Source organism: Falco peregrinus, chromosome 6 (genome assembly GCF_023634155.1).
Source record: "Falco peregrinus isolate bFalPer1 chromosome 6, bFalPer1.pri, whole genome shotgun sequence".
Classification (NCBI taxonomy): domain Eukaryota; kingdom Metazoa; phylum Chordata; class Aves; order Falconiformes; family Falconidae; genus Falco; species Falco peregrinus.
In genome coordinates this window covers 50,997,125-51,141,303 of record NC_073726.1, presented here as the reverse complement: position 1 = coordinate 51,141,303, position 144,179 = coordinate 50,997,125, and the positions used below count along the sequence as shown (strand labels likewise).

Below are 144,179 nucleotides of genomic sequence, written 5' to 3'. Positions count from 1 at the left end.
GCAATTTCCCCAAAACAATTTTGTGTCGAGGTAGCTGTCATGTTGTTTAATTTCTTAGGATTCAGCAGCTGAGTTATGCAACACAGCATATGAGTATCATGAAAAATATGGTCTCTTGTTCTCAGACATTGAAGTTCTCCTGGGACTCTGCTGACTCACTAGGGGAGAAGTGGCTGCTAGCACCTTCCTCAATATGCTGCATATGTTGAATAATGACCTGGCCAGCTGGAATGGGGAGGAAACAGGATGCAAAGACATGCATGTATGTGTGGGAATTTAATGGAGAGGCACAAAGATGAGACTTATTTTCTTCAGGCTTATTGTTATGGTACCAGAAACTGAACTCTCAGTGCAAGGGTAATTATGCATTGAAGCACCATGCTGTGGTTATAGAGTTCTAATTGAGTATGATGAGGACTTTGGCTTAAAGCAAGCCCTGGTGGGAATTGTTACAAAACACTGGTAGGGCATTACTTAGTTATATACCTTTGCTGATCTTAATACATCATTTAACTTTGGAAATCACAGAATGGTTGAGGTTGGAAAAGACCTCTGGAGATCATCTTGTCCAATCCTCCTGCTCAATCAGGGTCAGCTAGAGCAGGTTGCCCAGGACCACGTCCAGTCCAGTTTCAAGTATCTCCAAGGATCAAAACTCTATAACCTCTCTGGGATACCTGGTCCAGCATTTGATAGCCTGCACAGTAAAGGTGTTCACATTCAACTCACTCCAGTAAGTCTATATCATTCTTGTACTGAGGAGCCCAGAACTGAACCCAGCACTTAACGTTTAAGTTTCAGTAACACACTCTAATAGGGTTTTGCAACAATATGTTCGGACCTCAAATACAATAGTGGCTAAATACCCTGGGACTAATGGGATCAAGAAGAGGAAGGGATTAGATGCTCACATGCTGTAATAGTATTTATGTTGTAATAAATTGGGTTTTTCCCTCATTTTTCAGTATTTACAATATTGGAGTTGATCTAAGATATCCCTCTCTCTATTTCACATAATTATATCTCATCACATGAAGAAATATTTATTTTCCAAAGGTTGAGCACTATTTTTTGCCTCCGCAAGTATTAAAAAAGAAAATTAAAGTATGCTCATCAGACGTTTTTGGTAACATTCACCAGAAATTAAACTAGCACTGTCTACTTAGATGAATATAAGTCACTTTATCATTACTTAATTATAAATCAATAGCCCTCTTATTTACTATGGCTTTCTGCAGGTGTTTCTTAGCACTAGTTTCCAACTTTTTCAGAACACCTTAGTGTTTAGGTATATTATTGGGCTGTAGGAGGTATGCAAGCAAAGTAACTTGTAATCCTTGCTTTGAAGAATTTGCAACCTAAGGTTATGTGTATAATATCTTATGTGTTTGCAAGAATAACTCTTATGGAGGGTATTGACTTGTATTTTTATACTGACCACAGCTCAAAATAGACATTTATATGGCTGTTTAGTGATTCAAATGGAACTACTAATTGACTAGAAAATAACAGGATGTATAAGCTAGTGTCAGGTACTAAAACTCTAGGCAAAAAGTGACCCTAATAAACCTAGTGTGGAGGGGACAGAAGAGGTAAAAAAAGGACATAAAGCTCCAAGTGATACCACTTACCATCTGCAGCAAGAAACTGAGGCTTACTACTTGAATCTTATTAGTTTTAACATCATCTTTGCCCTTACATGGTTGACCTCCTAAAACACCCCTAAACCACTCATATTATGCATATTTATGGTTGGTTTTGTTAAGAGTCTCAAACTGGGAACAAAAGCTAATGATTTAGAAGGTATTTCTCTAAAATCACCATTAAGATAATACCATCACAACTGTGATTTCATTTATAAATATTGTAAAAAAAAATGTAAACTCACTTCTTGACCTCAAAAGTGTGAATACAATGGGGGAAAAAAATCCATTTTCACACTAGAGAGCAAGTCTAGTAAGGAATGCCATCATTTTTCTGCATTCCTAATTAAGAGAGTAGCATGAAGATAATCAAGTACCCAAAGGGCAGGGGTGTTCAGGCCTACCAAATAAAAGCCTTTGCTGACAAAAGATGACCTTTTTTTAACATGTGACTATTCTGAAGATAGTAAAGGGCTTCCTAGTCACATTAATACTTCTTTGGCTTTAGTTTCATTATGGAAGATCTACTGCTAGGCTTTGTTTCATAGGAAAAATGGCTGAGTTCAAGTTTTAGGATCAATAATAAACAATCTCAAGTCCTATTTAGTTATCAGGGAAAAAGAAAGGTGGCCTAACACCCACTGAATTAACATGCCCTGCTCAGGAGTATGACTCAATTGACTTAAAAAGACAACACTGTAAGGGCAAAAGGACAACATGACATGAGTAACCCATACTGGCTTCCCCACAGCATAATGATTTGCAGTCTTCTAGTTTCCTGGAGAGAAAATTTTTCATCTTACAGGCACCAGACACTAAGTTTGTAATTCACTACACAAATTTAGGCTGCATAAATACACAGATTACAATATCCAGTAAAATCCATCAATTTGCAAATATTGGATCACACTGAAGATTTACAGATGTGAATTATCCAAGAAGTTATTTGCTTATGAATTGCAGTAGTTACTAAAAGAGAGTACCTTAAGTGATAAAAAAAATCTTGCTTTGTATTTTAGGATATTCTTAATGCTGAAGCCTTTACTGTAATTACCAAGTAAATCCAGAGGGCTTGTCACAGACCGCTCTTGAAGCAGATACCTATTATACTAAGAAAAGCTTTCTCTGGGCAGATCTGCAAGTGATACATGGCGGAGTTACGTAAAAAAAGATAAATCAGCACTGTATATTCAAGCCGCTTGCGTTTGTAAGGTTATTTTTTTAATACAGCTCTCAGGCAAAAAAAAACTTGTGCTGTCTTACATAGCTCTAATAGAAAGATTGAGTAAGAAAATCACCTGTTAAAAGTTTTAGTCAAACATAGCAGCAGTGGCTGAGATCATCTGTTCATATGCACTGCAAGCTCCAGCTGATGCCTCTATAGCATAGTGTTTCTGCCCTCGCTCCATCTCTGCTTATACCATGGAATTATTTTCTTTAATGTGACTACAGAAATACAGCAGGTGTACCAACCCCCTGCAGCACTGAATTAAAAACAGTCTGTTCAAGGGAAGATCGCATATCAAGTCTTGACATTGGCCAAATCCATCAGAAGTGTCATGAGCTCTTTTTTTTAAACCAGAACAGATTGGCAAGAGTCCTCACAAAAACTCGGTGTCAAAAAACACTAACAAAAAGCAAGCAACCAAAAACCAACAGTAAAAGTGTTTTTGAAGCCACTTCTCCAAAATCATTGCTGGGCCAGAATCTGCAAGCACTGGTGCCCCTACCTGGTTTAGTGGCATGGCATGCCCAAGGGGACCCCTCCTTGGAGACCAGTTCCCTGAGGAACTGCTCTGAACATTAGCTCCGGAGCTAGGCATCTGACACCCTGCCAGCACAGGCACTGCAGACCTAAATTCACACTAGTAAATAAAACATACCTGGGATGTCAGGAAACAGCACAGGCTGGCTTCTTCCTCTGGGACAAGGGCTGGGAGCGGCAAAGGGCTCCTGTGGGGCAGCCAGGGAGCAGGCCAGGATCATAGGTAGCAGCCAGGTCTAACCGTCAGTCCAGAGCAGTAGCACAGTGATGAGGTACATCTGAAGTCAAACCTGGAAGTCAGCCTGCAGGTCAGGATCAGGTCCAGCAGTCACCTGCCATGCCCATAATGATGAGGCAGGACTAAGGTAAAAGCAGGGAATCAGCCTGCAGGTTGCCGCCGGCACCAACAAGGCCCACCACCAACCATAACCACAGCTAAACCAAACACCACCACTCCCCCAACTCAGGCCCAGGTCCGAGCTTAAATAGAACTTCTGGCCCCTTGAGTGTGGGTACAGGCCCCATGTGAGACTGGTCAGGGCCATTAAGGCCTACTAGTGCCCACAGGGCCCTGACAGGGATGTTTTCTCTTTCCTGGAGAGTAAGTATCACAAAAGGGTTCACATCCATCTTCTTGTGCAAAATAATTTGCCTTTATGTGTACTGCTAACTGAGAACAGTACCCAAGCCGTGGAGTGATAGTTTCAGTGGGGCAAAGCGTGCCAGGAGATGTGGTACATGGATGATTTCCACCTGGGCTGGAGCCTGTGACTTGGTGCTGTTTAATGTTGTGATACAGATGTAGCCTAAGAGCCTGTGCTGGGAGTCAGGAGCTGATGACTCTGTTAGAGCTGACGTGCAGGTTCTTGGTTCACTGATAGCAACTTTGAACTGAATCATCTTGGAGTAGTAACAGCAAGTTAGTCTCGAGTTTTTCTCCTCTACTGACAGCTATTTTAATTACAAGCATACTAGAACTGTTTGTCCTGCTAAACATAGTCTCAAACCTGCTATTTCTGATAGTATCATTGGTGATGCTGACATACAGAGTGCCAGGGAATGTAGATATCCCCATTATGGTCTTCCTCCAGGAAGATTTTTACATTGGTGTAGTTATTTTCATAGTGGGATCATCTCCAGCAATTATACCAAGATCACATAAATTTAGATGTATTAACCTGTATACTGTACCCTACCCTGCACATCTACATCCAGGAAATGAGAGTGTGGAGTGCGATCCCTGGATCCAGAAGATACAGTGATGCCTGCTGTCTAGATGCTGCACTGAAGCTTTTACTCCACCTCAGCTTTCCTGGAGGGGAGCAATCCACCTGGCAGATCCGGTAGACCCAGCAGCAGTAGGGAAGCTCAGTTTAGCCCAGTTCAGATACAACTTATCCAATGACTTCAAGAAAGGGGTTAACTCATGGCTTTCTCTTATTGGGGTTCTGGCATTGGGAACATTTTGAGGGCAGTTTCAGCATTCTGGTATGTCTGAGCAGAAAGAGAAAGCCAGCTTGCTGGGGAAAGAGAGGAGAAGAACCAGGGGACAACCACCGGTTTCCCTAAAACCTCATAAATTCAGGCCCACCCTACTGAGCAGTTTGTCTTCTAAACAACCACACCCTCACAGGTTGTTTTATTTTGCCAGTTTTGCTGCAGACTGAGAAGTTTCCTTCTGCCTTGTTACCAGCTGAATTCATGGCAAGACTACAGAGGCATGCAGGCTGAGGTGTACCTGGTGGTTCTAGTCCCACTGTGTCTCACAGGGTGGCAGTCACAGAGTGCCCCAGGAGGAGCCCCTTGTATCAGCACTGAGGGTGCACCGTGAGGCACAGCAACACACAGTGCAGGCAGGCGTCATAAACCCACAGACTGAGAACAGTCTTCGTACTCTCTGGAAACCATAGAACAATCGTTGCCTTGATGATGTATAATACCCCTTAAGACAAAGAAGAGTTAAAAATATTACCTGCCCTTCAAAAAGGTACAGTTCAGGTGATCAAGTGCAAATGGATTAGTTCTTCTGGACACTGTAGTCAGTATATTTGCCAAATCTTATAATTTCTTTCAGAGTAATTGTAGGCAATTAAGTTCATAGCATTGATTACCTTATCAGCTGTTGTCCCCCAAAGTTCAATATGGGCTTTGAGAGAAGCAAGACTCCTGATTTGAATCATTCCTATATGGGGTGTTTTTGTTAAGCTGTCTGCTTTCTTTTAAAGGATACCAAAAATACACTTTTCACACCTACACTTTCAGAGTATATCTGTTGCATGAGGCAGTTGGTAGAGACTTTGGCTGTTGAAAGCTTTAGCCCTTGTTCCCAGCTGTGTCTAAGCTACTGATCTTTCAGGAGAATTGCTATTTTTATTTAGTTGCATTATACTTAAACCTTGAAGCCCAGTGAACCTGGGTGTAGCTTACCTGTGGGCATGCCCAGAAAAATTATTACATTTGCCAAACTAGTTACTGTTAGATGCTAATGTTAGATGCATCTGCTGGCAGTCAAGTATGACAAACAGGTACCCACAAATGGAGTTTGTAAGGAATGTTAGCTGTGAGAGGGCTCCTATAAAATCGACTAGATACTTAGCTGCATTGGACACATGTCAATATTTCCATAAAATATATCCTGAATTACTACTGGCATTGAAAGTATAATTTTTTAATTCAGCAGAACAAGTGTAATTCTACATGAAGTACTCAGAAATTACCCAATTTTAGGATTACAAAGGTAATTTCCCTCAAGCTAGCCAAAGATAATGATCACTGCCTGATTCATTTTTATTTCATATTAAACTATGAAAAATGAAACAGGTTAACAATGTGAACGTTTGGTATTTATTTCCCTTTTGTTCTGTCTTAATTAAAAACAAAATTCTTGAATAAGTCCAATTTACTTTTTACATGAACTAAAGTAATTTCCTCCTAAAGCCCTAGTCTAGTCTTTTCATATTCTAGTAAGTTTTAATTGACTCCATCATTATTTGAAAAATTCAGTCTCTAAGGCTTTTGGTCACATGATGAATACAAAACTAGTGTTTGATTCCCTGACACTACAAAGTCATTTGAACTCCCACAATCCCCCCTAAGTCCTAGCCTTCCTGTGCCACTTCTGTAAAATGCTCTGTTTATTTCTCAGGTAGATGACAGCTTTGGGCAATTTACAGGTAAAGCTGGTAGATGAAAGCAGAACTGTTACAAATTATGTTATATGTAGCGCTCTGCGGTTTCTGTCTCTGAAGAACTGCTACAAAAGTATTTTTATCCCTTTTCCTTTGCAGTACACAGTAATGCAATAACTTTTGGAATTTCAGTGGTGCCTTTCTATCAGTGTTGCTATTGAAAATTATCTTCAAGAAAAACAAGATTTTCTCTCCCTTCTCAGTTATTCAACTGTGTCTGCATTGTCTTGTTTCTGGAGACATCAAAAGTCATGTGGATATTTTTTTGTAGTCATGGCTGTTGCACTTTGACCTTGTCTTTCTGTGATTAATTTATCTTCTTAGTGCATTGAATTACTAACTATGATAAAAAGAATACTAAGTAATTGTTCCTTTGGATTAGCGTTGGAAAGTCCATAAAATTGTAGACTGAAACTAGATCATCAGTAAAACTCTGCTATTTCAGCGTACTTCCTTCCTCATCATATATCAAGCAATTTAAGTTTTATTGGTGCATCTATTGCCAAAGTTTAAGAGTTGCAGATTAGGGGAAAGTAATCCAAACTTTTTATTTGAATTTTTAAATGTATTCTGGTATTTAACCTAAAAGATAGGACTTTGACAATTAAACTTATAGAGTTGTTGATTGGATGTGCTATATTAACTAGTATGTGATTAAGATGATGTACAGTTAACTTCCATGGAGCAAAAATAATACACCAATTCTTCCAAATTGGGAATGAAAGAGTTGGAAGGTTGGAAGGGACCTCAAGAGGTTCTTCTCAAAGCAGTGTTAGACCACATTGTTGAGGGCTTTAACCAGTCTAGGTTGAAAATCTCCGGTAATGAGACTGCACAAACTTGCCTGGGAAACTTAATCCAATGCTTGACTGTCCTTATGGTGAAAAGCTTTGTCCTCATACCCATTTGGAGCCTTCTTTGTTTCAGGATTTGATAGAAAACTGATTTTAGCCTTTGGATAGATGACAGCATTACACATAAACTATCACACTGTTATTTATTCATGCTAAAGGACTTAAGGTACTACCTCAATATAAGTAATCAAGCTGTGACAGATATCACCAAGTTTTATTATAAAATGTGGGTTTCCAGATCTAAACTGAATAACTTAGCAGAAACAGCAGCTTCCAAAAATCTGTAAGTAGCTATAAGCATACCCTACAGTTCTACTGAGCACATCTGCCACAACAAACCTGCCAAAAATTCAGGAAATCAATGGATCTGTCAAGAATGGAGAACTGCTTTTTGAATCTTTTATTTATAACTAAATTAAGCATTTGACTATAGCCTCCTCCACACTGGGATCTTCTTCTGTCACTAGAATAAGATGTGTGGCAGACCTTTAATGCCTCTGTCTGATAAGAAGATTGTATTATGGCTTAGTGATGTCTAACAGAGCAGCCCAGTGAAAAATGCTTGAGCTGAAGGAAGGCTGTTTTTTGAGAGCTTTCACAGAACAAAATGAGGAATTTTCACCTAAGTACAGTCTGTAGACTTGTTATGCTATTCAATCAAACATTTCTTTCCCACTTAACGATATGGATAGATACTGTCAAATACAGAATATTTTACAGAACGACTGAACATGACTTCCCTAAATCATTATGCAGCCAGGCTGAAATACAAAACCAGAAACTTGAACACTTAGAAGTTTTCCCATATTCTGAGATACTGCATTTTGGGATATGTACAACTAGAGGACAAAATGTTATGTTTGATCTGAGTACAAATGTTACTTGCAGCAAAGATCAGCATTGCTAATCCCTACTTATTTTTGTAAATTCATTTAGCCTGAGAGAAACTGTGGGAACATCTGTGAAAACATGTTTCTTTTTATTCTATCAAAGTAAGGATAAAAGGTTATGGTACAGAATTTACATTTAAACCATCCTTCAATTATCAATAAAAAAAAGGCAAAATCTGGCAGTGTTCTAGTAATTGCAAATGTTTTAGTGGGAAATAAAAAAAGCACAAGAGCTCTAGGTGAAGGTGAAGTGAGGACATAGTTAAATAGTAAGTCTAAATTAATAACATACAAATAAAATGAAAGGACAGTCATCCAAATATTACCTAAGTTTCTAATGTGTCTAGGAAGTCTGGAAAAAGGCCATGGACGGGATATATGTCCATGGTCCCTGATGGATGCTTTGTTCCCTGTAAAAATTGTGTAAACACATTATTGACACCTTTGCAAAATATTTTTATGGATTGTCTTTTTGAGGATTGCATCCAAAGCAGAAAACCTCTGGGTGAAGCAGCACTATTTAGGTCCAGAAAACTTTATAAAAACAAGTATTTACAATTCATGGCTTGTGTAAGAGTTGGTCAAAATCATATAAGGCTAAAATAAGATTAATTGGATTAACCTCAAGACAGGGGTTAGATAGAATCCCATAGCATGTCCAAATCCTTTTTATTTGCAGCCTAGAAGACCTCACAAGAACCAGCACTAATAAAAACCTATGGGCTGGAATTTGCATAGGGAGAGCCAAAAAAAATAGTGATATATATACTTTGAGGTATTAAATGTTTTGGGTTATTGCAACAAGAAGTGGAGAACTTGAGGAAGAACAACAGGAAAAACAAACAAGTCATGCCTAAAGCCACACAGTGTCAAAAGTTGTTTCTGTCATCTAAAATACTGGAACATTTTCTTGCCATTTTTGTCCTAGCCCAAAGAGACAACTGAGAATTCAAGTCTATGAGTAAAATATTACACATAATAATTTTACATTCACCTTACCAATCTAATAGGCAGTTAGACTTCCGAATAGTGTAAAAAATGAATCTGTTTCAGTTTCATGTGAAATGTTTTACCATTCTCATGTGAAACTTGCATACTGAAAAAATACTTTCTTTTTTAGCAGCTTGGTTAGATAGGATAAATGAACTTTTCCCTAGTTCTAGTTTTTCTTGTGCGATCCTTTTTATACACACCTCAATCTTTGCAGTTCTTTAGGGCTTCTACACATTTAATTCTTTTAAATCACTACTAAAAGGAAATTGTCTAAGCCATATCTCTACATAAACTTAGTGTCTGAAAGCTGTTATAAATTGTTTTTCTTATCTGGTTTTTTTATTTGTATACTTTTAGTTAAGAAAGAAAACTACAGTGATTCTTAAAGTATACTACAAATAAGAATTGGCCTATTTAGTCATTGTAGGGCAATTTTCACCATCCCTAGATATGTGAACAGTTCAGTAAGCATCCTTTAGAGGGAGGAGACCCCTTATGTAAAACAAATCCAAGATAGATCAGCTGTTGGATAAGGATTAACATTTGTCATCCCCCTCTGAATTGTGTAAGTGCCTAATTTCTCCCGTCCAAATGAAGCTAGACCAATTAAGGAAATAAACCTTTTACTCAGCTTTTCAGTTTAACATGTTAATAATTTCTTAATCCCATGACAGAGGATTTCAAATTCATCTGCACAGTTCTATTTAGTTTCTCAAATATAAATTTGGTATTCGTAATATACACAGGATTCTTCAGAAAAGGTCCCCAAAATATTGCCACAAACCCCTCTAGCATTCTCATCCTCTTTGTGACTGAAGGGTTGTCGAGTTCTTAGTTTTCAGAGCTGCATAATTAGAGTCCTTGTTAGTTCACGTAAGAGCTGTGAATTGCCATTTCCCATGGAAAGTCAAACAGTGGACCAAACCTCCAAAATTCATCTATGTGTCAGTCTACACAGGAAAGCAGAACATCACAACATAGCCAGGCTAGTGCGGAGCAGTCTCATTCAGTCAGTGCTAGACAGCTGTGCACATCTCTGTGGAATTACATCCAATTACATCCAAGGAAATTAGTTTGGCTTAGGAATGACATGCCAGGGCCAAGGCTGAATATTACATTAGAACCACTATGCCATAACCTTAGTGAAAATGTTTTTAGAGTTAGCTTACATGTCTTCATATAGTTCTGTCTTGCAGTACTTAAACATACCCTCTAATAAACAACTTCACAAATAATATCTTTGGTTTGTGTAACTATTTTTCAGGTGCTAACATGTTACATCTTTGGATATCCTACATTTTAGCAGTACCATCTGCAAAGTGCTGAAGGCAAAGGAGATTGTGAATGTAAATATTAACACTTGTGATGATTCAGGTGTTAGATTTCCTAAAGGTTTCATGCAAGTGGTAGCCTGTGTCAAGCATGGATGACTGGATTGGCTGAAAATATCTCTGTATTATAAAATGTAGACATCTGTGGGGTTTGCATAAGTATATAGAGGACATGCTATGGTAAGGTTTTCATGAGGAGAAAAAACCTGCAAGTTTTCTTGATATTCCTGTGATTTTTAGTTATTCCTTTGAAAATAGTACCTTTACTACTATATAGTACTAATAGTACCTTTGAAAAATAGAACACTGAATTCTCCCTGTCACTTTGAAAACAGAAAAAAGATTTTAAAGAAATCACTCCAGGAAAGCGTGACAATGTCATTTTAGACCCTGTCTTCATGTATTGCACAACAACTGCATATTGGTGGTCTTTTAAAGAGTCCATTATCTATTTTGTAGTGATTTGCACTGCATTAAAAAACAAACAAAGAAAAAAAAATAAAAGTATAAACAGATATTGAAAAGCTAATTTCATTGAGATCTAGGTACAAATCCCATAGAAATAAATAAAACCTCAATACCTGCTATAGGTGTTATATTATTGTCCTCATATATTGTCTTGAACCAAACTTGATACAGAAATATCTCACCTTTAATTTATTCTCAGTATCATGAAGCTCTTGGCAACATGGACTGTACACTCAGGAAACAAGAAAATAAGTACAGCTGTCAGTATGAAAATGCTACAAAAGAAAACAATTTCTTCTACCTCATTGTGGTCTATATTTAAAAAGTTAAAGTACCCATTGGTTTTTATTTCTGCCGTGTCCTTTTTCCTCCTTCCTTATTTCATTGTAAAAAGGAAGAGTATGTCAATGCAGGGTTCTACTAAATGGATTTTTTTAGTAAAGTAGACGTGTATTTATATGCGGAAGAAAAAATTTATAACATGAAACTTTCCTATAAAAGTAAGGATACATTGAAAGGGTTCCTACAGTATATATTGCCAGGATTTTATTCTTAAGAATTAGGTATGAAATGAGATTTACAAGTCCCCTACTGTACTGTACTTACTGAAAAACTATTTACGTAACAGAATCCAGGAGCACAGATCACACTGATTCAAGAATAATTTTGGGGGGATATTAGATTAAAACTGATATCTAGGGCCTTGTCTCTGGAAGCAGAGGATACAGGATCTGGATCTGAAAGGGGGCAAAGCTTTTCTTGTTTTGTAAAATCTTTGATGTTGAATCAAGCTAATTCAATGCTTCCAATGGCATGGATTTTACAGCCTTAGGCTACTGAATCATCACAGAGACCTCTTGGATCTTACTACAACAAGTGATGGTGCAACACAAGCAGGTCACTATAGTGTCTCTTTGTGTATCTCCCATATTTGGTTCTTATTTAGTGTGCCTTGAACATGGCATACAAGCATGACTGCTTGTTGCAGCATCAAGATGAACATGCAGAGCAGATATGTGTACGTGCTTCCAAGGCCCACTCTTCTGTCCTTTTTAAAGGACATACAAGTTCTATGAAATTAATTCAGAATGCTTTAAAGTATTTAAGATATCTTCAGATTACTACTTCCTCACTTAAATTATATCCATAACAACAAAACTGGATTTTCTCTTCTTTAGCCGATGTTCCTAATTGATTAGTTATAGTTGTCAGCTGGGATATTTTGGCCAGAAATTCTTCATAATACATCCAAAATAATTGTGTACTGGTAGACCTGGTTTAAATGATTGTTCCTAGTTTTGAACATGCCCACTTCACCTTCTGGTCATGTAGAAAATAAAGCACAAATAGATTAATTTGAATTGCTTAACTTATTTATGACTAAATTATTTGACTAATGAAAAGAAATCATTCTAATGTCATTTTCAGAATAATGGTAAAAAGTTAAATGGTAAATATGCTAAATAAATATCTCCGATTCCTAGGAAGAACTTTTTTTTTTTTGTCCTTTGCCTAAAATTGTTTATCTGTCAGGATATGATCATGTTCTGCCTGAGACAGAAGTGGACAATAATATATCTTGGTAACAATGGTGGATAAGCATAGAATCATAGAATGGTGTGGGTTAGAAAGGACATTAAAGATCATCTAGTTCCACCCTCCCCCTGCTATAGTCAGGGACACCTTCCACTAAATTATGTTGCTCAAAGCTCCATCCAACCTGTCTTTGAAGACTTCCAGGGATCGAGCATCCACAGCTTCTCTAGTCAACCTGTTCCATTGTCTTGCCACCTTCACAGCAAAGAATTTCTTCCTTATATGTATTCTAAATCTACCCTCTTTCAGTTTAAAGCTTTTCCCCCTTGTCCTATCACTACATGCCCTTGTAAAAAGTCCCTCTCCAGCTAGATACCAGAAGGCTGCTATAAGGTCTCAGAGCCTTCTCTTCTCCAGGCTGAACAATGCCAACTCTCTCATCCTGTCTTCATAGGAGAGGGGCTCCAGCCCTCTGATCATCATTGTAGCCCTCCTCTGGACTTGCTTCAACAGGTCCATGTCCTTCTTATGTTGGGGGCCCCAGAGCTGAATGCAGTACTCTAGGTGGGGGTCTCATGAGAGTGAAGCAGAGGGGAAAAATCACCTCCTTTGATCTGCTGGCCATGCTTCTTTTGATGCAGCCCAGGATACCGTTGTCTTTCTGGGCTTCAAGCACACATTGTCAGGCCATGTGTGCCCTTTCATCTGCCAACACCCCCAAGTCCTTCTCCTCAGGGCTGCTCTCAATCCATTCTCTGCCCAGCCTTATTTGTGTTTGGGATTGCCCCAATCCCCATTCAGGACCTTGCACTTCGCCTTGTTGAACCTCATGAGGTTCACATGTGCCCACCCCTCAAGCCTGTCAAGGTCCTTCTGGATGACATCCCCTCCCTCCAGCATGTGCTAGTGATATGAAGCATAGAGGAAGGATTATTTTTTTTTTTTTTTAATAGGAAGTGAATTAATTAGGGAAAAGATGTTTCAGTGATGGTTTAACTTGATCACACACAAGTTAACACTTGAAAGGTGTAAAATTGCATAGTGCTGAGCCATAGAAAAAAACAAATGATGGTGTTAATCTGAGCCTGTTTTCAGATTTTCAATTAAATATGAACCCCCTCAAAAGATGTAAGCTTGGGTTGCTTCTAGCATATGTGTTCTACATTTCTTAACAATTCAAAAAAATCATCTGCTTGCAGCACCTTAAAGGGTCTGACACTGGTTCCTGTTTCCACAGTTAGCTTGATTGCACCTCTGGCAACCTGATACAGTCAGGTGCAAACAGATCTTCCATGGCAGTGGGATGCAGTTTAATACTGCTTGAACACATCAGTGTAAGTATCTGCCCAACTGAATTAGCTGTGATGAGAAAAATCAGTATTTCATTAAAGTCATATTTTGTTAGTATATCAAGACTTTCTCTTTGAAAAAATAAATTTATTATTATCACAAGTGAACAAGGTATAGAAAAGACCTTTACAAGAATTTGATTCATATAATTCCACTGCCTGGAATGCAAAATGCTGTGGGTCAGATACACAGCCACAGATAAATACTCTTTGTTTTAAGTGTACTTTTCCGTGTTTAGCTTCTGAGCTTTCACTTACGACAAAACCCATCTGGTGCATAACATGAGGATGATCCCAGCAACCTGTAAATGAGCTGCTGTCATTTCTTTCTGTTTACTTTTGGTTTATAATAACTGAGAAATAAAACAATTCTAAGTGCATATGAAAGGGACATTTTGATTGATTTAACATAATTGTTTTCTTTTTTTGATGTATTTTAACTATAAGTAACTAAGATATTTGGTGTTGATGGGACTGTTTGTATGCAGCTCTACCTTGGGGTATAAACCTTGACAGGCTCTGTCCCTTAATGTCTTAGATATTAACACTCAAAAATAATGGAAATAATAAGCTAGAAAGAAATAGCTCTCTTTTAGAAATTTCTAATTGTCACCAGCCTCTTCAGCCATATTTGTTGTTCCCTCTGCTGGATATAACAACACATCGAGTTTAGGTGGTCATCACTCAGCCACACACTATCAGTCTCCAAATCCTCAAATACTGTCAAATGCTGATCCTTCTCTAAACTTCTGGAACTAGACTAACATAGTTATTACTGATTACTTTCATAGCATATAGCTGAGGAACACTTAGTGAAAGATCAGTATTGACTGTTTAAATACTCTATAAATACAGGAAAAAATATTGGCAATTTCTGAAGGCAGTGCCTATAGGCATAGGAGTAGAGATGTGAGATCAACATTGACAAATGAGTGGTGATGTAGGCATCAATGCAAAGGAGATTTTTAAAGAAGAATTTAAAAGGGAACAAGAATGTAGCTTTGTGTGCATTTACAGAGACCCCAAGCTGGCCTTACTGGGTTTAATGAAGATAAGAATTGATCTTCTAAGGTCAAAGGAGACAAGATAAGAGGAAGGGTATAGGCAGTCATGGTCTTAACTTGTATTTTTATATAAAGAGCTACCTTTCATAAGAAAAGGAAGAGTAAGCAGGCAGAAGGATACAGAGATGTGAAAAGAACAGAGAAACCGACTAAGGACATTATTTTTGAATTAGCATTTTGCTTCTTTCCCTTTGAGCAACACAAGACTGTGTTTATCATAAACAAAAACCAGGCCATTAGGATGATTAAAAATGGCATTCTTCACCCCAGTGTATCCTCTTGGGTGTATGTCCCTGAACTCCTCAGGGTCATTTGCTAAGTTCCTGCTGTCTCTGGAAATACTCTGCCTGATATTCCTTCTCAAAAAAAAGGGTCTTTCTAGGACAATGTTAGCTTAATCACACTTCTTCTAGACCTCCTCTTAAGTAAACCATCTGATCACAGTTTAACCCTACAAAGTTGTACGAATGTAAAAGGAATTCAATAGAGTTTTAAAATATTTTAAATATAACTTCTTACTTTAGGCAGCATATACAAGAATTTGTCTGTCTGTCTTGGTAGATATAAAAATATAGGAAAGATAAAAATCACTTTCATACCTCAGCTTTATAAACCATACTGAACATACTTTAGTCAGACTATCCTGAAAACAGTATTTCATACAGTTTGAGACTTCTTATGTAGCAACTTCCACTTCTACTTACAAGCTTACATCCCAGTGGCTTTAAAAACAGGATCTTTGTAGCAGTATTCTTAGTTTCCCAATCCCCTTTGAGATATGCAATATACTTTGTATGTAAACCATTTTATTTTGTATATTAACTATTTTATTTTGTCATCAAATATTACAGAAGCATCTCCTCAGATTAGTCAATAATTTAATTTTTTCCATAAATAAGTTAGTTAGCCTTCGTGTCTTCTAAACAAGGCTTCATGTTGTTGGGAGAAGTCAAAGCTTTTGGAGTTTTATTTTGTTTTGTGAGGAAGACTTCTTAAGAAAATAGGTTGTCATATGGGGGACCTTCTGCAAACCATTTTATAAACCATATTTTTTCAGAATGAATATTAAGACCATTACGTCTCTCAATTATAGTAAAAGTCAAATCATCCACTCGCTAGAAGTATCAAAATTCTCAACAGCCAGCATCTCACTGGGTAATTTCCCAGCCGGCCAGCAGCAGGATCGTACAAGTTAAAGCAATATTTTTCCTTTCCTCTAAAGATGTTGTCTTGGTTTCAGCTGGGATAGAATTAGTTTTCATCTTAATAGCTGGTGCAGCGCTCTGTTTCAGATTTGGTGGGAGAACAGTGCCGATGGCACACTGGTGGCTTTGGTTTCTGCTGGGTGATGTTTACACTCAGTCAAGGACTTTCAGTTTCTCGGGCCCTGCCAGCGAGAAGGCTGGAGGGGCACGGGAAACTGGGAGGGGCACAGCCAGGGCAGCTGACCTGAACTGGCCAAAGGGATATTCCATACCATATGATGTCATGCTGAGTCTATAAGCTGGGGGAAGAAGAAGGAAAGGCGGGACACCTGGCATTACAGCATTTTTCCTCCTGAGTAACTGTTAAGTGTGCTGGAGCCCTGCTTCCCTGGAGGTGGCTGCCTGCCGATGGGAAGTGGTGAATGAATTCCTTGTTTTCCTTTGCTTGTGTGCACAGCTTTTGCTTTACCTATTGAACTGTCTCTATCTCAACCTACGAGTTTTCTCCCTTTTACTCTTCTGATCCTCTCCCCCATCCCACTGAGGTGAGGGGAGTGAGTGAGTAGCTGCGTGGTGCTTTGTCACCAGCTGGGGTTAAACCATGACAGATGTACTGTCTGACTTGTCGCAATCCATTGAATTTACTCAAACAGTAGGCAGCTGTTTGAAATGCCAAGACTCAGAAGAAGAAACCAGTTTCATTTCATTGGTGCTTCTGAAAAGCCACCTTCCCACAGTCAATGAAGAAGAAAGAAGAGCTACTTTTCCATACCTAGCTCAATGGATTGAGGTGTCTCCTGTAACTTCCAGCTCTACTTTGGAAAGGACTCAGAGAAAATTCACCATCACTCCATTATTTTTACTGCGGAATAGGTGTGGCTAATGGCATAAACACAGTCATGTTGGGCATTGCTATTAAAAAGGCTTTACCATATAGATCAGCTCATCTGAAAAGTGGTTTGTACTGACATATACTACCCCTTGATGACAGGAACCAGTACTGATGACTGCTTTAAGTAATAAATCTCACATTTAGCCAAATCAGTTCTGTTTTCTATATCAGAACTGACTAGTTTTGTTCACAAGAGAATTTGCGTTACTTTTCTTGATGCTGGAAAGTCCACCCTTTAATCTAATCAACAGGTGTCTGGATGTCCCCCAGGGTGGGTTTACATCCTTCTAAATACTTGTCTCCTGGCATCAATGGAGTTGCAGATTGTAAATAGCTTGAATATACTTTCCATTCAGTGTCTATTTGGTTCTTTCATTTTTTGAAAGGGAAGTGTTTCTGGCACAACTTATATGGACCTACTGCAACAATATGACAAGTACATCATCAAAGGCATTCTATTATCAGATGTCACCACATAGATATTGCAAGACATAGCCATCAGATTGATCCACATAATTATAATTATTTAAGACATTTCAAAAGGACAAACTTTAACAATTTGGTTTTAAAACCTGCTGCAAAGAAAGATAACTAAATGTTAGAAATTCCATTTGTTAATTTTGTGTTTCCACATTTTCTTGGTGATCTTTTATTCTGTACTGTGTTCTACTATTTCTACTTTGTTAGAAATAAATATGGAATAAGAATGGTAGTCAAAGACACACGACATGAGTTTGAATATAGTGAACTCTTTTAAATATGTTACATATTATAACGCCTGTTTTTTAAGCAATTACTATGCTGAGACTGCATTAACGAGATTAATTTGACAGATTAATTAAAAAAATATTTCTTTGTTATGTAATCCTCATTTCATCAGAGCTTGAATGCTGACACAAACTTAACCCTACAAAGTACTATGAAGACTGAATATGAAGAAAAAATTACGGGTAAATATTAAATTTTGGTAAGTATAGTAATTTAGTTGAAAACCATGTGCAGATTTTAGTTATCATGTCTTTTCTTTTATATTGTTATGAAATTAAAAACCTTCTTGCACATTTCTCCACACACCCTTAAAGCAAAAAAGGGAGACTCCCAGAAGAGAGTAGTTTAAATATGAGCTTCATTTAGCAATGTTAGCTGCCACAGTGGCCGACTTTAAATACTTTTTCCCTGATCCTTAAGTTTTCCCTAATGTTGCTTTTCAGCTGAAAACAATAGCTAGATTGCTTTAAAAATTGCTTAATCGGCAGATAGTCAATGCTTGTTTGTTTCATATAGGTTGTCATTTCAACTTTTGGTTAAATTGAACAGGAGGAAAGTGTGATTTTATAGAATGCAGGATAAAAATAGCCCAATTTAACCAAATCCTAAGGCTTTGAGACTGGTTGGATACTAAATCTTGGTATAACTAGCCATGTTTCATTGTTTCAAGTTGTTCTAAACAAATAATAGCTTTAGTGTCTGTATTAACAGGAAGATAGCAGTTATATGTACTTAAGGTATACAGAAGACAAAGAAGTTAAAAGCAGGGGAATGCACACCCATTGCTACATGGGCGTGGGGCGATGGTGGCAAAAGAAATGGACAAAGCTAATGTACACAATGTCTTCTTTGCCTCAGTCTTCACTGGTTAGACCTGTCTTCAGCAATCCCAGGTCCCTGAGACACATAGGAAAATCTGAAGCAAGGAAGACATACCCTTTGTAGAGGGTGTTCAGATTAAAGAATGTATAGCAAACTGGACATACTCTGATCTGTGGCACCTGATGGGACGTACCCATAAGTGCTAAGGGAGCTGGCTGATTTCTCTGTGATGTTGCTTTTGATCATTTTATATCACTTCTATCTTTAGGAAAGGCAAGAAGGAGGATTCAGGGAACCACAGATTGGGGAGCCTCACCTCAGTATCTACCAGAGAAGGTAATGGAGATAAAGCCTTCTGGAAACCATTTCCAAACCAGAAGGACAGAAAGGTAATGGGGACTAATCATCACACAATTATGAAGGGGAAATCATGCCTGACCAACCTGGCAGACTTCTGTGATGACATGACTGGCTTGGTGGATGAGGGGAGGGCAGTGGATGTAGTTTATCTCAACCTTAGCAAGTCTTTTGACGCTGTGTCCATTAACATCGGTGTAGAAAAACTAGTAGAATACAGGCTAGGCAAATGGTCAGTAAGGTGGGCTGGAAACTAATTGTACTGCTGGGATCATAGGACTGTTATCAGCAGTGCAAAGTCCAGTTGGAAGACAGTGACTAATGGTGTCCCCCAGGAATCAATATTGGAACAAATTGTGTTTAACAACTTCATTTATGACCTGGTTGATGGAATAGAGTGTATCAGATTTGCAGGTGCACAAAACTGGGACGAGTGGCTACTACAGCAGCGAGTCATGCTGCTATCCAGAGGCACTTGGGCAGGCTGGTGAAATGGGCCAATAGGAACCCCATGCAGTTCAACAAGGGCGAGTGCAAAGTTCTGCACCTTGGGAGGAGTAACCCCAGTCATCAGTACAAACCAGGATCTAGGGAGCAGCTAGAAGGCAGCTCTCCAGAGAAGGAATTTGGTGTCCTTGTGGATAACAAACAAACCATGAAGTGGCAATGTGTCCTTGCAGAAAAGAATGCCAAAAGCCTCCTGGGCTGCATTAGGATGAGTGTTGCCGGCAGGTCAAGAAAGGTCAACCTTCCCCTCTATTCAGCACCAGTAAGGCCACATCTGGAGAGCTTTGTCCAGCGCTGGGTTCCCCAGTACAAGAAAGATATGGACTTATTGGAGTGAGATTAATATAGGGCCATGAAGACGGCTAAAGGATTGGAGCACCTGACATATGAGAGGCTGGGATTGTTGGGAGTGTTCAGCCTGGGGAAGAGAAGGCTCAGGGGGATTTTACCCATGTGTACAAATATGAGAGGAGGTGTCCTGGTTTCAGCTGGGATAGAGTTAATTTTCTTCTTAATAGTTAGTACAGTGCTGTGTTTTGGCTATGATGTGAGAACAATGTTGATAGGACACTGATGTTTTTAGTTGTTGCTGGGTGATGTTTATACTAAATCAAGGACATTTCAGTTCCTTGGACCCTGCCAGCCAGACGAAACTGGGAGGGGGCACAGCCAGGGCAGGTGACCCAAGCTAGCCAAAGGGATATTCCATACGATATGACGTCATGCTGAGTATATATACTGGGAGAAGAAGAAGGAAGGGGGGACACCTGGCATTATGGCATTTGTCTTTCTGAGTAACTGTTATGTGTGCTGCAGCCCTGCTTCCCTGGGGATGGCTGAACCCCTGCCTGCCCATGGGAAGTGGTGAATGAATTCTTTCCTTTGCTTTGCTTGCATGCATGACTTCTGCTTTACCTATTAAATTGTTCTTATCTCAACCCTTGAGTTTTACATTCCTTTCCAAACCTCCTTCCCATCCCTTTGGGTGGGGGGAGTGAGCAAGTGTCTGCGTGGTGCTTGGTTGCCGGCTGGGGTTAAACCACGACAGAAGGTAATGAAGAAGAGGGGTCTTCTCTCTAAGACTTCTTTAAGTGGGGCCCACTGATGGGACAAGAGACAATGGGCACAAATTAAAAGGCACAAAATTCCATCTGAAGACATGAAAACACTCTTTTTACTGCGTATGTGGTCAAATGCTAAACCAGGTGTCACACAGAAGTTATGGAGTTTCCATCCTTGGAGCTACTCAAAACTGGACTGGACACAGTTCTGGGCAACCTTTTCTAGCTGACCCTGCTTGAGCAGGGGGATGGGACAAGAATGATCTCCAGAGGTCCTTTCCAACCTCAACCATTCTGTGATTCTCTGACTCTATATGTGAAAGCCATCTTAAACTCTGAGTTATTTTCAACAATGTTTAAAATTCTTTTAAAAATGTCTTTGGCATTATGACTGGTGTGGGAGGAAGTTTAAAACAGGAAATATGTTCTGGCTGCAGCCTTCATTTGCTTGTTTATACTAGCTAGTATTTTGTTTATTTTCTCCCTTTCTCTATAATTTCCAACTTGGGAGACAAAAAAAATTTGCAATTCAGTGTATTTAGATTGCAAAGGTTTACTAAGATTTCTTTGACTCTGGTGGAACAAATGGTTAAAATACATCTTTTAGGACTATATGAATGGGGTTTAGATGCTAAAGATATAGGCATATGTTGCTTATGATTTCTTGTTTTGCAGAAAGGTTTTCATCAATCTGTGCTAGAAATATTTTGGATATGCACAATGCTGATTCAAGCCATGTAACAGCATGTTCTCTGTATGTGTGGTGAATTCCAGTATAGAAAGCTGAAAAATTAAGTCTATTTGTGTATATATCTATCTGTGTGCAGGTGTGTGCTTCGTAACAAAAAATGAGAAACTGAATATCATGTGTATTTTTATGCCTATAGATATTTATAAATATTCATTGGTTACATTTTGCAGCACAATAGGAAGTTGCATCTAGGCCAGTGATAAGGACATGCTCATCTTTTCATTTAAAAGCATCAGTGAGTTGAAATATGGCTCTTTTCAGATGATAAAAAATTAAAATAAGATACAGGTGAAAATATAATGATAGAAGTACTTGAAAGGTTAGTTTATGGTTTGAGCAATCTACAATTACCTGCATGATATCAACCAGTTGATAGCTCATTACTGCTGGAATTGTGTAAGGTAACTACAAATTTTTGCTGTTTGGTGCACATGAAGAAAAAGATCATTAAAAAACCCTTGTAATCAATGAAAACAAACCTACAGTAATATCAGTGTCAAATAATCAAAACAGGCTTCTGCTTGAGAACAAAAAGGTCCTATTCCTAATATGCATGAAAATGGCAAGCTCTTCAAAGGAACAATAGCATACGTGCTCTACGAAAAAAAACTTCGCTCTACTAATACCATTCTAAGTTTCCTCCTTGGTAGAATACTTGGAACAGGCTGTTACCACAGAAAAGATGCAAAACCATTCAGAAGTGGGAGATGTTTTTTAGTGCTTTAATTAAGTTTGTGTAGCTAAAATGTGACAATATGAATAATTGGTTTATGAGACACTTAACTTGATGGGTAAACAGTAGCTGAAGTCCCAACTGCTTCCAAAGTTGATTGACCTTTGGGTAGAGATTTTCCAATGGGTCTATCCTTCTATTATCATCTATTTTCATAAATTTCTGTAAGAATATGCAAATTATAAAGAAGATACTCAAGCATATAGCTTTCAGCAAGTAACTCCTTTATAGTTCATAATCTAACTTGAAAGTCATATATAGTTACATTTTCCTTAGATATCCCCCTTTTGATGTAGTAATTTTTATTTCACTAAGCCATACCATTTTACAGTAAAACTGATTTTTCAGAAAGTTATGCAATGCTGATATGAAGACACCTTTTGGATAAGTTTTACTGAAACTGCTGAAAATACATTTTGTTTCTCATTTGGATTTCTGATGAGCTTTCAAACACTTGCTTTTGTTATGTCATCTTCATTAAAATAAAAACCACTTGACTAGGTTTTTTTCCTCTCTCTAAAGATATTTGTGCACAGTAACCTCTTAATCATCTTTTAAAAAACTGGACAGAATGAGCTTTTTATTGTCCTTCCTATTATGCTTTTTAAAGTACTTGGATTGGTTTTGTCTGCATCTTCCCTGAAGAGATGTTCTAACAACTTAAAAAATACAGACTAAAGCCATAAAGAGTATCTCAGCACCTCAATAAGGATATATACAGGTATAAAATACACTTTATTTGCAGTGTTAATTTATGTATTTATGCTATTTTCCATGGAAGTGTACTGACAGATGTTCAGGATTTATAAAGCAGAATATAATTGTTATAATCCCAAATCTACTCTGGAACATCTGGTTTCATTGCTGATATCACATGAACTCCGGGTTTGTCTACTACCAAACTACGTCTAAGGAATTCACAACTTTTTGTTTAATTTTCCTTCAAGACAATTTAATCTGAAAATTCACTTACCTTTGTAAAATTAACCTTTTTGAAGAACTAAGTATATGCATTACTTGTCGAGATGCTACTGTTTTACTGTATCAAAAACAGTCAATTTGTGATGACTTTTTTTCTTACAGCACAAGTCCTGGTTCAAGAATTAGTCTTTAACTATCACAAGGAGTTTATAACAGTGTGAAGGATGTGATGGTAACTCTCGGAGATGAGCAACAAGAATCAGTCAAAACCTGTCTGTCACACAGAACAACTTGGCAGAATAGTCACTTCAGTGACATGGGCTCCACCTGTTTTCTGAAATTCAATCATAATAAACCCAGAAGTCCAGCGTAAGTAACCTAAATTCTGTACAGTACAAAAAAATGACATTTGGGGAAAAAGGTGAGGACCAGAAAAGATAACTATTGGGACTGAAACAGGAGTTGTAACAGCAGGGTCGTTACAAAAGCTAAAGAGCATGGGGAATGCTGTAGAACTCAGAAGCTTTGATGTCTGGATGGAATTAGCTGGGGAAGGGTGACTCTCAAAAGAAAGAGATTTTCTTGACCACCAAAGGACGTGAAACCACCACTGAAAAAAAAAAATGTTGAAAATGAGGTTTGCAAGTTTGCAGTAAGTTGCATTTCCAAGAGTGTACAGATAAAATTGAGACTAGCTGGTGGGAAGGTTACTTGGAACACTTGGAACAGCTCTGATTAATTTTAAGCTTGTAGTTGGAAAAGTAACTGATATTTTGGCTCTTTTTTTTTTTTTTAAATCAAATAGTTATTTGGATCAGGTTTTCCAGGAAACAGAAAAGATTACTGTAACATGTAGCTTTTGCTAAGTCTAAACCAGGTACAGAGAGTTGGCAAGAACTCACATTCACACAGCAACTCATCCGCAGACATTGCTCCTCAGAACCTATGAAATGCTGGCAAAGCTGTTTACCCGTCCCATAGAACTATGGCTGAGTGTTCCACCTAACAGGAAATCTCTTTCTCACCCATCATGAAGCTGCTGGCTCATCTCCAGTGCTTTCTGCTTTTTTATTCCATCTGGTGGAGAAAGTAGGGGAAACTCCAGAAAAACGTTGATTTTTTCTTTCAAGGTGACCTCTATACTTGGATAATTTCATGTAGTATTTATTTTAATGTATGTTGTCATTAATGGAGACAATCCAAAGGATTGCATAATGATGCCTAATCTAGCCTTTTCTTTCCAGAGAAACACCACGTAAGGCTCACAGACAATAAATGGAGGAACTTTCTTGACAGCCAATTCTTCTCCTTGCAGTTCTTTGTTCCATTGCTCCAGAGACTATTTGCTTGGCAGTTCATTGGTTTAGAGACATTTGTGATTGTAGTTCAGCTGTGGGAACTAAGAGACTGACTCTGCAGCACTTTGACTCCAATGTTGGTTTGTGGCTTTCTGACTCCTAAGTTGTACCTGGAGGTTTTCTAGTTTCCTTTTAGTGCAAACAGAGCACCAAAACTTGTTTAAGCCTTTGGTAATTCCTCCCTTCCCTCTTTGATGTTTGTTTAGGTGAACTTCTGTTAGTGACTTGGATGAATGGCTGCACACATCTTTGAGGCAAATTTAGAGTTCAAGATCATCTTGACAAATCAAAGAAATGGTCTAATAAAAACATGCTGCACTTGTATAGTAGGATAATTGCAAAGATCTGTCTTTACAGAGAAATATTTGGCTGTACAAATACAGCTTGAGGAATGATGTGCAAATAAATCAGAGCAGAATATACATTTATAGTAAAACATGCTGAGAATGAGGTAAATCTCTCATATTTTTATACAAAAGACAAACCCCATACACTAATAAACAAATCAAAGTATTTTCAGTTTCTCACTAATTGAACCAATTTTGTGCAATAATATTGCAGGTATTTCCCCTGGCCCATGAAAGCAGAGAAATACTCTGCAAACACTTAAAGACTGAAAGAGAAACAGTTTGAGTACAGAATATCCTACTGCCTGAAAGGATTTAAATACAAAATAAATTGTAAGATCTAATTACAAATTTGTGATAGTTGGTATTTTCTCTCCGAGCTTTGATTTGACTACTTAAAGGTTGTTTTCAGATAAGCATAGGATAAATGGGACATCAGTCTAAAGAGGACTTATTGAGGTCACCAGGCTCCCCCTAAACATTCTAGTAAATAGTAATGCTAAAGAAGCAGGCAATTTTATAATAATTCTAACTTTAACCTTTTTGGCTGTTGTAATCCCAGTTGCCTTTTAGGTGCAGTTAATGAAATTAACTTGATAGGCAGATAACAGGAAACTGAAGATGAGAGATACAAATGCTTCTGACCTACTGTTCCCTTAGCACCTGGAGCTATGTATATAGTCTTTTTAATGTTAATTTTGGCTTTGTGGCATGTGCAGTCACAGTCACAGATGGGAAGAGGGCTAGGGAAACAGAAACAACTGCCTGTTTCCTACATAAGAAGTGACATGGTACGCCTTGGCTGAATGGCTTCTCATCTTTGCTAGAAGTATTCTTGGCTGTAATTTTCTCAAATGCATTGGAGGGAGCTGTTCAGCTTTGCAGGAAAATATTCATTGTACCAGAGAAAAATTAAGTAAAAAAATATTAATTGTAGCAGACTTTGGAGTCCAGTTCTTCCCCTTCCCAGGTGAATGCCCTCAGGATCTCACTCTTTCTTACATTCTCTTGTCTCATTGAATATTTAATTTTACTATGTAAATTGGAGGATCTTGAATAGGTGATAATGAGAAACCTAATTCCTGAACATATAATAACATGGTTTTCACCCAAGATGGTAGACACAATCCAAGCAAATGAGTTCTCTTAGAAATGGGTGTTCTGAAAGTGCAGAAGATGAAAATGTATATTTTAATAGGTAAGTCAACAGAGCAGTGAGGGAAAGGAGCAGGAAGCAGCCCTGGGCAAGGCGCAGGGCAGTAAAGAAACAGAGATGGCCACTCTGGTATAACACTGGATGGAGCACAGAGCAATACCAGTTTTCTCATGTGATGCTTGGCTACAAAAGGCTTGAGATTTGCTTGTTTGGTGATCTCTCTGGGAGATAGTGATTGACACGTAACAGACAAAGGAGCAGCCTAATCTCTTGGATCTCCAGCAATACTGAAGTTCCTGGGCGTACTTTCTCCCGTTGGATCTATCCAGGTATAGTGAGACTGCCTATAGGATATACAAGGGAGAAGACAGATGTCCTGCCTTTGAATTCTGATCAGGCTTAGATGTGAGGCAGAGATCTAGCAGGTGAGATACATCACTCCTGGTCATATTCAGGTTTCTTATTTGCAGAAACTAAGTGTCGTCCATATTTTATTGCCCTGAGAGTTGGGCAATAACTGAAAAGTGATTCTGAGGATCTTGACCTGGATGTTCAAACTTTTGCCATTTGTGTCTTTTGTGGATATAATCCTGGGACTACACTGTGTGTTTTCCTCTTCTTCAGCTCAAAAGAGTCAACATTTCTGTCTGTATGCCTGTAATATATTTTCAAGAGGAGCACCAAATGCAAACTTCTTGAAGCACCCTGCTCCTGAGGGTTTTTGATAAGTGGCATTCAGTTAAACCAATTGTAAGGCCAAAGTGCAGTGAAAATCAGAAACATATCTGGCTTGTTATGTAATTATTTTGTTGCTATATTTATAGGGTAGAAAATTAAGAAATCTGAAAATATTTCAAAAAACGTTATTGTTATACCAAAAACTGTTTTGACAGTTGTGTTCTGACATGTGCTGATCATACTGAATATCATTAACAACCATAATATTTTGCATAGCTTTGATAAGACAGATACCATCATTCTACAAGAAACTTTTTTTTTTCCTCCAAAACATTTCTGTTATAAAGTGAAAGGACAAGAAAAAAAAAAAAAAGATACAGTTTTCTTATTAGCTTGAGGACCAGTTGGCAACAATTTTCACTTCAAACAATTTATAAATAGGAGTTATATGAAATAATTTGCCCAAATCTCTCTTTCCTTCTAGGCCTGCTTCTCATGCCCTACTTTGGGAAAAGGGCCAGTAAGGACTAGAAGCACATTTGATCCTTCTTTTGCATAAAAGAAAATGCAACAGAGGTTTTGGAGCATCAGAGCCTACAATTTTAAGTTGCTTGGTGAAAGTCAGGCTGTGTCATGTTTAAATGTGGCTTAAGGGAATTTGGTTGTATTCTGTAGAGCTGAAACTGATGTTCCTGAAATTTCTCACACCTCCACAAGATGGGAAACCACTGAGTAGCCAAACCATTCATATAAACTGTGTTATGGCCAAGTTTAATTTCCATATGTGTCTAATTTAGAAGCAGAACTTGAAGCTGTATCTCCCACAGACTGAAGGAGTGGCCTTGCCACTAGTTAATGAAACTTTTTGTGTATGTGAAGCAACCAGTCATGAAAGTGAAGCAGATCCAATTACCAGTTTTAGTTTATAGAAAACACAGATAGAACAGATGACTAAATATAAGAACTGCCAGAGTCTGTAGTTTCACAGTTTTATTCTGAGCTGCTATAGCCCCTATAGGCCTGCTACAGGCCTGATCCATTCTAGCTGGACTAGTTGTCGTCGGCTATCTCATCCCAGAACTGAGTAACTTCACAAAAATTTTGGCTTCAGTCAATCTGCATCTTTCCACAAGAGTTATTTCACAGGAAAATTCCTGTATAAATTTTAATTATGACAGATTAAGTCTGCTAATATGTGATACTTATTTGGTTGACTAAGTGAAATAAATCACTACGTTTGGTAGAGTTTCAAACTCTGCCCCTGATTATCTGTAGGATAATAAGCTACAGGATGTTTATGCAAGTTTGGGCAAAGTACATGACAGTCCAAGACAAGGAGAAAAGGGAAGAAGGGAGGGAGAGAAGGGGGGTGGAGGGGGGTGGGGGGGTGGGAAAGGAAGGAAGAAAAGAAGGAAGGAAGAAGAAAGAAAGAAAGAAAAAAATAAAGAAGAAAGAAAAAGGAAGGAAAGAAAGGAAAAAGGAAGGAAGAAAGAAAAGAGAAAGGAAGGAAGGAAGAAAGAAAAGGAAGGAAGGATGGAAAGATGGAAGGAAAGAAAAAGAAGAATGAAAGAGAAATATAATTACAATAATAATAATAATAATAAAAAAAGTAACTTTGGCATCAGTTCTAGATGAAGTATGGATTGGTAGGTAAAGCTGAAATTTAATTTCCCAAGAGGAGTGACTAAAAAAGAGTCTACATTTACTGTGAATGGTTTTTTTTTTCAAGGGAGAAAGCAAACAGGCCTGAAGTCTAGTGATATACGTGTGGATTCTCCCTACAGCAAACTGGAGATTCCTAGAAAGAGACATAAAGAGAAGTTAATAGGAAGAAGTTATTTCAGATGACAATTCAGAAACTCTCAGATGTTCTGAATTGCCCCCTGCAGTAGCTCATCTCTTTCCATTAACTAGAAAAAAAATGTAGCAAGACTTGTCTGAAATTAACCTCTGCATACAGTCACTCATCCCTGCTGTGCAGTGCAGTAATGCGTACATTTGTACACAGTCTCTCTGACTTCTGGAACCCATCACACATTCAACATGATCCAAGTATTTACAGGACGAGGGTGGGATTTACTTTATATTCACTTTCTGGGCCAAAAAGATCAGAAAAAAAACAGAAAAGCACTCTACAGAAACATTCAGACTTGCCTTCAAACACTGCCCTTCCAAAATACAATCAGAGTCGCTTACAGATTGCCAAAATTGCAAGTGCAGTCTCAGCCTGCTATAGGATCCCATGTGGGAACCATGCACAGTTTTGCAGCCTTTCTGTTGGAGCCCAGTAGGGACATCTGACCAGAAGCTAGTGGGTTGATGTGGGAAGCTGGCAAGTAAATGTCTCTCTCTGGCAATACTCTTCCTTTCTGGGGTTGGCTCATGGCTGCTGAAGGGATGGATTCCCTGGTTTAATGTTTTCACCTATTGAGCCAGCAAAAGTAAACTTAGATTTAGCAAAGAAATGCTAATGGAAATACAGCATCCCTGGTAGCATTGCATAACATGACATCTATACTTTATCGCGTTATGGGGATGAGTGAGGTTATCATTGATGTACTTCTGTTATCTCCTCCTCTTAGGCAGAATACTCATTTGAAAGACTGGCATGTCTAGGTAGCAATGCCTGAGAATAGACAGTTGTATTCCTACCGAATACAACCCAGTAGACAAATCTCATCCCATTGCTTAAGGCTGAAGCCCAGCAGCACATGCCTTCTGCAAATACAATATCTAGATATTCTCAGCCACACTTTTTACATCACTTGGACTATTGACATAGCCTCCACTCATCCGTGCAAGCCTCCATTGCTGGGTGAAGCTTAAAATACAGGCTCTCCCGATTTCAACAGTCTTGGCTGCAGTAGTCTTTGTGAGCTCTTGGGAACTATCCTCAGGTCTTAAAATAGCAGGAAGGCCTCAGGCACTCTGAAGTCTTTCAAAATATTATGGAAGCCCTGAGTGCAGGTATTTCAAAGAAAAAATTAGGATAATGGCTTTCCTAGCTGTGGACTCAAGCCTGTTTTTTGGGGGTTTTTTTTGGTTTTTTTTGGGTTTTTTTATGATCATTTCATATTTGTGGCATTGTTCATTGGTCCACACTCTCTTCTGGTGTAATTCAGCTAACCACTTTTGAAATCAGTGGAACTGTGCCAAGTTACAGCAACAAGGATCCAAGCCCTTCACTTTTTAAATAGATTTATAAAACTCATTTGTTAAAAGCAAGGCACCTTAGGATTCTGAGAATTCCCTGTCATATTTGGCAGAAATATAACACCTTAGCTTGTCTGGTGTTAATCTGATTCATAGTCCGGCTAAAAGAGTGTGCCAAAGGAATACCTAAACATAAAGGCTGTTTGGCTTTTCTGTCATGGCTAAAGGTGTGTTCCTCCCAACTTCTTCTTCCCACATTCATCCCCGTCCAATCAAGTTTATTCCCCATGTTGTAAAATGTGTACCGTTACTATTATATTTTAAAATTACCCTGTACATTAACACACTATTTCAGGACTGTAGCATTTCAGGAAGTGGCAAAATCATGAGGCAGATCAACTAAAGGCCATAGGTGCCCAATTCCCAAATTATCATCTGAAATACTCAACAGCAACCCAACCATGAAAGCGGCTAAATGCGTGTTCTCTCTCCCATTTTGATCTGACAATTCCCTAGTGTTGTGGTTTAACCCTGGCTGTCAACCAAGCACCACACAGCCTCTCACTCACTCACTCCTCACCCAAAGGGATGGGGAGGAGAATCGGAAAGGAAGGTAAAACTCGAGGACTGAGATAAAGACAGTTTAATAGGTAAAGCAAAAGCTGTGCACACAAACAAAGCAAAGCAAGGAATTAATTCACCATTTCCCATCGGCAGTCCTTGACTGAGTGTAAACATCACCCAGCAGCAACCAAAGCCATCAGTGTGCCATCAGCACTGTTCTCACACCAAATCCCAAACACAGCACTGCACCAGCTACTAAGATGAAAATTAATTCTGTCCCAGCTGAAACCAGGACATCAAGGCATATTTAACAGAATTGTGTTGTGAACATACTGTATTGTCTTTACTAAGAAAATTGAGCAGATGCCTTCTGTAATGGGCTTCCAAAAACTCTTTAAAAGGAATACAGTGATGAGCCAACCTAGTAGGTGTGTGCAACTACTGTGCTTTGCTAATCTTGGATACTTCTCAAAATAAGCTTATTAATATTATTTCTTTTAATTTATTTTTCTCCCCCTCAAAATACAATGCTAGGAAAAGTTTTCTTTCTCATATGATTAAAATACTTGCAGAGGAAGTGAGGAGTTAAAGGTTTGATTCTCTCTCCCACTTGAGGGAGGTCACTTCTCACAGTTTCCAGGAGAAGCATCTTCCTCCACTCTTTGAGCAGAAGTTCCTTGTTAGATCTAGTCACAGGTCTGTCCTTAAAAAGGCAGCATGTTTGCCAAGGAATTTTAGGTGAGTATTTCTGATTTTCCAGGGTTTTTTTCAAAGTGAATCATATGCACTACCAGGAGATAATCTTATCAACATTTCTACTCAGAGTTTTAACTTACATTTCTAACTAATTATAAAGCAATCAGACAAGATTATTAACGAGATATTTACTCTAATCAGACTAAAAGTCCTACTGTTATCTTCTTTACTCTAAGAAGCCCATTAAAAAATTAATTGCCAGCATTATCAGTCTCAATTAAACACATTTGACCCAAAATTTCCCTCACTTTTATGTTTAGTTTTAATTTAAGTCCCTGGAAATTCTTTCTAACTCTTTCTATCAGTCTAACTAGTATGAATTTCAAATGTAGGGTGATATATTCTCCGTAATTACCATTTACAAGTCTTCGGTTGGTACCTAAAATCATTGGAAATGTAAACAAATCTTTTGCCTTCTAGCCCAGCTGATCAGGTCCTGGAAAGTCTCAAAATATCTTTAGACATTCTACTGTATACTGTAAGTGAGTTATTTTATTATTTTGGAAAGCTTTTGTAAATATTAGCTATGGAATTGTTACTTCCCATTATAACCAGTGTTTCTCAACAGGACATCTGATAGTTGTATTATGTATTGTCCTGGATATGACCTGATACACTCAAGCTGTCAGTTATCCATAAGATTATTTGCATACCCAGTCTATTGAGAAATAAAATGCTATATAATATTTTAATGGCTCAACTGCTCTTTAAAGAGGCAAAGTAGATGATTTTTTTCTCTAACGCATTTTGGAAAGGAACATATTTTAATCGTGTTTTAGAAGATTAGCTGTATTAATTTGCAGCTAAGCTTATTACTAAGTCAATCTTTTAAATCCTAGCTTCTATGCATCTGATAAGAACATAGACATAGCCCTTCAAGTACAAACAGTGCTCCTGTTTAGATATACTAATGAACTGAAAGACATGTCAGTTGTTCAACTTCACAATGTCTTACCTTATTAAAAGTATATGGATTGACCATATCTATAAAGACTTCCTTTAATCTTCAAATTAAAGCAACACAGTCATCTTATTTACCTCCTTTGACTTCAGCAAAGCACTGGATTGCATACAGAATCTATATGCAATCTAAGCTTTTTGTGATGTATTATTCAAGAAGTCTGCCATTAGCTACGGTATATGCTGCAGTACCAGCTGCTGTTGCAACATAAATAGCAAACTGCCACTTCTCTACTCTGTGATCAGGAGTATGTGCTGGATCAGTTTATGCCATGAAGGATCTGGCACTAAGCTCTGCTCAGGTTTCTTCCAACAGGGCTGTTGCAAGCTCAGAAATCCACTATGTGATATGCTCCTCATCTGAAGTGCAAAGCCTTGATTTCTCCTGTGTATCACAGTCCTGCAGATCAAACTGTCTGGCTCATGGAAGTGACAGAGTAGCTGTGAATGTGAGCGAGATACATGCTACCAGACTGAGAACGGTGCTACAGCATGAACGATGTCAGATTAATAAGTAGCACAAATGGGAAGGCTGCAGACTTCTAAACTCTTGACATTAGTGTCATATTTATATAATCCATTTTAAAAAATCAGCCAGACATCAGTGGCTTGTTCTACACTTTTATACAATGGCAGCATATTCATCCTAAAGATTGAACTCCTTGACCATTCCTACTTCCTAGCTCTTGGAATGCCTTCCATAATATGTTGAGGGATAAAACATCGCTAAGGGTAAAACACTAGGACCTCTTAGATATCATGCCCTCCACAGTATTTTTAGAAACAGTCTGCATGATGGATACACAATTTTGAATGACCCCACTTAAATCTAATAGAATTTGTCTCAAAAGTGCACACAGTGTGTTCTGAATCTTCAAGGAGGCACATATGTTTCTTTCTGTGGAAAAGGAAGGATATAAATGACTGAAAGACTCTTTACAGCTATTTACATCTCTGATCAGATGGTGAGCTGTGTTATATGAGGGTAGGAGATCAGCAGTGGATAAAAGTGAAAGCACTTTTACAGCAAGATCAAAGTTGGCAACAACTGCTTGGAAGTGAGAGAGAGCAGATACAGAGGAAGAACAAAGATGAAACTCTTCTGTCTCAAACAGGACAAGGTCAAGTAGACCCATAGTAGAAGTTCTGAGGGTAAAACGTCCATAGAAGGTAGGTCTGTGGCAATGCGTTTATGCTTCTCAGAAGTTTGGGAAGATAAAAGAAAGTCTGTCTCATTGCAAGGATGAAACAATGAGGCAAAAGGATAAAACTTAAGGTTTGACTGATGTGGAAAAGGAAAACATGCATAGGCCTCATATTTTTGTTACACCAAGCCAATTGGAACATCCACTACCCTGAGTAGGACCATCATCTGATAACAACAAGATGCCTTTTTCTAAAGGCATACCACTTGGCATCATCCCACAATCATTTCTTATGACTAGGACATGACAAAGCCATGCCACAGGACTTGGTAAAAGAATGATGACCTTGTCTCATACTGCCAAAAGGCACTAGGTCTGGGATTTAGAGGGCTTCAGAACTCCATAGGTTCCAAATATTTGGCAATCCAGCCAGACAAGAGCAGTTTTCCTCTTTACTCCTATCGTACAAGAAGCAATCTCGCAGATCTAATAAATGGTTAACTCCATACGTGCTCACATCTGTGTGGGCCTTGGCCTGCAGTCAGAAGGGGAGTGATGCTGGCAGAGGATTTCTGACCTAAAGAAACGGCTCTTGTAACAGACAGGAAGAGACAAGGGAGTGTTTGGGAATGGTGCCTGGCAGGATGGGTCTACAGGACAGTGAATGGCCACCAGGTTTTTCTGTCCTCTCCCAATGGACAATTTTTCTTGATGGCTTTCACAGAGACTGCACTTCTCATAGAGGAGAAACAACTCTTATTTTTATTAACTGCTCTTTGGCCACAGGTTACTGTTGTAGGTGAAATTTTATTCCTTCCTTTCCTTGAAATGCCAAGCAGAAGCATTGCCTCTGTGTGTATGACTTCCTCTGAGCAGTGTCCCCAGACCATAGCCTGAAGAGCACCTATGGGTGCATAAATCTTAAAGGCTTTGAAAGACTCCATATGGCCTTAGTAGGAAAGGGTGGCTTTTCGTGATATATTCTTGTTGCACTTCGACTGATGTGTCCTGGCCAGTAAGAATGCCTGGCCTAGATGTAAATATTCTGTTGTTTTCTTTTAGTTTTCCAAGAGGGCAGTCGGTCCTTGAAGTTCTGTTATGTATGGGCTGGTTTTCAGGTCCAACACAGTTTGTACTTGTCAAAAGAAAAATATTTTAACATTTGACAAGAAAAAAATTCTGAACTTGAGAACTTTGTGTATGTTCTCTTGAGTTCAGAGAGCTTTTAGCTCCTCTCCTTCCACCTCTCCTCCCTACTCTTGGTGAGTGCAAGAGCCACTGACCTGTGCCTTGATCTGGGCAAGAAGGAGCTCTGCTCCAGCTGGGGAGCATTTCATATGACCCTCAAGTCATGTGCTTGGGAGAGCAAGGACAGTGCAGAAATACGTGGGTCTGGGCAGCGAGCACCAAGGGACAGAATGCTAGCCATTGGTACCATGGCAACCAAAGAGTAAAAAAATTCAGAAGAAAGTAGGTGGAATGCTGTATTTTAGTCACTTACAAAGAGGTGGTGGTGGTGGTGGTGGGGTTGATAAAGAACAGGAAAGACCTGCGTGGGCTGAGCAGCCTTAAAAAAATTTGACGGTAAAACCTCCCTAGGCAAACAAGGCAGCGAAGGGAAAGGCAAAACTGTGTCAGAATGAGAAAGCAGAGGTGTTTGGGAGAGTTGTGGAGGATTACCGGGTGTGCCCAGTGCCCGTGCATGCACTGGGATGAGTGCTGGTGCCCCCAAGGAGAGCATGGAGTAAGCCAGGCCATAGCAAGCTTGGGGGGGGGGGGGAGCGACCTGCAGGTCTGCTGGATTGCCGGGAGCAGCAGCAGCACATTGTAGCAGTCAAACAGAGCAGCTCAGGTGTGGACATGCTGGAGGACAGACAAATGTAACCCTGCACATTGAGTAAACTGCAAAACCTTACTTCCAAGTTCTGGCGTATACTTTTAGTTACTCACCTGAGAAAGTAGCTAAATATGTCATATGAAAGCTATGTTATTTCATGATTATAAACGCTGTCTTATGTTAGCACTGAAAGAACTTTAAAGCGAATGAGTGTGTATATTTGCTTCAGAGCTATCTAGCTATATGTACCTAGCATCCTTTTATATTGTCTGGGATTAATAACAAGGATGATACAAAAATTTTACATTAAACTTTTTTAACCAAGCTTTAAATTTGAAGATGTTGGTTTTGTGTCTCATGCACACAACTTAATTGCAAGCCAACTCAGACACCACATTTCTTTAGCAAAGAATCAGAGATAAACTGAAAAAATCCTCCATCTCCCAGCCTCCAAAGGCAGATCCTCCTCCCCTGTTGTTTTCTGATAAAGAGGACAGTGCTACTGGCAGGATGACTGAAATGCACTGCCAGCTGCAGGGCTCCCACCAGAGCAAGGCACTCCCTTTGCTAGGGCCCAGGCCTCTGGCAGTGGTGTCAGGATCATGCCAACAGGGCAGGGAATCTGTCTTCTTTTGGAAAAGATGGCTCCTCAGGCACTTAAGTTTTGGTGTGTGAGAACCTGTGTCATCTGGTTGAGTCACCATCCCTAGAGGTATTTAGAAGATGTGTAGATGTGGCACTTAGGGACATGGTTTAGTGGTGGACTTGGCAGTGCTAGGTTAATGGTTGGACTTGATGATCTTAAAGGTCTTTCTATAACTCTTAAAATAAGTAGTTAATTTTTGTGACACTTGAAGCATCTGTTTTTTTCAGCCACAATACTTCGTAAGTCTTTTTAAAAAATTATGTTTTACACAAACTTCTTCAAATTAGGGACAGAGGTCTTCGCTGTGTGATTCTTTCATTGCTAGAGAAGTGTTCTGTGCCAGTCTTTGCTTGTCTTTCCTGTTTGACCAAAACCAGAATTATTTTGTTTAAAAAACCCCACATACATGCAGAGGTCATGTGTCTCCTATTCTTACAAGCTCATTAAGCAATGGTTTTCTCTCAGTATCAAAGCACACTATGTTTGTTGAGCATCCAGGATGATAACTAGAGGCACTTTCATAGGACCTTTGTCACTGAGGAGCATTCCCAGAGTGGTTTTGCAATAAAATATATACATGTGGAAAGCATATTCCTAAAGTTACTATGTTATCTTGACCATATATCTGTAAAACGAGACGTAACAGTTGTTTGTGATTATGACAATTCCGGTAATACCAACTGGGGCTTTCTTCAGCCAGATATAATAGAAGTGGAATGTACGGGGTTTTTAATAATTCTATCTATAGTAATAAAAATATGGGATATTAAAGTATGCAAGTGATAAAGGGAAACTGAAATTAAATATAATGCAATTACTATTGATGGCACTTTTGTTAAACTGCATTGATGGACTAACTTGCATTGATAGGCTAACACTGCACTCAATATTCATGTTCATCACAACTAAGCTGAGGTGTAATTCATGAAAGAAATTGTCTTTCGGTAGAAATCAAATTATATTAGCATCTCACCAGAAGAGTCTCTTTTTTTCTGTCATCTGCATTAACATCTTTAAAATCAACTTGTTCAGCTTAAATGGAATCATACTCTTACTACTCTTGGATCCTTTAATGAAATTCACTGGGAAAATGAACACTGTCAGCCTGGACTCAAACCTGCTTTTAAACTCTCTATGTCCGTAAGCATGGAATGCTGTGAGCTCACTTAAACCAGCTTTTATCTTGAACCAGACTATGTAAGAACAAACAAAAGTAGTATTTATTTACCATATATAAATATATGACACTGCAAACATTCAGAAATAAAAAGAAGTATCATATATCTACCTAGCATTTTAGCTTTCAAGGTCCATTCCACCCCTGCAGAGGTCAGCTAGCTGACAGATGCTTCACAGCCTTCCTGCCTGAAGCCTGTTTTGTAAGAAACCTGATTTTGTCCAATTGCATTCATGGAAGTAGATCCTGGATTTGCTGTTCCTGCTTCACCAAACATCATAGTTTTCCGGCTGAGGTTTAACAGAATTAAAGTTCCTTCTGCAAGATTCAGGATTTGGGGCAAAATTTCATCTTTCCTGCCACCAGAAAAGTGTCTTCTTTATCTAACCTGGAAAAGTTAATGTCTTTTGGGTGTGATCCAGGGCTAACCTTATTTTTCCATACTGCAAATGAAAGATTATTTTCAAGGTAAGCTGAATGAGTAGCTAAGTCCTTTACTGTAGGGCAAAAGCATTTCCTCCTTCCTGAGTCAATGAACATTATCTCTTCACATTGACTCTGATATTTTCTAGAAGCATATAACTGGACAACCACATGTTATACTGACATATACATTGTACTAATATCATGACTTTTTTTCCGACTTTTGATCGTAAGGCAGTTTCAATGGACATGACGTTGATGGATCACTTTAGATGACTGTGGATTTCAAATGGGTTTCTTTGAGTAACAGTGTAACACCAGAATAAACTACACACAATGACAAGTTATGTTAATAAATGAGTTTCTACTGAGTAATAATTTGTGCCTCATTCTTCATTTCCGGTTATGTATATACAACTTTTAAAAGTTATGGTTCAATTGTTCATGCAGGCTATGGGAGGCATTTTTTGTAACATTGTCAGTGAATTTTTAAAAGAGGTGTATGTTGATTACAGCCCTGGATTTTCATAGTAAACAACATTAGCCTACTTTAGACTATGCCTCTGTGAAAAAGAAAGGACTGTAACATATAAGCAGGTAATATTTGTAAACATTTTGGTTATGCAAAAGAAGGTGACATCATTTGTTTAACTTAAAAGTATCAGCTTGGGTTACAACCCTTTCTGCCTTCACAAACAATTGATCTCCACATCCATCACAGTATGCATGAATACTTGGCTGCAACCCTGGGCTTAGCAGCTTATGCATAAATATGTTGCTTAGAAGTGAGAAGTGGCAACTTATACAAAACTTGCATCTACTTTTCCATCTGCTTTTCTTCTATTTTGTGTCTTTTTCCTTCCTTACAGGGTCCTAGCACATTCTGCAGAACTTCAGGCAGAAAGCAATTTGCATTTGCAAGTGCAAACAGAATGACACTGCAGAGAGGGAGCTGCAATTCAATTATCTCTCTTAGTTAAATGCTGAGAAAATCTGTGATCTGCGGGGATTACCCAGAATATCTTAGGAGGCTGTAAAAACCTTACCCTGATAAAAGTCACTTTGAATATATCATCTAACCTTCTTGTGTGAAAAGATGTTTTTCTCTTTTGTCCCCCTGCTAAATTCTGGTAGGCTCTTTATATTATCTAAAGCCACTAGTGTTTCTGCAGCTTCAGGAGATGATCTACAGAATCCCAAGGAATCTACATTAGCATCTCTGGGGTTTGGCTGGGTTTTGTGTTCCTTGCAGACTGCTCTGGGGATTGTATACACTTCGTGCCAGTGTGTTGATGGATGTTTTCTGACATTATATAAATATTTTCTTACTTTTTTGCAATATAATAAACATTACAGGTGGAGAATAGGTATTCCATGTCTCAACTAGGGTTATTGTGACAGACCTTATGAGAAAGGCCAAGTTAAAACAACCGCTTACATTTTAAAATTCAGTTCCATCTAGGACACTAAAAAAATGCTGAGAATGCCACATCTACTTATTCTTTGTTTATCCACTTTGCAGCTGTGCCACTTTCCCTAAATATTCCATTATGAAAGCGTATAGTCGTATTCAGAGAAATTAGTATCACACTACAGGACACAGCTTTGCTCTAGCTCATTTGCAGTAGGGTGCCTGGTGTAATAATTTTACATAAAAAAAGGCACTACATTCTATTTCTGTCAGGCCACAAGAATGGGATTTTATAGAGAGCTATTCCCAAGGGCAGGCCTGTGGGAAAAGTTGTAATAAACTGGCTCCCACCATTGTATTGTCCAGCAGACCAAAAAAAGCAAACAAATAAGTCTCTTCCTTTCTTTTTAAAGAAACATGTATCATTGTAATTATGTTATTTAATCTCTATGTATTATGAGTAACGTACATGAATAAAAACTATCCAAATCTTATTGCAGGCAGTTGCAACATGGCCAAAAATGAGATTGCTTTCTCTAAAGAGAAATGATACCAAACTGTCCCAATTAATTGTGAAGAGGCCAACAACCCCTCTCTTTAAAAAAAATTTTGAGTGGCCTTCTGGTACTTCTCTTAGTATCAACCTTCTTTAATAAAGCAGTTCTAATTCAAGTTGCCCACTTAAGAACACATCATTTAAAGCTAATGACATTTTATATTCCAGTAGAATTTTTCACGTCAGGATTCTGAGTCAGCTTACAAGTACTTACTAAAGCAGACTGAAAGGCTGTGTATTATACAGATGTGGATGGAAGAAAAAGGAACTTTGAAAAAGATCCTCCACCTCATGTCTTTCCCTTCTGGTTGTGGTTATTAGGGCTGGTGAGAAGAAACCTGTTTTGTAAAGGTTTTAGATTATTTCAGGATACATACATACGGTCTTTCAGAATGCAAATTGTTTCATTTACTAGAAAATCATGCAGAAGAAGAAAGACCAAGAAAAAATACTGCATTTTTTCACAGACCACATTCTTTATGTCTTTTCTGTATTCACTTTTGAAAATAAATGCATAAAAACACCACCACCAGAGCACATGCAGCTATGAAACCTAGAAGGACCTATGCTGCTTCTTGAGGATTGCCTGCATTAGGAGAAATGTCAACTTATTAAAAAGACATCAAACCCACAGTCTATCATGGGGAAAGCAATGACAAAAAACATGGCTCAAAAAGAGAGGCAAGGCTGATTCCCTAGGCACAAATGCCAGATCATTTTTGCAGAGCAGGCACAGACCTTGTCAAAGGTGGGGTGTGGGTCAGAGGGACATGATTTACCCAGCCAAGAGCTCTGGAGACCGAGCAGGAGGCAGCATTATGTGCCTTTACCACATAGTCTAAGGGCTTGTGCAAATAGGATTGATTCTGCCCAGCCTTTAACACTGACAATCTAAGCATTTACAAGAAGAACTAAGCTGAGATCAAAGGATATTTAGAAGGTTTCAGGGGCCTGGGCACAGCATCACCCCTGCTTTGTGCAAGAATTGAGATAAGAAAACTAGTCCAGGAATACGATTTAAGGACCCATGCCATAAAAAATGCCAGTGCTCTCCTGAAAGCCAGCTGGCTTGACACTCCTTGCCTGGCCCACAGAAGCCTTCTGAATGTACCGAGCCAGGCTGTGGTATGGCTGATGGTGGTTTTATTCATCCTATTTTTGTCCAAATCCTTTTGGATAGCTTTTACTCCCTTACTAGGGAGTAAAAGACATCATTAAATAAGACTAAACTGAGTTGAAACAATCACCTTTTTCATTGTCCAAGTGTGCTCAGTAATTATTAATTAAAAACAATTTTCCTATTTAAAGGGAAAACTGGTTTTCATATTCTCTTTGGGCAGTATCAGAAGATGACTTGTGAAAAGTTCCCTGAAAGAAAGTATAATAGTAGACAGCAGAAGCCTTTCTGCAAAGTTTGGGTTTTATATATAAATATAATGTTAAAATTAGAAACATAAACAGGAATTATGACAAATGGTGCAGACTGTGTTACACAATGCTAGGTTTTGGCAAGGCGAGAGACAGGTTCGCAAATCTTTGGAATTTGGGCTCTAGCTCAGATCGAGCAGATAGCCATCAGGGGAGAAGACAAGCTGACAGTAGTTTCACTCCGGTTTCTCCTCAGGTCCCATCTTCTTTAGCGCATAATAAATATGTTAGTTCTCTCCTAAATTCTTGTTCAGAACAAACTAGTCAGTTCTCCCTCTGTGGCACAGCTCAGGGAGTGCTTTGCTCCAGTAATGATTTCTCAAAAGTTGCTCTGGACAAGATGAGTCTCCCTGCTTTGCACTGCCTTTAACACTGCCCCAGCAGGTTGAGAGTCCTCAGCTAACTCTCCTCACCTTTACTCCACATTTCAAGATGTGCAATGTCTACCGTCAATGTCCTACCATCCTGTTGGGCTTTGCAGCATTCTCTATATTATTTTAAGTACTTTCAACAGAAAGACCACTACAAAATCATACCTTTTTCATGCTTCAGATGGGTACCACGTGAGATTCAGAGGACATTCAGAGGAGGGATTTGGGCCAAGTGTTACTCAGTGTGCACACAGCTTCTGTGCTTCAAAGAACATCACCATCAGCAGTGAGAACGTGACCCATGCTGCGCAACTCGGCCTGTACTTCAGGGAATGCTCCCAGGGGACAATGTCACAGGCATCATAGACATGGTTACAATCTAGTAATGTGTTCTCTCAGTAAAAACTACTCCTTCAAAAGTTGGGTGCTGTTTCATGGGCAGCTTCAGAGTTTCAGCTGATAAGGGTTGGGGTTGCGTGCACACTATAGCACAGCTCAAAATGCCAAAGTCACAGGTTACAGAAGCCAGTTGCTGCAATGGACAACAACCCCTAAGCCTCAAACACAAACACAGATATTTGAAGACTGAACCTGGGATGACTAATTTTTACGACCACCTAATCTCTGGTAAGCACAAACCCTGTATTAAGTGTGGCTGAATTAACCAAGGCAAGGCACGGAATTCTCCAAACTCCCCCACGTTTTCCTACAGATTTTAATAATCTTTTGATCTCACACAAAGGAGAGACAGACAGAGAGACAGAAAGAGGGAAAGTTAGTTCTGACTGAACAAAATAAAGGCATGAGAGAGACAATTTTGTTCAGTGAAACATATCCCTTCGGCTAAGGTGAATAATTGCCTTTAATAGTCCCTTCCCTGGGCATTAATGAAATGGATTTGGGCCAGCCTGTTCTCTTTTCTCTTTCATTTTCAATATCACTGATGTGAAATTTAACCTTATAAAACTTCTATGAATGTCTGTTTCTTAGATTTAACTCAATGTGTATGTGAATACTTGATGAGAGTTCTGAGTTTTCCTAAGATTATGAGGGAATTATTTCCATCTGGCATCCTCAAACTAATAGCCAATATACTTTAACAGGAAGTACATTTCACATGTCAAATGCAGAAATGCTCAAGCAATGAGTGAAATATTGCTACTTCATAGGCTGAGTTCATATCAAATTGTATTTCTGTATATTTCAATGCTAAGTTTCATTTAGTGAAAGAGGGTGTAATTTTTGATTAGTATAATGTGGAGATATTTTTTTAATCAGATAAGATCCTGTGAAAATTAAGAGCTTCAACAGAACACTTATACTCGTTCTAATGAAAATGATCTTATCTAGCTTGTTAGCAAGTAATGCTTGAATAAAATAAGTTACTTGCATTTGAGATGTAGTTATTTTTAGTCTGCCTGCACTCTAAGTTTATACAGCTTCATTCACTCAAGCAAAGTTCTTAAAGGTTTTTCTGAGGGGGATGGGAACAGGAGGGTAGGAACAATGTTAGTCATTTGTGGGCTTCCTTTCTGACTGTGCAAGATATTTATACACTAGCTGTATTTGTCAGTTTAACACATTATGGATTCATAGAACAATTTTGATTTTAAAAAGGATCCAATTATGAAAGCTGGCTACTTTTTTATATATATATAAATGCTTTTATTTGTGTTGACATACCTTATCCTTGAGTTGAGCAAGGGAAAAATGAGTTAACAAGCTAAATATATCCGAAGTGTCTACTGTTGGCTGTTTCTCACAGTATTTCAGAAATGTTCCATATGGAAGGAATCAGATCTGATAAGTTTTTTTCAAGAAGGAACAAAACAACGAGAAGATGAAAATAGATGGAGAATCTTCTATCGTAATTAGAAGCATTTGGTCCCTCAGGTCTGAGAACTAGTCTGCCAAGAGAAAAAGTAAATTTCCTAGGGAGGGACAGTAGGGAAGAAATAGAGATAACAGTAATATTATTAGTCTTAGATATGAGAAAAGGCCATCAGTCAGAATAATAAAAAATGTTAAATCAGTCTTTAACAACAAGATTTTTGAAGAATAAATACTATTGTGTGTGAGTTTTTTCCTTCGTCTTTATTTATTTATTTATTTACTTTGAATAATTTCTCCACTGGAAGAATATAGATTTAACATTTATATAGAGAGCTTATAAATAACTGGGTAATTCCATACGTGAAAAATCTCCTACAAATAATTATTATTTGCACTAACAGCATATCTTAATTCAATTTAAATTCTACTGCAAAAAAGTTTGATTTGATTCTTAACAGAAGGCTATGTGTCACGATCTCAGTTAAAGGACCTGGGTATTCCTCTTTCACCTAACCTCTCATGGCTCTTTTTCTCAGAAATTTACCCTGCTGACCTGTTGATATCACACACCTCTTGCCTATAGTCTATAGGAAGTTTTGTAAAAACCCACACTTGGACCTTACACCTGCATCCCCATAGGCAGAAGCTGTATGTCTGCAAGCAGCTGAGTACATTCTAGCAGCCTGCCAGAGCAGATGGACGTTGGCTCCTGCCTCACCCAGCCCTCATCATTCTCAGCTCCTCACACCCAGCCCTGCCTGGGAAGAGCCCTTGTGCTGCTGCCTGTGGGATTTACTGGCTCCTCCTAGCACCATTCCACTTACTGACCTGGCTGCTCCACCACTGTGGAGAGGAGAAACTTTCTGGGAGCTAGAAAGAGTTAAGTGGAAAAACATAATGGAGACATTGAATGTTAAACAGCTTGGTGGGGATGAGCAAAGGAGAAGGGCAAGGGGAGGAGTGGAGATGTGCAGGACCTGGGGCGAGTAGGAGATAGGGGTGAGGGACGAGGGCTGGGCACACCACCACTGAGGATGGGGCAGACAATGGTCACTGAAAGCCTGCCAGAAACTTTCTGAGATTCTTTCAGTATTGCTGTGGAGACTCTTTCAGTGTTGCTTGTGGAAGGAGTGATACTGGGAGCCTGGGGCACACTGTGATGCTGCCTGATGTCCCCACCAGCCAAGAACTGTGCCAGCTCTTTTCTACCCACTCCAATGACCTGATTGCTGTGGAAAGGCTTCATTTTCTCCCAGCTCTCACTGAGATCAGTGAAAGCCTGAATATCAGCTGAATGGATATTTCTCTCTTTCTGTTTGAAGTCTACTAACTGCTAAGCTGTCTGAAATGTACTTTTGATCCTGCAAGCTTAGTGGAGGCAGGAGACAGGGCAGGATTACAGAAAGGCCTTGATTTTCTCTTGATACTTGGGTGTTACCTCACTAAGTAGATCACCAATTTGTAGATTCCCTGGTCTGCAACCTATCTCACCTATAAATGTACTGCCATTTCAGAGTTTGCCCTACTTCAGTGCTTGTTGTGGCTTCTAGCAACAGGTGATTTGTACATATTTTTTATTTCAATCAAAATACACTTCTTGTCTGAAAAGGTTCTAACTGTAAGTGACAGGTGGCTTACATGCTTATAAATACCTTGAAATGTGAATAGGAGTTAAAGTACACAGCTCAAAATCTGTAACCTCTGCATTGTGTCAGGGTCTGCTTTTCAGAAGTTATGTAGAAGGATGCTATCTATGGTCTTCAGTGGGTGTTTTTGATAGTCAGTAATTAAATAGGGGTTTAAGTATCTAAAGGATGGGTCTTGTGATCAAGTTTGGCAGTTAGGATGTGGCAAGTTTAATCACCTTTTAACCCAGATATTTTAATTCCCTATGTCTGTATCTATAGTTAAACTGTATCTATAAATGTGCTTCTAGTTCACTTCAGTACTGAATAAAATAGATTAATTATTTTTTTTTTTTGCAAAATAACATTGCATCTGAAAACTTTGCTGAAACTTTTGGTTCTAACACAAGTTAATGTTTTAAAAATATGTTTACATTATTAAAGCCTGAAATGGTGACCTGTTACTTTTTTTTTTCAATTAGGACAAAATGTTTATTACATGAAACAACAATGTTTTTAGTAAAATCTATTCACAATATAAACACAGTGTCTTGCTTGCCTAACCAGAGAAATAAACAGCAATCAAGTACTTTTATTGCTCAGAAATACTCAGTTATGTCACCTGAGTAAACTTCTTGCTGAAAAAGCTTTGGCTTCTTTCCTTCTTCCTAGCATCATGCTTTAACTGTATCTGCCACTTTGCTCTCCCAGAAACCCACAGCTGGTGTTGATATCATCACCCCTACACTGAGTCCTAGATTAGATTTGGAAAAAGCTCATGATTAGAAGCTTGAACAGTAGCCCTTTTTGTCTGCAGCTTATTTTATTCTGGGCTTGTTATACAGTCATGATGGAATACCAAACTAAATGGAGACATGAAAATCTTCATCTGAGTATTAATGCCTAACCTCTCAGTATTCTGGCATTTCCTTCCAAATTAGTTGTTGTTTTAATATTCAGAAGAGCTTAGTTGATCTTTTGTCAAGCCTGATGATGTGTGGCTGGGAAACTCGCTGGCTGTATGAATTGTTCCTTTCGGTTCAAGACTCGTATCATATTGCAGCCATTTCCTCCCTTCTGCAAAACAAGACTTTGTAAATAAATGTAGCCCTGGAAATACTGATCTGAATCTTGTGTAACATAGTAAGATTGATCACAATATGAACTTTGGTATGAGGTCTTCCATGGTGCCTGTCCTAAAATGGCTTTCTATACAGACATTCTGAACACTGGAAACTCCAATAGTTTCCACTGAGGAGGCAGGACATTCACTTTTATATAGGACATATGGAATTGCTGATAGAGAAAAGAGAATTCTCCAGTGATTATTCTAGGAAAATTCCACTCCACATGAGCTATAAATTTTCTCATTTTTTCTTCATTAGGCATCTCTCAGCCCAGGCAATTTTAGTCTTTCTTGCTACTTGGAAACCAGTAAACAATTTCACTTAGCTTCTCCTTTTCCTTCCACATCACCTATCATAGTGTTTGTGCATAATTTTTTTTTTGGGGGGGGTTGTGAGGGCTTTTTCACGGTGCAGTAACTAATAAGGAATGCAATCCGAGTTCCACAGAGATTAATACATTGAAATCATAGTATGTAAGTAACTTTGGAGTAAGGCAGAACATATATTATTGTTGTAAGGATACAGAGCTAAACTTTCCTATGTTTTCTACACTGCAATGGACCAGAAAGGAATGTTTGCTTCTTGGGAAAATTAAGGTAATATCTGGAAAAAAATACAGGCTCTCTAGGCTTAGGTTTCTGATTCATTGCGTGGCCACTCACTGGTCATAGAACCAGCATAACTCTGCCACAATGCCACAGTACCTCACTCTCTTAAAAGATTGAAAGCCCTTTCTTTTCTCAGTATCCCTATTAAATTACAAAAAAATATTGTATATCTCAGTGCCTATGCAAAAGCAAAAACACAAACCCCAGAAAACTGACTTCAGGATAAAGCAGATGACACATTGGTTCTGAGCCTCCCAGCTGTTCTGAAGGGTGAAGCAAAAGTATTTAATTTAGTGCATCATATTCCAACAAATTTCCTATTAAACTGGAGGAATGTAAATACTGAGTGTATTTATTTCATTATTCCACATTTAATGAAGGGCACAGGGCCACACAGTATGCAGCAAAGAGCAACAGGTCCTAAAGAAAACACATAATGTGGGTAACATATCCTTCAGAAAGTGTGAGTATTGTTCTGTATTTTTTCCTCCATCTCTTTCCATTTCTAGCTTCCTTTCACCTCTGTATTTTTCATTTGTTCTTCTTCACATCATTTAGGTGTGCCTTCCCCTTGTAGTCATCCTCTTGATGTAAGTCAGGTGCTATACTTACAGCTCCCACTTCCAACACCAAAAAGTACTCTAACCTTCTCTGAAAGGTTAGAATACTTCTATCACTTCAGTGGTGGAGGTGCTAAATGTTGGCAAGTGTTAGACCAGACAATCTCCAGGCATCCCTTCCAACCTAGATTTTTATCCTATGTTTTTTATTTGATACTGGGGTTTAAGCATGGACAAGGGAGCATGTACCAGCAAATTCTCCCACTCTGGGGACCAGATGCACCTTTTATGGGACAACTACTGGCTCTGTATTTTTTTAATGTGTGGTAAAGCATGCCTGAGAAAATAGATGTTAACTTCCTTCCCTGCTAATCTTTCAGATTTTGTAATGTGCTATAGGAAAAAAATCAAAAGCAAAATAATCCACATCCCAAGCACTCTGCAGCGCCTCTGCCAACAATGGACAACTTGTTCTTTCATCCTCCCCTAAAATCCTTCACATGAGACACTCAGCTTTGCCTTTTTTTTGCCTTCAGTTGAGATCAGTCCATTGTGTCCAGCCACTGGAAGCTGGCATCTGCACAAGAATATTTTATGGGGCTGTGTGTGTTCAGCTGAAATATGCTCCACTGTGCTCTGCTGTGCTTGTGTGTCTGGGTGAGCATGTGCTGGGGCAGGAGGAGAGGAGCAAGGCACTCACAAAAGGCAAGCTGGTAACCTAACTGCACTGAGTCTGGTTGAAACTGAGTTAATTCTAGTCATAGCAGCCCTCATGGTGTTGGGTAGCTAGAAAGGTGTTGATAACACATAGCCAGGACAGCTGACCCAAAGTGACCAAAGGGATGCTCCATACCATATGACGTCTACTCAGCAATAAAAGCTAAGAGAAAAAAAAAAGGGGGGGGGGGGGGAGGGGCGGCAGTTGTTATTACGGCATTTGTCTTCCAGAGCAACCACATGTACTGAAGCTCTGCTTCCTGGAAAGTGGCTGAACATCACCTGCTGATGGGAAGTAGAGACTAAATCTCTTGTTTTCCTTTGCTTCCTTTCGCAGCCTTTGCTTTTGCTTTATTAAACTGCCTTTATCTTGAACCATGAGGTTTTTTCCATCTTTTTTTCTCCCCTGCACATCCTGCTGAGGAGGGGAGTGATAGAGTGGTTTGGTGGGCAGCTGGTGTTCAGCCAAGGTCTAGCTACCACACTATGCTACCTGAGCTTTGGACACTGGAAGCTGTGTACACATGGCTTTAAGCTTGAGTTTGCTGTTGCATAGGCTGGCAACCTACAGACTATAGACTAATGATGGATTTGAAACACCTCCCACCTTCCTGTGTTGCCATTCAGACCTGAACTTGCTCATTCCTTATCTCCTCTCTGCAATGGAGCTAACAACAGCTTCCCAAATAATCTTCGCTGCAATAAGAGAAAGCCCTACAGTTTGGGGGATTGTGTTCCTGGAAAAAATGTGAAAAATAAGGAAGTCAGAAAGGCATGTTCTGAATCAGAGTACAGTCCTAAGAGACTGTCTTATTAACAGTGCTTGCTGCCAAAGGCTGTTTCACTTGCCTTCAGAACTGTCTGCATTAATGACTACTTCCACTTGGAAGTTATTTACATAAAGTATTGTTCTTGTGTCACTGCTACAGGTAGCAGATCCTAGCTAGTTGAGATGAAAAAGGAACAGCTAGAGCAGGCTGCAAGCAAATTCACAGAAAGCTGGGTTTCAGACAGTGGTGGGAAGGATGAAGTATTCCTCCCGTAAATGTCCCCACCATGCACAAGGGTAAATACGTCACCACTGGGGATGCCTTTACAAGAGACCATCACAGGTAGGACTTCCCAGTGAAGGTGATGATCTGTGCTAAGGCAGAGTCTGTTTCACTAGTTCCTGTTGTTTGATGTATTTACCTGTTTCCCAGCCTTTCCTGGCAAATGGGTGGGTCTATGGAGGAGAAAAAAAAGAACATCCAGGTTCTTGAGGAGAAGTCATAGATAAGTGGAAACTGCAGGTCTTCTCAGTGTCTGGGCTGGGCAGCACTTTTGCATAATCTCTGAGGGGAAAAAGTAGCATCTAACTCTTGTGACTGGCAGTGGAGAACTTCATACAGCTAGAAAGCTCACCATCCTATCCGCCAGTTCTTCTGTTGCCACACTGCTCGCACCCATGTCTTGAATCAACTTTAGGTGCCTGGTGGCAGGTAAGCAAATACAAGAGTCTGAAACATTCTATCCCCTCTTTGAACTTCAGTGGCTTCCCAAAAAAAAGGAGACCATTAAAATACGTAATGATACTTAGGTGTGATTTAAATTCTGCTCAAAAGTAACTGCTTTTGTGGTTTTGGCCAGTGACACAGAATTGGCTAGAGATGTTTTATCTGAAGAGCAAACCTTATCGTATGCATGTCAGTTGGTAATACAAGCCATACAAACAATACAAGTTTTTTGCAGATGGTTCTAATATACTTTGTATAGGCTAGTGCTTCAAAGGGTGTTAGACTGATGCTATCATCTCTTAGTGAGTGACTCTTTGTCTAAGCAAGAGAGAAACAGTGTAAAACCTATGTCTGCTGCTGAAACAGCAGCACCTATTGATGTCATTCCAAAATTACTTAGAATGCTCTTAATTGTTTTTATTTTTTGCCCAAAAAGATAAAACTTGATGCCTTAGAATGGCTGTAATGACTGGAGCCCAGAAGTTGGTGGCATTTTGACTTAAATGAACAGATATTTAGAGACAGAATTGCAATATAACTTATAATATGCACATTTATTGAAGGTGGTGGAATAATATTTACTAATACTTTGAGAAAGTCCTGTAATAATAAAATATAATTAAAAGTTGGGTGAATAATTAGTTCCCAGACAATGTGCATGTTCTAGCTTTGCCCAACTCATTTGTCTAATGGGTTTTGACACTTTTCCATTGCTGGCATTTATATTGCACCAGAAATGTGGTTCAGTTGGTGACTTGTTTATCAGCAAAATTAATTTCTATCAAAGCAAGGTTTAAATTAAAGCAACCCCCCCCGCCCTTTTCCTCTTTACCTCCATTATGCAGTTAATTTGTACATGGCATTGGACATGCTGACTGAAAATAAGACTCTTTGTACTAAATGAATTTAATCCCTTTTCAAAATGGGTTAACATATTTGGAAGCAGACAGTATTAGCTCACATTTAGAAGACCCACTCCTGCATTTAATCAGAAGTAGTTATTCTGGAACAATTCCCATGTAGGGAAACTTTCATCCTCCTTCAGAGACAGCTGGAATTTCTTTCTTAAGGTAAATGCTGTACTATCCAAAAGATGCTTAGGTTTTAAAGTCACATGCAATTACCACTTTTTAGAAAGTCTAAGGAAAACTTGTGAACATTTCTGTTCAGTAGGTATGATGGGTTCTTATCAGAAACTTCAGTAGCACATCAACTGTTCAATATTTGGAGAAGCTGCAATACGGCTGCTGAGGCTCACAGTGACTTCCTAGCTGAAAACCAAATCTGAAATGGCTATGTCTAATTTCATCATAACACACTCAAAAAAAGAGAGCTTCTCAATATAAAACAATTTTGTTGATTGAAACCACTATATAGCTAAACTCACTTGTTGACTGCTGATTTACTATTTTCTCATGTGCAAAGTTCCCAACTTGTTTTGTTCTGGAACACTGCTAGTTGTAAGAAAAAAAGTTTCAGTATTTTGGATAAGAGTACTTCATATAATAACAATAAACGGGAAAACCTACTGCTGTGTTCTTCAAAAGGTGATAGAGTTCACAGAAAGTAGTCTGGCCCAGAAAATATATCAGGAACAGGAGCTAACTCATATCTATGTTGTATCAGAGAAAAGTAAAATCCCTGATGTATTCTCTTCTAGTGTTTTGGCATCTACCGATCAAGTCCAGAGGAGTAATAAATCCTTTCGTCCTATTTCAAATAGCAGCCGCTTCAAAAATGTACTGCTAATTTATGGACAACACCTTCTGGATAAATTTGAATAAGTTGGAGAGTCCAGAGGACAGCAGCAAGTGGAGATTGCTGGAAACATGGGCTGTGAAGAACTGAAGCAGGGTTGTTTAGTCTGGAAAAGGATGAAAAGACCCAAGTTGATAGACTTCAAATGTATAGAAAACTTTTGAAGAAAGAAAGGGAATAGTCTGTTCTGCATTCTTTAGGGAAGTAAGCAACACAGTGCAGCTGTAAGAGAGACACTAAAGGACATTATTTCAAGAGTAAAGACTGATGATCAGTTAAGTAGACCCAGGGAGACCATGGGCTCTTTCTTACTGGCAGGTAAGTCAGTCAGTCTTACTGACTTGCTTCAGGACTGACAAAGAAACTGCTGCCTCTGTACTGGATAGAAGGATGAGTTATTCTTCCATCCTGTTTTCCTAAAGTACCAGAGTCAGAAACCGATCAATTGTAAAGCTTTACAACATAGTAGGAACTTCTGAGAAAATAGTTCATATTTCTAGACCCATTGGAGAGGAGAACTTACAGATAGCTGTAAGTAGGGGGAAGAAACCACATGATCAAGCTGGAATGCCTGCCTTTTATTGCTATGAGGCTTATTCATCTTTTGTATCTTTGTCATGCTACCTACTTAATATAATGATGTTTATCTAGATCCACCTTAGCATGCTAACCCTGAGTTAGATCCATATAAGATGAAATACTGGGTCTTTCAAAAAATCGGTTAACAGGTTTTTTGCTGAAAATGCTTTAGTATTTTTTTTTAAAGCTTCCATTTCACAAAATGTTCTAGTTTGTTGTTCCTAGGGGTAGTCAAAAAAAATCAAGTAAGAGTTGAAGAGAGAAACAACCAGAAGTGGCTTAAATTTAAGAGAAAAAGATTGCAAATGTTTGTGAAGAAATAAAAGAAAAATAAGAAGTACAATAGTCCTTGGAATAAATGATGCAGATACTATGCTTGGCTGAACTCTAAATGGAAAATTTTTGTAGACACTAATCAGTTTTGTACATGGTAAAGTAAATATTCCCAATAGACTGGTAAAATGTAACTGGCTTTACTTTTCTAGGGCGCAAACTTGAATCTTTGTCCTCAAGGTTACAGCGGAAAGTAAATTTTGTGCATCAGTGCTTCCAGCAGAGTGACTCAAAAACTTTTTTGGAGCCCAGAGAAGTAATGTTTTAGAAATTGCACTTTCAAACTCCCTTCCTTCCCATACTCTAGCTGAAACAGCCAGTGGATTTGGTTATTTTTGCCCCACTAGTGCTCTGAGGTCCTGGCAGTTGTTGAGAAACACTGCCTGGAATGAATATGTGCCTCATATAACTGGAAATTAGGCAAGAAGGGAGGGTTTCATCTTCCTGATTATTGTAAATGTAAGTTTCTAGGGAATAACTTCAAAACTGGAGTTTGTGCTTTGATGTTTCTGAAGCTCATATGGTACCACCAAGTATCAGCTTCTGTGTTGCTATGCTCAGTCAACGTGTTTGTTCTCTGGATAGATGATTTGCCAGCTCACTCTGTTGGCATGTTTGTTTGCTTATGTTTAGTAGCAGACTGCAGTCAGATGATTGCCACTGGCTATGGTGTGATTTTTCACATTTGCAGGTGTCCGTTAGCAGTCCTTTGCTGGGTGTTGTCTCTCCCTCCAGAGCTGGCAGAATATATGATGAAAGAAGACCTCAACCCTTGCAGTGCTGTATCACCTACCTCAACTTCATTTTTTAAATAACATTGTTTTTTGAAGTGTTTCAAGTTGGCCTGGTTGATGTTGTAACAAAATGGGCAAGAAATGCTTACCTGAGCTGTTCTGCTAGCTTTGCTTTGAAAGCATTAACCTCAGGCAGAGGAGCTGTGATGAATGGTGGAAAATCATAACACACAACCTCTAGAGACTTCTCTGCAGATAATTTTTTTCTAGAGTTGTAGTTTTGGTTGATTTCCAGATGTGCTAACAAATAAAACTTGTTGAAACAGAAAGAAATTTGTAATGAGACTGTAAACAATTAATGAAGAATCAGTCATGTTCAGAAATGAAACCATTCATTTCAATCATATCCAGTGACTCTAAAGCGAGTTTCATACCTTACCAATAGGGCAGAGAAGTATTTAAGGTCATAAAAATGGCTGTGAACTGAAAGGTATCTTATATTCTTCAAAGAAAAAGCCTTGTGTTTTCTTGTTTTGCTGCTTCCTCCTTGAACAGATTTTTAGATATCCAAGAAGAATAATGTCTTATCAAGTAGGTGTCGTGTTCTCATACTTCAAATGCTTTATTTAATTGCCAGAATCATATGATGGCTGCCTCTGTCCCCTGCAGTTGAACTTTTCCTTTATTAAAGCACTGCTATTGCTTTATGAAACCACACAGAAAAATCTGAAGTGGAAATAAAATTACTTTTAACATAATGACAATTTTCTGCATAGTAAATTTGCTTTCATATCTCTCTCCCTTCAGAGTAAATGGATTTTTGCAATGTACAAAGTCCATATAAATCAGCAGATTAAATTCAGTAATCCCTGTGTGAAATTCTTTGGTTTATATGCAAGAGTTTCATATAATTAAGTGGTAAACATGAATTAATGAATTGCTATGTTCTCCTGTTCTTTTATGGTTATTCTGGCCTTCCAAAGACGTTATAGAGTTCTAGGACCTGGAAAAAAAATTTCTAAAAAATAAATTACCTCCAAACCTCTAAAACCTGATCTTTTCAGTGTAGAGCTACTGTGCAACATGACTTATTTTTTTGACGTTGCTTTCTTAATTTTTTGGGTTGCTCACTGTCAGTATATACAGAGCTAGGCGGATTTAGTAGAACTTAAAACATTACCATTTTTGTGAAGGGTATTTATCTTTTTTGATGCTGTACAGTTTCTCAGAGTTATCACATTTTTCTAATCTCAGAAATGTAGAAAAGTCAAATTTTGCAGTTTATTTTTAAGTCACTGTCATGATATTTACAAAACCATCAAGAAATTTGACAACTATCTCAGGCTGTCTTCAGTTATACTGACTCCCTGCATTGTTGCTTATCTTTAATTTTCTTCAGCAATGTTGCTTTTTTTTCCTTTTTTTTTTTTTTTTTTTTAATATAAGGGATCAGACACCCACCTCCCTGTCACTGCACATGATGACAATGATGGATATTCCTTCTGTTACCCAGTATCTCAATCATTAAAGAGTTTGTTTGGGAAGGAGGGTAAACGAAATAAAGGGCTTCCCAACCACCTGCTCACCAGGCTGGGAGCATGGCCACACTCCTCTCTCCCTTTGAATCTGAGTTGCTATGTAAAATATGGTGCAGTGCTCCTGGGACCAGGGCAGAGGGAAGCTAAAGACAGGCACGGTGTGGCTGCCCACAGCCTGTGGAGCAGCACTGCTGGTGCAGGGTGAAGAGGTAATGAGCACTGTTTGCCCCCCCAAGGGCCATATGCACCTCTTTTGGAGTCTGACTGGTCACAGCATGCAAACCTGGCTACTGGACAGCCGTAAGAAGGTACAGCCGTAAGAAGGTACAGATGGTGCTGGGCTGGGTGCGCTGCCTGTGTTGGGTCAGGAAACATGCACTGCTCCTCAGCCTTGGTCAGCACAGCAAGGTTTGGTAGCGGACAGAGTCAGAGGTGGGAAGACCATGGGGCTTGAGTCAACTTGCGGTTGGAGAGGCAAGGGTCGCAGGAGGTGGTGGGGATACAGCAAGATGAAAGGCAGCAAAATGAGCTCAGGCTATAATGGGTCTGAGAAACAAGAGATTCATCAGAAGGAGAGGCTGGACTTCAGTCAGTCTGTTCAGGCAGTTTTATCAACAGGAACCCTATGAGAACCGATTGCACAAACAAGCATCTGATTAACTTGACCAGCTGTTGCTATCTTAAATCTAATAGGCAGATATTTTTAGGGGAAAACAAGGTTAACATATTTATGCAGCATAGCCTTTTTTTTATTTTTCCTCTGAGGAAAAAATCTTGGGGACTTTCTGTGCTTGCAGCCTGTATGCATACAGCAGTGCTGTACACTTCACAGTCAGACTAGCAGCACCCCAGTTACAGCTGTACAATGTGCATATCTGGTGGTCCTGGTGACTTCACCCTTCATCTGAGTTACAAACATAGCAACTTTTGAGATTTGGCCATCTGGGAAAATTTCAGAAGTCCAATCTTTTGTTAAACAATTTGAGTGTTTTCTTCCTGAATACTAACACAAATGTTTACTGTCTACATAAAACCTGCTAATGTCAGGGCTGCTAAGTGCAACTGGGATACATGAGGCTTTAATTGCGGTGTATGACTCAGCAGGAGAGCACTGGGAGTTGGGGTAGGGGCTGTAGGAGGGACTGAACAGTGACAGAATACAAAGGCATGTGTATGCAAGAGAGGAAACATGGAGCTTTGAGGAGTTTCCAGTTATCATCCAGGTTGGAATGCAGAAGACCTGTTCGAGTCATGAAACCTGGAGCCAGATTTTGACTCTCAGTGAAATAACCTTGGTGGCCTATGTAGAAATACAGAAGGATTCATTATAGTTGCCCCCAGGGACATGGTGGGTGCATGCGGTTTGGCGTGTGCAGCCACGGAGCAGGAAGGCTGATGGTGCTGTGCTGCCGATGGCTGGGGAGTACAGTGCAGAGTGGGGTGCCCAGTGAGCCTTTTGATCAGCACATGGGACTTGGCACTCCTGTGGCTCACTCTTGCCAAAGGCTGAATTTGTGAAGTGATTCTGTAACGCGCAACCATTCTTTCAGGGTGTATGACTGAAGCAGTGGTAGTTACCTGTAAAGTTTGCTAAATCCAAGCACTGCCCTCCTCCTTCATCCCCACCAGCACCCTCCACACCACACACATGCACACACTACATTACAGGTACATTAGTATGCCTGCTTAAAACTTCGCTGTGTGTCAGTGATTCTCTTTGAAATGTAGTTGAGCATCTAATTATAGCATGTAACAGCATCATTCGTGTGCACAACTCTTTGTTTGATCCAAAGGTTAAAACATTTTAAACAAAATCAAGAGAACTGGAAAAGTATGAAGCAGGACTTAATAACAAACTGCCAAGTGATACCACCATGTAGATGGGATACTTCCTTCTCAGCTTCTGGCAAAGGGGTAGTTGCCCCAAAAAGCTCATTGCATTATTTTCAGGGATGCGATTCAAAAGATTTAGATGCTATGTCTTTGCATTCACTGATGCTATTAATTGGTTTTGAGACACATCCCCATTTTTGTCATTTCTAAAGGTGAAGGCTGTTCTGTGTTTTGTTAGTGATGACAGCATTGCTGAGAAAAAGGAAGGTCTAAAATATTTAACTTTAAGAACATGACAGATTAAATAACCTGTGGGGTCCTAATAATCATCATTCACAATGTGGGAGATGACAAGGTGAAATTTCTAAGATGACATTTTGTCACTTGGGCTAGTCACTTAAACTGACAATAGCTATACATTCTTCTCTGCAGCTTCTTTACTCTAATTGGGCCAATTTTACTATCATGTTATTACCCTGCATGGCAGAACTAGTGACAAACAAAGAGGCTTTTGTGATCTCAGTCGAATATTTTTCCATGAGCTCAAGAAAGTATCTTATTAGCCAAAAAAGAATGAAAATTGTCCCTGTATTTTGTGACTGGCCAGAAGCCCAAGGTTCGTGCCTGTCTGGAAAAAGTCTAATCTATATTTTTAGATCCTGCTTCCTTATCGTGGGATCTTGCAGAAAAGGCCACGATTCAGGGGAACTATAATTGCATTTGGGATTTTTCCTGTTACATGTTGAAAAAACTTTCCTCCGGATATGGTGGAGGAAAAAGAGGGCTAAACTTCCATTCCCTGACTCTTCACAATTTTGGCAGTCTGCTTTAATTTAGCATTATTTTCTGCTATACACCAGCACATAATAATTCCATTTAGGCATATAACAAAAAAAACTTGACTGTGTTAGCACATGCTACAGTGTAGTTACTGAGAAACTTAATCTATTTTAGAAACATTTGAACTTTGGAAGAAAATTTATCATTAAGGGCTACATAAAGAGTAGTAAGGAAGTGGTTCTATAAGTTGTTAATGTAGGGTGAAATCCTGAAACAACCCATCCTGTTTTAGTTTTAAAACTAAAAACAATTTATGTATAACCATTCAGAAATTTTGGGCAAAAATATGTTTAGGAACACACATTTGTTAACATGGAATAAAATTACGCTGGAGTGTAATCTGGAACGTATGTGGAGTGGGCATATGTCCAGCTGATCTACAATACTGTCATTTCACAGAAGCGTTTATTGTTCAAATGTATTGCTATCAGGAAATAGTAGTTTATTATAATAAGCATTGTTTTTCTGCATGACAGAAGTAGGAAAATGCCATTATTAATGCTCTCCATGCCTTGGACAAAGATTGCCTTTGTTTTCATCCACTGAATGAGACATTTATAGTCATTGTCTTGGAGACACAGACATTGAAAAACGAACGTAAGTACTTCTCTTGACTCTTTAGCACATTTAAGACTCCAGCTTTGAGATTAAGTGGTGGTGATGGTGGGAAATAATTAGTCAGCATTACGTAAGGCACTAAAACCTGTAAGTTAGGCTACCAAAAACATTTATGGTGATGTCTCTTTGGCTGAAGGGTTACATCTGTTGTCCCAAACTTTCAGTCTTACCCTTTACTCCACCTATGTATGTTTCAATTCATAGAATCATAGATTCATAGAACAGTTTGGGTTGGAAGGGACCTTTAAAGGTCATCTAGTCTAACCCCCTTCAATGAGCTGGGACATCTTCCACTAGATCAGGTTGCTCAGAGTCCTGTCCAACCTGACCTTGAATGTTTCCAGAGATGGGGCATCTACCATCTCTCTGAGCAACATGTTCCAGTGTTTCACCACCCTCAACGTAAAAAAATTCTTCCTTCTATCTAGTCTGAACCTACCCTCTCTTATTAGTTTCAACCATTACCTATTGCAACAGGCCCTATTAAAAAGTCTGTCCCCATCGTTCTTATAACCCCCTTTTAATTATTGAAAGGATGCAATGAGATCCCCCCTGGAGGCTTCTTTTCTCCAGGATGAACAACCCCAACTCTCTCAGCCTTTCTTCATAGGAGAGATGTTTCATCCCTGTGATCACTTTTGTGGCCCTCCTCTGGACCAGCTCCCACAGGTCCATGTCTTTCCTGTGCTGAGGGCTCCAGAGCTGAATGCAGTACTCCAGGTGGAATCTCACCAGAGCGGAGTAGAGGGGTAAAATCACCTCCTTTGACCTGCTGGCCATGATTTTTATGCAGCCCAGGATACAGTTGGCTTTCTGGGCTGTGAGCGCACATTGCCGTTCATGTCCAGCTTTTCATCCACCAGTACCCCCAGGTTCTTCTCCACATGGCTGCTCCCAACCCCTTCATCCCTCAGCCAGTATCGGTATTGGGGGTTGCCCCAACCTGAGCACAGGACCTTTCACTTGGCCTTGTTGAACCTCTTGAGGTTCACATGTGCCCACTTCTCAAGTTTGTCCAGGTCCCTCTGGATGGCATTCTGTCCCTCAGGTGTGGCCACCTCACCACTCAGCTTGGTGTCATCTGAAAACTTGCCAAGGGTACACTTGATGCCGCTGTCATTGAGGAAGATATTAAACAAGTTCTGGTCCCAATACAGATCCCTGAGGGCACCACTTGTCACCAGCCTCCACCTGGACATGGAACCAAATTACCAATTACCAGCTCTTGACTTCAGTGAGAGTTGATTTGTTAGCTAGGAACTCTCACATCTCATTTCCAGGTACCCTGCTGTTAGTTCTGCCTTCCTGAACTTCCAGGTCAATCCTGCCTCCTCTTTGTTACATTGGTGCTGCTTTCCACACAACGCATGCTCATGTCCAGCCTCTGCAGCTACATGGTGCTCACCCAGCCCTAGCTGAACTGAGCGCCCATCATACCTCCAACCCACCTGAGCCATTGGTGCTGCTTGGCAGGACATGGCTTCTGCTGCATCATCAGCGCAGAGCTCACCTGCTCCGTAGCCGCCTTCAAGCCCATCAGCTCTGCATTTCTTGCTGTGTCCAGACCAAGAGTCACAGCTCTCATTCTTGCCCATGCCCTAAATACTGCCATCCCCGAGTCCTGTTCCCCTGTCTCCCAGCCCATTAACCCTGCTCTCTGCTCTTTCTCACCCATCCTGACTGTACCTTGCTCCGATTTGTAAGCCCCCTGGTATCTCCCTACTGTGGCTTCACCTCTCTTTCTTCCAAGGCTCCTTACCTCTCTCTGAGGTAGGTTAAAGCAGGTTTACCTCTTCCTCTTCAGCTGGTGTTCTTCTATTCTCTCTCAGCAGTGGAGAGATGTCAGAGCTCCCTGATCAGTTCATTTTTTCCTCTCAGGCTTGTCCCCTGCTTCTTACTGAAAAGCCACAATAAACTGTTGCTGAAACCTGAAAGGAAGGATGCCATCCTTACAGGATAAACTCTGGTCTCAGCTGAAAAAACCCTGTTATTTGTAATAAATGTTTGAGTTGTTAAATGCCACTCACTGCAAAAGAAGTGCATCAACAACATTCAGACTTTTTAGTGGTAAATTAAATTAAAATCCCAATATGTGCCTAAGAGCAAGAATGGGATGTGGAAAACTGCCTAAAGTGAGGCACCACCACCAAAAAAAAAAAAAAAAAAAAAAAAAGGCACTTATTAGCGAGCTACAGGAAGCTTTTAGTTCTAAGGTTGGAATAATTTTCAAAATCACATATACACTATGGATCAGCACTGAAGGCTGATAATGAGGACATGTACTTTGGTGGCACAAGACTTCAAAAATGCATGATTAAGAAATAGAATGTATTATGAAGAAGTCTGCATCTAGTAGCATACATTCCAGCAGAAAATTCTTCCAGGAGATGGCAGGACTTAAAAAAAGTCTTAAATGGGACTGACACAATACAATATACTAATTATTTGGCAGTGCATAATATCTTTATTTAGAACAATAAAGTATATGTATATAATGTAAATTCCAAATTTGAACTAGTATAAAAAAGGATCTGGGAAAACATCTATCTTTAAGAGGACACATATATACATACACATCACATTTTATAAACTTTGTTGATTACCTTCAGTCAGAATGTAACTATGCAAGACTGTGCTGACATTTACATTAAAATAAATGAATTTGCCCATGATACAACCAGCAAACGTCTGTGTCTCTATCACTAAAGAGTCTGAAGTTTCTGCGTTCCATCAATTTGATAACATAATAGCAACATGCCACCATTACTGTAGATCTGCATTTAATAGAGTTGAATCAGATTCCTGAATTGAAGAATGTTGGATAGTTCTTAAATGTAAATCTAACTCAAAATACCTGCATTTTATGCACATAGTTAGCTTTTCAATTTAATAGTTGTATTGTGTGTACTGAACAGTTTCAGCATATTCCAAAGAGAGAGCAACAGAGAAAACAGAGCTGGTGGAGATCAGATTCTAAAAAATGTGCAGGTTGTACACATACTCCATAGTATAGCACGTTTCATAAGCTTACTTATAAAATGACCTTGTGATGAAATAAGTACCATTAATTTCTTCAAGTAAACAAACATCTAAAGTAGCACATTGAGTTACTCAGTATATCACTATCTGCTTTCTATTCTCACAAGGCCACTATTAATTGCATGCAAAGTTCAACTACTCCAAAGGAAACCTAAAAATATTAGTTTCTCACAAAACCACAGGTATCTGAAAACCAAATTTGGTTAACTTCTGTATAAAAAATACAACACTCACTTTTCCCCAGTTACATTTTAAGCAAAAGGGTGTTCATTTTCTAATTGTGTTAATGCATCTAATGCATTGGGTTCCATCTACCCAAAAAGAAGACTGAGAAATTGATCACTCTTGAGAAGTTAAATAGCTTACAACCAGGTAAACAAGCAATTGAGGGACTTTTTCTGCCATCTCTACTCCCACTGAAAAGTAACTTATTCTATTTCCATTGACTTCAAAGATTACAAGTCAGTAGTCTATCAGACTTTCGCTATGTTCAAAGTAAGAGCCTCCTCAGTGAGTAGACAAATTAGGCACAGAAACCTTCAATTATTTCATGATCACATTCCCAAGTGCCATGCCATCCACTCTATCCACTGATGTCTAGAAGTGTCCTTATGCTTTGCAAAATGATTGAGAGCAACCGATGTTTTTTTCAGATCTCTCTAAAGGGGGTGCAGAGAAGAGGAAAACCATGGGCTCCAACAACAGGTCTGCTACTCCCTGTGTCATACTACTTTGGTGCATATTCAAAGAACAATGTTTGTGATGTGAAGCTGGAAGGTTTATACATGATTTTTCTTTCTGTTCTCAGGTAGCCTTAAATTTGCCTTGCTCCATGGGAAAGATTGGAGTAGCTGACATTATTTGAAAGTGACTTAGTTACTATTTCAAAATGTTACTCTTGAAAGCGAACATTTTGCAGCAGTCTATCTGGGTTTAATGTATTTTTCAATTTAAGACTGATATTTTCTATAGTATCAAACACTAGACTAAGGAGCCTAAAACATTGTGCATTTTAAATATCAAAGTATAATTTGGGGCATACCAATGTCCAACATTACTTGATTTTCTGGAAAAAACATGTTAAGGAAAATGAACATTCTTATGAAAAACCATTAATAAATAAAAGATTTTTGCTTAATTGAATGTAGGAAAAATACTGTAAAACTTCAAATGTATAAGCTTGCTTTGAGAATGTATTGTATAGCAATATGAAGTATTAAGGTTTTTGTAGACTGTGTAAGGATAATTGCTTCCATTTACTGTGGATACTTTTCCACTGTTAAAAACCAATACCCAGTTATTCTCCACATTACCAATAAGGTACAAATTTCCCATCAGTTGGGTCATGCTGACATTTCTTCCAGGGTTACTCTTAAACAAGTCTAAAACACTAAGTCTGAGGGCCTTGTGAGTAAAGAACTACGCAGTATCAAATGAGACTGAGCTGCAGATGGGAAATTCTGCTGTCTTGATTTTCGCAGAGGTAAAATTTGCAATGCACTTGCATTTCGGAAGTGATGAGCAACCTTGATTATTTCTTATTAACTGGTGAGTGCTTCAAGATTTTCTGAAAAAAATTGAAGGCTAAATTATTGCACTAAGCTTCTTTTGATCTAGTCTAAGAGAAGTTCCTCAGATGATGCAAACCCCAAAGCTCTCTTAATGTAAATGTAACTAGCTGAGCAGGACTTGAAGGCCCTTTTCTTACAACCAAGAAGTGCAAAAAGGCCTCAGTATAAATAAAAATAGTTCCATGTGATCAAATCCTTGTATAAGTGAATTCATGAGAAGTTTTGACACTGATTTCAGTAGGGTAAAAAATCTACGTGGCGTGGCTACATGCACATATAAGCTCTGTCATCAAACACAGTAAGGTTCTGAGTTTTTTTCTTTTTGGTGAGTATGAAAGAAAAATCAGTTTTACCATTACTACACACACACACACGCACGCACACACACACAAGTATATATTATATGTATGTCGTATTCTTTTTATGAGTGGTTCTCAACAAATTCAGCAGATGGTTAAAATTTCCACAAGAATTCCTAAAAAAATTAAGTAACTATATAATTTAAAGAGAACTTCAACTTTATGTAAAATATTAAAAGGGTGGTGGGGCTTTTTTTAAGTTTTCAAGTTACTTAAATGAAAACTCTTGCTGATCTGGTTAGTTTGATGACAGACAACAGTTTGTCATCTGAAGTGAGTCACCTTTACCTTCTGCAGTACAATACCCTAATACAGATAAATAATTCATACCCATTATTTGGAAAGAGCCAAGATGAAAACATGCACAACTACACTTGTAATTTTTACCATGGTATTTTTAGGATTTACTTGAAAATGCATGTCTGCACATCAGTCCTGTAAGGATTCCTGGATGCTATAACAGCAGAAGACAAGTGGGAAACAAAGCCTTTCTCTTTTGAGACAATTAACTTTAAGAGTGGAGATCCAGATTATTAATGTTTAGTGATCACTTAAAACACAATGCAAACATTAATTACAGCTGATGTAAGTAAAAGCTAAATACACTCTCAGGATCTTTCAGATTTTCTATGCTGTACATTTAAAGACAAGTTATCAATGGCATGAATCTTCAGCATTTAAAATGCATTTTGTGGGTCTGTCCTTATTCTGATGTTTGAACGCAATTCAGACTCTTTACTCGCCCTTCCCTTGGCATGGCTGGAAATTTCACCTGTGTTCACACACCCAGCAGTTACTCTTTATGCTTTGAAGCTCCATGAGGTACATTCACCTCCTGTTTACTTTGTCTTCACCCAGTATTTGCTTCTCCTGAACAGCGACCACCAACGCTGATGAATTCTTGAGGCTTTCTAGGGTGGGCATCCAGCCACCTGGCACGTGACAGAGACCACATGTTGCTGTACACACGACCTTTGCCAGGTATAAACACAGCTCCTTATAAGTAAAAGGCTAGAACATGGGTCCATGGCATGACTTTGCTTTCAAGTTTTATATACAATATTGAAGAGTATGTTAGCTGTATCCATTTCTGCATTTTCTGTCAGTTCAGAGAACTCCATCTGAAGACACCAAGGTAAGGTAGAGGACACAGAACTTAAATTAAGGATGTAAAGGTATTTATGACTTTTAGTGATTACATATGGAGACATTTGAAAGATGCTTTTTGTTCAGGATATGTATTTTGTTTGCCAGAGTCAGCTGCAAGTACTAACGCAACTAAAACTCCTCAAATGCCACACAAGGTAGGTATTCACATAAGATACAGTCCTGCTAAGCACACACTCTTCTTGTTGTTCAATTCAGTGTTGGTTTCACAGTGACAAATTGTCCTCATTTCTGTATCATGTCTATGGAGTCATGGGCAGCAACAACAGATGCAGACTCAGTCTGTCACTCCAGAAGGAATACGAATGTGTTTAAAGGTGCTTCATTTATGAAGCGAACATGGAACTGTTACCTGCCTGAAGAGAAAAACATAAATTATAATTTTGCTGATTAGTTTTCCTCTCTGTATTACTAAACACTAGAACTTTTCACAAACATAAAACATAGATATTTTTCCTTATGTTTCTGGCAATAGTTAAGTTCAACAACACTTGCATAGACATTCCTTTATTCTGAAAGAAAAAAATATTTTTACAAGATGTGCTTTCCTGTCCAAGAACACACTTGCCTGCAAAAGTTCATTGATGTAATCTGTGGTGATGAAACAACTCTCATGGTTTTACAGAACTGTTATGTTTGTGCATTTTGGTATCTGGGCAATCTCTGGCAGGAAACTTCCCATTGAAGTCGTCTGGACATACCAATATCACACTGAGTTTATATCTTTGGAAAAATCAAATGACTTGTCCAGTGCAGTGATGATTTTCTTTCTCATTGAGCAGAACAAAGCAGTTAAGGAGACTGGAAATCTCTCAAGCTGTAGCTAACTTGATCACAATGGACAGCCTGGAATACACCTGAGAGTGACTGCTACAGGATGAACTGCAAAACCCAGATTGCCTGTTATACTCTTATGCTGCTTTTTCCCCTCATGATATAAAACAGGGGTCCTCAAATGTTTTAACCAGGGGGCCGGCGCGCGGATGCAGTGGCAGGCAGTCATCTGCGGCTGCTTGGTTTCCCCCCCAACCCCTGGCAGGGCGGGGCAGGGGGGTTCTGTAAATACCGGGGGCCTGACTGAGGACCCTGGGGGGTCGTGTCCAGCCCGTGGGCCATAGTTTGAGGACCCTTGATATAAAATGAAGCATTCAGTGATGCCTGAATCTTCCAGACCCTTGCCAGAGATGCTGTGAGTTAAGTACAACACAACTCCTGTGGTATGAACTCCCTTGCCAGAGACATGCACCATTCTGTAGAGGACAGCTGGGACCGAGAAAGCTCACTTGCCTTTGCTGCTCACTCTTACATACTAAAGCAAGAATGATGTATCTGATAAGGCTACAGAGACTGCACACTGTGCTGAGTAAGCAACAATTTATAGAAGCTCAGCTTTACTTGGCCTGTTCTCTTACACTCATTAGTTTAAGGATTGTGTTTTTTAGGTCACTCTGCATTGAAGCAGTTGTAGGACAACAGCTGAAGACTTCTCTGCATCAGCTCTCATGCCAAAAAGGAGAAGCAGTAGCTGCCCTTCATTTTGAAATTCTGGCATATTTCATTTTGTAACATTCAGGTTAAAAGTCAAATGCTTAAATTAATGATACAGGATTAATTACATTAACTACTGAAGACCTTAAGTACAAATTAAGCCCACTGAGAAGTTTTATTTTTTTTCCATCATAAGGACCCTGAATCACTTTTTATTTCAGCAGCCAAAAGTTATTAAGCATCTGGTAAGACCCTCAACTGTAACAACTTACCAATACATGAAACAGTAACAGTGTTGAGGGAGAAAAAGCAACAGCTACACTTGTAGATGTTCCTTTTCTTTTTGCTGCAACATACTGGGGGAAAAAAAAAAAAAAAAAGTCTTTATTACTACAATGCTAGTGTTTCAAAGAAATAAAATGGAAGGGTTTATCAGTTAGTTACAATAAAGGGAAACTCAAAGTATTAGATTTTATGTTTGCTATTAGGCCTTTCTAGTTAAAGAAGAATATTACAAATTTCTCAGGGAGGAGGGCAAAAAAAAGCCTACGCCATATATTTAAGAAGATGTCTGATGGAGAACGTAACCTGTTTAAATTTCCTGTTAAAGGCCATCTCCTGCATTTAACTGTTTCCTCTTCCCTCCTTCCTATTTTTCTTCCTATATGGCAATGTTTTATATGTCCTGTGAAGTTAAAAGGAAGATGTATGTTCCATTTCACAAGTTTTAATTTAATACCTGTGAGGATGAGGTGCAGGATGAGTTATTTGTAGCAACTTATACTTGGTGAATACAGTGTCTTCCATTCTATGTACTGTACAAGAAAATTTCTTTTAAAGAAAGTATTATTCTAGAAAGTTTAAATACAGAAAATTTCAGGTCCTGTGACCAAACTGATGGGTCAGAGTCACCTATTTCTGCCTTCAACAGCAGGCAGCACCAGGCATTTCACAGTGTGAGAAGCCTATAGAGTAAGATGTGTCCTTCTGCCATCTGCATCAGATCTTTCCCTTAATCCCTCACAGTTAAAATTTGACCAAACACCCTGAAATGTAAGGTTAAATAATACTCTCAAATGCTTTAGCATGAATTATTCTGACTTAAAATATGCTGAAGTGCTTTTCTGAATTTCAGACTTTGCCCAAGTCATGTCCAAGAAACTTTGAATGTCTTCAACAATTTCTAAGGTATATTTGATTGACTGAGTTACCCAGAATTTTTTCTGTGTAAAAATCAGATAAAGTAGTGTTTAAGTATGCAGTGAGTGGTGAATCATATCAGGACTACCTTAAGAAGTTATTAGAATTTGAATGAGTTCTCATTAACTTTCTATGAACATTAAAAAAGGCCCAGAAAACACAGATGCTTATATACACATACCCTGGGGAATGTAAAAAAGTGAAAGAACATAAAAAATATCAATGTAGAAAATATTTAGAAGGATTTAGGAGCACAGCCAGGAAGACACTGTTTTCTATTTATTAACATAATATCAGCCTAGCTTTACACCATACAGCAAATACCAAAATTAACTTTTTTTTGTTGCTTCCCCTAAAGGACTCAGCAATCCTTTCTCATAGTGGGAGTAAGGACAGACAAAGCAAAGGTAATGGCTCTTTAATCACATTTTGTACACAGAAATCTCCTCCATATAAATTTTTATACTCAAACTAGAAGCTTATTTAAAGGACACACCTTAAGCACAAATTTGACATCTACAGGATGACCTTGTGTTTGAGTTTTTCTGTTTGTCTCAGAGCTAGAGAGAAACCTTCAGGAAGTAGCTCTCAAAGATACACTTGTACATAAGAATATGAAGTGAAACAATATACCTTATCTCATTTTCCTCTTGACAGTCATGACACTGTGTAGTTTCATCACTTTCTGGTCTGGATTTGGGATGTGTTTTCTAGGAAGAAAATGCATTACATATAAATACTGTAAAGCCTGCATTAAGAACTCCCTAAACATATGTTGTATATTTCAGTTTGCTTCAGATTTTCAGTATCAAAATCATCTTGCAACATGTAGGCCAAATCTTGTCCTCCAACATACATTTACTACTGGTATAATTTTACTATCAAAGCCTTTGTATTGTAGGCAGGGGCACAAGGGGCAAAACCAAAATAATCCTCTTCTCAAGATACAATAGGAGAACTGGCAAATTGGGGCAATTCTATGTTTTTAATTTCCAATTAGACAGCTATCATGCTGATTAGACAGAATTTGCACTTTGGTGGTGGAATTCAAGCATGTGACAATATAAAGTTTACGTTTGCATGCCACAGTTCAGTGAAGATCAAAAGAGACATCTCGCTTTCAAATGCAGAATGGTTCTGTTTTCCCTGCCTCCCCATAGCTACAAATGTACTATCACTATGTAAACAAATGTAATTCTTACCTTCCAGTATATGGCTCCCAAAATAAAGCCAATAAGAAGAGACAGCAATGATGTCAGTGCTATGCTGATCCCTTGCAGGCTGGAGCTGCTAATGAAGCCAAGTGCCTCTTCTGTAATTACAGATGTTCTTGTTAGCTAAGACAGATTTATAGCAGAAAACTATCTTCAGGGCAACACTACTAGCAAGAGCGCTTTTATGCACTACCTGCATAGCAGCAATCTAGATAGCATAAAAGATACTTCAAAGTGCTGTGTACATGAGGTGCACTTCATACAAAATCTCACAGGAAAATTTTGACTACAGGGAAGCTCCTCCCATTTCTGAAACAGCTGTGTTGAAGAGCCCCAACACTAATTCTCTTTTCAACATTTCTACAGAATTTTTTTTCTTGCCTGCACTTCAAAATTTTCCGTTTATCAATTTTGGAAGGTCTTCTTTTTTAACATAGTAATTCTTTGGAAGACAATACATGTGTCACTTTGTGCATTCACTTAAATTCCATAAGAGACATCCCACTGACTGCAGATAGACGCTTTGCCTTGCCATCAACAGACGACTAGCTATGAGGCCTCTTGAGGGAGATTATAACAAAATAAGCCTGACCACACTTCTAATGATTGCCTGGAAAGGTCGCACTGACTTCAGTAAGATCAAACCCTTGTACCTTGCAGTCTAGCTGTGTGTTATTATGTTGCAACTATTTCTTGCTAGCTTTTTACATTTTATACGGAAGAGCCCCGATCCTAGTCTTTGATGTACACAAACAATTCCATTCCGCTCACAGGACGCTGTACACATGCTGTGACTAAAATGCATTTAATTTTAGTTATTTAATCCAGTTATTTAATCAGAACCAGGATGTGAAAAGTCCTACAGAGTCGCCCTGGGATCCACCTTCTGAAATGCAAAGTGAGCCACAGGAGACTGCTGGTTTAGACACCATCCACCCAGTTTTGGTTCATCTCAAGATTTGGTGTCTGCAACTCAAATGGTGGGTGTATGTCAGATTCCAGGAAAAGAACCAGCTGTAAGCACTGGAAAAGTGTAGATGATTAGATACAGAAATGAAAATGGACTGATAGCATCAGAAATTTGTGTATCTCATGCAAACAGCAAATGTCTAAGCACACACAGTATGATATACTGTGTCAAGTAATGTGTATTTAGTATATTACTAAACAGCCCCTAAGAAAACACTTTAGAAAGAAGCATTCTCATAATTAACTAGCAATTCATTTTCAACTCAGGTTTTCTGGTTTGACATTTTTACACAAATTCAGCTGTTTTCTAGAGTCACAATAGACAGAACTAAAAAGTAAAACAAAAATTATGTAACTTATATACTCATACACTACATATATCTCTGCATCTCATACACTGTTTACAGACTCTAGGTTCTGACTTCAGGGGCTTGAATTTTACTTAGAGCTGGTAGACTCAGCACACTAAAAGGAAACATTGGTCATGCAGAACTGACGCTATCTTACCATGAAAGAAATTTGTCTACAGATAAAGGCAAGATAGCAAAGTTCTACAGACGTGAACATCAGCTGAAAAGAGAGGCTATTGATTAGTCTGCCTCTCTCTCCTCAGACATTAAAACCAAGAGCAGAAATTCACTGGAGGAGCATATTTTTTCTCCAACTCTCCATCCCAGATTAGGCATAGAGGGGGCTTGCTTGCAGAAATTATTTTCATGTAATCTGGACAAACTCAAGTGGGGTACAGCCAGCCTGAACATCTAAATAAAAAAATTATTGCTATTGCTTAATCTGATCTGTGTTCTCAGCATATTCTCAGAAGAAAATTCCTACATTGCTCTTGTGCTGTAGTCAGGAAAAGTGCAACATCGATTTGACTAATACCATTAGCCATTCTTCCCAGTGACAGACCACAGAGTTATACAACTGATTTATGTACATCCTATGAGGATCATCATGTTTTCTGGATTCTGCCCTGCAAACTTCAAAAATAAATGGAAATGTGACATAAAAATAATAATAAAAAAGTCTTCAGGTCACATATAGAGCATAATTTATTTGATAACGTGTTACAGTGGAGTGTAAAACCTCAAAAATCCTCTGCCTACTCTGCAATGCTGTGCGGCATGTCATGGCAAGCATGCTGATTTTTACATGAACTTCTAGAGAAATGATCTATATGCAGGGCGATCACTGACAGTCTAGCACCCTCATTTTTATTGTTATTTTTCACGATCTTTAGGGAGTCTTAGACAACAGAAGAGTTCCCTTTACAATACGGTACCTAAAAGTGGAAAAATCTGATTTCTGAGAAGGTATCTCCAATGTGGATGCTTTCTTCAGCATCTATGAAGAACTGAAAGGAATGCATAATTTAGCTTTCTATGTGGGGACCCGCAACCCAGGGACAGAGCCTAAATATAGTCAAATTGTGACACTTCCCCTAGCCTACTTCTGAAAAATGACAACAGACTTTTTTCATAACTTGATAGTGTATGAATTAATTTGAAAGTTAAGTAGCCCACAGGTACCTTAAAAAGTAAACAACAGATTATTTAATTTCACTTTCAAGTCCAGAAAAAAAGTATCTTGAAAAGTCTGTGCCTTTTATTTATAGTAACATCTAAAATAGAACAGGTTGGAGAATTTTCAGTCTGGACAACCTCCTGGGCACCTATGTCCTAACAAAGAAAAGGGAGATAATGAAAGCAACCTGGCTGCCAATAGGTTTTTATGCCTTCCATAGGACCTTTTCTTCTGTTAGAAACATTAGAGCTGTACACGGAAAGGTTCTCACTCCCAATAGTTGTAAAGGCAGAGTAGAAGGAATAGGAGGAACCAGGTGTGTCAGGAACTTTCTGAACTCCTTGAGCAATGCCAGAGGAACTGCTGGTTTTGCAGTTAGTGTATTATTCACTTAAAATAGACTCTATCCAGTAAGGTGCAAAAGAGGAGTGGAAGCAGGCCAGCACCTCTCAGAACTCTCTACTCTGCACCTTGTGGAAGATCCTCTAAGGAAATGAGCTCATCAGATGTTGATTTATGTATAGTCTTCGTGGACATTGGGATGTTAAACTGTGAACACAATATATTTACATTAAAAGCCACAGAGCTACACAATGAAGTTATTGAGTTGCTCTCCACCTTGAGCCATGTGTGTAGGTTTAGCAACCAATTATGATTCAAAGCACTGACTCCATTTTTTTTTCCATATATGTCTCAAAAGAATTTTCAGTTTACCTCTGCTCAGCTCCAACACAATTACCACAAGATCTTATCTAAAAAAATGCAGAGCAGCTCTCACCTATTCATTAGGGTTTTCCATTAACTATGAAGTTGGAAAAAGGAACAAAGGCACAGAAGGGAACGCTAACTGCATTAAGCCATGGGTGAACATTTTCAAATTGTTGTGCAATTACTAAATTAAACCTTGGCATTCTTTGCTTAATTAAAAAAGGAGACCTTCTTTCTAAAAACAGTTATAGAAATCTCTGTTTACACATTCTTTGAGCTGTTCAGTACTGAATAATAAAGCTAAATTATTGTGAGGAAATTATAGGCAAAAATGCAATAAAGTAACACTCAACTTTCTGTGAAAATATAAATGATACTATGCCATTAAATGGAGTGAGAAGTGTTAGTAACAGATAGTAAGTTCTAGTAAGTTCAAGCTTTAATTGGAGCAACATGAGATTCATCTCATGGTGAAAAAAAAAGGCTACTATATGTTGTTTGGTGCAACCACTGTAAGAAGAGATCAGGACTCAAGACTTCTTATCCTGACACTTGTTATTTACATAGGAACCATCTCATCTGAATTCTCTAGACTATGCATGGTATAATGATCCAGACAAACATCAATAAGACTGGGACATAAACAGTTAATAGGAATTTAAATTGGACTACAGTCATGCAACACAAAGAAGAAAACAAACCAGCCTAAATAAATTGGAGGTAGGAGTGGGAGTGTTTTGAGAATTTTATGGGGGAAAAGATGGAGTGGGAACATGCCACAGATATATATTCAGTGTTACAAGGATGAAAACAACACTATTGTCATTCAAGAAAAGTTAGAACGAGATACTTGTTCTCTTTTACATTTAGTTGGGATAAGATCCTTGGTGTAGATCTACTCTATTATAGTAGTTTAGTTTTATTGTCATGTAATAACAATGAAGTCATGAAATATGACTCTTTGAACAACTGTAGCAACAACATGAAAAAAAACGTAATTTAGCTAACTGATATTAATACACAATTTCTGTGATAATTATTTAACAAATTATTTTATCAGATGATGTACTTCAGGTTTGCCTAATTTGAATTTAGAATTAAGCACAGTTCAAGTCATCTGACTGCACAGACTTTATTAATAGATTCAAAATGTATTATTAATCTGGAGGGGTTCTTCTGCAAACAGTGAATACTTCTAAAAGGTCTAGAAACCATTAATTTTAAATAGCTCAATTTAAAACTGTGTAAAATTAAAGAGGGTCATTTAAAAAAAAAATTGCAGTAGTTTGTGTTTGAAGAAGCTTTTTTCAGATTTTCCTTCTTCTCCAAATGTTTTCCTTTTGCTATTTGAATCTAGGGGTGCTGTTTTCAGAACAGTACTGAAGCCACCAGTCAAGGTCCCCTGTGCTGGGGAGTCTGCACACAGGAAGTAATAAAGTTTATTCCATGTTGTTTCTTGCAAAAAGGTGGAGATTAAGCAAAAAAGAAAACTTTCTCAGCAATTAAGCCAAGACAAAACTAAAATCAGTACTGAAGACCGTTTTTAGTAAGACAGAGATGCCAATAAAGATGCCACAAGTCTCTCCCTGCAAAGAAACCTCCAAATAACGAAAGTGCAACCAGTCAGCATCCAATGTCCAACTTAATGTGATTTAATCTGATTATCAGTTCAAACTGTCCTTAGCACCAGACAGGCAGTCCTCATGTCATTTGTACGTAAGGCTGTTAACTGATATCCAATTTTCCAGTAAATTGCTTAACTGAACGCTAATCAGTTAAAACACACCTGTACAGCATATGGCCAGCCAAGCAATTTCTTTGACTTACTGCATTATTTTAATTAGGCTTTTTTCCTACGTGATTATCAGTTCCAGTTATAAAACAAGATTAATAAACCCACTTCTGTACTCCCCTCCACAGTACAGACACAGGTGCCACACTTCGCTGCGCTCCCTGGCCTCCCTCCTGTTACTGTACTGGGTCAAACTCCTTTCATCTGAACTGCTTCTGTAATCCATCTTTCTTTCTTTTGGCTCCTTGATCCATTCCCATTGCTTCAGGCTGCAGCTGAATTTTCTTCCTCTAGCAGTGACAGCAAAAATTATCACATGTTGAGACCTGAGACAGATAGGTATGCACTCTTTAGCCCCCTCCTGGTGCCTCATAATTGGCCTTGGGCTCATCAGGCTATTTACAGCCAGCTCTGTGACCTCTTGGCAAGGAATTTATGGCAGTGAGACTTTTCTTTTCTGGAGAGGCAGGCTGGCAGCAGGACTTGAAGGTGGATTTTGTTCCAACCTTCTACTCAGGTGATTCTGGGGAATGATGACTTAAGACCTTATCCTAATTAGAAAGCAATCAGGAAGGGCTTCAAATCTGGCAGCAGCTGTGAGCCAACTCGGAGATAACGTGTGTGGTGATAAAACCCCAGAGAATAACTAGATTACACATTCCAAGAAAAGGAGGGTGAGAAAAACCTCAATCTTAGTAGTATCTGTACCACCATCAGGAGTTACCGTCGTGGCCACCAGGCTACATCAGGCTGATTTCTTGCCCATGTTTTCTTAAGCACAAGGAGTACCAGCCTCACACTTCATCATCACACATTTAGTTAACATGGAGGCTTGTGAAGTGAAAGGGGGAAATTGTGAAAGAGATACATATTGTCAACCTGATGCGTCCAGCAAACAGGAAAATGGGAAATAACAACACGGTTAGGCTTCAATCACCATTTAAGGAACCTCTAAGGAAAATCCCCTTCTTTTGTTCACGTGGAAAGCTCCAGAGGGTATTCACCTTGTTGTACACATGCCACTAAAAGCCCCTGAAACTTCAAAAAGCTGTTTCTCTTCATCTCAGATTCCTATACCCCTTCTGACCCCCTGACGGGAAATGTTGAGGCTCTTACAGCAACAATTCTGGGCTCTCTTATCTGTCAGTGGCCAGTCAGGTAACACACTGACCAAGAGAGATGAGAAACACGGAGGTGGCCCACCAGGGAGAATATTACAGCCTGGCAGAAGTGTAGTGACTTTGTCCTTGACCTCAGCTGAGAGCATGCTGACCGCGGGAGCTGGCCCTACTGTGACCACAGCAAGCAAATGTGGAGACTGTCTTCAGGTTTGGTGTCAAGCTTGGGTTTGACAAAACACAATGTACAGACAATCTCCTTGTCCACGTGAGTACCCTCAACTCAGTTTAGGATAGCTATTCTGTTCATTTGGAGCAACTTCCTTTTCTGAGAGTTCAAACGAGGTGTCTGGGACAGCCAAGTCTGCTGAGGCTGTATGACTAGCGAGACCTCATGACAGCCAAAACGAAGAGACTTGCCCTCTTCAAATTGTAGAGAGCTGTCACATCACTGTAACATGATAGCGTCTCTAAATTTTGATTAGATAAGTTCATTGCATTTCAGTATGACAGCTGAGAAACACATGGTACACCATCAGGCACAAGTAACTTCCCATTAATTTGCACAATTAATGACATTCTTTTCCTCTGCGCTCTTGTAACAGCCAGCTACCAGAACAAAATGGAGACACATATATTAATTCAATCACTTGTACTTACTGTTACTGTTAGTGTTACTGCCAATGCTGTCATTCCTAAGGGAGCTGGCAGCAACAGGAGGAAACAAAAATGTTTTTGTGACAGCGACTCTGGAATCTAAATAGAAAATGAGTGTGTCAGCATTATGTAACTTAAAATACAGTTCCCTTTATATAAGATGATGGGCTATAGGGCTCCTCTGATGTGGCTATAGGGCTGTTTTCAAAATCTGGCCACAGGGCTGTTTACAAAGTGGATTAAGCCAAAAAAAGCAGTCTTATTAAGAGGCAGATATATCTACACACTGAGCTGCTGCTGAGTAGCTATTCTGGAAGAACAATTGCTTTGAAGAAATTCCTAGGTTATGGCAGTGATCTACTAGTTACTACTGGTGTAACTGTGCAACTGGATACATTGCCCTAATTAAAAAGCTAATGGCTGCCACTAGAGAGAGAAAAAGAAAAGAGAATACAAAACCTCCATTTACTGGAAGGATGAGAATGATCTGCAGGAGCCTGACTTGAACTTGTTAAATTTTTAAATGAACTAAACATGGCCCTTTTCAGGAGGAGTGGGATGAATTCAGAGGTGAGTGGAAGCTGCTGCAATTTACAACTTGTCCTAACTTCCTATCCTTTCAGTAGTGCAATCTTAGGCTCCTTTACTGCCTTATAAAAATTGAATAGAGCATTAATGGAAGATAAGAAGAACAATGTAAAAAGATGATACAGGATATATTTGGGATGAAAAGAAACAGAGCAGGCGTACTGTGAGATTATTTGGATTATATTAAGTAATGATTTCACTAGGAATGATGGCACTAGTTTTACTGCCAGATAGAACTCAACTTAGAACAGAAACACAAGCTGCGGTATTGGTAGTAATTTTAACTGGCAGTAAAAAGGAGACATGGAGGTACAGCATCAGAACCTTAGCATCTCTGAAATCAAAGGAACATCACCCATTTTATACCTACTTAGAGTCTGTTCCCCAAAATGGCAGCCATCTTACCATTTTCTGGTGTTTCTACTGTTGAAGGCAGAATGCAGTCATTCTTATACAATGTGTCTGCAAACTCCTTGTAGACCTCAATGGTACTATTGAAGTGCCTAAAAAAATCCTCAGGAATGAAGCGACCTTCTTCATAAAGATGACCATTTTCTTTTACAAAATCCTAGGGTAAAATATAGAATTCAGCTTGAAAGAAGGTCAAGAGAGAGGCTCATTTAGCACTTCAACAGATAATGAAAATATCCAAAGATGACACAAAATGGTTTTAATTTTTAACCCAAAAATGACCAGATTTGCTGTATACGACCTTCATAAAACATACAAGACCTCTGATCTAAGGATTCCAAATTAGCTTTGCAAGTAGAAATAAATTATTAATCCAGCGTTGTAAAAATGCCAAGGAATGAAAGGCAGTCTGCATCCTTTGCTGAAAACTAAGAGACTTTTTTTATTTCCCTCATTAAAAAAGTCACCCCGATTTCACATCACTTTGCAATGTTCCACATGATCCTTTTAATCTGAACACAGGAACACAACACAATCATAGCTATTGTCATAAAAGTACAGGGAACAGAACACAATAGGTGGGATATGTTACAGCACAGAAGCAGGCTGAGATGCCTGATAATGTACCTAAAAATAAGAGCAGGACTATAAACAAGGAAGCCAAATCACTCAGGTCTAACAGACAAGTGTGTTATGCCAGACTAAATCACAAGATTAAGATCCGTATTAAGAACATTGATGGTTATCTTCTTTTTGGTTTTTGTGGTTTTTTTTTTTCCCACCTGACTGGCTTTCCTAACAACTGTTTCTTATGCCAGTGGGTCGAATTTGGCCTGAGGTTAGTTACTCTGTACTCCCATGAAGGAGGACAGTGGTAAGAACATATGCTAAATATGTACAAAGAAAAACTTCCTGGTTTTGGCTCAAAAATTATTTTATGTTTAACGTTTACTTCTTCATTCTACAAAATAAAATTCTTCTTCCCCAGCCATATACCAGCTGGGTTCTTTGAAGCATCAGAACAAGAATAGAAAGAAAAGAAAGAGATACAATAAAGATTGGACAGAATTCAGTTTGAAATGGAAAAGTAGAGAATGTCTAAAAACTCTTAGCAATCTGATGCCTATATATGGCAGGGTTACAAGGTTATGCCACTCTAAATAAGATTGAGTGTTTTAATTCATTTGATTAATTCTGGATGTTTAAAAGGTGCAATTATAATAGCTAAGGACTTACTTAGCAAAAATAAACATATACAGGAGATTAAATCCTTGCTCTAAATAACATGATAGATTTTGCCCATTTTATTTAGTGGGACCAAACTTTTCACTACAAAACTTAATTTTAATTAATGATAGACTGGTTAGAGCTGGGTAAGGGATTATAAAGTTAATTTTTTATTCCCCCATCATTTTCACACAAGAAAATCAGACGTCTCTTGAGTGAGACTCCTGGAATCCTTCCAGCTGCTGTTGGAATCCAGAAACACATGGAAATAGGCTGGTATCCTCTAGTCTTTGCTGTGTCTTTGTATAAAAGAGTTCATTAAACCATGGTGAAGCTTTCAGAGCTTCACACACTGTGATACATACTAACAATATATTAATAACTTCAACAACATCATCTTTAAATTTAAATTAGTATCACTAGCAAAATGAATAATTTAAGCTGAATGCACAAGAAAGATTTCTGCCAGTTTCAAACAAACCAGAATGAATTAATGACCCTAAAGATGACAGTTACATTTTTGACTACTTAAATAACTGTATACAGGTCATTGTATATACTGTAATCCCTTGTAAGCCACTTTCCTTTGAAATATGAGATAACAAATAGCCAACATTAGCACAGGTTACCCAGTGCACTTATAAACAAAGTATGATTTCTGATATACAGGAATAGAAATGAGAACAAATCTAATGTAGCTTTGGAAACTTTTAAACTACTACTGAGTACGGTGCAAAAGGAAGTTCAAATAAAAATATCCAGCGTACAAGTAGAAACTCCATATAGGAATACCTTATTTTTATCAAAAGCTAGGCATGCCATAAGATCATTAATTATCCTTGTGAGATTATTGATGATTGAATAATTGCTTAAAACATCAGACATATCTGAAATATCTGAAAACTTCTGGAGAAGATTATGTAGACTTCTTGAAAATTCAGGCACCATCAAATGCAACCAGCAGTGATTAGGCTGTCAGGAGATAAAAAGAGAAACAGAGAGGCAGATTAAATATTAGAACCAGTTTTTGCAAAAACTGGTTAAGCAGCTCAATGTGCAAAAGTAGATTAGATTGTTCTTTCCCATTTAAATTATCTTGAAAGTCTAAATTAAAATTTGTCTTTAGTGTGGCCAACTTTCTCCTCAGTCCTTTTGGTAAAATTTCTATTCTCGCTGATACTAACATATTTATGGTTGTCTGTTAAATGCCATCCCTTCATTAAATTCTTAATGAATGCTAAGCATCAGTGTGTTCAGAATTTGAGCCTTGGGACATACTACTATGAACCCCAGTCCATGATTTCATTAACCTACTCTTTTTTTTTTTTAATAACTACTGCTTTAACAATTTTCTCCAGACTTTCTTTAAACCAATCGCAGTTTTCATTTTATTATTGTTACCCTACATGACTCAGTGAACCCCAAAGATCCTTGATTTAAATCTCTTCTGAGGAAAATTTCCATAAACATTTTGCATGAAATCCATGTATGCTTTTATTCACCTTTAAACTAGTTAGCTTAGCCAACTCCTTCTCTAAATGCCATTCCTGAGAACAGTTTCTAGATCTAAGAGTTTTTCTTTTCCTGAGCTTTTGCCAACAAAAGGGTTCTGCACAGCTTGTCACAGTATCTGCCACATCTGCGCCAGTGGAATAGAGTTCAAATCCTTTCACCAACAACTATGCAATTAGTTTGCAGATAAAGTTTGTACAGCTGTTCAAGTGACTGAAACACCGTCATTCACCTTGCTGCCTTAGAGGCAGCCATTAACTTCCTGTACTTAGATTTACATAAGAGTAGCCAAGTAAATAAAAATGCCACCCAGTCCAGGAAAAACCCTAAGTTAATATATAGGTCTGCAAAAATACAGGTAATGCGTTAGTCATACTGCAACATATACCTGGAAATCCCTTCCTAATAAATGCTGAATTTTTAATGGTAAGTGTTACGAGAATTTATTCCATATGAGAAGCTATTTTTTCAATGGTTAAAAATGTCTCAGCAACATTAAAGCCTGCCAGCTATGAAGATCTTGGCCCAGCAGTCCCAAAGTACTCTCAGTATCACTAAACCAGTTTCCAATTGTTTCCTAGTGGGTGGGCACCATCCACTGAATCCACCCACTCCACCTTCTGTAATGTACAGTAAATGTTTGGTGATGTATCTGCTTCTCAGTTTAGTCTCATTTTACTCAATTTCTGCAATAAACCTGCATACAGATTCTTTATTAAAAAAATAATAATAATTTATCCACTACTATCAATATCATCACTCAGCAACAAATGACTTTCTCAACATAAATGTTCTGTCTCAATGTGTAAACGTTTTTGATGAGGTAAAACACACTTCACGCTTTCAAAGACTAACCAGACTATCAAGCATCCACGTTTAGAGAACCAAATGCAAATACATTGTCCAGCTCCACCTGGCTTTTCATTTTTGTGTATAACTCACACACCGATAACAAGCAGCAAGTCAGCATTATCACCATTTGTAATTATCTCATCAATGACTTAAAAAAGAATTAAACAGAATGTGAAATGAATGGTGTTTGGCTTGATTCTATTTCCCTGTTTTCCTTCAAGCACAAAGGGAAAGGGAGAGACAGTAGCAAATAAAACAGAGAAAGCTTGTTGAAACGTACTTCGTTCTAGCAGCACGCATTGTGCCACATCCCCTTGCCCTCACAAGACAGATAATGCATTTTCTTCTGCTTTGGTGTAGGAACATGGAGACAGAACAGCTGTGATTCCCCAAACTGCAAACCTGGAAACCCTTTTCCTCTGAGGTTTTTGTGGGTATGCACTTTCTTCTGGCACGGATTAGCAAAAGCTTGCTGCTTCTCCTAGTAAGCATTTGGTGATTCCAGCAGGGAGTCTATTTTGTTGCTCCCGTGGTTTAGCATGTGCGTGGGAGTCTCCTCTGACTGAACCATTCTGACCCAGAAAGCTGTATTTCATGAGCGCTTTAAGTTTTCTTTTCAGTAATATCAAGCTGTGCAATCACTTGCTATCTCAATACCTACCAAATGCAGGGATGAAACTGCTGAAATTGAGAAATGTGATGTTGTCTGCAAGGAGAAATGGAGGTTTAACTCTGCTTTTTTGTGTAAACTTTGACCAAGGTTTACACTTCAGGGCAACTGCAAACCTGACTTCCTTTGTACTCCCAGGTAGTCCACATTTAGCTTTTTCTTTCTACACCTATCTAAAAGTTTGAAAGGTATCTATCTCGTCTTCTGAGTTCAGCTCCTGCTGCTGTCATCTCTGTCTTTTAACCTTCAGGTTAGATACACAGTTCACTCTATGAGAGACTACTTTTAAGCCACTCAGACGTCTTGAGCTAGTGCATAATGCAACAACTCTTCTTTTTAATGGATCGGGTCAGTCTGTTCCTGTTAGGTGCACTACACTGGCTTCCCGTCTGCTTTGCATTCACCCTGCCTTCCTACCTTTAGTCATCTACATTTGAGGCTTGCTATCTTGGGTACATCTCCCACTTCACACACACACTAAAGATTAAAATCTATCGTAAAAAAATTGCAGAGCACCGTTTCAATCCTTTCAGAGCTGAACAAAGGGCATTCGCCTTATGCAAAGCTGTGGGATTCCAGCTTGCAGGGACCTTGTAGAACCCAGAGCAAAACCTACTTTATTCAGTCAGCCTTTGCTGTGGTATGTATAACGCAACCTGCAATCACCAGAGAGGAATTTGGCAAAGTGTGATATGAACACCCCCGAATACTTCCTCCTGCAAAGGCATGTGGCCAAGAACTGCACCTTCCATCACGATGACTGAAAGTGGTGTATGAGCAAAGGGAATATGGAAATCCCAGCTCTGCACTTCACCATTTATTTCTTGGCTGCTTGTTGTAAATGTAAACTGGATCTGTGTTTCTGGGTATGATGCGGCAAGACGGCATGGCATTTAAACTACAGAAAAGAAACTGTACTGGCAGCCGAAACTAAACCACAGGGTGAGGTCAGAGTTAAGCAGTGAGAACAATCAGGACTCATTGGTCAAGCAGGCTCCCTGGCCACCTTCAACTGCAGTGCCAGACTCCCCAGGAGTGCAGTGGAGGGAAGAGTCTCGATCCAGTCTGGCTCTCGCCCATCAGCTGCCACGCTCATCCTGGAGGCTGGGGAGCAGCGCTCAGGCTACGACTGTCCTCCACAGACGTGAATCTCATTACATCAGGCACCAAAATAAATGAATTTCAAAAAGCACCACAGTCAGGGGATGGTGGCAGCTAGTTACACTTCCTTTTTCTCTGGATATTGGCTATTTTCAGAAATTGAAAATTTTCCATTAGTTTTAATTATATTATAGGGGATCTAGTACCCAACTTCCAAAGCATTTGTTTGCAGAGTTTTTCTGTCTAAAGAATCAAGATTAAACTGGGTTTTCTACAGTACTCTAACTTTTAGTAAAAGCCTCAAGTTTCCAACAAAACCTTTAAAAACATTATGGCCAGATCTGCCATAATACCTTGTAACTTCACAGCTCGGGGCCCTTCACTATCCCACAGCCTCTTTTTTTCTCCAGCCATCTTGTTATTCAGGACTGAGAAATGTTGCTTCTGGCATCGTTCTCCAGTATTAACAGAAAATATTGCTAGATTTGTTACAGTGCTAGGATAGGATGCATTTTTATATGTTTATCACACACAAGTTGGGTTTTCATAATGAAAACTGTACAGACACAAACCCAACTTCTTACATCTATGAGATGAAATACAATGACTGATGATTGTGTACAATGAATCATTCTCAAGACAGGCACAATATTGTTCAGTTTAACTGACAAACTAGTCCTTTTCTTGCTTTTTTAGTTTCCTTAAAACAATATAGTACAGTATAGCATTCAGCATAATTTCTGCTTTCACTTTGTTCCCTTCTCTCCTTTTTCTTGCACTGTATGCAACAACCAAGAGACCATTTTCAATGCATCATTCTAAAAATATGTTTTTAAAATTAAGCAAAAAGATCAAAAATACTTAGTAGAGTAAGCAATAAGATAATATGAAAAAGTTTTTAATACAAAATGTTTTAAAACTAAAGAAAGTATGTTCTGTACTTTAAAGAAAGTATGTGAAAGTATCACTGTGTATTAACTATGGGATTATATAGAAAGAATCATACAAAGCATGTTTGAATCAAATAATGTCCTCACTTTCTACCAATTTGTTTAGTTACTGATGTGACCGTTTGCTGAACTTAGGGTTCTCTCGGGATCTCTGTATTTGCTGTGCTTTAAAGGCATTTCCACTGCTGAAATGAAAAGGACATGCTATAGTACATACCAAAGTACAATTAGAAAGAAACTGCTTCTTTAAGAAAGCAACAATTTTCCAATGACTTGATGAAATAATACCATAGTTTGACTTTTTCCAGAGAAAATGTTAAAAAACTCATTACGAAGAAACATTTTTCTAAGTTTCCTGTAATTAAAAAGGTTCTAAGTGACTGCAGGAATCTCTACTTTTCTTTTAAATGAATATTTGAGAAGTGTATCAAAAGTGAAATACCCAGTATTTAACTGTAACTGACTAAGCCACAGGACTAGGTACAAAACGATATGGCCATCACTGGTCCCAGTGGGCTATTTTATTGGGATAAACTTGAAATGGTTGTACATACCAGACTATCCATCTTCGGGACATATTTAAGAGTTATCATATAATCATTTGGGAGATTTCCAACCTACAACAGAACAGATAATGATATGTTATTACTGACCACACAAAGTAAGACTTATTTTCCATCACTGCATTCAATATTCAACACGAATTTTCAGTAACCTACCAGGTGCAAAAGCTTACATATTCAGTGTCCTGTGGAACTACTATTGACTCTTATTTGCTCACAAGTGAAGCATCTTTCCACACCTCTGTAACATACCCAGCTCCAATCTGATCATGTTCAATGCTACCATTTCCCCACAGAATTAAAGTCAGTAATGTGGTGAGAAAAAGTGATCTGACGTTATTTATTACTGCAGAACCTCCACTGCATTTTTGTCTTTTAATGACATGCCTTGAAGTGTTTCCATGACAATTCCTATGCAACCCCAACCACTCCAACAGTAGAGGACCCAGTAGTCTCTAAGCCCTTTTCCTTCAAATAATTTCCAACTTCAGCAGGCATTTGAACCTAAAGAAATAGTTGTCTGCCTTGTGCTTAGTTCTGTACCAGGTCAGAACACTTGAGCACAACTTTAGCTTTGAAGCTGTGCCTCTTACTAATGATGAGCAATGTAATTATATCATAGCAATGTCCTGGGGCAAAGGAGAGCTTCTCCACATGTTAAGATGAGCATGGTTTTGCAGATGTGGGTGAGTATGGGGCGTGCTGAAGCAAAAGCACGGAGTAGAAGGGTTCTCAGTGAATTATACAATGCAATCTGCCGCAAATGGGATCCAACACTACTGTGAGACGTGGTTGATCAGCTGGGGAATGTGGTGAGTGGGGAGATGAAGAGGGAGATGCTGCCATGATCCCCAATCTCTTGCAGTACTTTTTTCAAAAGGTTTACCAATACCCTGATGCTTAGTGATACAGCAAATGTATTTTCTTTTGTATCAGTGAAAGATTCAATTGATACTGCTCATCCTTGGTTTGAAATCCATTTAGTCAAAAGACAGTAACCACATACATATTTCCTTTGATGAGCCAGAATCTATACTTTGTTCAGCAAAGCATTTCTACTTCTTTGGGTTAAAGATCATTCTATTATGGCTGCTTTTGATTCTGTTGCTATAGCAACCAACACAGGGATTATATTTTTTTCCCTGTGCAGTTTTTAGGTAGTATTTTGTTTGACGCAACAGAACATTTTTTTGTTAATTAAAGTTTAGTTTCAATTAAAAATTAGAACAGCAATTTCAAAATGTTGTGGGTTTAGAAATTATCAAGGACAATACTTACGCACAGTCAGTCACTAGTGAATTCCAAACATTTTTTTCATTTACAATGTGGGCTGAGCCACAACCTTTCAGTTCAGTGACATCTACCTTTCTCCTACAGCTTTAAAATAGTTTTATACAAATGATCCTGGTAAATTCCTTTCCGTTGATCAATTTTATTTTTTGTTTTTATACCTACACATTCTCAAAGAAGTAGTTGCTGAAGTTGCACTAAAATTCTCTATATCAATTCTATTTACCTGGCACTTTGGGGAGTTAATGCAAGATGCTATAAACACTGAAAAATATTGCAATACATTTGTTCTTTCTTCAGAGCATCTGAATTATTCTAAATCCTCACCTGTAATTTTTTGTGTATTTTTTTCCTTCCTCTAAAAACACCCTGACATCATGACACATTAATAGGTAATGCAGTTTCTTTTCCGGCTCCCTTTGCGTGCTTAGAGAGGTAGGATTAGCAGCACTTCAAGCAGCAAGGATAGTGAAGATGCTACTGTATGTGCAAAGTTTCCCATACTCACTCTAGAGGGATTCAATACTTAGCAATGTCAGCAAAAGCACTGTTCTTTAAGAAAGGTCACTGGAAGATTAAATTTGTTCCAAATCAACGAACACTACAAGAGTTGATATGCATTATGTATACAATCTACTTTACCGGCATCAGAGCCTGTCAAGCACTTTTCATGCACAGTTAAAAAAATTTAACTGCCCAAGAGTTCTTACAGCTTCTCAAACAAAGCTGGAGAATACAGCTCAGCCTCAGATATTTTTCTCCTTGACAGATTGTGAATCAGAAAGGATATTTAAGGATTTTTTGAATTTACTACTAAAAAGGAAGATCACGGGTGGGGGGGGTGGGGGTGGGGAAGGTGTCAAACACAAAATATATGCCCTGCCTCAAGACACGGCTGGGGGGGGGGGGGGGGGGGGGGGGGAGGTGTCAAACACAAAATATATGCCCTGCCTCAAGACAAAATAACTTGTTAAACTTGTATTGATGAAATTCCACATGCCAGATGCTCTGCTGATGGTAAATGATGGAGCTCAGTCAAAGTGAGGGAGTTACACTTGTGTCCCAGTTGGACTTCCCAACTCATGCACATAAAATAGGGTAAAGCCTTTGATGTAAGAGTGAAGGATATGTTTGTACTAAATCTGTGCATTTTGTACTCTCTTGCTTTGCTGAAACAAATCTTGACATTTCAGTGAAGGCTAACCACCAAGACTACGATCCAAACCAACCACTTGGTTTTCAGCTGCTGAAATGATTCTGAAAGGACAGAAAGGACGCTGCATACCTGCTCTGTGCTGGGTGCCTGACTGCTGCGGCTCCCAACAAGGAGCAGCCAAGACTGCTCTAGACTGCCTGAGCAAAGTGGAATAGGAAGGGACTGTCTTTTGAAACTCCCCGAGTCCTGGAATGTCTTTTTCGGTTCCTGTGTTCCACTCCTTCAGTACAGTGACCTATTTTGGGGCAACAAAACACCTGCCTGCATGATTTACCTTGGTTTAGACAAAAGTAGCAGTTCTGATGATTATAAAGAACGTCAACTGATAATCTTGGAAAGTAATGTATAGAACTAAAAGAACTCTGCATTGTAATTAAAATGTCAAAAAAAGTTTCTCTGATTTAGTGGGTGTGTGTGGTTGTAGAAATCTTATCAGGCTCTGAGAAGAGGTGAAGAACACTGAATCTAGATGCATGTTTTCAAATCCATATAAAATCCACATTAGGTGCTATATTCCCAGTTGTAATAAAATCTCAAACTGGGAAATATAAGATTCCTTTTGACATAGAGAGGTCTTAATATTTAATACATCACTATTAACATTGGATAACCCAAATATACTTTTAAAATATGCTCATGGTCACGTAGAGGGGGAGATGAAATAGGGTTCTTGTGAAAGTGATTTGAGTTCCATAAACTACTCTTTTATTGCAACAGCAGAATATAATAAAGATGACCTCAATCTGCAGCCAAGTGCACTGAAATGAGAGCTGCTGCGCTTGGAAATTCTCTTTATTGTAACTTCTGAACATTTTAAGAAGACAAGCATGGATATCATTATTTTTTATACCCAGATAAAAAATGAGGTAATCTAATAAAGTAAAAAAATTACTGTTTACCATTGTCAGTGATTTCTCTTCTACTCTGAGGCATATGATGGGAAAACCATACTTCTCTTTTGGCTACCATTTCTACCACCCATTTCTCTCAGTCATTCCCCTTTTCCTACTCTTTAATACTTCTGCATCTCTCTTCTTTACATCCTTGGCTTTTCTTTTCCTGCAGGAGCTTCCCCTTTCTGTCCATCATCTCTGCAATCTACTCTATCTCATCTGCTAATCAAGCAGTTAATAAAATCCTCATCATGTGGCTTAAGACAACATGCTAACGATTTCCGTTCACACTTCTTACAGCCATAGTGGCAGATTATTTGCAGGATAACAACACTGGATCATTTTTTATAACCCTTTCTCTCAGGAGAGTTAAATCCATTTAAAAATAAATATCAAATGTTGCAAAGAGTGTAAAGTACACATTTACAGCAAAGATGCAATGTGAAGGCAAAGTGTTTGAAACAGCATGTCTTGAACTAGCAGCTTGGTCAGTAAGTGCTGGCTATTGTTTGGGCTTCCAACATTCAAAAGAAAAAAATTGCTTTAAAGAAGTACATACAAGGAACAAGAGGTGAGTGCCTTAGATTTTGTTAATGGATGAAACCAAAATATGCAGTTACATTCTTTACATACTGAGCTGTGCAGTAAAAATTATACTTATATGTAGGTTTGCTGTTCATATTTAACAAACATATATACAAGAGAGTCCTAATCCTTATGCAAAATCAGAATCACAATTACAGGAATGCAGCTTTCTGCTGACTTACTGTGCTGAAAAGAACAATGGGGACAGGCTTTATTGACAGGTGCTGCAATTACAGTTTCATAATACGGAACATTTGTTCATCAAGTAATGTGTTCCCCTCCAGACATCTTCATTAAAAAACAAGCAGGAGTTCAAGTGATTAGTAATGCAGAATTAATACTCTCTAAATACTTTTGTTCCCTATAGGTATGAATTTATGCTCTTTTAAAGTTCTCACTATTAAAAAACAAACATAATACAATTGTTCAATTGTTCTTTGTGTCTTAAAATAATTTTACTTCATATGAAAACTTATGTTATAAAGATTTGAATAAATTTAATCTTACAGAAAATACAAGTAATTTTTGTATAACAGATACCAGTCTGGTTTTCTCTTAGGTTAATTAATGCTCAGAAACCTTACTGAAACTTTTCTTCCACTTCTAGCTTCCAGTACGTGTCTAGTATGATGCTAGTGAAGATCCAGATGAACACCACTGAAAAGAGTTACACCGTACACCTGTCCTCAATTTATTACTCAGCACAAAGTTGACTAGGCAAATGACCCACATTTTCAGGCACTGCACAGCATGCTTTATTTATTCTCCAATAGCTTTTAGGCTTAGTAGACATCCCTGGTCTGTATTCACAGAAAGTGTTGAGGGAGGCACATTCTCATATTCCTAGAATACAATATAGTCGAGCAGATGACAACCACAACCATGCTCAGGGGGTTTCTACCAGTGATATAGGTGATTACAGTACTTGGAACAAGAAGCCCTGAACCAAACAAATGCAGGCTAGGTTGTATCAAGCTACAGGCAAAAGAGTTTGCTAGGGAATTGTGGCACTGTTTTGCAAGCTGTAGGTGAACTGCAGTAGAGGTAGGGAAGAACAGAGTAGGAAAGAGACGTGGATTCACACTACAAAGAAAATTTAGCATGAGATAGGAAGAGCATGACAATCTGTCTGGAGTTCATCAAAGAGCATTCTTCCTGCAGCCATAGACAGTGTAACAGATACCATGGAAATAATGAGAAGAAGCTAGGACAAGAGAGCAAACTCAGCATGTGTTAGGATATCACAGGCAATGTTAATGGTGTCTTTGAAGACAAAACCAAGAAGCTTGCTGTTGATAATAAAAAATAAAAGGAGGAACAGCTTGCAGGAAATAAGTAGATACACAGGGTCAGAGCAGCAAATAGACAGAATGGAAAATTATAGAAGTCGAAGCCAGAAAAAGACATTTCTGTAGATTGGATTTTTATTCACCAAGGATTTGGAAGAAAAGTGAATATGTATGGACAGAGAGCTACAAAATAATTTTTTCCTGTTATCACAGGAAAAAAATATGGAGGTTTTAGAAGTGAACTTACAAGGGTCTGTAAAGTGTCAAGAGCCAAAATGGACACCTTTGTTATAGACCTGAATGGCTGGGGGGAAAAGGTGATGTACCTTTACAGTGAGGAGAAAAGGCCCAGGGAAGACTAACATTTGGGGGAAATGAAGAGATCATAATCTGCCTCAGTGGAGGATTCAGGCAATATTGAATCTAAGCTGATGGCTGAGCATTTGTGAAGAGAGGTCAATATCCTAAGCTAAATGATGGGACTTGTGTACTACTGTTGAGTGGCTAGTTTATCGCACACAGATACAGGACTATCCTCATGACTGTGGACAAAAGGGCTTAAAGAACATGACAGCATGGTCAAGAATAAAGCCTTTAAAATAACTGTCATACCACTCTGAGCAAGTGTGATAGAGCTTGTGGATAACATCACAATGAGCAATAACTGTACACATAACAGTGGCTTCTGTGAAATCCTTGGTGCTACAGTTTGTTCTCACTGTGAAAAGGGAGGACATTTAATACAGACATTATGTCCTACTGGCACAAACTCTTTGGATTAGAGGAGAAATAAAACTTTTAAAGGCCAACAGGATCAATAAAGAATCCAACCACCTATGGGTGCTACGTCTAATTTTGAAGCTGTAAGCAATCAGAATATCATTGCATAATTCAATGAGTATATTATGTTTCCAAAAAGCAGAAGTGGTACAAAAACTTTTATAGTAATTTGTAAGAGTTGTAGGGTCTCCTGAACTATATTTTTAAGCAACGTCATGCTGGAGTCCATATAGCATAAACAAATCATACCTTTTAGCAAAGTAATGTGATCAGTCAGTATTCTCTGTGAATTTCTCCCTTCTCATATTCACACGGTCAGCTAATGGTATTTTGTTTTTAAAGTAATTTAAGCCTAATAATATATATTTTTTTCATTTTGTTCTCAATGTCAAGTTGTCATAGTGTAGCATTTCAAAAGAGAATGGCCAGCTTGCAATATAGTTTGTTTAATTGAAACCAAGGGTTCTTATACTAAGTTTAAGGTAATAAACTTATTTCCATGTTATCCTTTCAGTCCTCAAGTGGCTTTATAGAAATTATTTCCACAAATATTAACACAGACAGACAAAACAGGGATACAGACTTTCGCCAGAACATTCTCAGATGCACAGCTCAAAACAGAGATAATCCAGGTGTCTGTGCTTTGTCTTTTCTGCATCTCTCTGTTATTCCTCCAACCCAAAATATCTTTGAACATGCTAGTTAACTTCACCCAAATTTTGCATCTGGTAGAGAAATGTGAAAAGTATAGGTGTAAGTCAGGAGAAGGACCATACAGCACCCTCACCGAGGACTGTCTGGAGGAGCTCAGCTCTACCCCACTCTGCTTAGGTTTGGCCGCAGCAAGGTGCAGTGCAACCTGGACAGTTGCCAGAGGTTTTCTTCTGTACATACACTAGAACAGCTGCCACACAAAGCCCTTCCTGCCCAGCCAGCAGCCCAAGCAAAAGGGGATATAAATCCAGCAAGCGCTCAAAACATTGCTCAGGTAGGCATCATGCCTATGGGGCATGGGAGGGAACTAGCAACGATGCTGCATGTGGAGAACTAAGAGGAGATGTGGAGGAGGGTGGGGGTATGGAAACACAGTACTGCAGGAATATATGTGCAAGAACAGCAGCTGCCAGACTAGTCTGGAGGAAGATGTAGGAACATAGTATGTGAAGTCACAGCCAAATTAAAGAATAACTTAATTTTTATGATAATAGGTTTCTTTCATAATTTATCTCAAAAGCAAAGTGTGATTGCTCAAGCCGCATGAAAAGTTTTGTAACAGGTATTTATACATTCTTGAAGTTTAAATTGTAATAAAGGGAAAGTTAAAACAGTTTTTCTGAGGATACATATTTGACATATAGCTACTGCTAACCTTGTGCTAGACAGTTTCAACAGCACTCATAGGAATTATAGGAGTTCTGTTGCTCTGTCATGCTTTCAACAGGTTTAAATCAAAACTTAATACTCTTTCAAGAGATGAAATATTATCTTGAATAAACATGCTAATACTTCAGGATTCTGCCTAAAGGGACTAATGTGAAGCACAAGTACTTAAGTATAGAGCACCCCCAGAGATTTAAACCATGTGCCAATGTATATAACAATGCCTATGAAAACAAGTGGAGAACACTGCACTGGCAGCAAATGCAAGGGTATCCAAATTAAGTGTTTAATAATATTAATGCTAGTATTGCAGCCATTTTTCAGTAATGAAGCCAAAATCTTCAGCTGAATTCAATACTTAAATAAAGGTATGTTTGTTAAGTGTTCAGTATATATTATTTCTTAAAACCTTTGGTGTTAGGTCCTTCACTACTGCAAGTTAGCATAACCACTGACTTCAGTGGAGTTAAATACCAACTGACTGCACACAAGAAGATGCAGTTTTTCAAGTTAATGTAGTGTGTAATGAAGTAACAGCTAAAATGTACTTAAATGAATTCAGTTCTCATATGAAGCCAAGAGTCCTTCAGACAAACTTCTAGGTACAGCAAGTAGAGAGAGAAACATAATGAGCGTTAGCCCACTCCTACCTAAAGACTGTAAAAGCTGTTCAATTATTATTGCCTGGATTGCTACAATGATGTCTAGTATCACACTATTTTTATATATAGCACAGGTTTCCCATAAGCCTAAGGTAAAGACTTCTGGTTCATTTCAGTTGTGTTTGTTGCCAGTCTGCTCCATGCAAACTGGTAACACAAAAGACAATAATCTTTCATCTGCATGGGAAGCGATCTGATCCCAGACAATGTTTGGGGAAATCAAGACTTTCGAGAGCTTTTATGGAAGCTGGAGGGAGGAAAACATTTATGTACATACACTCTAGCTTGGTCAAGAAGATCATCTCTTCAATGAACTCTGAAACTATTCCCCAGTCTTTGCAACAAAGGTTTTTGTTTTATTCAAATGAAAGATGTTGAAGGATTTTTTTAATTTCTTTATTTAATTATTCCCCTGGTTCTAATACAGATTTGCAAAATTTGCTTAAAAATGTAAGTGCCATTAGCCACTGATTATTGTTTAACATAAAGAATAATTTTAAATAAAAGCTACTTACCAATTTTTCAATGTCATTCACATCATCTGTCACTGGATTCCCGCAGGAATTCTGGGCTTTGACAAGCGGATTAAGTAGGAGTAGTTGAAGACAAAAGCAGGTGATAATCCAAGTCTATTTAGTAAAAAAAATAAAAGATAAAAAAAGAAACAAGAAACCCCAAGTAAGCAACGTCTAATGTAGTAATGTTTTTCATATATGAATTCTATGTGCAGCAATACTCTTCATCTTTCATGAGGACATACTCATACCACTATAGTATAATCTCCACAGCAGGGATTCACACAAATGCACTTAATTGATCTTTTCTGGAAGCAAGTACCTTTAGGGTAATAATGAAAAGTCTGGTATTGAGCGATCAGATTATTTGTGCAGGATACTGCTTAGGTGACTTTCTGCAAAGTTTACAGATACCAACAAGAAAGAGACAAACTGCAATATTCTTAACTATCAACATAAAGCTAAGTACATAAGTGTAATTCACCTGTGATATTTGTGATACAAAATTGTGATAAACCTGTGCCTCCAATGTGGTAATGGCTGGTAAGGAACAAAATGATACCAGACCACAGCAAAATAAAAGGAGAGACTTCATAATCACAGCCATTAAATTTGGGTACTTAAACGGCACGCAAAACCACAACTGGACTCTGCCCAAACACTGAGATCTCAAGCAGCAATAAAATACATTTTCTCTAAGTGATCTGCTCTGGCCTCTCAGGAGCAGCAGCCTGGCTTTGGCACTACAGTCCTACCCTAAATCCCATTAGGAACAGCAATGCAATGTACTCACACAGGCTTGTGAGACTCAGCCAGAAAAGCACCACATAACTAGCTGTGATGCACCTGGGTGTCTCCTTGGCTGAACTTCCTTGCCTTCTGTGTTCCTTGTGCTTCACTGGTTTCCCACAGAGCCCTGTGCCAAGTTTGAGCTGCAGATCTTTATTTCCAGAATGTTAAAGCATTTAAGTTATGGATAATCAAAAGTTGCCTTGGGTTGTGAAGCTTCTTGTGCCAGCTGACTGTCAGCAAGAGCCGATGACAATGTACATTTAGTGCAAGTATGGAATTTGCCTGTGCAGGCTCCTGAGCCTCCACGAGGGCGGGACTGAGATCAGAATTTGCGTTTGCACAAATCAAGATGCATCTCAGCCCCGTCTGTTCCCCTGTGACAGGTAGAGTGCTCCTGTCTCCAGCCTTGCCTTCAAAAGATATCCAACCTTTCAATTTAAGACCAAAGCAAATCAAACAACATAGACGAAGCTCTCTAGGAAAACAGAGAGAGAAAAATCACAGATTTAAAAGATTAAGTATCATTATAGTAACCTAGAGGGGCTAAGAAAGCATGATGAAAAAGAACACTTGGGAGCTACATAAACATGACAGAACAATGCTGGGCACTCTACCTAGAGCTGTTAAATGACAAGTAAACCTCTCTCGTATCTCCTGTCTCTTAAATCTTGTATGTAGCTTACATTTCAAGTAAAACTGCTCATTTGCTTTCTTAGAATATGTCTTCCTGACTCATTCATGTAAAACCTGTGTGTGCTGCTGCTGAAAGCCTCCTTCCCCTGCCTCTTGCACTGGCACTGGTGAGACGGTTCAGTCAGCTGTACCAGGCAGATAAACTCCATTTTTGTTTTTCTGTGCTATTTTTCAGGCAGACCAGCTTTCTGAGACAGCAGAAATGTCCCATTACAGATGGGACAAGCCAGGACTGCCTGATTCAGTGGCGCCTGCACTTGACTTTCCCTAAACTGTACTGTCAGACACCACAGGATCATGATGATGGGTAGACTAACACAAAAAGAAATCAAAAATATTCTAAGTACATATCCAAGGTGCAGCACATCTTCTGAGAATGCCTCTTGATTCAACATAACCAGCATTTAGAAACACTTTTGATTTAATATTTGTACAAATAATTATTGAGAATAATTTATTACCTGTGTGAAGAACAGAGAATAAGTACTTAACTTGACATTAGGTACTTATAAAACCTCTGTATATTATGGTACAAAAAGCTTTGCAGTTACAAATATATGAAGCTCTGGGGAGATGCAACAAAGATGCTGCTGGTCTCTGAAAGCACCTTTGAGAGCTTCTTGCAGTGTATAAGAGTTCAAAGTTATTTAAGAACTAGCTTTAAGTGATCAGAAAAACATCTCCCTCTCCTAACTTAAGCTCCAAAGGAAATCAAAGGGGACCTCAAGTTAACAGACTACTTCTCCACTGCAATTTTTGAAACAAAATTGTTATAAAAAAGGCAAGAAGTTGACAATGAGCTCCAAAATGGACTAATTATACTGCTTGCAAGAACTAAAAAAAAATTAAAAAATTCTAACCTCAAAGTTAAACAGTATACTAGCAATTACACTCATTGGGGTTTAGGGACATTTCCCTGACATGTCCTTTGGAGATGGAGTCCACACCAGAAACCACTGGTTTCTTCATTGGGTTCCTCAATATTGACTAGTATGTAAAGGAAGATGGGATTTGTTCTCCTACTTGTGTCACAGTCAATAGGATAATGTTTAACCTAATACTCTAGTCATCCAAAAAGTTACAAAACTGTTTAACTGGAAATACTTTTTTGCCAAACCAGCCGAGTAAATATTAATAAAAGCAGAAGCACATTCCAAATAAAACCAGAACTCTGATGCATCTTGTCAGTTTTCATACGTCTGGATCTAAAGAGAACCCATATATGAAGCTTAACATCACTACACATTTTATAATTATGCAAATCAGTAAGATTAGACTTTTTCCTATGTAAATAATAGTATTTAAAAGGATAGTAAGTTTTATAACTGCTATTAAAAACAAATGATTTGTAAATTTTGAAATTATGTGAGGGTTTTCTTGCTTATTTGTTCCTTGTGTGATCCAACAGGAAGTGAAAATCTTTAAAATACTGCTAGCTTCAACATGCCTATTATCCAAAATCTTTTAATTATTTGCACTTACAAAATATTTATATCACACAAGCCTACAGGCACATTGTACATAAAGACTGTATAGATCAAAGAGCTAAGCTATTTTTGTGTTATTTATTAATGACCAAACCTGCTGTTTGAGCAAAACTCGAATAGACTGAATTAAATCAAGGACAGAACAAAAGGGAAACTTAAACAACAGCTTCATAAATAGAGATTCCAGTTTTACACTTTACTAAGCATAAACAAAACCCACACAGCACTCGTAACAAATTTCCATATATAATTACTTCAAAGCTAAAACGGGATTTTCAAAGCTGGCCACAGGATTTATTCACATACCATCTACTAGCATTAAATTGAAGATATATGGCAGACCTGTATAGCAAAGGACTGCTTCCTATTTTTGCCTCAGAAATTATTCAATTGGGTTTATATTCTGAAGTCTCTTAAATAATGAATATTTAAGTTGCTTTTGTGAAAGGGAGAAAAAAATAATCACTAAACTGGAAAGGACAATTCAAATTAAAGATTTCAATGATACACTTTTAATCTTTGTGCAAATGATTCTTACTATTGCTTATAAACCACCATCTATAATTTCAGTTATCGCCATTTTAGAGGCTTAGCTAGCAATCCAATGTGCTCAAGGCCACCCTCTCAGCTGTAAATCAACAACTTTTTCATTTATGTTCTTCACGATCTGGAGTGTTGACAAAGGCTGCTGAATGAATGCTTTAGCATCTTTTTCACAGTATGCTATCAAAGATACTCTATCATGTTTGTTAATGTGCAGCTAATTCCTCAAATGGAAAGCAGCAAGGGGAATACCACATTGCTAAAGAAGCCAAATATTGGAAAGTCTGGACATTTCCAAATACCTAGATTGTACTGATAAGAATTCTAATCATAAGTGGGGAGAAATTATCCGGGGGTGGGGGAAGGCAAATAATAAAACACAAACAGCCATCAAGCATAGGGAGAGATAGTAACTACACAGATGAATGAGTTCTCCATTACAAAACTTCTTGTATCCAAATCATGTTAGCCACGGAACTTTTCAGCCCAGTTTCTTGAGAAAATCATCCAATTAACCACAACCAAGCCATGGCTGCAGCAGAGCTACCTGGCAATGTGGAACAATATTCACCCTGGGCCAGACTTCCCAAATCTGTCTTTCACTTCTGCTAATGCTGGCATAGGAACATCTCTCAATATTGGCTCCTCAGGCAGTGTTTGCATGCTGCTTTGCTGAGGCACAGCTTGTGGACTTCTGCCATAGACAACATTAGCTGGACAGTCATGGATAGCTAACTTAATGTTCATACTTAAGCTTTAAAAAGTCTTTTGTAAGAAGATTCAAGAAAACAAAAGTATCAACAAAAGATATTTCTTGCATTATTTTTTTGAACCACAAAGCCTTGAGAAGCATAAAAGCACAATAATTCTTTCATATGTCTAATTATCTCTATCACAGCTAAATAACTAACTAGATTATTAAAATCATGGAAGAATTGTCTTTAGCCAATTAAAAAACCTACGTCAGCATAGAAAAATCTTAAAATGAAAGACCATTTATACAGAATGTAATCCAATTCCCATTTTCATGGTATTTAGTGATACCTTCCACCCATGCAAATGACAGCACTAACTTTAGTATTCCACATGGCTGTGCCTAAATACTGCTCAAATGCTAAATATTGCTCAAGTTCCAAAAAATTTTTGTGTCAAGTTTGGAAGAAAAGTCACCCACCCATGACCACCTAGTTCTGGAAGCAGTGAAGTATTTTGGCAAGCACATTTGGAAATGGAAAGGTCCCTACATGCTCTCAGGAAATAACTTCATTGTAGCTGGAGGAACCACTGTGTGAACCCTGAATAACACGTAGTGGGAGCATTAAGTCCAGTGTACACCCATCACTGTCCTTCAAAAGACTAGCACCAGTCTCACTAAATACAACAGCCTATCAGCTAGGGCGTTCGTCAACAAGTGACAGACAGGGGTTAAATTTCCTCTAACCAAGGTAATTCCAACTCATGGGACTTGGGATCTGTTCCTCTGACATCAACCTTGTAATTATCACCAGAGGTACTTTCCCATCTATGATGGCTTCCTGGCCAGAAGAGACGAAATGGGGGTACACTGGTATTCCTGACCCTTATTTTGCAGAACATCTATGCATTTTACACTGGCGAGCCACTATGTAGAGGAAAAATACCCCAACATGCTCACTGCACAGGCATCAGAACATTTATGTGTATCCTCCTCTTGCACATGCTCCTCCATCTGGGCACCCTAACTTCTGGGAAGCTCCCCAGTCGTCATGTGAGTTTTCCTGAACAACCTTTTGGCAGTCCATTGAACAAAATGGAGTCTAACTCCAGTTCAGTGAGTCACCCTGCCAGGGAGAAACACATAAAGTCTCTGGATCACACCCTACATGCTTTGTTATGATTACAAAAAGCAGATGCATACTTTTCTAGTGACTGGTACTATTCTTCTTTTTTTTTTTTTAACAATGATGAGTAGTAGGGAGAAGGATGATAAAAGTAAACAAAATTAGTCAGGGAGTATCAGAGTGATTTATTTGGATTCTGATTTAAACAAAGACTACAGAAATGCTGGTCACTTACAGATTAAAATTTGGAGTGCTTTAGACATGAATTATTTGAACATGTATTCAGATATTTACAAAATGCAGAATACTCTTCTACCCAGTTCTGCATATAATATCTAAAATATATAATACACGGGTACTTCTTGGGGTAAAGGGGAAGGAAATTGCTGAGTTATTGTTACAAACATAAGCAGGGAAAGGTGCCATTGCCCCTTACATTCAAATGAGTTCAACATGCAAGCTGCTTTCACAGCTGTTTGATATTTTTGTGACAATTCTGTATTTGCCTTTCCATGATGATCCCAACCCTAAAACCTCTCCCCCCTAACCTTTGCACACTTGCTTGCTTTCCCATGGGGGACTTCTGGAATGCCTAATGACAACTTACAGGAACAGGATTTTTCAGCTAATTGTCCGTTTGGTGGCAGAATGCTAAAACAGTACTTGCTGGACTCCAGAAGCCATGTGTGCAAATGAAAAGCCAATTGTGCTGTATCCTGATGCTTATAGACCATGTTTCCTTCTAAGGTATGCTGTTAATCAATCAGAAATAACTCTGTTCAGGTCAGTGGATAGAAATAGTCCCAAACCTGTTAAATGCTAATGCAGAACTATGTTTTCTTCACTACTTTTTCTTCAGCTGGAAGGAAAAACCATTCTCTAGTTCTGCCGAGTTGTGCACATCTTTTTCCTGAGGCAGAAAAGTTTGAGATACATGGTCTTACTGTGCTGAGAAAATGATGAATCATACTATTCTTTCCCACCATCCGGCTCTTGGGAAAACTAAGAAGCTGCTTAGACTATATGCCAACTTCATTTCATGCACCCTCAGGCCAACTGCTATCATCCTCTACCCCTTCCAGCTCTCCTTGACAGATACAGAAGCAGCAGTCTGCTCCAGCCAATGTGCTATTGTTGCACTTGGTAAGGTCTAACCAAACTCCTGCTGTGTTTGGTTTGCATGTTTCAGCTGGAACCACAATGAACATGATAAGCAAGAAGTAGTGCAAATTGATATAGAGATTGCCTTGCAACTCAATGTAATGCAGGTACTTTGTAGTTACATTCAGTAAACTACAAAAAAGTGGATTTAATGTGTGAATTGTCTTTTTTTCCATCCCTGTAAGGATACCAATGTATAATATTTGGCTGTTCTAAAAATCTTGGCTTTGGCTTCTTAAAAATGTTATCTGATCCATAATAAATTTTGTCCACTCTTTAATCTCACTTGACAATCAGGGATTCAGGCAGTTTCCATGCATCCTAAATCTGTCCTGGATGACAGCCAGTTTGTTCAGTTCCCAAACGCTGGGAAGTGAAGTTACCAAGAGACAGGTAATTATATATGGATGTTGCCTCTGGAACTTGTGTTAATGGCATCCAAATGAATATTTACTGATAACCACTCATCAGGGGGCATTCTGCTTCTGCAAAGAACCAGGAGTTTTATGGACAGAAACATTTCAATTGGAAGAAAGGTTAAAAATAAAAACCCCACATATTTTGAAAGAAAACTTCCTGTTCAGTCATAAACAGAGGTAACAAGGACCTTCAGAGGTCCTGCACTTAGCACTGTCTTCTTAGGATATCTGTACTGGCAGGAGATATTTTTTCCCCTCCTTGTAAAGTTCCATTACAATCATCCAGAATTGGCACTGCAATTTTACATTTTTCTATCCCACTCCAGAGTGACAAAGACCAATATTTAGTTGTTCTGCTAAGCGAGACACTGAGATCTAAAATACCTACACAATAAAAATGGAAATACGCAGAAGACTAGACTACAGTTGACTCAACAAAACCTCCCACAAACTCCAAAGAGGAAGTAAGTTCTCTTTTTTTTTTTTTTTTTTTCCCCCCACACCCCCTCCTGGGAACTTACAAAAGAGTTTTCTAGCATAAATCCAAAGGCATTTTTAAGTAATTGAAAGGGGAAGGCAGATTATCTTGCCATGGAGGACAAGATTCTCACACTGTATGGAGGTGGATGATCTGACTTCTTCAGGGAATGAAAAGACATTCTCTTAAGTAAAATACTTAATTAAAGATTATTTTTAAAGATCTGTTTCAGATGTCTTGCTTGTTTGCCAAGTTTGTGCAAAAAAAAAAAAAGCTACTGTGTTGAATATTCCTCTGAATTATAAAGAAAATGTATATAGAGCCACACTTTTTTAATCTTAGACCTTCAAGCACCAGTAAAGGAAACAGAGTAAGAGTTGCTACAGAAATTCTGTACTGGATCTTTAATTCTTGCCATCTACTATAAAGTACATGGAATTTGGGTTGGGAGAACTATTGCACTGATAAAATTTAATAAGAATAATAATAATTAATCAGGAACAGCGAAAACGTCAGCTATTTTGCTACTTGCCATAAAATGAAACTCATGTACATGATGAAATGTCTCTGTCCTCCCTAGTAATTCATTTGTAGTGTGAAGTAAAACAGGCTAAGTGTATTCTTACTCTTTTGTGCACATAAACTTTGCTAGAAAGTAAACTGTATCATAAATCTGAAGATTTTTCAGTTCTTGCTTGACCCTCTGGAAAGAGAACATCAGGAAAAAATATTCTTACACCAAATTAATAGATTTTTAGACTTTTTTCTTTTCTTTTTTCTTGTCAATCCTTTTATACTTTCTTGTACAAGCAGAGGATGATTTTTGTAATATAAATCACAGACTGGTCAATTTGGTCTTAAACCAAAGACAAGTCCTCAAGAAAAACACTGTTCTGTCTGAACTCTGAATTTCTTTGATAACATCCCTGATAGGTCCTTTATCTTTATAGGGATATATATTCGGAACTATTTTTTTCTGACCTGCTCGATATGAGAGATTTAATTACAAAAGGATAATTGCTGAACACAGACTAAAACTAGATGCCAGTACAGTCGAGATTAAGTGTGTTTCATCCACCTACCTTAATTGTATTACATCCTTACAATTACAAGCTTAGATGTGATTAAAGAACACTGTTTGGATCTCTTGGATATGCCAACACCAGCAGAAGCTTTAACGGTGCTGAAGGATATTTTTTTACATCGGTATTGTACTATATACTGTGAGACTATTAATTTCCTGAGTTTTCACAGCTGCTGTCTGCATCGGTGATTTACAAAAGCACCCAGGATGAGGTGAAAAATAGACATTGGATAAACGATATGGTTTGCATCATGATAAAGATCATGGGATTGAGCTTCAGCAGCTTTCCTCAGTCCCTCTGCCATTGTGAATATCTCATGACCAACATCAGGCAAATGTGGTACTCTGCACCACCCAGAAAAGCTGTGGCATCATCTACTACTAAGGCAAATTATATCAATAACCTAAATTCCATCATACAGGGATGGATCTAGGCAGTCCTCCTCAACAGGCAAAACACTGGTGTTTCTGGAGCATAAATCTCTTGACTGACGTTATTTGCCCTATTCCACAGCAAGTATCAGCTTTCAAAGTCACTGTGGGCTTCAGGTAACCCCTGGAATAGGTAGGCTCCATATAACAGTTCTGTTATATCCCACTCTTCTGAAGTCACAGACAGCTTACGTTTGTAACGAGACTGGATAAAACCAAATAGAAAGAGTGGAGAAGTGAGAATGGAAGTAATAAATGGGAATGGAGGGAATAATTGTTGAATCATTTAAGTTGGAAAGGATCCTTAAGATCATCAAGTCCAACAGTAAATCTAACGCTGCCAAGTCCACCACTAAGCCACCCCTAAGTGCCACGTCTACACGTCTTCCGAATACCTCCAGGGTGGCACCTCTAACCACTTCCCTGGGCAGCCTGGTCCAGTACTTGACAACCCTTTTGGTGAAAAAGTTTTTCCTTGTATCAAATCTAAACCTTCCCTGACACAACTTGAGGCCATTTCCTCTTGTCCTATGATTTGCTGCCTGGTAGAAGAGACTGACACCCGCCTAGCTACAATCTCCTTTCAGGTAGCTGCAGAGAGTGAGAAGGCCCCTCTTCAGCCTTTTTCTCAAAGCTAAACAACCCCAGTTCCCTCCGCCGCTACTCATAAGACTTGATCTCCAGAGCCTTCACCAGCTTTGTTGCCCATCTCCGGACACGCTCCAACACCTCAATGTCTTTCTTGTAGTGAGGGGCCCAAAACAGAACACAGGGTTCAAGGGGAGTCTTGGGAAATTATTACAGATCTTCACTGTTCTGATGGTTAGAAGTCTTCTTGTACTGTCCAGCCTAAGTGTACTGATAGCAGTTTATATCAATGTACTCTCATGGCAACACTGCTCATTTGCTTATGTAGATATACTCCCATCTTTCTGGTTTGTTCTCTTGATGTATTTATGGAGATCAAGCCTCCTGTCTGAGTCTTCGTTATGCCTAATTAAAAAGCCTATCTGACTCCCAGTGCTTCATGACATAGAAACAACATAAACCCCCAAAAACTCATGGAAGAGAAACAAAGCATTCCCTTTCTCTTACCTCCTCTCAGATTACAAATCGTATTTATTTATCCTCTATAGTACCTTAGTTACACAGGTTCTCCTCTCCAGCAAATGTAAATAGAGGATTACCCTACCTCTCAGTGAGCATTGTTGCAGCTGTTACAATGGATGCAGTATCCAGCTAGGTGGTTGCTTTTGAAGCGAAGAAGAGCTCACAACTTAAAATCAAGACTTTAAGTCATGCAACTTTTGAATGGGATGGCTCCTCATTAGTCAGAGCAGTTCCTTCCATTGATAAATAACAGCTGACATAAAAGATATTCCCAGTTTGCTCTCACAAAAGCTGTTTCTCTGGATATATCCCAGACAATAGCAATTGCATCAGCTTAAAAAGGCTTGAACATGAAATTTCAATGCACCAGAACTGAGATTTCACTCTGATCCCCCAAAACCTCAGTTGATAACTTTTCAAATTATGTTGTTCCACGTATTTGCCTTATGTAAAATGTTGGTGAGGAAAGTGATTTTGTATTTTGAGGAGTGTCATGGTTTAACCTCAGCTGGCAACTAAGTCTCACAGAGCTGCTTGCTCACTCCCACCCCCCATCTCTCCACCCGCTGTGGGATGGGGGACAGAATTGCATGAGTAAAAGTGAGAAAACTCATGGTATAAGATAAAGACAGTTTAATGGGCCAGAAAAGGATGAAAATAATGATAATAATTAGAATATACAAAATAAGAGATGCACAATGTAATTACCCACCACTTGCCAACCGCTGCCCTGCCAGTTCCTGAGCAGCAGCAGCCACCAGCCAGCTTCCCCCCAAGTTTATATATTAAATATGATGTCATATGGTATGGAATATCCATTTGGCCAGTTTGTGTCAGCTGTTCTGGCTGTGTCCCCTCCCAATTTCTGTGCCCCTCCAGCCCTCTTGCTGTAAGAAACTGAAAAGTCCTTGACTTAGTATAAACACTACTTAGCAACAACTAAAACCATCAGTGTGTTATCAACATTATTCTCATACTAAATCCAAACCAAAGCACTGTAACAACTACTAGGAAGAAAATTAACTCTAACCCAACTAAAACCAGGAGAATGATGTTTAAAAAAAACCAAAACCAGATATTTAGCCAAGCCTATGGTCAAAGTTTTCAACATGAACTACAACACTGAAGAAAGGTCATTCAAGCATCTTTAAATCTTGGATCTTTTGGAAATACTTCATGGATATTTTAGGTTTCCTTCCATCATCTGTAGTGACACCTAACATTTTGAACATAAGTATAAAAGCTGTTACTCATTCTTTCAGAATCTAAAAGATACCGTTATAAGCACTATTCTAAAGCTACATTATTACCTTGGATTATGTAACAGGGATGGAAACTATTCTTCACACACTGCTCTACTGTAGGATGAAAGTGTGCCATTACACAACGTAGCTGCAGAAACTGGCCCAGGTCATGGTCTTCCATAGTGAAGCTTGAGTTTCTGCTCCTTCTCACTATTTTTCATTTCGAGATATTTACTATAGAGGAAACAATGTCTATTAATGATGTGCCTGTATACCATTCATGATTTAGAAATGCGGATTTACAGATTTAAAGCAGTGTTTTACAGGCATCTTGTATACAAAACACTATGCTAAGTCAATAGAAGACCTAGTACATGCCGTAAGTGAACATTCAGAAGAAAATCTAATGTAACAGTGCCTCGTTTGTTAGAAGGTTTGATTTTTAAAAGAAATATATAGCCCTTTCCACATCATGTTCTGTTTCCAACAAAACACATGTTGTTAGGCAGTAAAGTCAGCTTCTGGTCCCCTAAACAGCCACCGCAGACATTGTAAAAATAATCTATAGTAAATTTTTACAAAAACTGTAGGAGGATTCTGGAAGACAGTTTTTCAGGGGAAAAGATTAAAATCACCTACAGGCAAGCCATTTAAAAGCCAGAATACTAAAAAAACTCGACAAAATTGAAAAATGGTTTTGGTACCAGGTTTTCATCTTCCTTTATCAGGAGACGCAGGAAAAACCCTGAGGACTTCCAGCACGTTGGACTTATTTGTAACAATAAAAGCTCTATTGTCCTGTGCTCATTCACATAGTGTTTCTTCATACAGTAGTTAGAATGCTGACCAGAAGGTCAGTCACAGTATTTCCCTGGGAAATATGAGTTTAAACTTTACCATTCAAAAACTTGTCATACGTGACATTTGTCAATAATCAAATGAAGTTTCAATGAGCCCATCAGAAACAACATTGCTAGGCTTACATTCTCCTAAACCCTATTTGAAACTATTAATTTTCAAGACTTCACTAGATCTTGATTTTGTACTTCTTATCACCATACCTGACAAGCTGAGCTGTATGTAATAGATATGTTTGCGAGAATAATGGTAGTTTCTGTCAGCTGTTTCTAAATAACAGAGTAAAACAAAAGCAGATTGAAGTTGTTTTCTGACTGGGAAAAAACCAAACAACTTTTTCCAGATCCTGATTTCAACTCAGTTCTCTCATACTTATTTATGAAAGATACCCAGTGAATAATTTTACTTCCAAAAAAATGCTCTAAGCTCTTAGACAACATTTTATTTCCTACACAATTTTAATTGCATGCCTTCTTATCCATACTCAAAACCAAAGTGAACAATTTAGCTTTCAGGTAATGAACTGTGAAAGAATAGCACAATCTTAGATTTACACTGTTATTAGAAGACGGTTACATTAAGAATGGATCTATATTTTTTTTGTGGAAAGAGTATTTATACAAAGTGATAGACTGAGCGATGAGATTAATTTCAAATGCCTTGAAGTTACAGCTTGTGGGACTGCAGACAAATCAGGTAAATGACATCAAATTAGAAACTAATCTTCAAAACATTTAAGTATGCTTGCAAGACAACATACTGGGCAGGCAATAAGCCATTTACCTCAGCAAGCTGGAATTACAAGTATATTATGCCTTGTCTTACAGCAATTATGTTGGTATACGAGTAAGAAAAAAAATTAACTATATTTTTAATCAAGTTTTTGATCTAAATTGAAAACATTTTCATATGTCAAAAATACCTTAGTGATTATAATTATTCCAAATGCACATTTTTTTACCATAGAAAACGAACACCAAGTCCTTTTTCAAGATTTACTAAAATGCATTGTGCCATTGTTAGTTTTAAAAGCTCCTTCTGAAATTATTTTCAAGACATATGCATTATTTTGTTTTAAAAGAAAGCAAATTGCCAGAATGGCCATTTTAGGAACTTGAAGCTATGTATAAGGTTGTTCCAGGACAACGTAAGTTGAAGATGGCAAAAATGAGACGGGACTGATCAGAATGTTTCCCATAACATAAAAAGCCAGAGACTGCATAACTACATCAGAAACTCAAGTATATTTTGAATTCCTATGCACCCCTAAAAGGGGAAGACATACTTTTAAGTGCCTTTTCCTGTTGATACTGAAGTACTGTACAAGAGTATGTTTCAGGGGTGGCCCATGGAAACTCCACTGTCTTTCAGTGGCTAGAACTATGCAACATGTCAACATTGCATAAAATTTTATGCACTCTAACCATTCATACTCACATGCTAAATGAAAGATCTTTCAGTATAAATGTCTCAGCTGTCATTACTTTCACATGTAATTGGAGTTCAGCTACAATATATTTTAAAGTGTTTTCCTTTTCTCAAAACTAAAGGCTGAATTGTTACAGATGGTAATTTTGGCAGATGGCTGTATATGAATCTGAGTTTATAATTAGGCCAAATCTGACTTGTGTAATTAAGGCAATGAAGACTTGGAAAATAAGAAGTGCCAGAACGGTACATGATCAGTCTGATAGCCACAGAAAACTGAAGCAAGCTGATCATTCGCACTTATAAAATACACCATCTATATGAAAATTTCTTCCTAATTGCATGAATCAGAAGATAAGCAACCTTTCATGCTCAGAGTGTAAACTAAAGTAACCATGGCCTTTTACTTACTTACGTGTATAATCCTTTCTTCTTCAGTCGAGGTTAACGAGATGGTCTGAAGCAATCTAACAGCTCCCTGCTGCTAAGAGAGAAATCTCAGCATTTCCTTCTCTGCAGCTTCCCTCCCTTTGACATTCACCTGACCTCTCAGCAAGTCAGTAAATTCATAAACAGTGACTAGCTAGTTCAGCTCAGAGACAGAAAACTAATCCCTGAGGAATGAGTGGAGGTGGAGGAGAGATGTGCAAGGATGAGAAGACTAGGGCTACCCCTTTCGGTGGAAGTGACCTTTTGGGCTCACACTAACATATATCAAGCTGTATTTTAAGCCATATTATACGTAGTGTCAAAAACCTTTCCAGACTGGTAACTGTGTGTGAACGTTGCCTGTTTTAGTATCCTCTGACTTTCAATTGTGTTAAATATTTCTTTGCTTTTCTACCAAGAAAGGATCAGTAGTGTCCAGTAATCATTCTCTCTACTACTTCTCGCATATCCCTCAGTAGTTTCTTGCCCTCCGTTTTCAGTCCCCCTTCATAAGCACATTGTTTCCACATAATTTTTTTGCCTATTTTAGGACCACTGTTTCTGTTATATTCTTTTTTCTAATGGGAAAACCAGGACTTTTTTCCAAGATGGCTGATTATCACCATCATAAAAGCATTCTCCTTTTACACTTCTCTTTCTGCTCTTACTGCATCCCAGTATGTTGGTTGATTTGTTCTACTACAGGTAGAATACAGGGATCTTTCATCCATTTTTCCTGACCAAGTATTGTTACCAGAACATTTTTAAAAAGCTTATAAGTAGCTTTTATAACTAATTAAAACTGCTGTTATTAATGTAGTTACAATGAGTTCAAAACATTTCTTCCAAAATGCATCCCCCTTGCTCTTCAACACAACAAACTCCACTTGCCATCATGCCATCTGTTCTCCTATCTTCTCTAAACCTTTACAAAGTTCCCCAGAATCTCTTTTAGTTTCAATTAACCTGAGTAATTTATGTAGCTTGCACATGTTGCCATCAATCTGTGAACCCTCTTACCAGACTGAACTATGTGAGGTTGCTGACAATTAGAGAACATTACCTCTTAGGTTTTTGCTGTGTTAACAAATTAATGACTTATTCCTACACTTCACTTTCTGTCTCTAAATACTTTGTCTCCTCAAATTGTTATGATAAGGGAGATCCAATACAGGGCTACTTAGGTTTTTTCTTATACTTTTTTTAATTTAATCTAAATAGGTAATTTCAATATTTTTTCCTTATCCATCCATTTTGAAACACAAAGAGTTTTAGTAGATTGAAAGCATTTCTTTTACAGGAGCTGGGCTTTTCTATTCCTTTCATTGGAGTTCCCGCCTTCCTTCTACCAACCAATTTAAAGACAGCAAGATCTGCTGACAACACAACAATAGAGGCAAGCTGTTAAGAAAAATTCTTTTTTAAACTCTGGACATATTCATTAACTCTAAAGACAAGAATTACGAGTAAATGTGTTAAGACTTATCATATATTTAAGAAAATAGAGGAAACACCACGATCATCTATTTTTATCAAGTTATACAATGTTGCCTTTATTGTAAAATTAACCTGATCTACAGTTTATATCCTGCCCTGAACTGTAGTCCTGTGCACACAAACTGTAACTCTAATATCCTGCTTGTTTGTGGGTGGGTTTAGGGGGGGTGGGGGTGAGGTGTTTTTTTTGTTTGTTTTTTGGGTTTGATTGGGATTTCTATAGCCTAACAACTACAAACTCCCTCAAAGTGTTTCTAGTACTTCAGTGTTTCCCCATAATTCCTCTATGTTTCCAGGAAGAATAGGAATATTCCCATGATATATATCAACATGCAAGTGTTCTCAGCTTAAAGCAGAGACATGGGGTACATCCTATGTAAATATCTAAACTTAAATCTAAAGGTCCACTTGCAGCTTTCCTTAAAAATTGCAGAAATTATGGGATAAACATACTGAAAGAAGGAATTGAGTCAGTTCATTTGTAGCTCGGTATGATGGAGATGCAGATACAACTGGGAGCAAAATAATTAGAGAAAAAAAGCTCCCCAAGTCTGCACAATTTGGAATAAATACAAATGCCTAGGTGCCTACAAAATATAATTCTAAAGATACCAGTAATGCAGTACTTTGAGTTTATTAAAGAACTGATAAAAAATGTTAGGTATCCTCACAATATCTGCAATGAAACAACAGAACGCAAAACTTTGAAAAGAACATCTATTTTACTCTAATTTTACTGATGATTTTCATGGGAGTTACTTATTAAAAAATGTGGTTGTAAATTATGTGTAATGTGTTTACACCCTATAGAGCTTCACATTTGGTCACAAGTATTCATGTGAATTAGAAAGAACCCTAGCTGTCAGTAGTGAAACTATTTTGGTATGTGTTCAACAGCACGCTTGTTACGGGTAGGCTAATACAGAAACTCATGCAAATATTGACAGAATATAATATGATTTCTTGGATTATTTTTACATCTAGTTCTCAAAATTTATATAGGATTGCTCTTCTTAAAGAAGACACATTTACGTTTCCTGGCCTATCATGAAATTTCTTTGGCTTCCATAGTTAATCTCACAGAAAATATAACCCATTGGGAAGATTAGTCCAAATCTCCTCAGAGCATACACTTTTCAATGTCTGCAGTCTAAAATTCCAGTAAGACTAGTTAGGTATTTTCATAAGTGATGCAGTTGTTTCACATGTTTACTTAAGTGATACTTGTCAACTTGTACAGGAAAAAAATTCTTCCCAGTTTTTTAAGAATTGTACCATTTACTCTGAAATAAGTAACGGAGTGTGCATGTTAAGAAGAAGAATCTATCATAGTGAAAGCCAAAAAGCACATCATAGTTTAACAATTAGCACTTTAAACAGGTACAAATTCAACAGTAACTGACATAATGTTCTTGGATGCAAAGCAAGTGGGAACTCATTTTGATAGAAATAAATCAGTAGGCTAAAATAAAATTAACTTCACATACATCTCAGACCATTTGTAAATGTCAACAACATTCTGTTACAATGGGAAATGACCAAAAGTACTGTAGACAGCCTGACTATTACTGGCAAATATCTAGTAAATCCCTAAAACCTATGTGTGAGAAGAGATTTGTTTTTTAATCTGCTGAGGAGAAATAGAAAAAAGACAGGAAATTCACTCCAGTTGATTTTAAGAACATTTTAGGCCAGAAGTTTTGTAAAGGCCAAATGGAAACCCCAAACCAGGTATTTCTAGCTTGGTTAGGTAACAAAGCTGAGAGAGACAGGAGAAAGCAATAACAATTACTCCTAAAAGGATTTCTTTTGTTTTAAATAAGTATTTGACCCTTAAAAAAAAAAAAAAAAAAAGCAGCAAGGAATTTCTTAATGCGTTAAGAAAGTTACAGAGGAGAAGGTATTGTCACTTCTATACATGGCAGACCACTATTTCAGAGGGCTCTTCATAACTGTAAGCTTACGAGTGTCATCGTATAAATAAACAACCCATTCCACAGAACAGTGGATTCATTCTAATCCTGAGACACTGTTTTTAAAAATGAGACAAAATACAGTTAAAACAGGTTTTTCAAGATTAATATTTGAGGTGGGCCTCAAAAAGGTAATAGGAAATTAAAATGGCCACTGGAAAAACTACTACCAAAAAATGTAGAAAAAATTCAACAGAGATGAAGCTTAGATTGTGTGGCAGGCAACAGGATGGTGACAGACACACCTTCAGTACTTTGGATGCTAGAATCAGTATTTTGGATGCTAAAAGTGCTGAAGTTTTGTTGTCAGAGGTGAGGTTGCTGACTTAAACACACTAGTGGCCAGGAAAGGTGCACAAAGAAATGAAGGTTGTTTTCTGTCTGAATCAGGAGAGGAGAGAGAACGTTGGAGGATGAACAATCATTTTTAGATGTGGGCTTGGGACATGGTGATAGAAAATAAACAAATCCAGAAATTTTGGTCACAGACATGGGGGGAAACAAAATCCTCCCACACCCCTGGCAGAAGAAAATCGATGGGGGATTATGAACACCAACTGGCTTGAGAATGGAGTCTAATTTTAAAAAAAAAAGCAAGATCTTCAGTGATTTTAGTAGCCTGAAAAAAAGAGCTTTCACTACCCAGCGTTATGCTATTAAAGGAACAAATATTGAAGAAATTTGTCTAAACAGTTTGGAACAGACTATGATTATGGTCAGAATTTTTAAAGGACATAGATTTAGAGACTGCATGGCAAATCTAGGGCGCATTCCTTGCCAAGGATACAGAAGATCAAAGCTGCTTCAATGACAGTATTTAAACTTACAGTTTATAAATAAGGTTCGTATCTTCTTGAAAATAAAGCAATACTCATCACAACCATTTAAACTGGTGTCAAATACAGCACTGATAGTTTTTGATATTAGAATGGAAATGCAATCCACACACTACAGAACCACAGTAATTTGAAAAAGACAGCAGTTATGACTATTTGAGATATACTTTTTCCTCCTTTTTAAAATAACCACCAAAAAGCTCTGTTTATTCAGGAACATATTTTTTAATCCAAACGAAAGAGTGTGCCAAGCAGTGTTATACAAGCTTCCTAAATTCATTTGGCTGATTAATGTTCCTATTCCTGTATGCTTCAAAGTAGTAAAAGAAAAACAAATCTGAGGAAGAACTGACATTCAGATCTATATCAGCTTAAAGACATAATGCATAATATTGTCTGCTTGCCATTTAATGCAAAAGACAAATTTTGCTGAGTTCACTTAATAACAAGCAAATGGAGGCTGGTAATTAGAGGGCTGCAAATTAGGCCTTCTTTACAATAAACCATTAGCCTGTTTAAATTTCAACCTCCCTAAATTTCTAAGCACTTCTTTTCATTTAGCGAATTATTTTGCACATAAGCAGCATATTATTAATTTAAATGTATCGTGCCTGACTCCTCACTGCCTTACCTCAGTCCATCACTTCAGTTAGACCACAAAAGTCTGCACCTTGGTATCCTACTCCCATTTTATACACAGTTATGAAAAAAATTCCTCTCTGTGTATGGAGATTTCATCAACGTGAAACAGAGGAACAAACTTCCCTACACACTTTAAGCCCTCCACATTTACAGGCACTGTTTAAAAATAACACTTAAAAATGATGAACCTTGTATATCACTATTACTCCACATTTTCAGTATGTGCTGTAGACATAGCTAAGTACATTCTCTTGTCCAGGAGCAACTCTTACAAAAAAAAAAAAGTTGCTGTATGATTTGCACAGAGTTAGTTTTCTTTTCTAAACAGAAATAGTTTGTCAGGACTTGCACAACTTAGTTTTACAGTCTGACTTATATTGCCAGAATAACTTTTTTTCCAACAGTAATTAGAGGTCATGTGTTACTAAACAGACCAGAGAATCCATCCAGCAATGACATATCATATGGCAAACAAATGGAAGACATATTGGTCTGCTGCTACCAAGCAAGAACAAGGTAGCAAGGAAGATTTTATATTTTTTTCTCATATTTCCAAATTCATATAAAATATATATACTTATCACATATCATCATAAAACTCCTTTCAAAAAAAAAATAATTGAACATTATTAAGTTCTTCCTCAAAAACCAAGGAATTAACTTTACCTTTCACTGAATTCCGAGTTTCAGAGTGAAGAACAAAAATGCACAAAGAAAAAGCTATAGATCCATTTCACAAGAAAGGTTTAAGATCATCCTGCACAGGACACAGATAAGCCTTTATTCCAAGGAGGTTCTATTGTGCTAGCCTCAGCCTTAATTCTTTCATGATAAAGCATGGTGTGAACTCACACACAGATTATGTCTCTACCGTAAAGGAAACACACACCATTGGCACATATTTCTGTGCACGTTATTTGAGGCTGAAACTGGACATTCCCGTGGCTCAGCTGTGACCATGTTACATACAGTTTTTCAAACCTCTCAACCAGAAAGCTTGCCCACCATGCTTAGGACCTTCAGTGCATGCAAATCTGTGCACAAACATAAGCTAGCATCCAGATAAAGAATACTGGATATGCACAGCTGGTTTTGCACGGTGTGTATTCCTCCGTATGTATGACACTGATTCAGTGGGGTGAGATATTTGGATTCCTTCTCAACTTCTATTAGTTGCAAGGGAAAAAAATAATAATTAAAATAGTGTAATTCATTTAGGAGGATAAAGACTGGAAGGCTATCAGTACAAGTGATCCTGCCTACATCAAGTAGACAGATTCCAGCCAAATCAAAGGCAGAATGTAGGTCCTATCACACAAGAAATAGACTGCATATACTTACCGTATTTCTAAAGCTGTATTTAGAGTGCTTCCAGAAACTCCTAAAGGTACATCTAAAGAAAAGATAGTAGAGCTAACTGGACTAAACTTATCCTTGGCCTTAACTGTCAGTGAACTGATGTCCCTGGAGCTGATGGCAGCAGAACAAATGAAAGGCAGGACATCAGCTGAAAAAGACACTGGATGCAGTTTTATTGTCACTGGAACAGTTAATATGATTGCATTGAAGCCAGGTTCAGCCATGTGGGATTGGCCCTGTACACAAATAGATAGGACTGGCAGAGTGATGTTTTCAGACTCTCGTTTGTACACCTCTGAATGGAACTTCAGAGGGTGGCACAATTCACAATCTGTGAATTTGAACTTGTGGCACGAAACACCAAGACCACCAGCACACACCATTCTCTGGCTTCCCAGCTCTGCTGCCCCAAATCAGTGAGAAGCAAGTGGAAGTGAGGGAGTACTGACATACCCAGCCTGACTCCTAGAAACTCTTCACTGGAACATTAAGAAATATCATGTGAATGGTTCTTATACAGGTGTCAAGTCACAGATGGGAGAAGAGGTAGCTCTTGAGGCTGGGCTAAATATGATCTTGTGGGTTACTCCTGAACCTGATCTTCTCTATCCAGTAGGTTTTGCAGCAATGACGAAGGAAAAGAAAAATGCTCAAGTATGGCAGTCCTTGCATGCTTACAAGTGCTCTTTAACAGCGGTGAAGATTTGGTGCTAGGAGGCATCTGAAAGGTGGTTCTGCAGCTGACCTGCTTGAAAGATCCTTCCAGGAGTATTGACAACTGTCAGCTAGTGGTCAACTATTGACCCTCCAAGGGGGGAGCCTGCACTTGGCCCCCCAAGCATGAACCACCTGGTCTCACTAGTGTCACTTCAAGTGGTGATGGAATAGCTGGAAGCTCAGGACTCACCCACTTTGCAAAAGAGTGTGCTCCAAAGCATGGCTGCAAAGCAGTGAGTACCACAAGGGCCTTGTTCAGGCAATACCTGCAGTGACATTTTACACCCTATGCTATTTTCGCCTTGCACCCAAACCTAGGTCTGCTCCATGCAGCAACGATAAAGCAAAAATATGAATAACATAGAAATTACCTATTCAGACTCAAAATGGTTATTGCATCCACCTAACTTGTATAATTTAAACATTGTTTAAGCAGGAACAACAGACAATCATTCACGCAGTGGTTATTAGATAACAATAGGAAATTAGACGGTAATTTATTTCCTACATTACTGTGAATAAAAGTGTCCATTAATCTGAACTCCTAAACTGGCTTTTATTTAGACATACAGCAGAAATAATGTCTTCATTAGCGATTCTACTTCCATTGACCTCCAATATTATGCATGCTACCAGCTTTAATCAAATAAAATATTTAACACTATTTTTTTCTCCACTTGTAACATATTTTCATTCTCCTACTATTAAACGTCTGATGTTATATACATTTTTTCATTAACTGAAACCATCCAGCAAATAAATCTGTATTTTGCATGCTCCCCACAGTCACTTATTTCAGCATCGGTAATATTTACGAACATCAGTTTTGCAGTTTTACATATGACTCAGTATGCAATGCAAACATGGGCCAATCAACAAAAATAAAGAGGAGCACTACCCCCCTCCACTCACCTTGCGTTCATCCATCTCCTTTTTCTGCAAGTGCACGGGGGGAAATAAAACAAAGCAAAACAAAAAACAAGCGGATTCGCAGTGTGTTTAAAAGGCTGACTAACCTCAGGTTTGGCATACCAAAGACCAGGGCGAGAACAAACGCTTTCGTTTTCATCTGTCAGCTCCCACACCACTCAAATGGAATTGCGTAGGGAGATTTTTCCTGCCTTGCCTCAAATAAATGGGTGTTGTGTTTACATACTGCATACTGAGCATTGCCCACTCGAAGCCAAGGGCTGCATCTTGCCAACTCTTAACTTTCGTACAATATGGCGATTACATGAGCCAGCATACCATTAAGTCACATAACAAAACTTGGAGAATGGCACTGTCAGCTTGCAGAACTGTACCTGAACGACTGACATGCAGTGCACAAAAGGAGAAACTAGATTTCAGTGCGATGACAGAACTGGGTCAGAAGCAGACTGGGTTAGAGGCCTCAGTTTAAACTACAAAGCCAAGTGCCGCATAGTTCACAGAGATAAAGACTTACAGGAGCGCAACACAAGCAGGCAAAGGGAAAAAAAGTAATAAAAAGATCACTAAACATGCCTTACAAACTGCTCCCCCACCCTAGAGTCTTCCAGGTCATCTGTGTTTATTCTCCATATGACACTTCATTCCAGGGTGTTCTTTCCAGCTGCAGTACTTGCAACCTGGCTTCCCCTAAGCCGAGTCAGAACCAGGGGGAAAGAGAAAGGCACCTTAGTCCATTGCTTGATGTGAATAGCACAACATCTTTTTGGCTCCAGCAAGTTCTCTTTTTCTGTCTGATAAGTAGCAGATGTATACTCATCATGAGCTCCAAATGTCTTCAAGTGCCTAGTGTTTTGGTTTTGGGTTTTTGGGTTTTGTTGGGTTTTTTTCTGGGTTTTTGTTTTTTTGGTTTTTTGGGTTGTTTTTGGTTTTTGTTTTTTTTTTTTTTGGAGAATGAGCAAGAAAGATTGGAGATCAGAGCTCACAATTTCCCCTAAAATAATGACTCTGCAAGCTCGCACCAAGGTATCAGATATGCTTTGCATTTCTGAATTAGCCTTCTGATATGAGACTGGAATGGGCAATTCTGTACTAATGCTTTTTCCAGGTACTGTTCCATAATAATCTCTACAAAGGCTCCACTTCAGTGACACAAACATACTATGATAGGACAACTTGAGAAGGTCATTTAACTACCAGTAATAGTGTGCACGCTCAGAGGTGAAAAGCTGAGCTGAGATCCAAGACTCTCCTGATACTGAGGTTTCTAAGAGGTTGTGCATCTCACCCACTGCTGAAGATCAAGTGCCTGAACCAACTATCTGTGATACCTTAACAGCAGCCTTGTCAGCTAACCCCATGGGTGACCCCTCCTTGCAGCATATTTCTTAGTAACTTAATCCTGTTTAGATTGTCTTCAAACAAAGAACAAGCAAATCAGAAATCTGCTACATTTTTGCAAGATTGTATCACACTAGCACTGCTCATCCTGTTATTTAAAATGTAAAAGTCTGTCCAGATATCATTTGTTGCAATATCATCATGCAAAATCACAGAAACTCTCTTCTGATAACAGTTTTAATTACTAAGTATATAAGCCTGCAAATCTTCTCACACAAGTAATCCTTCGATGAGATTAATTTATGGAAATAGTCCCATTGAAAAAGGATTTGTATGACTGGACCTAAATGCTTAATCACATTTTAAAAAGCATTATTACTTAGAATAAAAAAATACCCAGGAGCTGTTGGTAAATTTAAAACAGGGGGTTAGATACTTATCAAACTCTGTAGTTTCAGAAACAATCCTTTTAGGATTAACACTGTTGGGCAACATGCTTCTACAGTTCTTGTAGTTTCTCAGGTTACGACTGATTTAAATAAACTGACCAACCTGCTCACTTTGAGTCTAGCGTTTAGCATGACTCTTCTCTTTCAGCACTGCCGCTGCACTGACGTATGACTCAGCTACTCCTTCAGCTGCACTAGTTATGTATTATCCCTGTGTAACATTACCTCAAACATCAAAATCCCCAATTTATTTTAAGCACTATCCAGGTATTACCAAGTGTTTTCAAGGCTCAGTGATGTAGTCGTTCTCACTTTCTGTACTATGTCTATAGTAGAATATTTTATTGTAAGAAACATTAACTTCTTTCCTGGATTCCCATTCCTGTCCTTTTCACTATGTCAGTTACCAGTCTAGACAATGGCAAAAGTAGCCACAGGAGAGCATATAGATTAAAATTTACTTTAGTGCACGGAGCGCCCCAATATGCTTAAGTCCTCCTTCTTGCATTCGCTTTACTTGCTCTCTCTTTGCACAAGGGTCTTCATGGTTTCAGTGGAAAAATCTTTCTTGAAGTATCTGCTTCTCTCTGATCCCCTCAAAATGATTAATGGTTTGGGATCACATTTGTTTGCTAATCCTTAAAATATATGAAACAATGCTTTGGAGAGCTAGGAGTCTGTCACTGCCTCCAAAAAGCAGGAAGCACAAATGCCTGAAGGCTGACAGATGCTTCACCACCATGACAAGAAGTTGTTCCACAGGCTACAGCTCATGAGCCCCTGAGTCAAGCCATATGGTCCTGAATGCCAAGACTGCCTGTCTTTCCCAGTTTATTGGGAGAGAGGGATTGTTCTGCTTTGCTCTGAATTTGTGAAAGTACTCTGCTGGTTTTAGAAGTTTACAGTTCATATGAAGCAAAACACTTGACCGCTTGCACCCATAAATCCTCATTTGTTTGCTGAACATTTTTTGCTTCTCTGAAGAAACAGCCTTATATGTATGCTTCCATGAGCTAGAATAACATCTTGTGACTTTATTGCTATCCACTCCAGTATAAAATTAAAGCATATAACTAAAGCACAGATAAATATGGCTCTTACACTTTAAGAGACCCTTCCCAACTCATAACCTATTCAGCATATTTGACCAAGTTTTGTCTATAAGGTCTGAAACAACAGCTTTGAGGTGCAAGGCATCTTCAGTCATCTAAAGGGAGTCACAGCAATGGACAGATGCTGTTAGAATTCAGAACTGATAGTTAATACCTCACTGTACTTCAGCATCACAAAAATTAAGCCTCCAAGTTTTAACTTCTTAAGCATGGGTACATTCTCCAGTGCTTTGGCCAGCCGAGAGTCAAATATTTCAGAGTATTTCTAATTCCTGTCATCTCCTGAAAAACTATGTAACTGCCCAGAAGACTTCAGTAAGGTCTTTCCCTTTTTAAAAATATATTTTACGCTGCTCCAATGAGTGTAGGCTGAAGTGTCCTCAGGCTACTGGTGTGTGGGTGACCCGGCAACCACCAAGGAACAGACGAAGGCAAAAAGTATCTTGCTTCTAACGAAGGGGCGGAGGGGCAGGCAAAGCCCCCGCGCGGGGCCAGCGCTGCGCGCCTCCCGGCGCTGCTGTCGCAAAGCCCGGCCTCGGCGCTGCGCAGCCCGGCCCCCTCGGCGCCCGGCCAGGACGGAGGGCACCGGCACCTGGCAAAGGCAAGCCTTAAACTTCCTCTCTTTAAAGTTTCCCTGAGCTGCTTCTCGTTACAAGACGATTTTCCTACGTGTCTGTCCCCATCCCTCCTTTCAAAAAAATGCACTGCACAACGACCGCAATCTTTACAGAACTTGGAGCAATAACGGCAGGGACCCCCGCAACGGTACCGAGCGGCTTTGCAGGGCGGGGTGAGGGAGGGCGAGGGGCGGAATGCCGGGGATGACCCGCAACACCCGCCCGGCGCCGCACGCCGGAGCGGCTTGAATGGAGCCACTGAGCGCGGCAGCCGCGGCACTGCTGCCCCCGATCGTTTCACGTTTTCGCACTCAGCTCGTCGGTGTAACGCAGGCAACTGATTTACTATGGCGATTTTCCCAAGTGCCTCCCGAGATCTCCCACGGCTCAGCCGCCCATCCGTCCTCTCGCTGCAACTTTTCCACGGGCTGCGGTCGCCGAGGGCGAGACCGGGCGGTGATTTTTTTGCCCCCACCCCCCATCTCCCGCTTCTCCGAACGGCTCATCAAGGGCAGCGGTTCCCATCCCCGGCGCCCCTCACCTCTGGGGCATCCCCACGGGCGCGCGCTCCCCGCCCGGCGGCGGCCCCGACCCGCGCACTCCGCTCCAGCAGCCCCCCGCCCGCAGCGGACCCTCCGCCGGGGAGCCGCGATCCAGCCCTGACCGGCAGGTAGGTCGGGACGCCCGCCGCCCCCGCCGCCCGGCCTCACTCACTTGTGCCTTCTTCATAAGGAACGGCAGCGCTGCAGTCCAGCCCAGCCGGCGGTGTGCAAACCCCCTTCAGCGGAACTGTAGCTCCAGCATAATGCAGCAACGGATAGTCCACGCATTGGGGTTGCCCTCCTCTTCCACCGCCGCCCTGCGCGCCCCGCTGCGCCTCTCTCCCCACGGCGTGAACGCCCGCACGGACTGGAGCCGCAGCCGCCGTCCAGGCAGGTCTTTTATATCTCCGGTCTGCCTCCAGCAGCGGCGGCGGCAGCCCAGGCAAGACACGCCTTTCCCCTCCCTCCCGCCCTCCTGGAGGACCGGGAGCCCTGGCAGACCCGCAGGGAGGGCGAAACCCGAGTTAACTTCGGGGAAGTTGGAGGCAGGAACAAGCCGAGCCTGCCCCTCGCCAGCGCAGGAGGGAGCCGCTCCTGCCGCGGGGCCGGCGGCGTCCCGGGCGCTGCCTGCCTCGGGGGGAGCGGCGGGCCGGGATGCGGGGGGAATGCGGGGCGCCAGGGGCCGGCCGCGGGGGGCTGGGGCAGAGGGCTCCTCCCTCCCGGTGCCCGGGGGCTCGGCCGCGACCGAGAGAGGCGAGCCCGGCCCACCGGGGCGCGGCGGGGCGGGGGTCTCCGGCCTCCTCCGCGGTGAGCTCTGGCCGGTCGGCACACGCCTCCCGCCGCCACGGCAGCCAAGGTCGGTCGGGCAGCCGGCGCTGAGCCAGGCCCTTGGGTTGGGTCCCCCCACCCACGCCGGTGAGAAGTGGGGGGCCGGGGCGCCGCCTGGGCCCGCGGCGGGGAAGGCAGCGGGCTCGGCGCTCTGGCAGCGCGCCCAGCCGGTGCCCGGTATTTTCAGCGCAGCACCTAGCAGCGGCGGCGGCGGGCACGCCCGGCAGGCAGCTCCGGCGTTGCCGTTTCCATCGCAGCGCTGCCTTTCCATAATCGGCGATTGTATTTCAGCCAGAGCTTGAAAACTGCCTTTACCTGCTGAAGCCACAGAAAAGTTGTTGAGCAGTGCCTCCTAATGCTTCTGCAAAGGTGATCCTGCAGGTTTTTTAACACGCTACTACCTTTTGCATCCTGTGTAAACACCGTGTTTAGTCTTGGGCACAGAAAAACGATGCTTGATTTTTACTGCTTGGAGTCCTCCTGGCAAATCCACCCCAGCCGTAGTGACAGCATTTGAGTCCTCTTCAATGAAGACAGCTGTCAGGTTATTACAGACTGAATCTTGGAGTGTGCATTAAATGGAAAGAAAAGCTGTTTATGGAACTAGCATTTCCCAAGAGAGCAATCTTTGATGAAAATTAAAAAGCACGTTACCATGGAATGAAGAAAGAATAGTCTGTCCATGTCAACGGTCATTTCCTAAGGGATATTAGATATGCTGGGAGTACACAGTAAGATACTTCATTAGAAAAGTTTGTGTGGTTTTAACCTAGAATTAATGGTAAATTTTTGAAAGGCTAGATTTTTACCAAAGTAAAGGTGAGCTGTTCAGGTACAGAAAGATTTTGAACAGATCCCCAACTCCACTTTACATTTGGGTTTCAGTGTGGGCCAGATAAACATATAATCTTTTTGTGCCTCTGCATCCGGTCCAGAAAAATGGGTTGATAGTTTTCTTTTGCAGCATGACACAGCTGATGAATTCCTTGCAGTATTTTTGCATTTCTTGATTATTACCATGCTGAATTACCTTGGAGTTCTTGTGTTACTCTCTGAGCTTTGTCAGACTGTTTTACAAGCATATAGTCATAGTCTTTTCCTCTAACAGGTTATGATTCGAGCAATAGACAAGCAGTGAAAGGGAGGAAGTCTGTAACAACAAAAAAATCCAAGGACCACACTTACTGAAAAGATAGTTTGTGTATCACCTAGCGGTGATTAACCAAAGCTGCTTCTACAGTCTACCCATTTAGCAAACAGGGCCAGGAAATTAAAATGTTATGGCATATTTCCTCCTTAGAACAGATGATAGGTTTAGTCTCCTGGGGAGAGGCCCAGGAAAGTGTGAAAGAGCAGTCTGTCATAGCAGTTACTTACCTTATGGAAAACACTTCTGGTCTTCCTTTGCCTTAAGCTCTGTCACAGTCCACCATTAGATGTGACAGGAAAGATTTAGTGGATGCCCTGTGTCCAGTTACCTTACTGATAGTTGTGCAGAAAGGATAAGACTCTTGGGCCTAATTAAGTTTCTTTACCACGCTGGCACTGTGCACCTTTTCTGTCTATCCCTGATCTGAGTTCTTGAACCTGCCCTTGTGTTTAAGCTAGCCCAGCTGTAGGGGAGTAATGCCCTTTTCATCTCTTCCTTTACACTGGCATTTTGCACGTGTAGTGCTGCTGACATTGACCTCACTATGGTTTAGGAAGTCTTTTCTATGAAATTCCGAGTTTAATATTTAAAACTCTTTAATAACCTGTGTCCATAACCTGTAAGAAAGCACGTTTTTATTAGTCTTGCCCATTTCTAGCATAGTACCACCTTCTGATTTACCAGATGAGAACTGGTTAGCCATGGACCGTTAGCGCATTGAGTGATAGGTTTCCAAAGCACAACTTCAAACCACATTCAGTCTTTTATGGCCTACCTCATTTGCATTTGTAAATGCTTGAGGGTGAACATAGGCTCCTGTCATAGTTCTGTGAAAATCTGTTTCTTCACAGGGAAGCTATGGAAAATAGTATTGGTCATCCCAGCTGTTCACAGGATTTGGTTCGACCCACTCAGCAGGATTGTCCTTCACACGGAGTACTGTTTTGCATATATGGAAATAGCAACCATTGAAGCATAAATGATATCTTTCCAGTCTAGTGTGAAAGAAGAGTCTCACCATCTTCTGCAGGTGAAAAATGGCTGTTAATTACTGTTTATTCTGGAATTTTATGGAATATCTGCTGTGTTTTCTATAGCTCCAGCTGTGAAGAGAATGACCCCACTCAGCAATGTCGACATCTTGGCTGCTGGCTGGAACAGCTGGGGTTCGGGAATATGCAGAATGAGATCCAGCCTCAACCACTGAGGTTCCTGGGTTAAAAAGTGCTCTGCACCAGCTTGGAAAATTTTAAAATTTCTCCTATGAAAGCCTCTAAGCTGTGAAGGCAAGCACTGGTGTGTACATATTAGAAAGATAACACGCTCATTCCACCTCATCTCTTACAGACTCTGAGCATGTGGAGGCCTTTGATGGCACAGAGACCCAGTCTGTGGCATTCGCTTAGTTAACTCCTCTCCCCCTGATCTTCCTAAGGACACAGAGTAATAGGTGCAAGGTTTCTTAACCTACTCCAGGCACACAGAAATAAAAGAGTTAAAATTATGATATATAGAGCCAAGAAACTCAAAAGGTGCCCTCAAGCTTCTTTAGGTTTTATTTACAAAAGTACTTGATCATAGAGGAATCAATTCTCTGAACCCCCCCCCCACACACAACCTTGCATGCTTGCAAGTTCTACAGAAAATTGTACTAATTACTTTGATATTGAGAAAGTACATTGAGATAACTATCTCCTTAAGAGGCCTTCCCTATCTTCGATACCACAAAATGTACTAGGTGTTATTCTGTGATTGAGAATTCATATATTCTAATCTTGGAGCACAACCACAACTGAGTATTAATTCTTTAATATTGGATCAAAGTACATATTTTGAATTTCTAATTGAGCCTTCTTATGCTTAACTGTTACCAAAGTGACTGTCGGTTTCTTTTAAGCACCAGGCATCCTTTGTGCTTTATACAAATGACAAGGAGAATATTTGTGGTTATTCAGTATTACTAATCAGCAAGTAAGTGAATGACTCAATCAAGACTTAGGCCCACAAGGACACCTACACTACTGTGGAGCCACTTTTATTTCATAAGAACACAGGATTCAGGTGCAGTTTTTTCATTCACAGAGTCTGGCTCTAAGGATTAATTGCAAAAAGTAGTTTCTGTGTAACTGATTCTCCGTAATATGTTAGCACAGACTGAGATTTTAGGGATAAAGTTGTTATGTGAGAAAATCACTAACTGGCCAGTTCATTTGGCAGACTGATTGGCAGATCAGCTGGGGGTAATGCAATGTTCTGGATGAACAGAGATATCTCCAAATTAAAGAAAAATCAATCAAATTGAAGTTCAATTATTTATTGAAATGGCAACAGAAGTAGCTCAGTAACTCATTATGATGCTCCCTTTAAAATCTGTGCATTCCAAAAGCCATCGAGATACAGGAAAAAGAAACAAGCAGTGCAGCATAGAGTAAGGTGGCTTCAGACTACTGAAAATCTGTTCAAGAAGTGCCAGTAAAGGAGACTAGAGTTATAATGTTGTGTGTGGAATCCATTTGCCCAGAAGGAGCTATGGAGACAAGCAAGTAGACAAAGCTAGAGTGTGGCCTTTGTTTTCACGGAAGCAAAGTGAGCTTTGTTCATCTGACTGCCATCCTGGTCCGAAATATGGATGGAGAGAAGGAATGACAGATTTTTTACTGAAAGCCTAAAATATCTTCTATTAGTGTCTTTGCTGGTTTACTTTGCAGTAAAATGACAATTTTATTTCCATTGGGATTTTACAGCAGGATAATTAACATGCAAAAGATAGTCTGTTTTACTAAGAAAAGTTTTTGGCAAGGAAGACAAGCCCAAAATAGGAAGTTGAACTGATGCTGTTGAACCTTGATTAGAGCCTGTAAAAAATAGTTACAGCTGCTAAAAAGTAAATGTCCATTTCTTGACTTACATGAAAGCTTCTTTCTACTATTCTTTCAATTAATACAGTTTTAAAGATATCTAAAATGAGCATCTGAAGATCTCACTGTCATGAGGGAATTCTCAGCTAGAAAAAACTGGTACATGGAAAACATAACTTGGGAAGCACTGGTGCTGCTGGAGTTCTGTCTTGGCAATCCCCCTTTGGCTTCTGGTGACCCTCTCGATGTTAACAGACATTAATAGAAATGTGAGGCTCCTTGAAACTCTGTAATCTTTTGCAGCCACTAAGATTCTAAGAAGATCAGAGGACAGCAGCGATTCAAAGATTGTTTTTTGGTCATAACTCACTTTTTTTTCATGTGTGCTGAGGGGTCTGATTCATCTGGGATTGTACTCAAAACCACTACGTCTGCTTTGCAGGAATTACTTACATGTGTGATCTTCAACTCGGTTGTCCAGATCAGGGAGACCTGCTGGAGTGCACTGTGATTACTCTGATGGCATGCCTCTGTTTCCTTCTATTGTGAGGGAGGTTGTAGGGATAAATTGTGGTCATCCAACTCTGGTCTTGGCATACAGTTAGAAAGAGACCAGAGTACATATTGGGATGGACAATTTGGCTGTTCTCCAAGCCCTGAGTTTGCATGTTACCATGCTGTGGTAGTTGCTAGTGGTTATGTTCAGCAGTGTTCAGCATGGTTAAATTTACCAGAGTCCAAACAACACTTGGTCCTGCTTCTGAAGCGATGGAATACCCAGCCCACGAGGACAATTTCCTCCTATTTGCAGAGGTTTCTTCACTGGGTTTGGTTGGAGGGTTGGAGAGCAGTGCTCAACGCTCTGTTCAGCAGATGCAATTAGTAGTCCTAACTCTGAAGAATACCCTTTTCCTGAAGTCCACCAGTCACCTACTATGAAGTGATGCCTGACATGTTGGATGAGAAAAGGGCAGTCATTTAGCCTACTTGTTTTCTTCAAGATCCTGTAGTTGGTATGACTTCTAGGGATGAAATTCTATCCCCACATTTATACCAGGAGATATTTCAGTATCCACAGGCTTCCAGTCATGAAGTAACAGGGAGATTTTTCATTACTTCTTAAACAGGAATACCAGAGGCACTGGCATGACTACTCAAAAGTACTAGAGCTCATGCTTCCAAGGAGCACATTCACAGACAGTGTAAAATGCACTGCCTACAGCATTACAAGGTATTATAGTTACTGTATTAAATAATAATTATTTCCCCAACATTCATATGATTTTTTTACTTTCCTCACTTGTCCAGTTTTCACCTCTGGGAGAAAAAGCAGATAATTATACACTACAGTCACCAAGCCAGGCAGCTTTGAAGGTAGGCAGATTCAAGCTGATACATCATCTTGAGCAACTACAGTACAACTAGATGTTTATTACAGGACAAAGCAACCACCAGTTATTATGTCTAAAATTATTTTTTTTTTGCCTGTCATGAGATCAGTTTCTGTAGACTAATGTATTAACTATAGAAGCTCAAAACCCTCCATGTTATCTTGCTTGTACAATTCTATTTCCAAAGAACATAACAGCTTACGATTTTTACCATATTTAAACAGCTTCTTCTTATGTTCATATTTTGATTCCAGTAATTTAGAGTTGATAAATGTATAAGAAATAAATATTTCTGTTCCCAGATTTGTTGTCTCTCGATTTGCATCAGTCTATGTCATTCTAATCACAGTAATTACAACCCTGGGGAGTTTCATGATAAAACAAGTTCATCTGAAAACAAAATGCTGTGTAAGTAGGATTGGATATAAATATTCACTGTTTACAGGGAAAACTGAGACTATTCCTGTTGAATGAAAAAATGTGTTTGTTTTTTTTTTAATAGTGCATTTAATCTGAAGAGAGGGAGAGGTACAATATCAGGTACAGTGACTACAGAATCATATTATGTCATCATTTTTCACTTTGTTTGATGAAGTCTGATTGCATTAGGAGTGTAGAAAGGACTAAAACATAGATAGGAGTAAAAGGACTTCCTCAGCTGAGCACCCTGCCATCAACAGAAACTATCATTCAATCCTTCTGAAGGTTTCTTTATTTCCAGCATAAACTGAGTTAAGTTTCTTACTCCTGCTCTTCTGTGAGAATCTAATTTTTGAATTTGACTCACTTCATAGCTGGAAACCTTCTTTTAATTTGAGGCTTAATATATTCATTGTTAATTTATACAGGTTTGTTCCTGGGCCGAATTATCCATTACCATAAATAGCTCTTTCCCTTTTGCTTTTTGATCCTCCTGCCTAACCTGCTGGCAATATGTACACTAATAAAAAAAACAAGAGATGAAGGAAGAGCTCAAGTACTAGCATACAATGGTCTCTGGAGTTTCAGTTTTAGCACTTGGTTTGGCATGGTTTTGGTCTAGGCAACTGGTGTTCTCCAGGCCTGAGCTTAGCCAGAGGAAGAGTACGAGCCAGGACCTGCTTCCAGCAGGCAGTCACCCCCTGTGCTGGGGAAGGAAGAGAGTTTTGCTGCATGGATGTAAACCATCCTCTGCCCTTACCCAGGGGCAAGAAAATGGGTCCAGGCCTAAAGCTGTGGTTTGAATTCCCTTTTTTAATGCACACACTAAAAATAGGATTTGAAAATTATACTGGGGGGGGGGGTGGTGGGGTGGTGTTAATAAAACAGGTGTTCAGGAAATACCCAACCACAGCACCTGCGCAGTAAAAGTCAACATTAATTCTGGAATTTCCACCCTTTGGAGGTTTGGAAATTCAATCAAAGCATTCTATTAATATTAAAAAAAGGTAGAATGCAGAAATTACCTCAAGCTGAAGTATTCTTTCCTTGACTAGAAGGTCCATTGCACTTGGAGTTCACCAAGGGAGTGAGATCTCATTAACAAGAGGCCATGGTGCAGTGAGAAATTCTGTTCTTGTTAGCCCGATGTACTAGTGCAGAGAAACACTCAGCCAAAGCTTTTAAACTGCTGAAAAGGGGAGGATGGGGAGACCAGGCAGTGAGTCCAGACCTTTTGCAGGAGACCGTGGATTTGCTTTAGATACCACTTTAAAGATAAAGAGAGAGGAAAGGTAGAAAGTTATTTTTCCCCATTGAAAAGGACTTGGTGTAACTGGGTTTTTTTCAATGCAGCTGTAGAGAGAGGCCCCGTTCAGAACAGGAGTCCTGGTTAGAATGATAACAAATGTTTGAAAATAGATTTGTGTGATAGTTTAAATTCCCCAACTGACTCTTCAGTTTACTTTGCTGTGCATTTACTTGCATAAGACAATACAGGATTAAACTATTTTGCTTTGATTTTCAATTTCATTAAAATGGCAGTACCAATCCATGTACAAGCCCTGAGCTCTGACAGGATAGATAATCAAGGAACATGAAGATTTGATTTCCCCCTGCCTCCCAGCTTTGGAAGTAATCCAAAACAGAGCGCTGTGGCACATACATAAGCCCAAGTCATTCATCAGACCAGTTTCATGTGGGTTAACCACTACATTGCCCTTCGACCAGACATGAGAAAAGTGCCACCTGTACGGTGAAAGGATGATGTATTTTCCTGTTCTTTTTTCCTCAAGATTTTGTAAACAGTGGTGATTTTCATTTCATGTGTTCAATCTATTGTCATTCACTAGCTTTAAAGAGTAGATATAAAAAGGAAATGTAGTTCAGTCTGTTTTAATTTATGAAATAATATGAATTCAAAGTATTGTTTTTAGAAGTACAGATTTATGTGACAACTCTTTTCCTAGTCTTATTTACATTTTCTCAAGTTATTCCTCAGTTATTTTATTGCTATGAATTTCACAATCTAACTATACATCTTGTAAAATATAAATACTTTTTTATTTTAAACAAACTGCCTTTCAATATGATTTGGTTAACTTGTGTTCTTTAATTATTGTAGAATTTACAAAAGAGTACTTAGCATACTTTTTGGTGTTTCATTATTTGTTTCATATCTAACACATGTTTGCTTGTCTTTTCTCTAGGCTAATAATTTAACTTTTTTAGTGCCTTTTTATAGGAAAATCTTAAGACTTAGATAAATTCTACTTCCTACCTTTTATCATAGCTCACCCTGTTAAAAAGAGATTGAAAGACAGTGTTTGTTCTGATGGACAGGAGCTGAGCTTATGTAGTGATGTGGCTAGCACACTTCAGGCTGGTACTGGAAATGATGTGGTTAAATCTGACGGGATCCAGCTGCTAAAAATTGCCATCAGCAGATTCTGCTGTGTCTAATGGCAGCCTTTCCCCAGGAGCTTTGCTTTCTGTGCTTAGATAGCCCTTCCTCCTCCTTTCTTAGAGTGAGTCTTAGCCATCTCTCCTTCCCTGTACATTTGTTTGTCTGTGCAGGAGAAGTAGGGGTGTATCCTTGCCAACTTCTTGCCTCCTGGCCCTGATGTTAGTTGCTGTTGCCCTGGCAGTGTGTGATCCTGGAGCTCTAATAGCTGTATGCTGCCACTAGTGTCAAATAGACAGCTTCAAGCTGGCTGCTTCATCTTCTCCAATACATTAACTTTCTCAACACATTCATTTTCTTTCTAAAATGAAATAGTAAATCCTGTTCTAAAAGGCAGAAATCACAAATGTGGAAAACAGTGGTTTTCTTTAGTGTTTGAAATAACGCTTCTTCAGTGAAAAGAAGCTTTGCAAATGAAATAAAGCAAGATCAGCTGTGCTTTTTAATATTCCAGAGACACTTGTACCTGTGGAAAAGGTAGATATGGTAGTTGGTCCACAATACACCCTGCACAATAGAGAAGTGTCAAGGCACAAGACCCTTCTCAAGTTCTCACCTGTAATAATGGATGAAGAATTCTGTTAACCCTGGTTTAAGAAAAGATTATTAATTTTTAACACCAGGAAAGAAGGATTATTTTGGAGGATGGAGTCTATTTCATGGAAAAGGATAAAAAGGTCTTGGTTGTCTTGGGCTGGTAGGCATAAGGCTGAGATGTACTTTTTGGTGGATGTCAAGGAAATAAAGAGATAAGGCAGGAACAATAAGTTAGTAATATTCACACAAGGATGTGTAGATATAAACTGGCCAATAGCCACCTTAACCTGGAAAAGAGCAAACCACACATGACTGATATTCTGGATCAGACTTCCGAAAGGAGAAGGGGGAAGTACATGCATGGAGTTTAGTCAGTGTATGAAGGGGATAATGCATTGTGCTTGTAGGAGAGAATAGCAAGTAGTAAAAGCTGGAGACCAAGGCCATCTTTTGCTGTCCTGTCAGAAGGGGGATAGTAATCCTAACTGTCTGGTGAATGGTAATGCATGAAATTCTTTAATCTCTGGTTTTCCCAACAAATGAATGTCCAAGTATGCCCCTATAGACAGGTATGTAGTTCCTGTCTCCGATGATGAGAAACATTTCCCTCTCAAGAATTGTCACCGATGTCCTTTATAATATCCTGTTTATTCTTTCAGCCATAGAACCACCTGACATAATTTTTGTGTGGGATATAGTGGGTGATACAAAGGAGATAAGGACAAAAAGAGTTTTCCCTAGCCTGCACAAGGTAGTGGCACATCTCTTCATTACAGTAAGGGTGTTGCAAGTAGATGCTGTAAGTTCTTCATAAGTCATGTGTTACCATGCTGTGAATCAGGGAAAAGACCTCATTACATAGGAAGGGTAAGCTACAGATGGAATATGTTATGTTGGAAGGAATTGGGAATATCTTAAACTTGTCTTTTTACAAAACAATAATTCCAACAAAGAGTGATCTGTCAAAACATGTATGAATGTGTTCATACATTTATAATAAGAGAGACTGATCCTTGGCTGATGCTGTGATGTAAGCTAGATTCTCAGCACTTGAAAACCCTTCTCTCTATGCTTTCCCTTTATCTAGGGGAAATATGACGTGTCAGACTTTGGACGTTTCAGACATGTTCAGATATCCTCAGGCAGGCCTGCCTATCTCAGTGCCCTGAAAGGGTGGAAGGGTACTAGAAACAGAACTAAGAATGGTCTTGGAAACAGATCCTACATCTAACCCCGAGGTGGGGGCGGGGAATGTTATGGGACAGATTTTACAAAATGTGCACTAACTCTTGGCCAAAACATGGGATTAAAAAGGAATGCACACAATTTTAAGAAATCTGTTTTCACAATTGCCAGTTTCCCTGAGGTAAGTGGAGTAGTGAAAAAAGGCTGCAAAACTGAATGGGTTAAAGCAAAATATACTCCTCTTATTGAAAAATTCCTTTAGCCAGCTGAAGTTCTTACTTCAAGCAGTTCAGGCTCCATATTGGATTTTCACATATGGTAAACCAGTGGAAAAATCCTTCATATTCTTCATCTTTTCCCATTTGCTTTTTAAGAGAAATCTAAATGTACAGAGAGATAATATTAATATTCTATTCACTGTATGTATGTCTGTGTATTTATTTCTAATTGCTATTTTTGTGTGCCACAATAATAGATTAGGTCTTTGGCCAGCTATTCCAACAATTTCATTTTACTCAGTGGAAATATTCTTGATTTATATACATAGTCACATGATCAGAATTTGACCTTCTGTTTAGTTTTTTGTTATGCTTTATGTACAATAACAATATAATGAACTTGTGCCATTTCAATGGCTGTGCTGACATTAACAAATGGCCCTGAAACACAGCAAAGATTCCTCGGCAAGATAAGATACTATAAATTTAGCTACTAGAGCACTGCAAGTGACGATGCTGAGGTTTGATTTTTAAACAGAATAGTTGCATTAATCCAACCTCCATTGAATGCACAAAGGAAGAATTCATGGTAATTAGGAAGAGACAAATGGCAGCATTCACTTCTGGAATTCTGGGCCCACGTAAGCGTCCAGTAACCACTTTAGGTCTTTAGGTTTCTTACTTGACCGAAAAGGAATCGTACACAAGGGGAACTTGCATACTGGAAGGAGGCTCTGCTCTGTCTCCAGACATACAGAACATCTACAGGATGAGTGGAAACAGGTTTATCATAATTATACAGGGAGCTGGAAACAGCCTCATTGCCTAATATGTTCCATTTTCATTTTGCATTTTTTTTAATCTGTTAAATGTTCTAATACCTCGTCAAAGGCTGCTACAAATCAACAATTTAGCCTAGAAAAACATGTTTTCCTTTGTGTTATGAAACTCTGAGTTTGTCTAAATTAGAAGCTGAAAAAAAGTGCAGTTTCTGTTCTGGGACTTGTATTCCCCAGAAAAACTATCAATCTGCTAAAATACTAGCTGAATGTGAACAATCTGAGAGTGAACCTGTTCTGCTCTGTAGATGTACATGCAGAACTGCAAATGCCCTAAAGCTTTCCAAGCCATGACAGTGGAAGTGGAAGGTGAAGGAGAAAGATAGATATAATGTCTCTGCTTTCTAGACTCAGCAAAGCACAAGCTTCTACTGATGCAAAAGAAATGGAAACAGGACAGACTTGGCTTTCTGGAACACTGGTGGTGATGGCAGCTTATTTTCTGCTGTGGAATAAAAGCTGGCCTTAGCTGCTAGCCATTCAAAGGAATTTGGCAGCTCAAGCTCAGTTCTGCTTCTATACTGAAGAATTTTTAGGGATTTTCCTTGAACATGTTACTTAATTTGCAAATCAGAAAAATCTCTACCCCCTCCCCCTTTTTTAAAAAATGTAGGAAATCCTCTACAGAAAGTGTGTTAGACCATATTGTATAAATGTTCCAGAATTTAATAAATGATACATATACTGTGTCTATTAAAAGCACACTTACATGTATTTGATGAATTAATTAAACTGAATGTCCAATTATATGTCCGTCTACTGTTTCTCCTTTCATTTAATGTCTGGGGCAGGTTCATAAAGAGATAAAATGCCCTGACTAACCAGTGCACAACTACACATTAATTTGGCATTTCCTCAGATTCTTAGTCCTTGCTTTTGCATCCTAAAAATATTTTCATATAATCAGGATATCATTGGGTTTAGTATTTCATAGGCTCCAAAATGTATGCCAGAACAGCTGTAATCTCTGCATATAGTTTAAAAAAAATAACTCAAGCTGTATAATTCTGGAGGTTCCTTATATAGTGACACTTTATATTAGTGTTTCTTGAGGGAGCAGAGATAATAAAGATGATTCACCCAGAACATAGTTTGCCTCTCTCTGTGTGTATTCATAATATTTAATCCAGTCTTTAAGTGTGTATCACTCACTACAAACAAAAAGCTCAAGTATGTTAATTATCGCACAGATATATTAGTGGTTTCGAACAGAGTGAAAACAAAGGAGGAGAGGAAAACAGTCACCTTAGAATAGGTATCCCCAGGAAGGAAAGCTAAGCTCCATAATTTTATAAATTTTGAAACTAGCAGCATTTTTGCCACATTGGGTGTCAAAGAGCAGGATATGAGAACATAAATGCACCAAAAGGAGTTAATTGCCTTGTATGTCAAATGGAGTTTGAAATGCATCCTGAGCACAGGAGTGCTCTTTTGCAAAAGATCATTAAACTGATATATCTTAAGTCTTGCTTGTATGTTGATACTCATATCTTTGTTTTTTGAATCCTATGTAATGTAAAATAATAAAACCTGACATTTTAATGAACTCTATTCAGGGCTTATATTCACATGGCCTAAATTCCAGTACCCAGCCTCATGCATATCTCAGAGTGCTTATCTACTAGGAAAGACTCATTATATGTGAGGTATAAGCCAGCTAAATGCTTGGCCCTGCTTGCTGTTAAATTTGGAATTAGAAACCTCTCAGACAGTCAGGAATGGGGTATGGGTATTTGTCCCTATACTTCTCAACTTTTATTCATTGGGAGTAATATTTTTGTACTCTTTTGTTACTATTCAGCTTACGTTAAGAGTAATCACATAAGTGTTTATTGTGTTAGATCCTTGAATTGTGATTACAAGTCAGTTCTGGAATAGAAGTAAATTAAAAACTTACTACAACCTAGCTGTTATTTACATGCACTGTGATGGGAAAGAGAAGGTGAAGGAAAACATGTTTCTTTTGAGTTAAGCCTATAATATCAGACCTTCTGAGAAGGATCATATCTTTTCAGAAATTCACTCAGAAAATAATCACCTGAACACACCAGTTGTCCGTATTTAGAAAATAAAGTGTTCTCACATGAATATGCTCTTTAAACTCTGCAGTGATTACAGCATGGGAGTGGAGAAGAAAAGGCAGATTCAGCAATACTTCTCATAGATCTGCAAATGTATTCTTGTGAAGTACTGGGAAAATGAATAAAAGCCTGATTTTATTCGCAGAATTTTATAATAAGGAGCTACTAATTTTGTTCAATCTGCCTTGCAAGATGCTTTATTCATGAGGAATTTTAAATTAGATAGTTCCTACTGAAATTACTTTAGAAATATTCATTTAAGGACTAAAATGAAGCCCAAGTATTTGATGCTGTTTCCATTGAAAATTTACTTCCTTGACTTCCATGGAAGCAGGATTAGGCTGATAATACTGATTTTGCTTGCTCTAGTGATCATGTATGTCTCTGATTTGACTGGCCTTTGGATCAGGTCTTAAGCAGCTTTCAGATCTGTGCTAGCTGCAGATCTGGAAGGAGAGCTCTGGAATACCACTCTGCTCTTTTTTCACCATCATGGCAAGAATCAGCAAAAAGACACTTCAGAGGTGTATTTTAACTTTTTTTTAAAAAGTGAAAAACCTCCTCTCTGATATTCTGAAAGAAACACTTTGTACATGCTATGATGGAAACAGCGTAATTAGTGTCATGTTCTAAAGTCAGCTTTAGGAAACTTCTGATTTAGTTCTTAGGAACTCCAAGCTGCTGACTTGCTGCTTCTGTCAAGACGCTTACTGGAATTAATGGAATGGCATCATCAAGCTATGGTGCTCTTTGTGCCTCAGTAGAGAGCTCCTGCATGCACATCCTGGCTTTCTGTTCCAAAGTTAAAGAAACAGTATACCTGTCATCGCAAGAACTGGGCTTTAACTGCCTGTTTTCATTGTGTTGATTTATAGTGCTTAGGAGTTCATTCCCTCTGGCAGAGACTCAAGCAGGGAAATCTGCATCTCCTCTTTCAGAATGTATTTCTTTAAAAACATTGTAATCTTTTTCTCCTGGAATTTTACAAAACAGCAGCCAGAACCTCAGCCAGTGTAAATTGGCCTCCTATATTGACTGTGATAGATCTCTGCTAATTTACATTCACTGATTATCTGTCCTGTGTTTTCTATCTTTCAAAAATGCAGAGAGCTTTTTCAGGAACCAAAAAAGCTGTGCTTGACCTTTTACTTACATGCAAGGGAGATGAGAAATGCCTGTGTTTGTTCTTAATCCCTTACTGCTTTAAAATTTAAACAAGTGCTTTAAAAATAGTTTAGGCCAGTGTTAAGCACTTTGATTGGAGTAACAATGGTCTCACTTTTTTCTTTTTCTTCTGAGACCTCCTCCAATTTCATTTTAGCCAAGGATAGACAAGTAAGTGTTAAGCTGACTTTGCACAGGGGAATAGAGGAAGTCATATACTGAGAAAGACATTTTGGTGTTTATGTTATTACTGTCTAAATAAGGCTGTAAGTGAAAAAAGCATTAGAGCAGTTGACCTGGAAAAAGATTCACAGATAAATTCTAAGTTTATCTAATCACGATACTCACCCTGAGAAACAGAACTGCTCTATGACTATGCTGTCTTTCCCTCTCCTATCTTTCATTCCATCAAGTCTGGCAGTTATAATCATTTTATCACACAGTTGGCCTTTAGCACCTGCCTGTCTTCCTTGACAGTGGCAGTGTATGTGTCTTGACAATTTTTATTGGCCATTAACACATGATGAGTTATCTGACTTGGAGATTTGGGGCTTTCACTTCATTATCTTGTAGAGCATTTAAATTGTCCTCTTGATTTCCAAGACAATCCTGCTTGGCTAGGATCAGTTGTGCCCCAGTGTCCTCGTTTCAGCTGGGATAGAATTAATTTTTTTCTTACACACGGATGGCTTTGGTTGCTGCTGGGTGATGTTTACACTGAGTCAAGGACTTTTCAGTTTCTCGAGCCCTGCCAGCAAGAGGCTGGAGGGGGCATAGCCAGGAGAGCTGACCCAAACTAGCCAAAGGGATATTCTGACATAATGCTGAGTATGTAAGCTGGGGGAAGAAGAAAGAAGGGGGGAACATCCAGAATTATGACATTTGTCTTCCCAACCATTACATGTGTTGGAGCCTGGCTTCCCTGGGAATGGCTGAACACCTGCCTGCTGATGGGGAGCAGTGAATGAATTCCTTGTTTTGCTTTGCTTGCATGTGTGGCTTTTGCTTTACCTATTAAACTGTTTCTACCTCAACCCATGAGTTTTCTCACTTTTACTCTCCCGGTCCTCTCCCCATCCCACTGTGGAGGGAGTGAGCAAGCGACTGTGTGGGGCTCGGTTGCTGGCTGGGGTTAAACCACGACACCCAGATTAAGTCTGACTGTGCCTTGTTTCCTTGGCATAGGCAGCTCTCTGTAAGGTGACTTCTGCAGTCCAAGAAGCACAGAATTGTATCACACAATAAGTTAAGGAGAACAGGGGACACCCTTCCAGTGGTTTTAGGGCTCTAGCTAATAGAAGAAAAGTATTATGGCTTGCTACAGTGGAGTGATTCTGCAGATATTGTCCTCCTTAAACAGGACCAAGTGACTTTTCTTGTTCCAGTCTCAGGCAGCCATAGCCTTGCTGCTTGCAGGGATGATCTGGCACTTGTTTGATCACTCACTTCTACACTGTCCTCTCTGTACCGGCGGGGAGGCCATGCAAAGGTGGGGAGTGCCAGCAGTGGGAGGAGGAACATGAGGTGTGGGAGGCCAGGTGATTACTGCTCATAATCCCTCTCCCCTTCTCCTCCCCTGCAGATGACTGCATTGCGCCACGCCAGCCCTTTCAGCAGGGTTTAGCCTCCACTCTCCCAGCAGGGCAGTGCTAACAGAGTATGTCCATTTCTCATATGAAGATAAATTTCGCTGCTGTGAAGCTCTGAAGATGAAGGTAGAATTTGGTTTTACTTCCACAGCTGAAAGTTTTGAGCTAGTTTTTACCAACAGAAATTTTACTTTGTGTACAGTCAGATGAAAGGACCATTGACACTTCTGTATTGAATGTAGGCTTCATGTGTCTGAATGTGTTGATTCAGTGCAGTAGTGTAGTTTTGAAACTAACCCTCAGTCACTCCCACTTAGTGCACATTGACTTGGTTTCTAGAGCACCTTTAGTGCATTTGTGCTAGTTTCTACCTGTGTGAAATTAAACCAGAAGCATTTATCCAGGAGATTACAGATGTGCTCTAACCCCTAGTGGGGGTCCAAACCACTGACTAGTCCTTGGAGCAGCTACGAATTATGTTCATGATGGAGATGTTCAGTTTAAGGCATCAGGTCAGACCTAGTCTGAAGGACAAGCCCTGAAACACGTAATGTGAATGCAGAGGCATCAGCAGCTTCAGTCTGCTAATCTGCTTTTGTTTGCTGAGTTGCATGTTAATGTAGATATAGCCTTAGCTTCATGAGGAGAGATTTATGGGCTCTTAAGACCTTCTATGAAACTAGCTCAGAGCTAGAAGGAGAACAGGCTAAATAGTCTGTGGTAGATGATGTCTGTGGGAACACCTAGAGGCTTATATTTTATAGAGTTGTTTGGCGGGAATGCATGCTTCATGCAACCATTTCCTGGGAAGCAAAAAGCACTCCACAAAACAGATGCATTTTTAGACACTCTTCCGTCATTGCATAATTGGAGCTCTAACTTTAATCAGTTCTTGAACTTGCCAGTGGGAATACAGAGCTTAGAGGCATAGACTTTATGTACCTTTTGAATATTGTTTATTGGTTGAGCTCAATGGAAGTGAAGAAATTAATGTCACAGAATATAAAAGACAGTAAGTTCTAAGACAATTTTTCTATTGACTGGATAATTAGACTCTGCTGTGTGGTTCCTGAATAACTCTGGTGCTTCACTCCTGAACAGTTATATGAGTAATGCCATTTTTCTATCTTCATCTAGAAAGTAATTATATTTAATGTTATACAAATGTATTAAACATATGCAGGACAAGCAAATAGAATTTTTTGCTTACATTATTTCTGTTACAATTATTTTATAAAATTTTGATTGCATAGCCCATAAAAGAAAAAAAAAAAAAAAAAGATATGACACGCAGATGGGGAAAGAATAAATTTACTCTTTTTAACTTTCTTCTTTTTTTTTGTTTGTTTTGATTTTCTCTTGTATCCAGTGAATGAATTGCAAATGTTTTCACATTCATCCCACTTATTTCTCACACTATGATGTGCATATAATTAGGCAATGTTTTATATAATTTTCATCATTACAATCTACACACAGATGAGAAGAGAATCACATACTGTAATGCCATGTATCACATATGGCATAAAATTTCAACCAGTGACATGACTATAGCCCAGCAAATTGTGTTTCCTCTAAATGGATCTTTTTGATAGCAACTTCATAGTGATCTGAATATCACAAGCCTTTTGTAATCTGTTTCAATGGAAAAATCTCACTGTGTCCCTAGAACAGTCAATCATTTGGGGAAAAGAGGTACTGCTCTTGCATGTTTTTCATAGTGTTTGACAGCATCTGGTGTTTTTTGTGAAATGAGCAAGAGAACATGAATGCTATCTATGAACACCTAACTCACTGGAAACAGAAGAGCTGTATTCCAATGCATTATTGCTTTCTCTATTTGAACATTTACTATGCGGATTTATCCAAAGTAATGCAATTTTTGAGTTTATGAAGAAGCTGGTGAATTCCCTGGTAACATTCTCCATCACTTGACCACTCAGTGCAAGTGTAACCCTCAATGTAAACTCCTTATGGATAAGGCTTTGGGTTTAGGTCATGGTGAATATTTCACTTTCCTTTTGAAGAGAAGCACTCTTTGATGCTGGTGACATGCATACATTACTATGCCTTCCAGAACTGGATACACAGTCACGAGGGCCACATTAAGGCAGGTGAAACTACTGGAGTCCTACTTGTTGCACATTTTCATTCTCAATAGAGTTCTAGCCGAGAGGTAAGACAACTCTTTAATTTTTTTAAATTATCACTACAGTAATAGAAAGACTGCAGAGAAATTACATTATAGAAAAAGAACTGTATATCTTTATTTCTAAGTTCTAAGTAAAAAGGCTTAATACTTTAATGTTCTTTTATATCAAATTATTTTATACACAAACTCAGATTTGATAGATTTTGTCAAGAGTGTTTTTAAAAAAGCATTTAAGCAAGATAATTATTCATAATTAGCATTAATTATGAAATTAATTACAAAAAAGAGAAATAGCTACAAACTTGAGTTATAAATGTTGACCAAAGTTTTTGACAATACTCTGATTCCTGTATTTTTAAATGTTATTAGAGAGCTCAGAAAAGGCAAGGACTAAGAGCGCCTGACGCTGACAAGACCAGAAGCCTTTCTTTTCCTAAAAAAGTGTATACAGTACTGCAAATTTTATATTTAAAAGACCTGGAAGGCAGAGTAATGATTTTACACAATAAGTTAAGATTTTACACGTTGAAACATTTCAATAGCTATCTTCAGACATATCAAGGAGGTATTCAAGATTTCAAAAAATACTCAACTTCCATAAACAAAATGTGAATGAAAGACTTGTATGTGCCTACACATTACTGAATCATATTCATGGATATGAATATCAGTCTGAAAAAAAACCCCATAATTAATAGTACTGCAGGTAGAAACAAAATAAAGGCCACTGGATTTTGAGTCGTTCTTGTACTGGGCTGGAGTAACTCTAGATGCAGTACTGCTGCATAACTGAGTTGTGTGACTTTCCTGTAGAAGCCATACGTGTGTACAGAAATGTCTGCTTTCTGCTGTGATGTGGCAGTACATATGTTCTTCAACATGTGAGTGGAAATCACATCATTGTAGCTATGCTGTTGTCATTCCGGGGGGCTCCAGCCTTCAGCCAGGAAAGGCCCAAAAGGCTCATCAGGCAGCGCAATAATTTCTGTGACAAACATACCCTTCTAGGCACTCATCAGTCCAGATACTTTCAGCAGATAACTATTCAACAGAACTCTAGCCAGATTATTTAATATACTGTGCCTTATAGTCATCAAGTCTGACTGGATTCTCTTTCTGGAAAAAATGGCAGAAATGCCTGAAATGGCAGAAAAGCAGCATATCCTTAATATGGCCCAGGTCTGCTGTTTCTACACAGCTTCTGAGTATTTTCCCAACCCAGCTCTAATTCTGCACACACAATTTTCTGTAGGATTGGGGGTTATGGGATTGAAACTCAGGCTGACCTTGCTTTAACACCACGCTGTTCTGTCTTTTAGCACTCCTGCTAACTCCTTTCTGTTCTCGTCCAGCTCTCTTCACCTGCTGCTCCTAAATGTCTTAACAATAACATTTGATTTAACCCATGCACTTATGCTGTTCCTTTATACTGGTTCTTTCTGATGTGCCTTTTGTCGTGTTCCACCCGTTGTATGATTCATTTCTGCTTCAATTGCAGCTAATGAAGCAAAAGCCATTCCTCCTCTCATTCTTTCTCTCAGACTAATTGTGTGTTTGATAAGGTTTCTTTCAGTAAGTACTTGTTTCCCTGCTTTACTTTCCCCTTCCTGTACCTTCCCAGGAGATCAAACCCACACATTCTATCTGTCTTATTGTCATTATCTGGATGCTTTCACTCCTTCCCTTCCTTGCTCCTTTTAGAGTGGTACTGCAGTATTTTCTGATGAGCTGTGTGCAATGATTGTCCATTTTCATATTCTCAACCACTTCCTCTATCTGTTAGTCTCCTCTAAAGCAGTAGCCCCCTAATAATTCCTTCTGCTTCCGAGATAAAAATGCATGCCTGAGTGTATTGCACTATCTCACTGGAGAGTCTGGGTAAAAAAAGTTCTTTCAAATGGAAGTAGCTATTGTAGTCTCATGTCCTGACAACATAGATATTCTTTTTTCTCTTACTTTCATTTCTGAACATTCTTTCATTCAGCTTCTCAGCTCTTCCTATATATCAGATAATACACTTCTAACATTTTGTAAATCTATACAACGTATAGCAGTCTTAATTTAAAGTGTCTTATCCCATTTTTCCTTGCTTGGTCTTCCTGAACATTGACATTTTTGGCAGTAATGTCAGTCCTGTGGCTGGCTTTTAAATGACCAATTAAACTGCTGTCTTCCTTATATACCAAAACCCAATAAACATTCATTTTATGAATGAGTTTCTCTCTAATACTGGTTTTCTCTTAAAGGACTCAAATATGATATTTGAATCTGTATTATCCGTGAGGAATTCAATGTTTTTTTTCTTTTTGAAAGCATGAAAGTAAAACTCAGAAAACCAATTACTTGAAGCTGCAAATATAAGTGACACTTGCATCATTTGGTTTGCAGATATGGTGCGCTGCTACTGAGCTTGAATTTGACCTTGAGGTTCTAACTATGTTCTAATGCACCCCTTGCATAAAATGAGAATTGGTATACTGGATTGGACCAAAGACCAGCTACCCTAATAGCCTGTCCCCAGCAGTGCTGAAACTTAATGAATCATAGAATTACAAAATCATTCAGGTTGGAGGAGACATCAGAAGACCTCTAGTCCAACCTTCATCTTCTCAGTAGCCTCTTCTTAGGTACTGGAAGACTTCAACTGGGTCTGTCCTAAGTATTGTCTTCTCCGTGACAATAAATACAGAAATAGAGAAAGCCTACAGTATTAGTTACACAGAATACTCTCCTGACTTCCAGGAATTTGTGGCTTAGTGCCTAATTTTCTGTTTCAGGAATGATGACTTTTTATAATAGCCCTTGATCATTTTGTCTTTCATGAACTCTTTGAAAATTTTGTGGCAAAAAGCGTCATAATTAAGCTGTGTTACCTTGTTTATTTTGACTCAGACAATCACCGGTTTTATTTGATGACTCCTACTCCTTCTATTGGAAGAATGAGGGTACAGTCTATACAGTGGCATAACGATGCTATCTGTTTTCTTCTTAACAATTTTTAAACACTGTTTCTCTGATAGTTACTGAGTACTGAGCACAGGAACACCTACTATAATCCTTGGGCTCATTCCTGTGGGGTACTGGTCCATTAGCTTTTGCTTTTTTTTTTTCTGTTGTGCAGCACTTTATCTTCACTGAATCTTATTCACCATTTTAATATCTAACTCATGCTTTCCTTCTACACCTCATAGCTGATTCTTGTCTTTACTATCCTTTAATAATGTAATAGTCACAGGAAGCACTGTCACCTTGCTATTTTCTACAATTTGGAGCAGCACAGTCCCAGCATGCATACAGGTAGACCTTCTTCCAGGGATCAAATGAATTCTAACCAGTGCTTCCTATTTTTATCCTGTCTTTAATTCATGAGTAATTTTTCTCTCTCATTCTAAGTCCCCACAAAAGCTTTTGATGAAGCAGCTTGTTGGATGCTGTTTGGAATCAGCAGCTGTGTCGTGGTTTAACCCCAGCTGGCAACTAAGCACCACACAGCTGCTTGCTCATTCCCCCACAGCAGGATGCAGGGGGGAAGAGAACTGTAAGGGTAAAAGTAAGAAAATTCATGCACTGAGATGAGAACAGTTTAATAATTGAAATATAATAATAGTGACAATAAATAAAGTAGTAGAAGTAGTAATGAAAAGAAAAATAACAGAGAAATAAAACCCAAGAAAGACAAGTGATGCAATGGAAAAGAATTGGACACCACCAACATGCTTAGCCAGTCCCTGAGCAGCGGCCCCCTGGCTAACCTTCCCCCTAGATTTATTGCTGAGCATGACATCATATGGCATGGCATAGCCCTTTTGTCACCTGGTGTCCAGTTGTGCCTCCTCCCAACCTCTTGTACATCCTCCAGCCTACTTGTTGGTGGAGCAGTGTAAGAAACAGAAAAGGCCTTGATGCTGTGAGCACTGCTCAGCAGTGATGAAAATATCCCTGTATTATCAACACCGTTTCCAGCACAAATCCAAAACAGAGCCCCATACTAGTTACTATGGAGAAAATTAACTCTACCACAGCTAAAACCAGTACAAGCTGTATGTCCCCTGCAAACAAGCTTGTTACCGCCTTCAAAAAATGCCAGGAGACTTGTAAAGCAAAGCCTCCTTTCCCAATAATGTCTTGCACTCTTCTGCAGTATATTGTACTTGTTCATGTGTCTGCTGATTCTGTTTTGTTGTGATTACCACCAATTTATCCAGTACAGACAATAAATTTACTAGTCCCAAGCTCATTGGGTCTGTCCTGGAACCCATTTTAAACACTGGCATTGCATCTGTCCCCTTCCAGACCACAGACACTCTGGCACTTCTAATTCAAAGGCTGCAATTCACATGTACCAGCTGAGCTATTTTATCCTTGAGTTGCCTGGTGAATGACATCTGGTCCTGGCTATTATCATTGTTTCTTTATCTATTTCTTCCATAACCTCTTCTACCAACACCTAAATTTGAGTCAGCTCCTGTAATGAGCTCCTGGTAAAGGAGGTGTCTGTCTGGCCTGAGAGCCTTTTCATGTACATTCACAGTGAACACAAAAATAGAGGATTAATTTTGTTTCTTTTTTATGGCCCTGTCTTCCCTGAGTTGTCCTTTTATCCTCTGAATATCTGACTTCCTGTGCCTGATAGCTTTGAAGAAAATATTTATCGTTGTTTTCTGCAGACTTTCTTCAAGTGATCTTCTGGTTTGCCTTACTGTGTTTTTATATTTAACCTGCCAGAGTTTCATCCTCTCTGGTTTCCATATTTGGACACCACTTCAATGTTTTCAAACTTGCCCTCTTGCATTTACTAATCTTTCTTGCACTGTTGTTTAGCCATGCTGGCTTCCTTTTGCTTTTCTCAAATCTTTCATGACAGGAAGCATGCATATCCTTTCTACCTTCAGTGGAGTCTCTAAATTGTGCTCGTGCTGTTAGCAGAGATTTAACTCTTTTAGTCAGCTTTTTATCATCATTTAGTTACTCTTTTTGCATACTTTTAACAGGCTTCATTATTCTTAGGTAATTCTTTTTTTTGGAGTTGACCACAATCATAATTACCTTTTTACTTTGTTGTTGTTGCTGCTACCACCAGTGTTTTAAAGCATATTGTGGTCACTTTCACAGAGTTGTTCTTTGTCAGTAAATCATGATGAAGACAGCTGAGTTGAATTGAAATAGAACATATCTCCGGAAGGTAAAAACAGACAAAACTTTTCTCCAGTTTCTTAAGTACTATTATTTCCCCTAAAAACTTTCCTAGAATTCTTCATTTTGGAATAGAGCCTCCCTCTGAGCTCCAGGCTGGAGACAGGCTAAATGATTCTGTGTAGTGCAATCTACTGCATCAGTGTCTCATATATTTAAGAATGTGAGTGAAGCATACAGGCAATTATTTTTAAAATGCTTTAGTATATCTGGTTAGACTCTGTTGCAGAAGCATCCTGCCAATGTCTTGGCACAGTCACATGGTAATAAACGTCAGAATACCAGAATGAAATGGCTGCTTGGACCCTAGGGTTTCACATAACCTGGCAGAATCTTCTTTAGCCTCTTTAAAACACAATTATAGCCCTTTTTGTCTCACTGCATTCAATCTGAGTAGTTTTATTTTAGTATAATTAGTAACATATATTCAAAGTACATAAAATAGAGTGTACATTTTCCAAATGGATTGATTTTGTCTACCTTTACCCTCTCTTGCTAAATCTTCTCTTATGTCTCATAATTGACTTGGTGAAATAACCTGCTGATTTTACTCTAGGAAGCACTGTGTTATCCACCAAAATAGCAATTTTCACCATTGTCTCTAATTAACCAGAGAACAGTTGTGTTGGCAGTGGCGGCCACCTCTGAATTTTTGATTAATATGGGATGTGATTCACTGGTGACTCAGCATATGGTACAGAGTACATTAACCTGTTTTGCTTGTTGTTTCTGACTGAATTAATAACCTCTGTTATTTTTCTTTAAAAGGTAAACTGCACAGCTTCATCTTTTTCCCAAATACGTTCCAAGTGCATAACATCAAAATGTATCCACGTAGGAATGTTAATACTTTCCTAGTCCTATTGCTCTAAAAAGCTGCTTCTTCAGCTAATCAAAATATGACTGCACATTTTTAGTAAGTCATCTTCAGCCCAGCTGGAGCCCTTGCTTACATAATACTGTACAGCTGCAGAAAGGGACAAAAGATAGAGTGTTTAGTCTAACTTAGACTAGTTTAGGCTTTTCATTCAGAGGACTTCAAACAGGAGCATAAGGTTGCAACATAACTTTTAACTGGGATTGTCAGGATCCTACTATTCGTCCTTTCCAGATCCATACTCTACACCCCTCAAGTCAGCATTTGCAGTCATCTAGCTCGGCCAAAAAAGTAATTTCAAAAAGCTACATTGATAAAAGGACACTTCATTTAAAAAAAAAAAAAAGTTACTTTTTCTGCTGGGCTGTCTCTCAGATCACCACAGAGTTAGAAGATAATAGGAATTGGTGGTAAGGACAGAGGAGGAAACAGCAAAAGCAAAAATTTCTTAAGCTATATCTGACATACAGACATTGACCTCACTGTTAGCTTTGTGACAAGCAGCATTAGTACAACCTCTGAGATTGCTTACTACCATCTTCCATGGCACTATCTGTCCGTCCTTAATGGCAGTTGCTACAAAGGAAGAGAATCTGCAATAACGAAAAATAACTGGGATGAACAGGAGAAATATTTGCTGCAGTGACAGAAAAATATATTCTGAAGGGTGGAGAAAGAGCTCTTTTTGCAAAAAGAGGAGAGGAGTAAACAAGAGTTTTCAAAAGTACCCTACCTTCAGTTATGGTTTTTTCCTACATGCTTATTAAAACTAGAATCTTCCAATTCCCACAGTCTCTTAACAACCTGGCTAGAACTGATATATTCACTGAGACACCACAGTTATTTTCCCTGTAACTGCTGTTGACAGAAGGCATTTTTAAATAAATCTGGGTGAAGGGATTGGCACTACAGTGGTTTACACTGTGTATTATATTTTCAGAAAAGAAAAAATCAAATCTTTTTTTTTTTTTCAATGAAAGAGCAAGCTATGAGAAAACCACCAGAAGTTGTGCAATTCAGATGATTATGAAATCTTCACATTTTTGCCCAAGATGTGATGAATCTAGCTGCCAAGTATGGAACTCATGTCTTTTTGTGTCACAGTAAGCTAACTTATTTACTGCAGAGAAAGGAGCCAAAGCACAATTGTATGATCTAATGCTGTCAGCTAGGGGATGGGAAGCTCAGTGCGTAAATATCAAAACTCTCTTACTTACTGTCATGTACTATCTTTGTAATTGCCCATGACAATTCTCTGAGTTTCACTTCAACTCATTGCCTGTTGATTTGACTCCTCCATTTTTAGTGGGGGGGAGGGAAAAAAGATTATTTTTTTCAGTGACTGGACCACATTGGATCAGAGCCTACTGCAGCTGTAGTACTTACCCTACAACAGAGCAGTATTTGAGAGAGCAGCTTACCAAAACATCCTTCTTCCTGCTATTTACTCATGAGAGTCAACACTTAAGGAGTAATAGGGCATGTTTCCCCTGCTCTTAGTGAACAATTCCTTTCTCTTTCTTGATGAAAGAGGCTTCAGCCAAAGAACATTCTAACAACTGAAGAAAAGGATGTAAGCTGGTTGCATTCAAAACACCGTTGGCTGTAGTTGTCCCTGGTTGAAGTATGGAGCCATTAAATAGTAAGCCTATGTAGAAGCTTGTTAACTGCTGGTTTGTAGCATGTGTATCTACACAACTGTTCTTTGATTTCAGCCGCTCCCACCCCCAGACATTTTGGATTGGCTCTTCATATGATAGTGAAAAGAGAATATAGGTCTTTGGTTCCACTGGTCTCTTCCTTCCTTCTCTTTTTCTGTATAATAAAACAGCTTGCTTTAGCCTCTAGATTTAAGTGTAAAGGAAAGAAGGCAGTGGGTTGATTAGCATTGTTAATAAAGGGTTTGTCTCTCCATTCACTTCTGATTGTTCCAGCAAATCTATGATCAATCTCTATGTCGTTAATAAGGCTGTGGCAATTTTGTCTCCCCTCTAAGCAGCCTCAAAAAGTACCTTTCCAACACTTTGCCATGTCTGAACGCTGAAAACCTTTTTCACTGTAACTGGAAAATCATACTTTTTACACCACACTAGCAGAATTCTTATTGCTGTTTTATCATACTTTACACCTCTTTTTTCAAATATATCCGTAAGCATTGCAAATATAGAATTTGTCTCCCTGTCCACTTTTAATTGTTCTAGTAAATTCCATGTTAGCAATGTTACTGCAATTGTATCCCCGCCCTCAGGCAGCCTCAAAAAGTAATTTTCCAGCATTGTACCACATCTGAAGACTGGAGACATTTTTTGGCATAATTAGCACATCATTTACTTTGCATCACCCTAGGAAAGTTCTTATTGCCTTCTTGTTATACCATTTCTTTTTTCAAATATATCTATAAGCATTGTTGACATAGACTTTTCTTCTTCTGCACCCATATCAATTAGTCCCCATCTACACTGGGCACCGAAAGGTGTCATTTGAGTTAAGATGGACAACAAATATTGCAACCCATATCAATTAGTTGTCAATGGCTCACTTCCCACAGTGTCTGTTATAGGTCACAGGTTCTTCTGCTTCTCTCAGCTATATTGGGCACCAGTTGTTGTAGTCGGAGTCAAACAGCCTCACACAAGGCACCAATTGTTACAGCACAAACAAACTAGTAGGCTACAACAAGGCTTTTG

General features: G+C 38.9%; 1 protein-coding gene across 2 annotated transcripts; it reads right to left on the bottom strand.

The window, feature by feature from the left end:
* Positions 1 to 61,980: 61,980 nt before the first annotated feature.
* KITLG (KIT ligand) lies at positions 61,981 to 117,107 on the bottom strand. 2 transcript variants are annotated; one of them, XM_055808837.1, is made up of 10 exons: positions 116,722 to 117,104; positions 90,557 to 90,670; positions 81,938 to 82,000; positions 77,091 to 77,270; positions 75,066 to 75,228; positions 74,076 to 74,171; positions 67,290 to 67,399; positions 66,721 to 66,797; positions 65,160 to 65,243; positions 61,981 to 63,755 (listed from the first exon to the last, which is right to left on the bottom strand). In XM_055808837.1, exons 1-9 carry the CDS (start codon positions 116,734 to 116,736, stop codon positions 65,204 to 65,206), a joined length of 858 nt encoding a protein of 285 aa, XP_055664812.1. In that variant the 5' UTR covers positions 116,737 to 117,104; the 3' UTR covers positions 61,981 to 63,755; positions 65,160 to 65,203. The 2 variants fall into 2 exon arrangements, with proteins under 2 accessions (XP_055664812.1, XP_055664813.1); XM_055808838.1 differs by lacking the exon at positions 74,076 to 74,171 and having other exon boundaries at positions 116,722 to 117,107.
* Between the last annotated feature and the right edge of the window lie 27,072 nt (positions 117,108 to 144,179).

Coding starts and splice junctions, on each gene's coding strand:
- KITLG (XM_055808837.1), bottom strand. Junction 75,229..77,090: donor TAGCTTTTGATAAAAATAAG/GTATTCCTATAT, acceptor ATTTTACCCTAG/GATTTTGTAAAAGAAAATGG. Junction 65,244..66,720: donor CAAGAGGAAAATGAGATAAG/GTATATTGTTTC, acceptor TTTTTCCCCCAG/TATGTTGCAGCAAAAAGAAA.